The sequence below is a fragment of the Pelmatolapia mariae genome, linkage group LG6 (assembly GCF_036321145.2).
Source record: "Pelmatolapia mariae isolate MD_Pm_ZW linkage group LG6, Pm_UMD_F_2, whole genome shotgun sequence".
Classification (NCBI taxonomy): Eukaryota; Metazoa; Chordata; class Actinopteri; order Cichliformes; family Cichlidae; genus Pelmatolapia; species Pelmatolapia mariae.
Window position 1 is genome coordinate 13,742,459 of NC_086232.1, and position 121,896 is coordinate 13,864,354.

The 121,896-nt window shown below is 41.0% G+C and overlaps 8 protein-coding genes across 9 annotated transcripts; 1 reads left to right on the forward strand and 7 right to left on the reverse strand.

Moving 5' to 3' along the window:
• Positions 1 to 13,881: 13,881 nt before the first annotated feature.
• LOC134628994 (mucin-2-like) lies at positions 13,882 to 16,504 on the reverse strand. Its single transcript, XM_063475865.1, has 4 exons — positions 16,345 to 16,504; positions 15,461 to 15,730; positions 14,967 to 15,296; positions 13,882 to 14,723 (listed from the first exon to the last, which is right to left on the reverse strand). Exons 1-4 carry the CDS (start codon positions 16,415 to 16,417, stop codon positions 14,467 to 14,469), a joined length of 930 nt encoding a protein of 309 aa, XP_063331935.1. The 5' UTR covers positions 16,418 to 16,504; the 3' UTR covers positions 13,882 to 14,466.
• Positions 16,505 to 20,500: 3,996 nt separating this feature from the next.
• On the reverse strand, positions 20,501 to 43,675 carry LOC134628995 (general transcription factor 3C polypeptide 1-like). Its single transcript, XM_063475866.1, has 39 exons — positions 43,245 to 43,675; positions 41,765 to 41,977; positions 41,032 to 41,208; positions 40,772 to 40,915; positions 40,426 to 40,522; positions 40,221 to 40,344; positions 39,613 to 39,792; positions 38,633 to 38,748; positions 37,376 to 37,428; positions 36,877 to 37,268; positions 36,673 to 36,741; positions 35,241 to 35,478; positions 34,999 to 35,152; positions 34,764 to 34,867; positions 33,058 to 33,149; positions 32,249 to 32,623; positions 31,958 to 32,103; positions 31,264 to 31,361; positions 31,074 to 31,170; positions 30,675 to 30,858; positions 30,486 to 30,582; positions 29,832 to 29,964; positions 29,656 to 29,743; positions 29,490 to 29,551; positions 28,456 to 28,564; positions 28,231 to 28,373; positions 27,995 to 28,137; positions 27,837 to 27,921; positions 27,629 to 27,741; positions 27,485 to 27,544; positions 27,309 to 27,402; positions 26,922 to 27,094; positions 25,513 to 26,121; positions 25,052 to 25,194; positions 24,001 to 24,105; positions 23,622 to 23,911; positions 22,489 to 23,042; positions 22,219 to 22,402; positions 20,501 to 20,898 (listed from the first exon to the last, which is right to left on the reverse strand). The coding sequence occupies exons 1-39, from the start codon at positions 43,463 to 43,465 to the stop codon at positions 20,701 to 20,703; spliced, it is 6,657 nt and encodes a 2,218-aa protein (XP_063331936.1). The 5' UTR covers positions 43,466 to 43,675; the 3' UTR covers positions 20,501 to 20,700.
• A 2,564-nt stretch (positions 43,676 to 46,239) lies between these two features.
• LOC134628996 (axin-1-like) lies at positions 46,240 to 63,859 on the reverse strand. Its single transcript, XM_063475867.1, has 13 exons — positions 63,705 to 63,859; positions 62,086 to 62,767; positions 60,350 to 60,543; positions 59,990 to 60,145; positions 57,625 to 57,759; positions 57,407 to 57,503; positions 54,295 to 54,432; positions 53,132 to 53,522; positions 52,179 to 52,356; positions 51,208 to 51,384; positions 49,899 to 50,195; positions 49,653 to 49,802; positions 46,240 to 49,569 (listed from the first exon to the last, which is right to left on the reverse strand). Exons 2-13 carry the CDS (start codon positions 62,695 to 62,697, stop codon positions 49,443 to 49,445), a joined length of 2,652 nt encoding a protein of 883 aa, XP_063331937.1. The 5' UTR covers positions 62,698 to 62,767; positions 63,705 to 63,859; the 3' UTR covers positions 46,240 to 49,442.
• A 15,478-nt stretch (positions 63,860 to 79,337) lies between these two features.
• Positions 79,338 to 82,582, reverse strand: thumpd1 (THUMP domain containing 1). Its single transcript, XM_063475162.1, has 5 exons — positions 82,103 to 82,582; positions 81,457 to 81,634; positions 81,281 to 81,366; positions 80,895 to 81,057; positions 79,338 to 80,806 (listed from the first exon to the last, which is right to left on the reverse strand). Exons 1-5 carry the CDS (start codon positions 82,307 to 82,309, stop codon positions 80,478 to 80,480), a joined length of 963 nt encoding a protein of 320 aa, XP_063331232.1. The 5' UTR covers positions 82,310 to 82,582; the 3' UTR covers positions 79,338 to 80,477.
• A 3,879-nt stretch (positions 82,583 to 86,461) lies between these two features.
• Positions 86,462 to 89,162, reverse strand: LOC134629684 (ERI1 exoribonuclease 2-like). Its single transcript, XM_063477209.1, has 5 exons — positions 89,151 to 89,162; positions 88,922 to 89,003; positions 88,764 to 88,850; positions 87,384 to 87,549; positions 86,462 to 86,972 (listed from the first exon to the last, which is right to left on the reverse strand). The coding sequence occupies exons 1-5, from the start codon at positions 89,160 to 89,162 to the stop codon at positions 86,462 to 86,464; spliced, it is 858 nt and encodes a 285-aa protein (XP_063333279.1).
• A 3,239-nt stretch (positions 89,163 to 92,401) lies between these two features.
• LOC134629686 (ERI1 exoribonuclease 2-like) lies at positions 92,402 to 96,294 on the reverse strand. Its single transcript, XM_063477210.1, has 9 exons — positions 96,272 to 96,294; positions 95,947 to 96,008; positions 95,761 to 95,841; positions 95,541 to 95,668; positions 95,307 to 95,463; positions 94,982 to 95,082; positions 94,606 to 94,687; positions 94,443 to 94,531; positions 92,402 to 93,838 (listed from the first exon to the last, which is right to left on the reverse strand). The coding sequence occupies exons 1-9, from the start codon at positions 96,292 to 96,294 to the stop codon at positions 92,402 to 92,404; spliced, it is 2,160 nt and encodes a 719-aa protein (XP_063333280.1).
• Positions 96,295 to 97,878: 1,584 nt separating this feature from the next.
• Positions 97,879 to 108,492, forward strand: LOC134628997 (RNA exonuclease 5-like). 2 transcript variants are annotated; one of them, XM_063475868.1, is made up of 19 exons: positions 97,879 to 97,979; positions 98,573 to 98,845; positions 98,982 to 99,108; positions 99,207 to 99,318; positions 99,516 to 99,623; positions 100,233 to 100,321; positions 100,731 to 100,846; positions 101,012 to 101,150; positions 101,427 to 101,521; positions 101,596 to 101,698; positions 101,778 to 101,842; positions 103,104 to 103,191; positions 103,406 to 103,522; positions 103,607 to 103,744; positions 103,841 to 103,933; positions 104,040 to 104,400; positions 104,489 to 104,646; positions 107,961 to 108,070; positions 108,155 to 108,492. In XM_063475868.1, the coding sequence occupies exons 1-19, from the start codon at positions 97,975 to 97,977 to the stop codon at positions 108,207 to 108,209; spliced, it is 2,352 nt and encodes a 783-aa protein (XP_063331938.1). In that variant the 5' UTR covers positions 97,879 to 97,974; the 3' UTR covers positions 108,210 to 108,492. The 2 variants fall into 2 exon arrangements, with proteins under 2 accessions (XP_063331938.1, XP_063331939.1); XM_063475869.2 differs by lacking the exon at positions 108,155 to 108,492 and having other exon boundaries at positions 104,842 to 107,979.
• A 1,959-nt stretch (positions 108,493 to 110,451) lies between these two features.
• parn (poly(A)-specific ribonuclease (deadenylation nuclease)) lies at positions 110,452 to 121,410 on the reverse strand. The gene is made up of 26 exons (XM_063475871.1): positions 121,326 to 121,410; positions 121,003 to 121,080; positions 120,831 to 120,910; positions 120,592 to 120,659; positions 119,131 to 119,212; positions 118,901 to 118,961; positions 117,150 to 117,318; positions 116,915 to 116,977; positions 116,784 to 116,822; positions 116,662 to 116,704; positions 116,497 to 116,577; positions 116,326 to 116,382; positions 116,045 to 116,122; positions 115,889 to 115,932; positions 115,743 to 115,785; positions 114,707 to 114,782; positions 114,513 to 114,623; positions 114,368 to 114,437; positions 114,224 to 114,279; positions 113,848 to 113,934; positions 113,686 to 113,760; positions 113,410 to 113,578; positions 113,160 to 113,284; positions 112,661 to 112,718; positions 112,418 to 112,578; positions 110,452 to 111,433 (listed from the first exon to the last, which is right to left on the reverse strand). Exons 1-26 carry the CDS (start codon positions 121,342 to 121,344, stop codon positions 111,387 to 111,389), a joined length of 2,040 nt encoding a protein of 679 aa, XP_063331941.1. The 5' UTR covers positions 121,345 to 121,410; the 3' UTR covers positions 110,452 to 111,386.
• Between the last annotated feature and the right edge of the window lie 486 nt (positions 121,411 to 121,896).

Below are 121,896 nucleotides of genomic sequence, written 5' to 3' on the forward strand. Positions count from 1 at the left end.
GGTGCGGTGACTCCCAAGCTAGGCGAGTGGCTCCAGCAGATCCCAGGAACAACATCGGAGATCTCTGTCCAGAAGAGCGCAGTCCTGGGAACAGCTAAGATACTGCGCAGGACCCTCAAGCTCCCAGGCCTCTGGTAGAGGACCCGAGCTTGAAGGATAAACCGCCCGCAGGGGCGAGATGGGTGTTTTTATATATATATATATATATATATATATATATATATATATATATATATACACACACACATATATATTCTGCAGATAAATCTGTGTTATGTGGGTCAATATTACTGCTGTATATGTGCTTAAAGTTGAACTCATTTTAAATACTTTGCATTATGTTTAAAATCCAGCATCAGATGTTTTTAATGGCTGTCCTGTGAGGACCATGTATCTCTGGAAAACAAAACAAACAAACAAACAAACAAAAACACAATCTCTATGTTCAGGCCTACGTATTAAATTGTATTAAACGGCTTAAGCAGTGTGTGCATTTTCTCTTGCTAACTACCTTGGCCAAGATGTCTAAGATAGAGAAGATTGAGTGTTAAAAAGATGTTATATCACCTGAGAGATTATTATATTATCTTATGCCACGTTATACCCCTAATTAAAGATTGTGAAATCATTACGTAGTTTTAGGTTGCATTATTCTCCTGACTTAGAAGAAGGTGATAACTATTACATTTATTAAACTGATTTGTATTACATTAGACTGCTGATTTATGGTGAATGAATGATATTGTTTTGTGATGCATTATACTGCTGAGTTATAAGAAATGCTGTTTGTGTAGAATCATGGCCTTTCTTTTCAGATTACAAAGAGAACAGAACATACCGTAGAGGTTTTCTGCCCCATCTCATCAGGAGGAGATAAAACAGGAAGCCAAGGCCTGTGGAAATTGATTTTGTCCTGTGGTTGGCTCCCCCACCGTACTTTGGACGCGAGGTACGGACCAGCGGCGTCTGGAGGTCCAAGTTTATAACCTGAGGACTCAGGGCTCTCAAATAATATCAGAATAACACTGAAACTGCCGTGTAATCACGGGTTTATATTTATTCTGGAATAGAACAAGAAAATATTTTAAGATCAAAGGTTGAGTTCTATATTAGGTAAAAAGGTTGAATCACTCGTTTTAGTGGTAGAAATTGTTGATTGTTTTGTGCCTGTCCCCTGACGAGTGTGTAAAAATTAAAACAAAAAGGAAAAGAAAAGAAGAGAGTAAAGAGGGTAATTTGGAGCTGCATAGAGACAGACAGGCTTAATTGGGTGAAATTCTCTGTGGTGTAAAAAAGTGAGAGGTGAGTAGTGGTGTGAAATATGTTGGGTTTTAAATCTGACATGAAGAAAGGAGAAATAAAGGGAGAGTGGAGAACTATTGAGAAGCAAAGAGAGAAATGTGTTGTGAGACTGGCGTGCAGTCTGCGCTGTAAAGGCAGGTGTGTTGCCTGCTTGTCTATTTACCAGTGATGAAAATGATATTAAATAAATCTCTTAGTGTGTTAATACAGGTGGCTTCGGACCTGGATCAACCATCCACCACGAGCACAGCGGCCGGAGCAAAATGATAGATTAACATAATGGGAACCACACCCAGCAAGAATCAGCAGCTGTGAAACGGACAGCAGCGAGGAGAGAATTAGAGGAGAAATGAAAGTTTTAAGAGCACATAAAATTGGGTTGAAATTTGGGGCCAACAAACTTGTGGAGGTTGGGAAAGTGTCCGGAGCATCGCAACAAAAGGTGAAACAAAAACACACACACAAGCAGAGAAATGTGAGAGAAAGGCTCCTTTTAGGGAAATGCCTTTTGTGGAAAAGAAAAAATAAAAGCTAAGGCAGAGAGAAGCTTTGCTGGATCTGCAGCTCCACTGAACACACATACAATTAACCTGCCTACAAACGTACACACACGCAATGAAAAGCAGCTTACACTCATGAACACATGAAGATTTTTCAGCAAGGTTGAAGCAGGGAAACTTAACATACACCTGTTGTTAAATGCTAAGTTTATCCACTACTAACACATAAACTCTCTGGGTTGCTGGACAACAGCTTAACTTAAAAAAAAGAAAAGAAAGAGACAGGTATGACCAACCAGTGATGAAACAATAAATTTAGTGGTTAAGATAGTCAAATTGTGAGATGTTTTCTGTTGATTGAACAACACAAGTGAGTTACTGAAGGAAATTCTCTTTTGTGAGATTAAAAAAAGAAAAAAGGGGGGGAGAAGGCTGACACAGGGCCCAGCCCGGCGTTTCTCCCCTGTCCGTATAACACAGCAAACAACATAATTTTCCTGTTCGGCCATGTGTTTTGTTTTTTCTTCTCTTTATGCTTGATTACAGGCTGCTTTGCCAGCCCTGGAAGCCGGGGCTGACCTGGACTCCTGCTCTCCCCTCTAACATCTTCGACATGACCCAGACAAAACGCTGCAGCAATTGGACACACCACAACAACCTGAAAATGTCAACAGTGCTGCAGGAAAGGGATCTTATGCAGCACAGACGGGGGGTGCTGAACCCAAGGCCCGTTTCACTACACGGGGGGAAATTTTCAGACAGCTTCAGCTGACAGAGCTGTGACGAGACGCCCATTAAGCCTGGATGAAAAGTGAGGCCGAGCAACAGAATGCTGACCTTGATAACTCTGCATTAACACTGTTCAGGGCAGTGATGGACCAACATGGATGATCGGGCAGCAAAAAGGGCGTGCCAGAGACAGGAGGAGCAACTGAGGTCAAAAGGCACCTCAGAATGGACAAAACAGAGAACACGATGCAGGTTTCACCTGCGGCGAGCGTGGACACTGGAGAAAGGACTGCCCCAGTGGGGGTTACAACTAGGATGGACAGAACTTTGAGCAGCAGCAGCAATGGTCGCAAACAGACTGAAAAGGAGGAGGGCAGGACCCCAGGGCATGCTTCAGGCCGTGGTTTACCCAAGACACCAGAACAGGAAAGTGATGAACACACACACACACACACATCTACACACACACTGACTCAACTTGAAGTGAAACACACATGAACACATGTGCACTCGTTGATTGAGTGAGAAATGACACACACACCTAAATCGAAATGTTGATTAACTGAGAAGTGATCCACACGCAAAATACACATGCACACGCTTGTGCAATGAAGAGTGATGCACACACACACATGCTGATGCAATGAAGAATGCTTTGCTAACAAATGCTTATGCTGATACGCAAAATGCTGCACATAAACATCCAAATATAGAATTTGTTACAAGAAGCCATTGATTACTTAGTGGTTAAATGCGTTTTATGTCACCAAGAGGGCATTTATGTAGATTTAAGGAACAAGGTCTAAAATCGTCTGGTTATGAAAACAATGTCTGTGCGTGATGTCTGTTTATGGCTCAAGGCCTCGACTGAATTGTTTACTGTGCTTCCCACAGCCCTGATGAGGAGGAGCAGTGGTACAGAGTGAACATGATGAACTAACAGTGTAAGTTTTATTTGGAGCGCCGCATTTTCTGTGATTGAGAGTTAATTCAAGTAGGAACAAAAGGTGCTACGGTGCCTGAGGTTCTCATTCCCACACAATATTGTCCCAGGAGGAAGCAAAAACTTTCCTGTGAATTTCTGGTTGAGTTTTGGGTTTTGCTTAGCACTAAGATAAGATAAGATAAGATAAGATAAGATAAGATGACCTTTATTAGTCCCACACGTGGGAAATTTGTTTTGTCACAGCAGGAAGTGGACAGTGCAAAAGTTATGAAGGACAATTAGAATAAAATAAAATAAGAATAAATACAGTACACAACTGTACAGAATAGAATAAAAATAGAATACTATATACAGTAGAATAAAATAGAATAAAATATACAATAGGATAAAAATAGAATACAAATGCTATATACAACAGAGTGAAAAATACAACGGTGCCAGAAAGATTATTGCACATTTGTGTTATTGCACATTTGTGGATGTGTGTGTTTGATCAGTTAAAGTCTTTGTTGTGGAGTCTGACAGCAGTGGGGAGGAAAGACCTGCGAAATCTCTCCGTCCCACACCGTGGGTGCCGCAGTCTCCCACTGAAGGAGCTGCTCAGTGCTGTCACAGTCTCATGCATGGGGTGGGAGATGTTGTCCAGCAGGGATGACAGCTTAGCCACCATTCTCCTGTCACTCACCACCTCCACTGGGTCCAGAGGGCATCCTAGAACAGAGCTGGCCCTTCGGATCAGCCTGTTCAGTCTCTTCCTGTCCCCAGCAGAGATGCTGCCGCCCCAGCAGACCACACCATAAAAGATGGCTGAGGCCACCACAGAGTCATAGAAGGTCTTCAGGAGTGGGCCCTCCACTCCAAACGACCTGAGTCTCCGCAGCAGGTACAGCCTGCTCTGCCCTTTCCTGTAGAGGGCGTCTGAGTTATGAGTCCAGTCCAGTTTGTTGTTCAGATGAACACCAAGGTACCTGTAGCTGTCCACAGTCTCAATGTCCATACCTTGGATGTTCAGTGGTTGCAGTGGAGGATGTTTGTGCCTGCGGAAGTCTACCACCAGCTCCTTGGTTTTACTGGCATTGATCTGGAGGTAGTTCAGCTGGCACCAGTCCACAAAGTCCTGAGTCAGTCCTCTGTACTCCTTGTCGTCCCCATCAGTGATGAGGCCGACTATAGCAGAGTCATCAGAGAACTTCTGCAGGAAGCACTGGGTGGAGTTGTGGGAGAAGTCTGCAGTGTAGATGGTGAAGAGGAACGGAGCCAGAACCGTTCCCTGTGGGGCCCCCGTACTGCAGACGACCCTGTCCGACACACAGCCCTGAGTCCTCACATACTGTGGTCGGTCGGTGAGGTAGTCCAAAATCCAGGTAGTGAGGTGATGGTCCACTCCAGAGTTCTCCAGCTTGTCCTTCAGAACCGAGGGAAGAATAGTGTTGAAGGCACTGGAGAAATCAAAGAACATGATTCTCACAGTGCTTCCAGCGGTCTCCAGGTGAGCGAGGGAGCGATGTAGGAGGTGAATGACGGCATCATCCGCTCCAATGCCAGGCTGGTAGGCAAACTGAAGTGGGTCCAGTGATGAGCTCACAAGGCGCCGAAGCTGAGCCAGGACCAGCCGCTCCAGGGTCTTCATCAGGTGGGATGTCAGAGCCACCGGCCTGTAGCTGTTGAGGTCCTTGGGGCGTGAAATCTTTGGCACTGGTACAACACAGGAGGTTTTCCAGAGCTGTGGGACTCTTCCCAGCCTCAGGCTAAGGTTGAAGAGGTGCTCCATCACACCACACAGTTGGTCCGCGCAGGACCTGACGACCCTCGAGCTGATGCCATCTGAACCCGCTGCCTTCTTGCCATTAATCCTCCTCAGTTCCCTCCTAACCTGGGTGGTTGAGAGAGACAGTCTGGAGCCTTGTGTTGATTGTGTATTGGATGCTGTTGTTGGGGGTGGGGAGGAGTGAGCAGGGTGAATAGAGGAGGTGTGAAGTGTCTGAGGTGTCAGAGGTGGAACAGCAGCAGTGGGGGTGGGTGAGTCTGCAGCCGATGTTGAAGACTGCCTCATGGCTGAATCAAATCTGTTGAAGAAATGATTCAGTTCATTTGCCCACCTCACATCCCTCCCAGGCAGAGAGTTCTGATGTTTGTGGCCCGAGATGGTTCTGAGGCCTCTCCAGACTTCACCAACGTTATTTTGCTGAAGCTGGTTCTCCATCTTCTGCCTGTAGCTATCCTTCCCATTCCTTATCAGTCCCCTCAACTCTCTCTGCACCCTTTTCAACTCCTCTTTGTCTTTGGATTTGAAGGCCCTCCTCTTCTGCTTGAGGACAGCTTTAATTTCCGGGGTAATCCAAGGTTTGTTGTTGGAGAAACACCGTACAGTCCTGGTAGGTACGGTGTTATCCACACAGAAATTAATATAGTCCGTAATGCATGTAGTAAGGCTGTCGATGTCCTCTCCGTGGTCGTCACAGATCACCTCCCACACAGTCGACTCAAAACAATCCTTAAGAGCCTCCTCGCTCTCCTGCGACCATCTCTGCACTGTGCGGGTGGCTGGTGGCTCCCTGCGCACTAAGGGCTCATACACAGGGACAAGGTGCACCAGGTTGTGATCAGATCTGCCCAGGGGAGGGAGAGGTGATGAACTGTATGCCTCTTCAGCATTGGCATACAGTAAGTCCAGTGTTTTATTGTCTCTGGTTGGGCAGGTCACATACTGGGTGAAGGTGGGCAGTGTGGAGTCCAGTGAGGCATGATTGAAGTCCCCTGATATTATGAGGAGGGCTCTCGGAGATTGTGTTTGCAGTCTGCTGACCACTGAGTGGAGAGTGTCACAGGCTGCATCCGCGTTGGCCGAGGGGGGGACATATGCTGTTATCGCGATAACATGCGAGAATTCCCGGGGCAGGTAGTACGGACGCATGCTAACGGCTAACAGCTCAATGTCTCTGCTGCAGAGTTGTTCTTTTACAGTGATGTGCCCAGGGTTACACCATCTGTCATTCACAAACACTGCCAGTCCCCCTCCTTTCCTCTTACCGCTGTCTCTTGTCCTGTCCGCTCGAAGCAGCTGGAATCCCGGTAGTGTCACACTCGTGTCCGGAGTTAGCGGTGTTAGCCACGACTCCGTTAGCATCATGATGCTACATTGCCGGTACTCCCTCTGTGACCAGGTTAGCGACGTGAGCTCATCCAATTTATTGTGCAAAGACCGTACATTTCCAATAATTACAGAAGGAAGAGATGGTCGATAACGTCTCCTTCTCGGGCGACGGCGCTCCTTCCCAGCGCGACACCCCCGTCTTTTCCTCCTCAGCTCGCTGGGAATGTCGGGTCTGTCCGCCGGCAGTACTGCTGTGGGACGCAGCGCTAACAGCTGATCCTTACTGTAAACAAAGGATCCCTGCTCTGGGTCCCCACACACGGGTGAAAAAAGTAGAAAAAAACTAAGAAAAACGACCAGAACTAGCACAAAACGGTAGAACATGGTTGCAGAGTCTAATTACTAATACGTTAGTTATAGAAAAATTACGAGAAGAAAAGATAAGAAAGAAAGAAACTCGGAATGAGCAGGTTGATTTTATGGGTGAGGTTTATGTGGCTTTCTTTCTCTGAGAGAGAGAGAGACGGTTTTATGCTTGGGAATGTCTGGAATTGGCCCTACTATTTTTACTTTATTATTATTTTATTGGTTACGTTTGTTTTTGCTTTTGTTACAGTGCACTGAGATAAGAAAATCTGAGCGGTGTGATCCACCAGTGGTGATATTTTGTGAGTTTATGATTTAACAATCAGCTCTCTTATACTCCGGCCTGAAAAATTTAAATTTAAAGTGCTATGAAATATTCTTACTGGAAACAGTTGCAAAGTGTGCTTCTCCATGATCATAATGGGCTTTGGAGAAATTCACTTATATGGGACACTGATCACATGAGATGGTAAGTCCTGAGTCTAAATGTCACAGACAAGGATGCAGTGGACTCAGGAGCAGACTCAATTGCTCGAACTATGTACAATTTATTGAAAGGAAAAGGAACTTAAACAGGACTGGGTCTAACAGCAATTATTTGCAGGAACTGAGGGGGGCCCGAGGGCGGCGAAACGGACGTTGAACACAAGGAGAACACGGGAGGGAACTTCTGCAAACACAGGAGAACGGTTTTACTGAATGGGAAACAATTAAAGGGGCAGAAGTGAGTGGTACTAGTGGAGAGTCTTGTGCTTACTTGAAAACACCGGCTATTAGGCGGGGAAGGGGTTGCCGTGGGAGCGTTCCAGGGATGGTTGAGAGTGTGGGGAAGCTGGTCCAGGTTCCAAGGTGTCCAGGGGAGTTGAAATACGGGCTGGAGGGCAGGCTGAGGAGCGGGTGGGTGTGTAGTCCTAGGGTTCTAGGCAGACTGGAGAACGGGATGGAAACAGGACCAGTGCTGCTGATGAATCACAGGTGGTAGCAGGACGAACTGGCGAGGAGTGGCAGGCAGCGCTGGCTTAAAAACCCTCTAGATGGAGGCCCGGAAATTGGAAGCAGGTGATGAGCTGGCCAACTCCACCCCAGGGGATGGACAACAGGAACCTGGACCACACCCGACCAGACACTCCCACGGCATATGACACTAAAAGGATTGCAGCGAGTCAATCCAGTCCAAAATAACAAGGAATTGTTTTCCTTTTAAAATGATGATGTGATCTTGCTGTTAATGGATGCTCGAATAGGTCGCGCGTGAGACTCCATTATCAGCAATACCTGGTATGGATGTGTGTGAATGAATGCATGTGACTGGACTGTGATGGACTGACGATGTAGACTAAAAGTTTTGACTGACTTGATACTGAGACAAAAACTGCACCGACCTTAGGATTAGTAAATGTTGAGAAACAATTCACCCAGCTGATAAGAGAAGGGTGGATGCTTTGTTTTGTTTTGTTTTGTTTTGTTTTTGCAGGAGCAGGAGGATAAGAGAGACTGGAGGGGAAGACTGTAGCAGTCTACTTCATGTTTAAGGACTCTAATTAACAGATTGAAAAACAGTGACATTAAGGGAAGAATATGCAGTGCCACACTATCAGATGCCAGTGACAGTTGGGCTCAGTGATGAATCAGGTGAGCTGGATTCATGGCTGAATCAAGACATAAATTCCCCTGCTGTGGTCAATGAGGGAGAAACAGTGGGAAAAAAACAGAGTTGCAAAGGTGAAGTTCATATTAACACACAAGTTTTGTTTCTAGGCAGTTCTGCGGATCCAGGCTCTGGGCGGAGCCAGGAGTTTAACAGATTTAACATGATAATTAAACTGATTTCATTCCCTAACACAGGGTGGTAGAGCTGGTGCAACGATACTGGAGAGGAGAATTTCTGATGTTTTCTGAGAAATGATGTTACTAACCTTTTGTTTTAATTCCTAGCTCCGATGAATTGACACATGGGAGTGTGTCAAAAAGGGGGAAGTCGAGTTTTAACATCAAACAATGGTTTTATGAACATTTTTATGACTTTATTTGTGTGTTTAATAATTTAGGTATGGTAAAACTTAAGATTATAATGACCCAAAAGTTCCCAGACTTTTTCTAGAGAACCAGTGAGAAGCATTATTTTCATGTTTAAGCGTTAATTATTGAAATAAACTGAATCGCATTTAGAAGATAAAATACCTGTGTTCATGAGAAGCTGAGTATTGCACTGGAGGGGAAACCGTGGGACAGCAGGCTGAATGAAACACATGCTTTTTGTGAAAAGGAGGGAAAATGTTAGAATTAAAAATGGTTAATTTGTTTTTGATTTCTTTTACTAAAAGAACTGGTTATAATCATTTTCATACACACATTGCAAATGTGCTCATAAGAGTTGGCACTCAGTCTTTTGAAGGTCATAAGCTTCGTTCGGCGTGACTGTCCGGACTGATATATTGTAGGTATTGACTTTGAGTGCAGAGGATGCAAACATGCTTACACACATAGATTTTGATTAGAATAAGTCTCTGGGTCAGAGAGTCCTGAACATGATATTCTAAACCAACTTTGAATCATAGAAGAACAATGGATAACAACATTAGATTATCAAGGCTAGGCAGAGAGGTGTTTTGGTTTTCTGTCTCGTACAGAGAAAGGAACAGACACCAGACGAGGTCACGGAGATACGAGGATCCTTTGCAGCAGAGACAGACATAGAGACTGCCAAGACAGCAACTGGGGTCAAGTGTCATGCCGTTTGGGTTCCTGCTAGACACCTCGAGAGGATGGATCCCATAAGCACAGCAATAACCACGAAGGGGTTGGCGGAAATCCAGGAACACCAGACCAAGGAGGTTCGAGAGGCTCTTGGTAAAAAAGGGGGGACACGGCTGTGACCCCAGAACACTCAGATTTTTTGAAAATAGGGGCAGAATAATCCCCTGATCTGTGCAACGACTGGTCTAACCCCTGAGGTTGAAGAAAGAAGAGGAGCAGAGAATCACCCAACTGAAAGACATTGGTAGCTGCAGCAATAAAGCAAAGGTCAAAAGCTCCTCGGACAGAGGTTCTAGTCTGAGTACATTTGAAAGGCTTAAGGTAGCACCAAGATGAGGTTGGGGGGACACTGGAGCACCAAAATAAAGTTGTGGGAGAACTAGAGAGTGATGGGAGTGTCATCTGTAACTACTGTCGTTGTTGTAACCATTGTTTTTCTTGCATCTGAATTGCCCAAACACAGAGGTCATCCCACATATGGTCCACCCGTTAAAGGGGGACAGAGGGCCTTAGGGGTAAGAAGAAATGGACCTTGCAACACTGGATTATAAGATGTAAGTGATCTCTTTAAAAAGAGATCAAAGGGGGAATTGTGAGATTATTATATTATCTTATGCCACATTATACCCCTAATTAAAGATTGTGAAATCATTACGTAGTTTTAGGTTGCATTATTCTCCTGACTTAGAAGAAGGTGATAACTATTACATTTATTAAACTGATTTGTATTACATTAGACTGCCACTTTATGGTGAATGAATGATATTGTTTTATGACGCATTATACTGTTGAGTTATAAGAAATGCTGTTTGTGTAGAATCATGGCCTTTCTTTTCAAATTACAAAGAGAACAGAACATACCGTAGAGGTTTTCTGCCCCATCTCATCAGGAGGAGATAAAACAGGAAGCCAAGGCCGTCACTTAGAGAAACCCATATGGAAAAGATATATATAAATCTTATAAAGTTTGTATCTGTCTTGTGTGAAACTTGTATGAAAAGCATACAAGAGTGAAAACAGATATAAGATCCCTTGAAAAATTATATAAATGAAACTTGTATGTTTTGGATACTTACTAAAACAATATATGAATGTAATGAGAAAGTGGCCACTTTCATGAGTAAATCATTTAAGTTTTTACTATTTCTTTTCCATATGGGAAGAATGTGAATGCTTAGTTTGGAGGGGGGCTGAAGCTATAAGAATGTGAGAAACGCTCAGACACTTCAAGATCAGGCGGACACCCTCCCGCGCTCATCTCCCCTCCGGATGGTTAATGCTCAGAAGTGTTGTATGGAATAATGAGAATTGTATGGAATAAAATGATTGTTGATTGAGCATTTATACACCGAGTGTTGTCCTTCCTTCAGCCCAAAGATGAAAGAATCAGGAGAATTTAACACACCCCATGCCAATTTACCAACATGACCTCAGAATAACTTTGGTTTCTGCTAAAAGAAAAAAAAAAATCCTCTAAAATACCCTTTAAATACTGAAGCCTAGTCACTAGAACTGTTTGCATTACAACTGACTGTAGTGCAGACCGATCTGCACTTCTGTTATGAGTGCATTGAAGGAATTCCATCTTATGAGAATTAAACTGTCTTCTCTTTTAGCGCTCAAATCTGCTGCAAGTTTCAATGGCTTAATTTTACCTTCTTTAAATCCACCGAAAGTGGTATCAAACATTTGTGCTACATTTGTGCTGGTTTGTGCTGCAAATATTTTCATTTGTGCCGCTATCATTTTAAAGATATTAATAAAATAATGTCTTCGTGCGTGCTCAATCATCCAGGTAAGTAAATCCCAAAAGGTTCTGTGCCTCAAAGCGAGCAAAGAACTTGTTTAGCTCATCCGGCAAAGAGGGGGAACCCACAGAGGTCTGCGGAGTGGGCTTGTAATCTGTGTTGGTTTCTATTCCTTGCCACAGCCTCTGATTATCTCTGCTGTCGCTGAAGCTTTGTGAAATCCTCCTGGAGTATTGCCTTTTTGCCTCTGATGCCACGTGACAGGTTTGCCCTTGCTGTTCTTAGGCTCACCTCATCCCCAGCTCTGAAGGCTGCATTTCTCAACCTCAGGAGCCTGTAGACCTCACCTCTGAGCCATGGTTTCTGATTGGCCCGGACAGTGATGGTCCTGGTCTCTGTGACATTATCGATGGATTTTGATATGTAGGCAATGAAAGTTTCTGTATATTTCTGAAAGTCTGTGGCACAGTCTATTTAAAGATCTCCCAGTATGTGGTGGAAAAGCAGTCTTGCAGTGCCTCTGAGGACCCTTCTGGCCACACACGTTACTGCTTGCAAACTGGTTTTGTGACTTTGACCAGGGGCCTGTATGCTGACATTAGCATAACAATGATGTGATCAGAGGCACCAAGATGGGTGAGGTCTTTGTAATCTCCTCTCTGGGTGGTGAAAACATTGTCCAAAATACTATTTCAAAATAAACCAGGAAACATTGAGAAAATAACAATAATCAAAGAATAAAACTAAAACACACAAAACACTGGGCCATAGACCCAGTACCGTGACAACAGGATCACTATGAGTTTTTGCTTAGGCAGTGGTTGTCTTTCTCTCCTGGATTGGCTGGAGCTTTCTGTAGGCGCCTTCCCAGCTTTGACAAGTGTCCAGCTGGGATAACCACATTTACTCAGGGCCTTTTTGATGTTCTGTTCTTCTGCCTCCCTGGCCGCTGTGTCTGTGGGGATGGTGTTCGCTCCGTGTTGTAGCGTCCTGATGACACCCAGTTTATGCTCCAGTGGATGATGAGAGTCAAACCTTAAATACTGATCCGTAAGCGTAGGTTTACAGTACATATCAGCTTTTAGATGTCCCCCATTACTGATGGAAATCTCACAGTCTAAGAAGGCTAACCTGCCACTTTTCATATCCTCCCTGGTGAATTTGATGTGTTGGTCCACCGAGTTAATGTGATCAGTGAATTGTGGTACCTCCTGAGATTAGATTTTCACCTAGGTGTCATCCACATACCCGAACCAGTGGCTTGGTGCTGTTCCAGGGTAGGATAACAAAGCCCTCTTTCCACTTATTCCATGTACACGTTGGCCACGATGGGTGAAACTGGGGAACCCATGGCACACCCATGTTTCTGCCTGTAGTACTGACCCTTGTGTGTGAAACAGGTAGAATTAAGACACAGTTCCAAAAGCAAACACAACTGATCAGTGCTGAGGGTGGTTCTGTTGCTGAATTTGGGGTCATCCTCTAATCTCTTACAAACTACCTTCAGTGACTGGGATGCAAGTGAAGGGAGATGTAAACTCTCAATGTACTGTACATGTACTGTTTATAAGATTGGGGAAACCTGCAGTCAGCTGAGACTGAAGACGTCACTTGGATGGCAAAACTTTTCTCCCACTGAAAACGTTACATCCAGATGAACAGAATCAACCTTTTGGGATTTACATACCTGGATGATTGAGCATGCATTAAGACAATATTTTATTAATATCTCTAAAATGATAGCGGCACAAACGAAAACCAGCACAAACGTAGCACAAACGTTTGACACCACTTTTGTTGGATTTGGGTAATGTGGGGGGGCTGGTTGACCTTTTGACCTTTACATTTTCATTAATATCTTTAAAACAGAAGCAGCACAAACAACAATGTTAGCAGCACAAACTAGCACAAACGTAGCACAGTTGATTGACACCAATTTTGTTTGATTTCATTAATGTGGGGACTGGTTGACCTCTGATGACCTCTAGAAATCTTTATTAATATCTTTAAAATGATAGCGGCACAAACAAAAATCTTTGCAGCACAAAAGTTTGATACCACTTTCATTGGATTTGAAGAAGGTGGAGGGTCCAACTTCACTCACATCTTAAATTTCTGTAAGCAGGTGTAGTTGAAACAGCAGTATTTTGTATATATATATATATTTCAGTCTTTTGATTTTTCACAAGTCATCATTTATATATATTCAACTTCAAATATTATGCACAAATGTGTATCTTTAGCTTAATAATACCAAGTCATGGCTTCTCTTTCTCTTTTGGGTTTATCACGGTTTTCCAGCTCCCTCTCTTTGGTCTAAAAATGGTTTAACGGGCTTCTGCGACATGTCTTTTCAAACAGGCTAAATGAACAGAAAGACAGAAACTTCTCATGTACCCATTAAATGTTGTGACCAAGAGGAAGAAGAAGTTGTTTACATTAAAAAATCAACAACTTTATTTCGGTTCATATTTGATGTACGTACATAGAAAAATCAATATACAGACATAAAACATATGTGTTTCATTATAAAGAAGGAAGCTAAGACTGCTGTTATTGTAACTACAGGGAGATGTGTTATAGTGGCTGTCAGTGAATAAAGCATTAAAGCAAAAAAAAATGTATAATGTGTATTTGTATACAAATCAGCACTTTGGTATATGGTTACAATGTCGGACTGTTTGGTTATCAATTTGGCATTCATGATCCTCACAGGATTAATCCACAGACTGATCCTGACTTTTCTCTGGCTGAAATGATTTGTTGTAACTTGTGCTGCCTCTGACCTTGTTGGCGTTTCTAGCACAGCTGTAAACGACTCTAATGGTCTAAATAAAAGAAAGCAACTCTAACTAGTCACCTTAGTTTGCTATGTGTGTGCATATATAGAAAAACGAGTCATTTAAATACTGCTCACTCACTGTCTTTAAAGCTAAGAAGCTATACAGAAAACGAATGAAGTATTTGCTATTATCTAATTACATTCATTGTTATAATAGGCTCATGCAATCTTTTGATATGAAATCAGATGAGAGCAGAGAGCAGAAGCATTAAACACATGAAGCTGTGAGTTAATATTTTGTTGGAGCTGCTCGTTGGTTTAGTGCTTCTCTGTGCAATTACTGCTGTCGTGGTCACTGTTGTCGTTGTGGCTGAGCTTGTAGTTGATTTGGTGGTTGTAGTTGTTGACTTTGTAGTTTGGGGTGTTGTGGCTCTTGTGGTTGACCTTGTTGTTGATTTAATGGTTGTAGGTTCTGGCTTTCTGGTTGTGGTAGTAAAATCTAGGAAAAGACAAAGAGGTCATCTGAGCAAATGAACACCTGATGTATAAATCACGTGTTTTGGTCAGTCTGTAATATTTTCAGTCTGTATTCTAAGATAAGCTCCCAGCAAAAGGTTTAAGATTATGCACAGATTTGGAAGCGATACCAAACAAAGAAAAAACTTATGTTAAGAATCTGTGTCGGTTTGGTGTGAATATAAAACTGAGGTTTGATTCTTTAAATTTTCCCACAGTGACTTACAGACTGTAGAATTGAGTGTTTCTGATTTCACCACTGGAGGGGGCTGTGGTCCAGCTGGTCCCAGCTCCAGCTTGGTTTTACACCAGTACTGGGCTCCATCATCTTCTCTACTGGGAGTGATGTTCAGAGTGAAGGTCTCATTCACTGGTTTCTTCTCTTCACTGTGGTTGGACTGTAGGTGACCCAGTGCTGTGTTTCCTCTGTAGAAGGTCACAGTGAGGCTTTGAACAGGAGCTACGTTCTGTACGCTACACTGCAGGGTGTACTGCTGATTCTCAGTCATCATCCCAGTGTGGTTTACAAAGCTGATGGAGACACTTTCTGGAGGCTCTGAGAAGACAGGGAAAGAAAGAGTAACACAGATAGATGTTAGTCAGTAACTGCTGAGAGCATGAATCCATCTAACTGTGTATTTACACAAAGAGATCAAATTCTGATAATAAATGATGCAAACTTCACTAGAAAGTCTGATGTTATAAAGTAAGTATACTTGCCATAAAGAGTTGGATTCAGAATGCTAGTACACTGATCACCAACATTATTGGTATGATAGCACTGTAGAGATGTGTCCCATTCAGTCAGTCTGTCAACCGTCCAGAATATGGTGGTTCCATTTTTTGTATCTTTTCCCACAGCGTGCTCCAAACCAAAAAAAACTCCACTGCAGTCCTTCTGACATACAACACATGTAACATTGGCTGGGTCACCGTACTTCACTATCAGTGCAGGTGGAGTGAACACAGGATACTCTGTGCAGTTAGGATCTGTAAGAAACACAGTACATGTTTGAGAAAATCAATAAAACAGTAGTTACAACAAAACTTGATACTAAATCTTATGGTTTTATTTTTTACATTTCCTTCTAGATAATTCTCATAGTATTTGGATACTGTGAGGTGATTTGGCAGTAAAAGTTTAAACAAATTCACAAATAAAATGAACATTTCTTTTTTATGGATGTCTGTCACATTTGGACTAGATCCCACAAAGTTTATTATTCTTTAAATACAAAATATCCACAAATAATAATCCTTCACCACCCAACTGTACACGATGGTCTTGTTAGATATGTGTGCTTGTTTTTCCACTTGAGTTATTAAAAATTTTAAGATTGACTGATTTAAAATTCAGTGATCACATTACATACTGATCAAGCACTAATCTAAGATCCACAGTTATAGTAATTAATCTATCACTTTACAACATCTAAAATAAAAAGGGAGAACCATTAAATTAATGGGGTATTACAGTATGCTTCCACCTGTAACGATGGCTCTAAGTTTGTAAGACATTCAGCAGCAGCAGGACTAAATGTGAGCAGTAAATTAGTTGTACCATGCACATCGTGAACACAGCCTCTTGGAAACCCTTCACTTACCTTTACTGGACACTTGGTGGGTGCACAGAAAAGTAACTGAGGAGGCGACCAGAAAAATAAAATAGGAAAACATTATTCCCAGCTAGATTTTTAGAAATCAAATGTTGTCGAGAAGATGATCAAACATGAAGTCCAAAGGTGGTTGGAGAGGGGAATGTACTCTACGAGTTCCTCATTTTGGTTTTCTATTGTAAGAGAACAATGTTGGCAGTGTAGCCTGTTTTCACAGCACACATCCGCTGCGTTTTTTTTCCTTTCCTGTTTTACAGCCATCAAGTTATCAACGCTGGCAAATTGTGAAAACGAAAGTGTAGCATCTTCACCGATATACATACTGCAATCTTTTTATATACTGACTTTAAAGTAGTAATATCCTCATAATAATTAAAAAAATATATCAATCAATCAGTATGACTAAGGAGCTTGGAAAGAAAAGCGTCTGGACTTCTTTAAGTTGCTTGAAGACGCTTCACCTCTCATCCAAGAAGCTTCTTCAGTTCTAGGGTCAAATGTTGGAAAGTCCCAGATTTAAGCTCTGTGGGAGTGTCCCCCCGAGAGGGACAAAGGACCCCCTAATGATCCTCTAATCACATGAGCCAAGGTGTGAAAATGGGTTTAGGTCACAATCAGCCAGGGTTTCCATTGAGGGGTAAAACCGCAAAGCATTGTGGGTATCCGTGGCAAGAGGTACTAGCGCAAGCAGGCTTTCAATTGAAATCAGTTACACAGCGATAAAAAGAAACAAAAAATGGCAAGAAGCTGTTGTATTATTAACTGCACAAGCCCGGCGAACGACAGCTGCGTGAAGCCGACGGGTAAAGCGATTGGTTTTTATCAGATTCCGGCGTGGAAGAGAAATTGTCCAAGCCATGTATCCGAAGTCACGAAGAGGCGACGGATGGCCTGGACAGTAAATATTCAGCTTTGAATAAATAGTGAATTGTCCTGACAGAATATTGCGTTTCGCTTCTGTTATTACCATGGTACATTGACAAAAACATATACTTTTATTCACAGGATAAAACAGTTTTTTGTATCACTAATTGCCCAGTACGGTTACAGCATACAATATTATTGTCACTGCTACATTTCTGTAATGCGTACCAGAAATTATTTCCACTACTAATTAATCACCGTTGAGCTCAAAGTTCCTATTAATAAACGGTTAATGAATGTGTATTTATGAAGACGATTTGTGAGACTGGTAAACTTACCTTTGTTCGTATGATGGTCTTTCGTTCTACACAGTGCATTTCAAGGTCCTGTACCCATCCGTCGGTAAACTGTACCTGGGCTTGCTGCAGTGACCTGAAGTTACTAAAAACTTCATGAGTGTATGCACTCACTCCAAGAACTGTATAATTATAAATATGAGCGTGGTGAAAGTTGAGCAGCACGCTGACGTCTTTTGATCACTCTGTGTGCTCGTAAGGGTCTGACCCTTTCACTCCTTTGATTTTTTCCTCGTATCTTTTCTTTGCCTTTTCGTGGAGTCTGTCTTTGTATGGACCGGCATTGTTCTCCTTCGTTTTGTACATTCCTCTTTTGGGGAGCAAAGAAAAAGCAAGAAGGCATTGAAACCGGCAAATGAACGTTTTGCGGTGCTGCAAATGCGTGCATTTGATGCGGTACTTGGATTGTTTTGCCACCAGTTCCCGGCATGCAATGCGCGAAAGTCACGTGGTCTGTCAATCTGTGAAACCTAGCCCCACCCTATCATGTGATTTCCTGAGGTCAGATGGCCCAGGATGTGAGTGGGCTTTAAGGCGCCTGGGAAGGGATCTCAAAACTGGATTATAGATGGCAGACAGTTGGTGTCGTAAACCACCGCCTCTGTTCAAAGATGGTCGCTCACAGTGGACATAAATGGCCTCTTTCACTCCTCTTTCAAACCATCTGTCCTCTCTGTCCAAAATGTGTACATTGGCATCCTCGAAAGAGTGACCTTTAACCTTTAGATGCAGATGGACCGCCGAGTCTTGTCCCGTGGAGGTGGCTCTTCTATGTTAGTACATACTGATTCTGTGTCAATCAGTGTGACCTTAACACACCATGCACTGTTTTTTTGTTTTTTTTTATCAGTCTTGAGGTTTAAACATTTAGTGGATGCTTCCAAACGTTTGCTTTATATCCAGTTTGTAGTTATTGTGCAGTTACTCTTTTGGGTTTTTTGCCTGTTGCTTTTAATGCCATTACAGTATACCATGCATTAGCTTATAGAGTACTCTGTATATGCAGCATAACTTTTCTAAACTGTAATATGGGAGAAAAATCAGTTGTGCAATTAAACTGCCAGAGCTTTAGTCGTGAGCCAGCATTAGACAGTGACTCTAATTAAAGTGAAGATTATCCATTTTAACATGTTCTAAGTGTCCCATTTCAGTCCTGTATTGTAGGCTATGGAGAACTCAAGGAATTCACACACACCTGCACTCAAACATATTTATCTGTACATAATATCTGTAGGCTGATAGGAGGTCCACACTTACAGGCAACAATGTTGAAGGTTTGGTACTTTGGCTGAAGGAAAAGAGGAAGTTTTGTGCTCATAAGTCACATTGAAATGAATGTGACTGTGGTACATTCCTTTCCTCTTTGCTTCCCCGGTGATCTTTATCACGGTTTCCTGAGACTCCTCCCATGCTGTATCTGTCTTGTATTTATTCACTCAATAACAACGGTATTATTTCTGCACTTTCTGTTGTAACCCCAGTTCTCTGTATGACTGTACCTATCTCAAGTGTATCAACAGATGAAGGCAGAACATCATAACTAATTTATAGACTTAAACTGTGAGTCTTTAAAAAAACAAACAGAAACAGAGCAGTCCTGCCAAGTCCGACTTTCAGCACCTTTACAACCATCTAGGTTGTAAAGGACGCCGCAAACTCTGGACTAAAGCCTTTCTCCAATCCCATCTCTGCCTCTGAGTCTCTCTCTCCTCAACCCCTCTCTGTGTCTTTGCCAGTTTGCCTTCCTCTCAAGTGTCCTCCCATGTATCCACTCCAGATAGTTATTGTACCAGTGTAAGAAACCAGTAATTACAAAACCATCTGAACAAATAAAATTATAGCACTGGTCACATACTCAACTGAAGCACTGCTCATTACCTACATTACTTGCGACTTATTGGTTATAGCTGTTTAATTTCTCGTTAACGGAAATATCTAAATAGCCAATCACATGACACTGTGAACCAAGCATCAGAATGAGCAAGAAAGGTGATTTAAGGGACTCTGATATGCCAGGATTGTTGGTGCCAGACAGGCTGGTCTGAGCATTTCACATTTTCTCACACTAGCATCTCTAGGGTTTACAAACAAGTCTCAAAAAGAGAAAATATAGAGCAAGTTCTGTGCAAAGTGTCTTGTTGATGCCAAATGACAATAAATATAATTAAGATTAGGCGAGTTTCCACTACCAATCAAAGATACAGATTCTTTTCATTAAGTACTTAGAGCTCTGGTTTTCATATTAGACTCTCACCTGGCTTTTATATATTGTCTTAAAATATGCTAATGACAGCTTATTGCTAAAACATCTCCACCTTTTTATCCTGTAATAACACAGTAAAGTGTTTTTAATTAGAGTGTGCTGGTGTTTTCGCCCTTTTCCAGATTTCTGCCCGTTCTGTAAATACTACTCGCATTTATAGTCTTCTGCGGCTAGAAACAACCTGGCTCCACTACACCAATCTCTTGATACACTTTAAAGGTACCCGATCAGGCTATATGAGTGAACGAGTGGGTCCAACAACAGGAGTAAGCCATGAAAACCTGACAAAAAGACAACTCCTCAGAGTCATTCACGCAACACCAACGTATCTAAGTAACAGATAAACAATTAAATGACAAAAAAGTTCTTGTTTTCCATTCTACTATTAAAAAAAGTTTAAAATATGGGACAGTGTGGGCAGTGAGCTCGAACATTTTCTGTGATTTCACACCTTTACCATGTAGAAAAAACTTGATGTAATGTAAAGAATGCAAATTTATTACTAAATAAAGTAAAAAATAGAGTATACTGAGTGTGTTTCTGTCATAAGACCTTTACAAAGCTGATTTGAGCCTTTAGGACCTGCATACTATATGCATAAGTGTAAACACAGCTTTTCCATATTTCAGAGAAAATGACAAAAACATGACTAACTAATAAATACAAGTTTTAACAAGACTTTTATTTAGAATTATAAGTTAAAGCACAGAAAAGCTGAACACAAAAAAAACTTCCCCAAAGGAAATACAAACAGCCGGATCAAATTTGTGAAACATCCTCACTTAGCTGTCAACAGCTTGATCATTGCTTCAATATTTTTCTCAGTCCTTTGAGATCTAAAATAAGTTTAACAAACACTTTTCATGGTATACAACAGTTCCAGGTTCGCTCGTTGGGCAACACCCGACAGAGTCGCAGGCAGCAGCTGATGGTGGGCTCATACATCACTATGTCTGGTTCTCTCTCGCTTTTTCTTTGCTGTGCAGGACGAGTGAACAGTGAGGGTTTAGGACTTTTAGCCAGAGTTTTCTTCGTCACACAGCCCAGTTCGATAAGTGCCTGTGGAAGAGACAGAAAGAGTAAAAACTCAACCATAAAATGGGTCAATTTTTGTCTTTGATGCATTTTATACAATGTTTCCAGCAGTCTGAAGGCTAATCTCTTGGCTCACAGGTATTCTTAACACAGTTGCGGAACTTGTCATCTCAGACTTTGAACATGTTTAATATGAGCACCTTATCTATATGACAGAAAATAAGGACTTTAAATAGCTCATCATCTGCAGTGCATTATGTCATCAATCTCTGCACAAAGGGTCAAGCTGAAAATCAGTATTGGTTATCGTCTCATCCACAAATGCAGGTTAAAGCTGCATCACGCAAAGACGAAGTCACGTATGAATATGACCCAGAAATCACAGCTGGGACACAACTAACTTAAAATGGACTGAAACAAACTGTTCTGTGATCAGATGAATTCAAATCTGAAATTCTTTTTGGAAAATATGGACGCCGCAAACTCTGGACTAAAGAGGTTAGGGACCACCTCAGCAGCTTGTGCATCTAAAAAGGCAACATGAATGCTGGAAGGTATAAACAGTTTTTAGAGCAGCATCACGTCTTTTTCAGGGAAGATCTTGCATATTTCAGTAAGACACTACACTGCAGACCAGTATGGCTTCATAGCAGAAGAGTCCAGGTGCTGAACTGTCCTGCCTACAATCCAGTCTTCTCACCAACTGAAAACATTTAGAGCATGGAACCAAAAATGCAATAAAAAGAGCCAGGACTGCTGAGCGGCTAGAATCCTCCATCGGACAAGAATGGGAAAACATCCTCTCCCAAAAGTCCAGCAGTCTGTCTCCTCAGACGCTAAACAAGACGCTACACGGCAGCAAACAACTTTTCTGAGACTTGATCTATTTCACAACTTTAAACATTTGATACCTTTTATAGTGTGAATAAAATCTGGGTTTATGAGATTTGCAAATCATTGCTTCCTATTTTTAAAATCAAGTTTTGCACAGCAATCGTGTTGTGTATTCTATTCAAAGATACAGGCATATTTTTAACATTGAGGCATGGATTTAGTGCCGCTACAAGGCTGATTGGTTCATTTTCACTGCTGTCATCAGTGCACTTGCTCAGCCCAACAACAAACTGTCACTATAGAAAGCATTTACCTGCTAAAGGAGCTGATAGAGGTCAGAACGGAGACTGAATATTGGACGTGTATGACTCAAGTGCTCAAATAATGGAAAGTCTATTTTATCTTTAGATCCAAGATTTCTAGTGTTTGTGTGTATGAAATGTTGATACACTTAGACGAAAAAATAGAAAACTGGTAATAGATGAAGTAACAACTACTAGACTGGAATACCTGCACAAGATCCTGAACTGCCACTGGCTGCAGCAAATCTTTGTAATGCTCTACCAGCGCCTGGTGTGTCAGGCCGGGCTGAGACATGATGTGGTAAAGAACAGCTTCCAGCATGCCCTTACACACCTGCCGGTTCACCTTACCATCAACCAAGCGCCAGGGCCGGCTGATGAAGCTGGTTTCACTGGATGCAAAAAGGAGAGAGATGAAACTTGGAATATTGATGAAGGGAAAAACGAAAACCTTGGTATGATTAAATTTGATACTCACGCATCAGTATCGGGCCCTGTGGAGGAAGAGCACGCCTCATCGTTGTTTTCATCGTCTTTCCTTCCTCTTCTCAACCTCTGCTCATTCCTGTTATCTCGTCTTCTCTCTGCCTCCGTCGTCTCCTTCCTTTCTGCGGCCTGTTTTTCCTCCTTCTGTATCTGCTTTCCTCCCTCCTCCTCAAATAACAACAACTGGTCTCCCCTCGACTCATCTGCCCTCTCCATCGGCGGTTCCAGTTGTTCCAGCTGTTTCTTCTCATTTGTTGCTTTGTTACTCGGCACTCCGTCCACATCCTCTTTGTCAGCGACGTCCTCTCTATCCACAGCCAATCTCTTCGCCGGTGGTTCTTCCTTCTCCAATTGGAATTCTCTGCTGCACCGCTTCCGTATAAAGGGGATGGTTTGCTTCTTCTCCAAAAACGGGTCTGACGCAATGGATGACTGAGACCAGTGCTTGGAGCTGACAGTAAGAAGCCATGGTCCAGCGAGCTTCATGAGCACCCAGCGGACACTTAGACTCCCAACTTTTACCACCTGGCCTTCTTCTTCCAACTCCTAGAACACAAACATGTTGCTATGAGTCACTGCCATTTTTAATACTTTTTACAAGGTGATTCCTCTGTAATTATTCCAGCCTGAGTGTTGTGTAACATTTCAGCTACATATCAAGAAAATTAGGACAGACTAAAGAAACTGAATGAGTTTCTGTGGCTTTCATCATTGGAAAGAGGTGCGTAATGTAAAACCTGGCTTAGGCTCCTGTGGGGAATCCTAGTAGAGACATACAACATAACCTATTCCCTACCTACCTAGTGTCTGACGTTATTGCCCACATTGATGCTGGTGCATTATGTGTAATAACCGTGTCCCGGTGCCAGTTTATAGAAGGGGAAAAAAAACCGACTAATTCTACATCTGGACGACATGTAGTTCCATGGGGTTTGCATTTATGACATCACTACAGTGTAGATTTCCCATTGAAGCACAATGAAAGCAGGAATGCCTAGAATTTTAAAACATCCTGAGGACTTGTCATTTTTCAGTTCCTGCAGTGCAGACACGCAAACAAATCTGTTTTCTTCACCCTTCATATAAGGATGTTGTGTTTAGATTTTTTTAGAGTTAGATTTTTACCTCCATGTACTGCTGCAGCCTCCTGCTGCGTCCAGACTGCGGCTCCAGCAGGTTCGCGTGAGCCTCGAGAAAGTCATAAGCATCCCAACCTATTTCACCAGCTTCATCTAAGCTCCTCATGATCTGAGTGCACGCTTCAATGTCCTGCGAGGTGTATCCCTTTTGCTTAACAAAGCGCCTGTAACACTCCTCCACACTGGGTGGAGAAAAGGAGGCTGAACGGACGAAGTAGGTGAGGTTGGAGGGCAGAAGGGATGGACCGCATTTTGTCAAGTCCAAAGGTGGAAAGTCTAAAAATGAAGGAAACAGAAAATAAAGGATTTCATTTTTGAACACCAGACTCCGTTTGTATAAAAGTCTAAAATGCGGTGACTCTTACTCTCTGCACTGAACAGGTTGTGAGCGGACGTGTTGCGCAGCTGCAACCTCATAATACACGACTCCATCACAATGCTATCATTGGTGTTTAGGTTGCGCACTTTTACTAGAAAAAAAGAAGAACAAACATAAATAGAAATGCAACATCCTTTCATTTTCTTAACACAGAAAACGCCTACAAATTATACCAGCTAGCAATCAACTGATGCTACTGCAGGACTGCTGCTAAAAACACAATGCTAGCGACTGCTGTCCATGAGTGTGTGAAAGACAGACAGGACCAGCTTTTGTGTTGCATTTGTCTTCCATGTTGTTAAAACCCTTATACAGCAATCAGAGAGGGAGAGAAACTCAATTCCACCCCAGTGATCCATTTCAAAAATGAGCGACAAAATCAGAGACAAAAAGCGTATAAAACCCAAAATACAATATGAATTTTTTTAATCTTAAGAAATTGCTCTACTCATCTGGATTTTTTTGTGGAAAAAAAGAGGTTGTTTCTCCGAAGATTTTCTAAGAAGATTCTTGATCGAGTTATAATTGTTTACAAAACAATGAAACAGCTCAACGATCACAAAACCTTTCCACCTTTGTGCATAAATTATAAGACACCTACCTACCTCAACTCTCTTAAGGCTTACAGATAGGCATGGATCATGTGACCCTGAACCCTCTAGTTATACTGTCTTCTTCACTCACTATGTGTTTATACACCACTCTGTATTTAATCATTTGTTATTATTAATCTCTGGTGTGTGTCTTTTTGTCATGTCTTTGTTCCCTCACCCCCAACCAGTCACACCAGACGGCTGTCCCTCCAACAGACAGCTGTTGTGCTGGAGGATTCTTCCTGTTTAAGGAAGTTTTTCCCTCCCACTGAAGAGTAAGTGTGTAAACTGTTTTAGAACAAAATGCACTGACATAAACTAAATGCCACTTGCTACAAAACTATTTTGGAAGTTTGCTGACAAATTGTTCAATCAATCCAACAAACTTTCCTTTCAATCATCCACCAGGTATTATTACACAGTAAAAGGTTTCTAAAGCTTTACCGATGCCCGGGGTGCAATATCCTCGCATCATTAAGTACTTGGTGTGCGAAGCTTTTTGTGCCTTCACTTGTAGCCTTTTTTTCCCATCGTAATCGTCACCATCATCGTCATCCTCCTCTTCTTCTTCTACTAGTTCTGCCATACTGAAAAGAAAAGATTGTGACTTTTGTACATAGGGCTACAAATAATTTTTTTATGTTATCTGTTTGTAAGCTTAATGAGAGCCCACTGTACAGTTCCTTCTAGCTAAAAACTGGATATATCTGTACAACTTAATAATAAAAACTACTTTCTGATTTTGCTTTTACTTTAATGTGTTGTCACTACTACACTTTCAACCTGCTGTTGTTTATTAACACTTCAAGCAGCATTTCATGTGTGAAAGATGACGTACATATCTTAGCCTGAGATGCTTTGAAACTGTATAAAAGTCATTACAGTGCTGAATCCTTATGCCTCACCTCTTCACTACATCCTTGTCCACCAGGTTGCTGTCCACCACCACCATCTGTTTAGGTATGGAGACGTACACATTCAGCAGTCCTAGAGACATCAGGCTGAGCGAGACCAGGCAGGCTCCACCTGGGGACTGGAGAGAGAACTTGAGCATGTCCGACACATCTGGAGGCTCGTCTGAAGCTGGAGGTGCCGCGTTTGATGTGGTTGACACTCCTGGAGCCTCTTCACCAGATCCAGATGTGGAGCTGTCATCAGGCTTTTTCTGCTCATCCGGTTTGCTCGAAACATCAGTTTTCTCGTTGTTCGTGTCAGCGTCCTTTAAACGCTCGTCTCCTTTAATTTCACTTTGGTTGTCATCTCCTTCCTTTGTGGTGACATCTTTTGCCCTTTCCGGCTCACTCGCTGGTCTGTCAGCTTCTTTTCCTCCATGTTCTTTACTTTTGGAGCCTGTTTTTGTCTCCAGCACTTCCTCTCCATTCTGTGACCTGTACTCAGTTTCGTTGTAGAGTGCGATGATGGGCCGGTCATCTTGCGTCCCGTTGTCAATTAGACTCCTTAAGAAGCGGAAGGAATCGGTGCACAGGGAATGAGGAAAACGCCATGAAAAACACCTATAGGGAAGGAGAGGGAGAGGGGTGGTGAAAAACTTCAGGGGGCAGTAAGCAGTGCAGGAAGAATTCACATACTGGACTACTGGATTTTTATTTTGTTTTTATTATTCTGTATCCACCTGTACAGTTTATGGATGCAGTTATTAACCAGGCTTGCTAGCTTTAGGCGAATATCTTGAAGCTTTATCCTCTTCACTTCCTGAGAATCCACCACATAATAAAAATGGCCTGACAGCGGACACCACTGGCTAATGAATCACTCTGGATTTCCTGTAAGCAGTCAAATGCAAACAGAAACAAAGGGCTGGAAGGTATGCTGATCCCAGGGGCACCCCTTCCTAATGGGTACTTACCATAACATACGTAACTATTTGTCATGAAAGCAGTCTTTGTCTGAGAAATAAAAAAAACCCAAGGACGTCTAGGTTTCTAGACAAGTTCTAGCAGTTACAAAATCACCTATAAGTCCTACTTATAAGTGCTACTTAGGTGAAAGCGGCTACAGCTCTATTCCAGCTAATTAATCAACTCATTCATTCAGAAACACAGTACATTTGGAAAGTGTCCATTAGCTATAATTTAGTTTCTTCTTCCTCTGTTTTGAATACCTCGCCACTTTTTATGAGCAAACAGTGGAGCAAATAAAATGTCACGAGGAGAGAGGAGCAGCCCTGGGTTACCATGGTAATGAAACAGTTTTCTGTAGTGTAGTGTAGAACGTTCACTCCTGACCAGCTACCAGGATCAAGTGTTGCTTCATTGATGCGTGTGAGCGTATCATTCCTCAATTGGTCGCGTACCTGAAGTAGGACTGGGACAGCTGGTAGGACATGGGCAGGATGGGCAGCGCTCGGTTCTTCTTCGGCCCAAACTGCTGGCTGATACGCCGGCGGTTGACCAGACCCCTCTTCCTGCACTGTATGAAGACTTTGCACAGAAGCTCCTGGTCATACTGACTGTACAAGTGGAAGATCTACGACAGAAGTGAGACAAATAATCAAAGGACTGAGCCTTAAAACATGACACAGATCTACTTATTAGGGGAATTTAATTCTATATAAAGCTTGATTACACTTTTTAATGATTTTTTGTTTGAAGACATGAATAAAAAGATTATTCTTCACAGATAAACTTAGTTAAAGGAAGATTTCATGGAAAAAAGGACTAAAACTGAAGGTTGGCTGTACCTGAAAGGATCTGGAGGTTTTCATTTGATTGTTGGTCATGGCAAGAGTGCTCTGGATCAAGTTATGTAACACTACAGAATGAATGTCATCTGTGCTGCAGTGGAGACACACAAACAAACAATCACTTACTGCCATAAACATTCACATTCTAATGTAAAAATCTTAGATAACCTTACCTGCTCAGAGTGTCTTTGTATGGGATTTTTTTCCCGCTGTCTATTGCAGAAACCTTAAACCTGTTTAAAAACAAACAAACACAGTGTTAGCTTTACACTTAGCTACATATTGTATGTCAGCACATCAATCTTCCAGCTTTTTACCTCGAGAAGAGCTGCTGTTTGGTGTCAGGGATGATCAAATCATGAGCATTCACAATGGAGCTGAACTTCTGTCTGAGCAGCCGGATATACTCTGAGAACACTTTGGCACAATCCTAAAAAAGCACAGACAGAAATATTACACTTTCAAATCACTTAAATAAATAAAAATAAAGAAAATGGAAATAAAAGAAGAACGGCAAACACATACCTCTGGTTTTTCGGGATCAGCAGGTTTCTCCTTCTCCAAAATACTCATCAGCGACTTGTCCTGGTACACCTCAGCCAGGCAGATCCTGCAGCAAAATTCCATGAGTTTCACGAATGACTGGATTTAAAAGTATGTGTTTCTTTGCTATGTGCACTCACCTGTAGTTCAGAAGCGTCTGAGGATTTTTCAGGATGTATCTTGAGCGACGTCCAACGGCAACAGACGTTTTATCCGATGATATCTCAAACTCTGCGTGGAGCAGGTCTCTCACCACGCAGTGAGGTACAAACTGCCTTTTTAACTGCAACACATGATGTAACGTGCAGCACGTTTTGGAGGAAGTAAGTGCGAGAAGGTGTAAAATTTAAAGAGATGATTGAATTTCTGTGTGTACCTTGCTGTTGAGCAGGTCTGCAGCCACACAGCAGAGCATCACCAGTGAGTCTTCCTGTACAGTCCAGTTGACTCTTTGTCTGGTCATCCGTTTCAAAGCCTGGTGGTCCGTCTCATCGTGTGCAGGAGTGCGTTTCTTGGGCTCTTTGATTATGAAAACACATGTTTTTCCTCACATTCAGCAGACACATGCATTCATTTTTAGGTTAAAATGGACACTTTGTACCTTTTTTCTTCTTGCGTGGAACTTTGACAACATCTTTCTTGCTTCTCTTCCTCTTCTGCCCCTTTCCTCCAACCACCCGCTGGTTTCTGGATGCTGGTTCTATTCCCACCTGGTTATCAGTGAATAAGAATACAAACAATAACCTCCAGACAGCCTAAATAGATGTCTTTGAGCATTGATCAGTAATTAAATAAAAATAAACAACACCATTACTGCCTTTGGATATTTACAATACTGGACATAAAAAGAATGAGCAGTTAAATAATTATGTTGTTTATTATATAATAAAGGCCCACATTATGATTGTACTCTCAATTTGATTAATAAAACACATACTAACCTTATTAACTTAATTAAACATACATGCTTAAAAGCTTCTTCAACAAAGTAAATGGTAAATGGCCTGCATTTGTATAGCGCTTTACTCAGTCCCTAAGGACCCCAAAGTCATTAGGGACAGTCATTCACCCATTCACACACACATTCACACACTGGCAATGGCAAGCTACATTGTAGCCACAGCTGCCCTGGGGCGCACTGACAGAGGCGAGGCTGCCGGACACTGGTGCCACCGGGCATTCTGACCACCACCAGTAGGCAAACATGGGGTTAGTATCTTGCCCAAGGATATTGGCATGCAGCCAGGAGGCAGCCTGGGATCGAACCACCAACCTTCTGATTAGTGGCTGACCTGCTCTGCCACTTGAGCTACAGCCACCCCTAGTTAGTTAGAATTATTATTTTCTGTTAGGGTTGTGACGTACTAGATTATTAGACCAAATGTTGCACTGCTGCAACAGCGTTTCTATTCTTCTGCACATCCTATTACTATTAAGATTTGGCTGAAGACCAGAAACACCCCCACTGCTCAACAGCTTCCTCAAATTGTATGTCGGAAAAGAAAACCTCTGAACATTGTTCATTTTCTGCAGGCAGGATTTAATGCAGGGCTGTTGAGTAGCTTTGAACTTATTTAACAGACATAATAAACTGGAAAACGAACATATGTTAGAGTTAGATAGAAAATCCCATACCTGAACTTTTTCTGCCATCGCTGGCCGCTTGGATGTGACATAACGCGGTGTCGCTGTACCTCCTGTTGTAGAGATTTGTGGTTAACATAAATGTTAAAAGCTCCACAAACAGATGTGACATAGCTGATCACATGAAGTGGACAAAAGAAAAAAGAAATCAACTCACCAGCTTTAAGCGCAAATCTGAGAGCATCTTTACTCAGGAGGCTCTTTAGTCTGGTTTTGTTGTCCTGTGCCTCTAAACCAGATTGCCTCTTAAAAACAAAAAACCCCAACATGTCAAAAATGCCAGCATGCATTCAACATGTACATGACTATCTGTATTGCATACTGCGTTTGTACCGTGTTAACAGAAAGCAGCTGATTGGTCCAAAACCAGTTGCGTTTAAGATGACCAAAAAATTCAGAGTCCAGTCCTCCTGCTCCTTTACCATCTCCTGGTATCAATCCGTCATCACACACTTCAGTACTGCCCCTGTGTGTGTTTGACAGATGCACATTCATCAGAATGACTTTAAAACAGTGCCTATGAAAGGTTTCTGTGCTACTGTAGTACTGTAACTCCTCGAGTTAAAAGTCAGCTTTAATTGAAAATGAGAAATGGAAGAAAAGCAGCGCAGTGAATAAGAACCCAGCCACACAGGAAAATGGGTGCTCTCTGACTGGTTGACAAGTGGCTGCCGGGAGTGGCTAGTGTGAAGCTGGTTGTAAAGTGGTATACGGTTGTTAGCAGCTCAATAGTTTGCATGAAAGTTGCCAACTTGTCTGCAAACACTCGCAAACTACTTCCCAAGTGGTGAAGTAAAACTTTACATTTCTTTTGCCTTCAAAGTTGGCTGCAGTGGTAAGGCACAACTTTTACTTTAATCAGTCACAACGAGATTTATGATGCAGCACCCTCTTTAAAACCGTTTTCACTCGGCGACAGCCAGGAACCTTCATATCGTTTTTTTTCCTCCCTTGCAGCCAGAGGGAGAGAAATCATTACACACGTACTTTAGCAGGTACGCCAGTCCTGCGAAAACATGTCGTTCTTGCACAAAAGAAGGAGTTGTTTCCTCATCAGTGGTGTTCCTCTTACAACGAACTACCCCTAAAAAGAACATTTTCAAACAGGGACATATTATTATTATTTGAATAATTGCCAGGGCAGTGCTTGCGTTTTATGGTCATGTATGCACATACCCAGTGGTGTATTGAGGCAGACGCACATCAGGTCAAACCAGTACTTTTCCAGGTCATCAGCAGTGTTGAAGATGTAAGGGAGCCTTTCAAACGGTTTTTCAGGGCACTCTGTGACCAGCCAGTAGTGAGGCTCGGTGTTGGTGGTGTCAACAATAGTAGCATTACGTTTAAGATACACAAACACCTGAATAATTGAATGGAGAAAGACATATTAATGCATAAAAATGCTCCTGAGCAGCTACATTTACAGCCATTAATAAGTACGATTTTTGTGAAGATCAAGCAATTTTTACAACCTTAGAAAAAACCTTAAAAATCAAAAACATGTAACATGCTTGTATTCCTTTTAATAGTCCTCGTACGCTTGCACGTACTTTACTGTTTTAAGGTTTTGTGTACCTGGTCCTTCTCCATGAACTTCTCAATTGGACCAAACTGCAGCAGACCCATGTAGACCAACTTTAGCAGGTTTTCATGAAACACAAAGATGTACTTCCTAAAATTAAAAAAAAAAATAAAAATTGTCCATAAATGCTCACTTTCAGGTCCCAGATGTGGCGTATTACCGAGAGGACAGAATGAAAGTCACCGTTTATAAAGCAGCTGTCTTCTCATTCGTGCAGGCAGCGCTCTCACCAGATGATGTTGCTTTACAGGATCATTGAGATATTCCTCCAGTCCTTCCACCTGCGGGCACAAGTTAGCAGTGTTAACTCAAAAGAATGGGTCGTTCTAAAGAGCTCACTGAATTTGTGCATGGTACTGTAGTGGTACACGTGTGTTTAGGAGCACAGCATCTCAGCCATGAAGCAGCAGACCACATAAAGTCCCAAAATGGAGTTTAGCCAAGTGCTGAGATGCACAGTGTGTAAAAATCACCAGCACTCTGCAGACTCAGTAAGCACAGAGCTCCAAACCTCCTCTGGCATTAACATCAGCACAAGAACTATACTACCCTCCATATAGTGCATCTCAAAGAACAATAACAGCGCTGATGTTTGCCACTTGAAACTCAGAGAAAACTGAAAGATGGGATACTTTTAAAATATGTGAGCACATTTTTTAGTATTTACACAGTATTAAGGTAACTGATCCACAAATACCTAAACATTGCACTACATCTGCTACAAAATGAGTTCAAACTGAGAAAATCTGCACATATCTGCCACAGAGTTGACTGGTTCATCTTTTCAGAGAAAACATATTTTCCACTCCACACTAGCCAATGAACTGCATGGCCTTTTAAAAAAAACAAAAAAAACAAAACAAAGCTTCACACTCACCTTATAAGTAACTTGAATAATTTGCACAAAAACAGAAAGAGGCAAACAGAGGAGCAGGTCGCCCACCATCGCCCAGCCGCTGCTATACTCCTTGTGAACACGGACAGGAGGGATGAATCTCTTCCAGGAGTCATCATCGAGATAGACTATCAGCGTCACACAGGAAATAAAAAAGGTGAACCAAGGACATTAGCTGGGAAAAATGCAAAACTTCCACACCGCTGTAGACAGAAACAAGCAATCCAAATGACATTTTCATTAGAAATGCAAGTATACATGAGGCTGTCTCACCTTTAATGTCAGACTGAGAGTAACTATCTTTTTGCTCCTCTCCTTCATCACCAGATGCCACTTCCATGTTAGATAAGCTGGAGTCTGCACTTTCCCGGCCGTCACATCCGGTGCCAACACTGTCAGACAACGGTGTTTGTCTGTCTGCAGGTGTAGAGCTTTCTGCTTCTTTTAGATCCTGTTGTGCTTTGCTGTCTGCAGGTTTGGCAGCAGGATCGGAGCCGTCTGCGCCGCTTGATGATTGACTGGTTGAATCAGAGCTGCTGCAGTTGTGTCGGAGCGGATGCCCATAGATCAGGTACCAGAGGAAGGTATGCATCATACGTAGACGATGCATTTTAGGCTGGAAGCCATAAGTCTTACTCAACCCTGGAACTATTTAAAAATAATAATAATAATGATAATAAAGTGAGTCAAACATTTACTGGAGGCAGATTTGATTTAGTATACACAATAGCATGATCTTAGCATGCCTGCTCAATTTACTGAATTTAAAAATGTTTTTAGTCTCTTCTTATTTTTGACCATCTGATGGACAAAAATGTATTTTATGGTTAATTGGCCCCTAATTAACAACAATAAACCAAAACAAATGTAAAAATATCCATATTTAATACATTCCCTTGTTAGAAGAGTATTAAGGAAATCATGAAAATAATGTTTATTCAGCCAGTTTGATATAGAGCTTGAATCACATGATTGACCCACTGGGAGAAACTATTAGTCTTTTCTCATTTCTGTTCTTGGGAATAGAAATCTGTGGGAAATTAAAGTTGTCCTTCTGTTGTGGTACAAAATCAAAATACAACCTCTTGTGGGCTTGAAGTCCGGGTCATCATCGATAATTGCTTTCTTTTTGTCAGCCTCCTTTTCTTGTTCTCTGGCTCTGTCTTCAGCATGACTGAGGGACAGAAGAAGAATACCAAGGGCACAACAGGCATAAGCCAGTGAAACACAGATAACAACAGATCTGAATAGGGCTGTGCGATATGACCAAAATCTCATATTCCGATATAAGACATCTATCGTCCCGATAACGATGTAAATCACAAAAATGTAACATTTTCTGTAAATTCTGTGAATCTCAGGCACCTCGACTTGCGTGAAGTGTTTCCAGCTGGGCGTCGTGTACCTGGAGTCGAGTGTTTTAACCGATGCATGAAACTATACATTTTTAGACATAAGTTGTAACGCCCGCCGGCTCTTTTTTGCTTCTCATCCGTAAACACTCTGCATACTTTTTCACGTGATTCAGTTTATTTTGAAAAGTCTCAACAGGATCTTGAGCTTTATTATGAAAGGTTTATATGGAAAATAAACAAGCGGACACGCGATAGTTTTACCGTCGTTGTTGCTAACGACAACGCATAAAAACAGGCGCTTGTCCATCCGTAGTGTGGTTATATTTAATATAAGAGAAAGAGAGAACTTTAAGAAATTAATATAGCCGCTACAGTGACCATCAAAACGATGAAAAAATATTGCCGTAAACAGTTTATTTTGTGACACCACGAAACAAACGATAGCGTAAAATGAAACGATAGATGTTTTTATATCGTCATCCGATACATATCGTTATATCAAACAGCCCTAGATCTGAATACATAAACACAGCAATCAGGCAGGCCGAGTGATCATTACCAAGATCAGAAGTCCGTTTAAATCTCTTCACATGTCAACAAACACCAGGTAACAGTAAAGGCACTGAGTACTGTGCAAAAGTCTTAAGTGAGCCGATATTTCTTTGCATTTTGCTTCCATTGTTCTCCAGACTTTCTGAATATGGTAAAATGGATCTTTCAAAGTTTTCCTTTAGACATTGGCTGCCTTTTTGCTCATTTACTCTTAACACTCAAGGATAAAGAAGGCATCAAACTCAAGGGATGAACCAGTGTTGTGTCTACACATAACAGATAAATTAGCAAAGAACCAATTTTAAATTATATTTAGACAAAAACACAATTTCTTCTACAATTTTTTTTAGTTGTATCTATGGGAAACTCCACTTTCCTCAGTTTCACAGCCATTAAATGGTGTTTTTGAGAGTCACCTTGCTGCTGCAGAGCGTTAGCTGAAAATACCTCAGCTTGGTGTGCAGTGGAGGACAAAAGAAAAATGAGGGTTACACCAAGTAGACGTTCAAGGGGAAAAAGGTCAAAGGGAAAAGGCGGGAAGACTAAGATATGCCAAATTACACAAGAACTGGACTGAAAATCAGTGGCAACAGCTCTGATGGAGTGATGGATCTAAATTTAACATTTTTTGAGGCAGCATTTCAGCCTGTGGTGATGGGGATCTTTTCAAAACTGATGGAATAATGATCACCGATCATCCAATCTCATCATTGTTCAGGAACACACTGACACCCGTTTTAATAAAGCACTGCACCTACTTTCCATTTTCCTAGTAAAATATTTTTTTAAAAATGGAGGGGTCACGTAAGACATTAGGACAGCTCAAACATCCTGTTGTTTTTGGGGTTTGTTATGTGACTTATCTTTGATTATGTGCTCACCGTAACACTGCTGAAGAGCTGGAAATTCTGAACCGGACCTGCTCAATAACCTGTTTGACTCGGTCATCGTTGGGCTGAATGGACGGATGAACAATCATTTCAACCTACAGGTGCAACAACAGACACACACATCAGGCAGACAGAGGAGACTTTATATATGATGTCACAGGACTCCATAAAACTCCCATCTTGCCTCTATAGAAAGGCAGAGCACAGATGTGATGTGTTCACGTACCTTCCTTGTCATCCCATCCTGTACAACAGTGGTCGTGTATATTTTAAGCAAGCCTTCTCTAGCGAGACTGTGGACGAGACGTACGATAGTCTTCTTGCAGCACTTTGAACTGACACCGTCCTGCTTCTCGTCGTCATTGATTATCTTCTGCAGCCTGTGGAAAGCACAGCACGCTGACGCTCTCTTACCGTTCATGCGAAAACACTTTAAACTTGAACTATTGCCATTTCAGACAAACTTACTGGAAAAGACCTTCTATGATTCTGAAGTTGCAGACAGCCTCAACTATCAAGTTCTTCCTCCTTAGCAGGCGGTACGTCTCGTGAGACCTCTCCCGAGTTACGCTGGCTTTTTTTGGAGAGGGAATACTTTTAACGACCACGGTGATGGGTGCTGCATTATCAGCTGCATTTGGTGTCTCACTTTGATGCAAAGAGCTGGTATCAGTTGAACTGGTTTCTTCCTTTTCCTCAACCGGAGCTTTGTAGGAGAGAAAGGAAATTGCACGGGTACATAATGTACATCATCATCATCCCAAAGAAAACTATCAAAGTTATTTCAGTACCAAACAAAGAAAAGCCATAAAAGGAGGAATTACAATTTGGCAGGCTGTTTGGTTTTTTTAGGGCTATAAATAAACTCTGGTTGCACTTTTCTTTGTTAGCTGGGTTTCTGCACCAATTGTAGACACCCAGAGCACACGAGCAGGACTTCAGAAAGTCAGAAATTCTGAATCACCCTACAAAAAAAAATTCCTCATTCATCAGCTCGTCAGGCTGGTTTTAAAGCCCAACCTCACTTGTAAATGGAAAGTACTTGAAAAATGTTCTGAACTAACAGTTGGTGACCCCAGCTGTCTCTGCGTGTGTTGAACTTTAATCCACGTCTGCACTTAGAGAATATGTTTCTCCTGCTTTGGACACTACGCCATCAGACACATATTTTTACACTTTAATAACCGTGACTACATTTCTCTATAAGGAATGTTGTAATTATGCATACAGAAGCACATTTAAAATAAATGCATTATAATAGCAGAAGCACAGAAGAGTCCAAACCATTTCTTAAAACTGGATCACCTGACTCTGCACCTTCTGTTACCTTCTTTCAGCTTTATAGTGAAATTCTGCTTCTTCTTTAACGTCTACAAACTTTTTTCATCTGTATTGTTATTCTTTATTGATTTTATCGCCACCCTGTGGCTCATTTGGAACAATCTCAGACCACTTTACTTGGATTTGGGGAACAAAAACAATCAAACAAAAAAACCCACTTTAGGCTTCAGTCACACGGACTAGTTGGAAAAAACCTTGTCATTGCTTTGCTTGTTAGCAGATCACCATGTTTGCTATAATTTCCAATTACAGATGTTTGTTGAGTTTGTGTTTGCAGACAAGTCAGCGTCTTCCATGGAAACTAAAGGAGAAACCTGCTAACAATCAAAGTGATCGCAAGGAGGTGTGACCAGTGGTTGCCAGTAACTATACGCAGACAGCAAAGCAAATCTAAATCAGAATGAATATTTACTCGATGGACAAAAAAGTTTTAATTCAAATGCACGTGTTTGCAAATAAGTATTAGTTTGATCTTTCTCCAACTAGAAAATATACAAGAACAGTTTTCCTTTATTTGAATCTACAGCCAGAGCTGTTCAGGTTAACATGTGGGAATTACCTGTCACAGCACCAGACACTGAGTCGGGTGTCCCGTGAGTCGCAGGTTCGCTGCACACTGAAGTTTCACCTGAGAGGTTCCAAAAATAAAAAATATTTAAAAAAAGTTAAAAACTCATCAACATTAAGAGGTTATAATGTGGATTTTACCTTACAGAGATTTACTATCTATTCTGAAATCAGCAAAGGTGTAATGACTGCTCACACTCAGCTGGTGCACTCTGCATGACAGGAACGTCAGGCTGAGTGTGCTCTGCTGTCACGCTGCCATTTTCCCCTGTTGTCTTTCTCCTGGCTCCTGATTTTCCCCTCACTTTACTTTCATTTCCATCCAGCCCTTCGTCTCTTGAATTTCCTTTCCCGTCTTCAGATGTCTGCCCCCGTTCCTCTGCCTCTTTGTTTCTTCCCTTGACTTCTTTTTTATTCTTCTTGGCTCCAGGAGTTCTGGAGCTTCCTTTCACTGGCGCCTTTGACGATGACGGTGTCTTAGGGGAGGTCAGTTCTGCACTTGATGTCTGAGGTGCGGAAGAAAAGAGCAGCATCTGCCGCTCCTGCTCTTTAGCGAACAGCTGAAGTTGATCGCTACCGCCGACACACCTGCCAAAAGATGTGAGCAAAGCAATATTTTTTATGGCAGGATTTAGTGTAAAGTGGTGCGAAAATAAGAATTTAAAGGTATAATTTATGTATTCAGGGTTACAAACTTATGGCTGATGAATTTTGTAGTCCTCTGCCGACCCTCATCTTCCATGAATCCCTACAGAGCGAGGCACACACACACAAATGAAAAACAGAAATTTACAATGTAAAGCAAAACTAAGCAACACTAAATGACCCACTGCTTTGGTAGATTGCTGCGGCATATCATTTCCTGGTATGAAAAGTCAAGACAATGCTGAAGTGCCGGCTTATAGATCTATGACCTCATTAAACAATTTCCTGATGAGTTTATGATCGCAGTCAGTACTTGGAAGTTTTATTGAAAACAACACGATATTCAGTTTGTAATTTTTGTTCCTCGTTTGAATCAAGAATGAGATCGTGGATACCAGTGGCAGAAAAGAGTTTTCTCCAGTGGGTGGCTGTCCTCTGACTTAGAGACAGGGTGGGGCATCATTCGAAAAGGGCTCAGAGCAGCTGCTACTCTTTGGATGACAAGCAGAAATGATCCTGGGCTGGCAGTTGTGATGTCAGGTTTGGCATTTGCCGTTCATGAGGGCGAGAAGAGCTGATATAAAAAGGTTGTAACCGATAATTTCGGCTGCTCCTTTTGCCTCTCCAGGAGTTACTTCAGAACATGGACCTGCATATTTAATTTGGCACAGATTTTACAGCCCAGAGTGGGTTCCTAATGCCTGTGCTTCCTCTCACTTGTGAACCGATGACCTTTCGCGTGTCAGAGAAACAACAGCAGAAGAATTAGAGGTTAAGCAGGGACATTTCTAGCACCATAAATATATATACATTTTTAAAAATAAATAAAAACTGTATCAATCTATCAAGCAGATAATAATAAGGGCAATTAGAAACTGCTGATGGCACTAAAGGCCAAATCAGAGAGCACCAGAGGCAAGATTGTGTGCAGAATTTTGGGAAAACTTTGGGATTTACAGTTTGTAGCTCACCACAAATAAAAAAATAATAACAATAAAAAAAAGGAATAAATGAAAAAAATTTCCATTTAAATAAATATGCAATCCTCCAATTTGACACCAAATAAACTTTCAAGTGGTAATCTGATCTTCAGCACATGTGCCATTAATAATAGCGTTAGGAAGGACGTTGTTTGTGGCGGCTGACCTCTGGTCGTGTGGGTGGGAAGCCGAAACACATCCGACAATTGAGTATACCTCCTGATCATCATTACTGCTTTTTCTATTTTTAGCCTAGGCACATCGATCTTTTTTTAAGAGAAGGGCAAAAAGAAAGAAAAAGAATAAAAGCACCTGCCCAGACCTCACCTTGATCAACCCATCTTTCTCTAGCCTTCGCCAGAGCATTCGAGCTTCCAATTTGCTGACGTTCAGTCTGAATGCAATATCACGCTGGGGGATGCCCTTAGTGCCAGAGGATAGTACTGCATTACAAGAAAAAAAAAGACAAAAGGCAACCGTTAACACAACACTCGAGTGTTCAGCTGATTACAAATAAGACAAACAACTTCCTGTGAGACTGAACAGAAACAAAGTGATTTGAAGGTAAAATGCAGCCTTTAAGCATTCATTAGAGAGTGCAGAGAACTGCAGTCTGTTATTAACTGTCCTGCTGCACTTTCTTGAGTTATGAGGACTAGTGATGAACTTCAGAAACAACAATATTTGTTGACTTATTTACACCTCACTGTCTTCATGGAAAGACACGACATAAGAATGATATTGTACATTTCATGAGAAGATTACGCTTTAGCACAAAATCAAACTATTAATAACAAATTAAGAAGTAAAAGTTTATAATGTAAGGAAAAAGGCCTGAAGGAGAATTAGTCCTCTGCACCTTTGGACACTGAAAACATGGTTCAATGTGGTGAATGTCACCGTGGAAACCGAGGTTTGAATCCCTGGTAAAAATTAAATCTCAGCATAGACAAATTTATTTTATCACAGAAACCCTAAAAAAATGAACTTCACAAAGAAGGAAGGCAATATTAAATTTTGCATGAGATTTTAACTGTTGTAGTAAAATTAACGAGTTAAAAAGAGCTAAATGTTTAAAAGGGGTAAAAGCCCTTTGCTGTTGGCTCAGTACAGCTGTGATCAGGCTCAAACATCAAAGCTCAAGTCTGCACCTTCATGCAATGGTTTGGAGCACGGAGAGAAAAATATCGCTGTACAAGTGTTTATGGAAGTGTTAGCTTTTCTCTCACTGCAACAAAACTAACCTGTAAAAGATCAAGACTTCATTTTTCTTTTGTTTCTTAACTTAAGGAAAAGATCAAACATACTGATGTGATAGGCCTGTGTTAACAGGTCCTTCTCCATGATCCGCCCCTCTGTAAGCAAACCCCCTCTTCCTGCTCCACCGTCATCATCCTCGTCTTCATCGTCATCGTCATCTTCCTCAGCCACACCCTTCTTTATGTATGGCTTTAACAGCCTCACACAGCGAACAGTCACTTTGGAGCCTGAGAAATAAGTAAAGCAGTGCACTTTTTTTTTTAAATGTGTAAATTTTTGTAACGCACCAACAAAAAAGTTCTTTCGAATACTCCAAAATCACTTCTTCATGGCTCTTTACTTTAGAAAGTCAAGCAGTGACAGAGTTGTTTTTTACCTCACCACTAAATATGGAATGAAGACTTTTGCCAGGCATGGCAAAAATGTGTGCATATACATCAAAATATTTGAGAAACTAAGCACACAGAAACAGCAACTCTGTAAACTGCACATAAAGGTCAAATAAGACGTTGATTATATCAAGAAGCAGTTGTGTCATAAGCAATTTGTGTCTGATTTCTTCTCTTTCTGATAGGTCATTGATATCCAAATCAAGCATATGTTGTGGTGCACTCATGCACTATGAGGCTTATGTGGTGTTTCAGTGTTGCATTACCATTTTTGTTGGTGCGGGGTCCAGCGCTGGGGTCCAACTCCTCCAAAGGGAATCGGCAAAACTCAATCAACTTGGACGCTCGCATGTACTTGAATAGACGCGAGTAAGTCCTGTCGTCCACGTTCTACGAGAAAAACAGACAACTTTCTACCACAAGCAGAAGGCAAGACAGACAGGAGCAACAGAAACTTAGAGGGATACTCACAAGATGTTCTCTGAGCATGATAATTGTGGAAAACTGACTCGGACACTGCTGGAGAAAGTTGGACATGACCTCCATCAGTATGTCATACTTGGTCCTCCTGAAAGACAAAAACAGGAAGCAGATGTGATAAAGCCAACACACAGATGGATGCACCTAAATTTTAAAGCTGCAAAAACCGTGCACAGATTTAGGTGGTATCTTTATTGCTGAGGTGACGTGCATAAGAAAGAATCTCAACTTAGCATGTTTTATTTCATGCTTTTCTTTTTCACTGATGATACTAAACCAACCATTCCCGTTTCTGCTTTTGATGAGATAAAATGTGAAACACAGAGCACAAACATACCTGTTTACATGGAAGCGTTTGAGCAGCAGAAGGATGGAGTGCTGCTGCTGTCCGGTCTTCATTCGCCTGACGTAGGACTGCATGGTGACCAACTGGTATCCGACAAGAGATTTTCTGAAGTAGTGAAACTTTCGGGCATCCACCCTGCTCAAACACAACACTGACTGTTAGAAGGAGGACACCTGAGTGCAAGCCAGTCTGTAAAGGAAACACAGAACAGCGATGGAACCGTGCTAAAGGTGGGTATAAGTGTCTCCTACTTGAAAGAGCCTCCATGCAGATCCCTCTGCAGCTCTCCTTGCCATCGTGCTCGGCCCACTCTCTCCAGCACGCAGTAAGAGTCGCTGCCGAGTTTTACATCAGGATCGCTCTCGCTGCCAATCAGAGCACGATATCGCAGACACTGTGATGCCACGACAACCAGCTTTCTCCCGTATCTTAGAAGGAAGAGGGAGAGAAGAGGAGAATATGTTACTGAAAGACTTTGAAAGCACAATAAAGGACAAATACATTTGCTAATTCCACAGAGCATGTTAATCATCATCTGCATAGATAGTTTCATGGTTAACACGAGCAGCTTTCATAAACACTATTTAAAAAATTGCATTTTATTGATGTTTTGTATGCATAACCATGTGATGCCACCAGTCATGTGGAAAACTTAGTATTCTCCAACAGGTTGGGAGTGGTTGCTGCAGGAAAATCATTGCCAGTGTCCCAGTCATGCAGGCCTGCAGACCAGTCGTTGTCCCTATGGCAACCACTTGTCACTAGGAAATCTAATAGCAACCAAAACAATCAATAGGAGGTTTTTGATACAGCACCTCTGATTTCACACACCTAGCAACCGGTGTTTTTAATCACATCCAATATAGCAGGCAACTCTGAAGCACTGTGCATGTGACATTGTGTGAGAAATCTTCAATGAGCAGCATATTTAACCACATTTAATTCCAGGTAGGGTTTTGTCAGTATCAGTGCATCTCTACAAACCTTTCCAAAGCCTCGTTCAAGCTGACCAATGGGGTCAGCGGGGACTTGGAGCGGACTTGCTTTGTGACGTCTTTCCTCGTTTTGAAGAAGGCACACGAGCCCTGAATCCCATCCTTGTTTTCTGGAACAACGTCGATGGGGTAGATGTCTTTGGGAGTGTCGGTAAAGCTGTCAGTCACTTCAATGCCTGTCTCTGCATCAATGTCCTTAAACCTGAAAGAAACAAGAGCAACTCCAAACATAAGAAGAGGGCAAAAATAACACATTTATTGCATTAAATTGCAATGGTAATCCTGACCCTGAAAGAAAAATGCTCTTACAACTACTACTACTATAAACTAAGGTGTAATATTAATAACTATCTATATTTACACTATTTAAAACAAAAGAATTCACTTCCGTTCAACCAGAAGAGCATTAGGAAAGTCCAAAACTTATGTTAGGATGTCCACAAAAAGAGTTTACATCAGAGTTGTCAAACAAAAGGCTCGGGGGCCAGAATAGGCCCGTAAAAGATTCAAATTTGGCCCACTGGACATCTTCAAAGCAGGGAAGGCATAAACCTTGGATGTTTTGAGATTTACAGGTTTTCCTACTGATAATCACCTCCACCATGGAAATTCATACAACACAGAGGTAAATAAGAAACAGATGAATGAAGAACAGAAAGTTCTTGTTTTAAAACTAATGCAGAAATTTATGATTTTTACTGTAGGTTCACAGTTAAAAAAAGAAAGAAAGAAAGAAAGAAAGAAAGAAAGAAAGAAAAGACATTCTGTCAATTAACAACAATTTTCCATGTTATAATTACAGGACAGTCTGTGCAATTAGTTTCTTACAATGAAGGAAAACTGAGTTACACTGTTCAAATTGCACTTTTGTTCTTATATTAAGATATCTCAGGGATTAAATGTGTAATTACACTTCTTTACACCAACAGAAAAAGGATTTTCACTGATTCGGCTCACTTAAGACCAGCATGGATTTGATGCGATCAATGGTGCAAAATGACTTTGACATTCCTGGTCTACTTGCTTTTAGGTAAAGAGCGCACAGCTAAATGTTGTTTTTAAAGGATCAGTCCACCTGCAGTTTCAGGTCACTAAAATCTCAGGAGTCACTGATGAGGTTAAGATGACTAATCTTTGGCTTTTGGTCGAACAAAAGAAATCAATGGAGGATGACAACAGAGGCTTGAGAAATTTACAGTGGGAGATTTTCTAACACAGATGCACACAGAGGATTATTAAGTGCATCACAAACTGGTTTACTGCAGGGTTTAAGATGGAGTACATAAAGTATAAGAGTGTTAAAGTGTAGGAAAACAACAGCCCCACTAAGAAAATAATGGTTCCGCCTGTCTGTGGACCACCGTGACAAATTTGAGCATTTATTTACTTGTTGTGTGGAAGCCTGTGTTTGTTTTAACTGTGTTAAAACTGTGAGAGCCTTATGATATCTGTGAGGATGAGAACATCACCTGTCGGTCAGCACGACATCCTCTCTCTCCTCCGGGAGCTCGTAAAACTTCAGCTCGCTGTTGATGACCAGTGACTTCCAGATGAGCTCCTTCGTGCAGTCGTCGAGCTTGAGGGGAAACCCGGGCTGCCTGTCTTCCAGTCGTATCCACAAAGTGGGAATGGTTATCCCGTCCAGCCCTTCCAGAGCCACTTCATCCACAACTATACTCAGCAGATCCATTCCGTGCTATTGGCTAGCTAACATGCTAGCTCACCGACAACTGTCCTGCAGTCTGCGCGCGCGCTACAGGCTCGTAAAGTCACGGGATGTGACCGGAGAGCTCGCGGCCTCAGATATCTGTGTTAGTGGCAGAATAAATAAAAAGACTGATTTAGTAAGCATTACTTCTTACTTCTACTACGTCTTCCAGCTAGTTTGTGTCCGCGTACGTCCCTGCGTCATATTTAAACTTTGACCTCACGTTGCGTGATTAGTTGGGGGGAAATGAAATCCACCAGAGGGCGTACAGGTACAGTTTCTGAATGAGCTTCATCGGCTCACTGGCATATTTTGAAAAAAACAAAAATTTAAATAGAATAACTCGAAAACATATTTGCTTTACAGGAAAGTGAAAATTTTACAATTATGTTCCCATTTAAAAATTATTCTGGTTTTATGTTGAGCCCTGACATTTTTTTTATATATTTGACTATTTTGTGTATTCTCCCCGCCACCTTTTTATGTACTGGTGCAAGTAAATTTTGAGGTATATTGTATATTAGCCATAATTGAACCTATATTGTCCTCTCACCCAGTTGTACAGTTTCCAGATTTGAACGCCTTGAAACAAATTTCTGTCTGCTTCACAACCCTCCCCAGCGGATGTCTGCATATTAATCAGCATATTAATCATGCTTTTCTTTGAATATACACTCTTTCAGCAGTCACTTTGTTTTTAAGTTGCTGAGTAACCGCTGCAGTTTGTTACACCAATATTAAATGGCCATTGTTTTATTAGTTTTTGTAATTGCTATAAATTGACCTTCTATTCATTGGAAAGGTTATCTCTTTACAACACAATACTCTGAGCCGATTACTCGAAAATAATAATAATAAATAAGTACCAGTCAAGCATAAGAGTTTATTTGAGATTCATTTGAGACAGCGCGACAAATGACGGTGGTATATTTGGGGGGTTTCTGTCAACTTGAACTTACAACCTTTTTCCTTAACTTGCTGTCTTTAAATATATTTTTAAATATTTTTTTATTTAAGTGAAAGTTAAGGTTAATTTGTTTTGTGTTGTGTGTGACTTAAATCTGTTGAATTGATCTGACTTAATTTTTTTTTAAAACCTGACATAATCTAATTAAGTTTGTCCAACAATTCTCCTTTTCCTTTTTAGGTCATGGAGACCTAACTCCATCTGCTGCTGAAGACGGTGCGTCACATGTGACACCTGTGGACATGAAAGCGAAGTGGATGGTACATGACAGGCATTTGGTAAGATGCTGAGTACATTAACTATATGCAACAGAAAGTTATAATTACAGTTGGATGGGTACTTCAATAAAAGGATATTTTCCTAATGATACATTTACACCCACATCCCCTGTCCACTGATGGAACAAGTATTGATATTGGAGACATGTATGATTATTGAAATCATCCTAAATTAAATTTTCTTAGATAGTGTTTCAGTTAATTAAGCTAAATAAGTGCCTGTAGACATTGCCAAGCTAAGGATCAATATTTGCTTCTAGGAGAACATTTTTATATATCATACACTAGTGAACAAAGCTATAACTGATATAAAGACATTCAGTTCTTGGCTTAAAATAAATCGGGTCCGACTTTATTAATTAGAGCTGTTTAACTGCTCATTAACACAAATACAGTGTCTAATTAGCCAATCACATGGCAGAAACTTAGTGCATGTAGACATGTCAAGATGACCTGCTGAAGTTCAAACTGAGCATCAGAACAAGGAAGAAAAGTGATTTAATGATCTGAAAAAGAAGAAAATATCCAGAAGAAAAGCATCTCTGAATATGGAACACAGCGAACCTTGAAGCAGATGGGCTAAAGCAGCAGAAGACCACACTGGGAAACACTCCTGTCAGCTGAGGCTTACAATTTGTCCATTCTCACCAAAATGGGGCGTTTGAAATACCAAAGGAGTTTGAAAAATGTTGTCTAGTCTGATGAGTCTCAATTTCAGCTGCAAGATTTGGGTAGTGATGTCAGAATTTGGTATAAACATGACAGCACAGATCCAAACTTCCTTGTATCAACAATGCAGGCTGCTAGTGGTGGAGTAATAGTGTGGGGAAATGCCACAGCTTACCTGAGTATTGTTGATGACCATGTGAATCCCTTTATGGATAGCGCACCATGTCGCAAAGCTCAAATCATCTCAAACTGGTTTCATGAACATGACAGTGAGTTCACTGTACTCAAATGACATCCACAGTCACCAGATGTCAGCCCAACCTCTGGGATGTCACATCACGAATGTGCAGCAACTGTGTGATGCTATCATGTAGATATGGACCAAAATCTCTGAGCAATGCTTCCAGAAATTTGTTGAATCTGTGCCATGAAGTATTAAGACAGTTAAAAGGTAAAAGGGGTCCACACTAATAGTAGTAAGGTATACCTATTGCAGAAGCTAGCGAGTGTACGTACATACAGCCCTTATACAGAGTCTACACACACACACACACACACACACACACGTGTAAATATGCTGTATGTATACTCAAAATACTGATTTCATTTTACAACAAGTTTATCTAATGAAGTGGCTCATGAGTGTATGTTTAAAGGCTGCCTGAATATTTTAGTGTTTTTCCATCACCAGCTACAGCTATCACATAAATGCAGAAACCAAACAGAAACTCCAAACTGCAGTGGTGTACAAGTGCAATGCATCTGAAAGTTAAGATTTTTAGTTTAAGGCAAAAAGAGAAAGCCATATAAAATACATTTAACCTCAAAAATAAAGTTGAGGATGAATTTATTCAACATCTTTATTATGAAGTACCCTTTTAAAAGAAATGTACAAGTGGAACCAGCACAGTGACATCTTGGCGTTGGAAAAAAACAAAAAAAAAACAAAACAAAACAGAAAACACCATGGACATGTGGTGCAGGTCTGAAGACACGTATGAAATGATAATGTACATATTTACAGCAGAGGGTTGATCAGAACAGAAGTGAGAAATAGCATGACTGCAGCTAAAAATACAAATGGGACTGAGGGATGATTAAAACTAATAATAAAAAGCATGGATTGGTTTCAAAAAACACATTTTTGAAAGGTTAAAGGCACTGTGTTTCACACAAATCAACAACGCAACAGATGCAGTTATTTGTTCTTGTCCATCAAATCATAAATCACAAGAAACAACTCAATGTAGTCATTCAGCTGTCCCTGGGTGTTCTTTCTAATAAAACAGATGCAAAATATATCAGAGGGCCAAAAGCAGTTTGCACATAAACATTAAACCAAAATAGACAGTTCAATTCATCTGGAAACATTCCTTAAAGAACATGCTCGCTGATTATTAAAATTACATTTTTTTCTTATAAACATACATTTCTAAATTTTTTATTTCATACTGAAGGCATAATGGGTTGGAGTAAGGACAAACACATTTTCTGATCCTATGCTCCTCTTGCTGGGGCAAACCCAGGATGATTTCTATTTGACATTAATGCAACACATTCAATTAACAATCAGCATCGAGGACAAAACAATCAGGTGAACAGATCAATAGTGAACCTGTGCTCAAGTAGCTGACATGATCGATCCTTCGAGGATATGGTGGACAAAAGTAAAAAAAAATAAAATAACTTTTTTTAAAAATTCATAAAGTTACATTCGGCTTACGTAGCTGGTGTGCCCTCAGTGCAACGTTTGCACTGCGCTTTATATTCTGACCTCAAGGCTTTACTGCGTTATGGTACAAACACAAGCAGGTTAAAAGACTAGCTTGACATTTTGAAAAATTCGCTCTGCTGTTTTCATAACAAAAAAGTGACCAAATGTGTAACACTCCTCGTGTCTATACAGTAAACATGAAGCTATAGGCAATTAGCTGAGCTTAGAATAGAAGACATCTCGCCTGGCTCTGTCTACATTTCACAGTCTGCCTCCCAGCGCATTTCAGCGTTTCCTAATCAGCATGCATCTATAACCTGAGCTGAAGGCCTTACAATCATTATGATCTTACAATCTTACTCCGACCTCAAATCTGTTTTTCCCCACCCGCAAAAGCGAGTAGTTATTAGACGGCTCATCAGGCTCTAGGCAATCGTGATAGGTCCTCTGAATCATCAATTTATATGTAATAATCTAGCAATCCACAGATCAACCAAATTTCAATACTGGCATATTTTGAATCATCTACCGTGTCACCAATTTTGTGCTGAGATAGTGTGATAAAGATCTGAAAAACCTTTAAACAGTTTAGAATGACAAAAACAAAATAAATAAATAAACAAAAACTAACAATCAGCTATCAACCAAACTATTTTAAACATCACCACTGGTGCCACCCTTCTTATAAACCAATGAACAACAAATAACTGATAATTAAATTAAATTAACTTGTAGTTGAAACTCACGTAGTTTAACTCGCGTAAGAGCCAGGGTAGGTCCAATCTTCTTAGTAAACTATAAACTAACAACTGCTGGCTTTAGCTTTGCATTTACCGCTTAGATATATGAGCTGTATTAACTTATCACAGTATTCCTGGTGAAAATTTCTAATGTCAAACTATTAATTTAATTCGGAGAAAGGAAAACAAAAAACAAACAAAAAAAAACAACCCTGCAGTTTTTAAACTCAGTGTTCCTCTACAAAGTTTAAAGATGTAGGAGGAAATACTACATTCCCTCACAGTTATGTCAAAAAACACACATTAGACAGCTGTGGACTGCACATACACGTGTATGTAGGCGAAGGGGGCTCACACTACACTCTTTGGCTGAGTTCCGGTGTACACGACGGACACTTAACGCTTCAGAATAAGCACTGTAGATAGTAATGGCACTGGCCAGGCAGGCAGGCACCTAGACTGAGCTTGGAGTTCTGTGCGCAGGCTTTTGATATAGCAGAAGACCTCTAAAGTTACACAAGGGGACAGTGTGACCGTTAAAAAAATTATATATTGTGGTCTTTTTTGAGGGTAATAAAAAAAAAAATCCTATATTTAAAAATCCTCCCGCAACAGAACACGACTGCACACTTAAAGGTAAACAGTACAGAGCTGAGGTGCAGTGATGTGGTATACTGGGAAGAAAACAAATCGGCTGCCCTGAAATGACTAATGAACTAGCTTCAAAACATACACAATAATACAACATTAAGTCTGAGATATGACGAAATTAAGCTGCAATAATAAGTAATAGTACCTGCCTTGTACATACACGATTCAAATAAAATGAAAACAAGTAGCTAGAATACTTGTCTTATTAAAAATACGGTAAACAAGTAATGCAGAGAACTGTTGTCTGAACAAGGTGATGTGAGAGATCACTACGTGACTTCTAGGAATTGAGGGTGAGCAGGTTTCTCTGTTCTGAGGCTATGAAGTCAACGAGAGGCAGGCTAAATGTTCCACTCCCCAAAAATCTTCTGTCACCAGCTGATGAGGAACAGAGACAGCAAAAGGCAGCTAGACTCCCGAGAGGAACAAAACTGCTTCCTTTACCGTCCTGAGCACCGATTGAAGAGTTTCCGTGGTAATGTAGCAGCATCGTAATGGTCTGCGGAGGACGGGCTCCTCCAGAGCAGAAGTGGAAGACTACTTTAAACCTCTCTCCTTCAGCAGTCCCCTCACCCTTTTCCCATTCATTGCAGTAGAAGTGGAAGACTGGTCAGACATACCTGAACAGCTCTCCTTGATCGTCCACAGTGGAGACAGGACAGGTGAAATAATTTATGTTCTTCTACTACCCGCTGTATCATCTGACCGAGCTTCTTTGCTTTATGTGGGTTTGGATCCAGGTGTTGATGCCCCTTAAAATTAACCGCCTCCTTAACGCTTGAGCTTCGACTATGCAGCGCAATCTCCATTCGGTCGCACGTTACTCCTTCCGCCTTTCTACTTCTCGTTGTTCGTTTTCTGGCAGGTGAATTTCAATCCCACCTGAATGTTTTCTTCCTCTTTTTCATGCCATCTGATTTGTTTTCATGTTCCCAAAATTTCAGTCAACCTTCTCCACCTTCCCAACGATCTTCTCCTCGAAGATAGGCAAGATTGCGTCATCGTCACGAACCTCCTCGAACACCACACCACAGTCAAACTCGTCGCTCACTTTCTTGAAATAGAACCTAAACACAAGCACAAGTGTAAGAGCACATCTTTAACATTCCCACAAACACTTATGGCTTTTTAAAACCTGTCCATGTATTACCTGTAGTGGCCTTTTTTGGTAAGCAGCTCCTTGAACTGGCCCAAAGTCACTACACGGCCTTTAACAGATGTTCGATATGGAATTGGTTCTCCACAAAAGTAGTAAGCCACTGTCACGTTCTCGCACACTTGACGCTTTCCAGACTTGTGCCTGAGATGGAAAAAATACACGTTAAACACACTATAAAAAATAAACATTAATAATAATAACAATAACCGAGTACACAGAATTTGGCCTGACACCTACCTAGGCTTGGCCTGTTGTAGTGCAGCCCTCCTCCTCTCCTCCTCCAGCCTCCGTCTAGCCTCCTCTAGCTGGGTGAGGGGGTTGGGAGCTGGGTTGGGGGGCATAGCTGGGTCCTGGATGAAGGGATGAGAAGGCTGGACTTGGGTGGATGATGAGCCGGGGATAGCGGTGGACACTGAAGAAGGGTTACGTAGTTGAGCAGAGACCCAGGGGTGCACAGCTCCAGGCCGCTCCACTGAAGCTGGACGTGGCGATTCGCTGCTGGTTCCTGTCCTCCTTGAGCTACTGGTGCTCCCTCTGAAAAAACAAGAGAATTGCCTGCATTAAAATGGGCACAGGAACTAGAGCCTCACAATATGAGACTATTGATCGCTATATGATCTCTATATCAAGAACCACCGAAATTCTGGTTCATTGATACAGCGAGTATGCGTTACTCAGGACAAACATTTAAAACCTGAAGAAGAATAACCCCCAACATAAGCAGAAATGATTTGTTCGATGGATCCACGTGCTCCCCTGTGAGATTCTCCCTCTCCGATGCTGGCTAAATAATATCACTTTACTCTCATTTATTAGTAGGCTCCAAATTCCATTTATTTGCAGTAAACGTTAAATATTTCTAAGATATGTATGTCTCTCTGATCCTGTTTGAGGGGAGTGGGCATCTGCCACATGGTGTTGTACACAAAAACTCCTTTTTAGCATCACTGGTGAAGAGAATTAAACTCTCACAAATAAAGTTATACTTCACTTGCGTTGTTATTGACAACATGTGCAACAAGTTCCTTCCATGTTAGAGCAGAACACGGGCAATCTGTAACACACCTAATGCTGGAGGGCGGCCTTGCTGTTAATCTTGTTGGCACAGGTCTGTTATATATGCCAGCTGACTAGTGCCCGCACGCACAGTTATATGGTCATGGGTTAATAATAAAGAGTAATCATTAGCCAGATTATTGCTTAGCTGTGGGCACAATCCAGATTCCATTTGCCGTTATCAAAGTGTCATCTATAAGGTCACTGAGAAATTCACTTTGCTAAGAGCAGAGTCTGCTTTTACTTTGACCCTCTGCTTTAAATGGCGACCAACAACACAAAGTGTTCCTCTTTTTTGCCAAGTAAAATATCAATGCCAAACCACTGCCAAATAAAAAAAACTGGTATTTTCAATACAATATATCTGATGAGAAAGAAAGCACATCACCTGTATTCCTAATTTAATTTTTATTTCATTATTTGATCTTAAGAATTTTAAAAATTGCAACAACTATAAATTACTGTCAGCTTTAAATATAAAATGACTCACCCATGGGAACTCTTTCTCTGTCTGTCTCCATCCATCATCCATTGCAGGATCTTCTGGTTTCTCTCCAAATCCTCCATTGGTACCTGTGCCTCCAGGCCACGCCCACTCTCATCACCTTTCCCCGATGCCTCTGATGTCTTCTTACAACCTCGCCGTGATAGTGTGCTGCCTTTACTACTGCAGAACAAACAGGTAACAAAAAAAACAAAAAACAGTTGGAGTCATCTGATTACCTAACAGCATAGACAAGATAAGATACTTTACTGCCACTAGGGCACTGCCAGGATACGGACTTGTGCTTAATAATAGTATAATACATTAAAGTAATACAAATATATGCAAAGTTCTGGAGCCTATCCCAGGGTGCACCTGTCACAGGACAAACACACAGAGACAGACAACCATTGGCACTCATTTTCACACCTAAGGGCAATTGAGATTCATCAATTAACCTAATCCCACTAACTGCATGTCTTTGGGTTGTGGGAGAGAACCCACGCAAACATGGGGAGAACATGCAAACTCCACACAGAAAGGTCCGGGCCTGATAATGGAATTGAACTCAGGACCTTCTTGCTGTGAGCCAACCGTGCCAACCACTGCGCCACAATATTGCATATCATAAATAAATAAGAACACAATAAATATTCACATTAAAAAAAAAGAGTCTTGTATTTAGTGGCTTTGAGGTCAGTGCTCAGTGGGAATATGGCTGTATGGTAAAAACTGTTCAGGAATTGTCTGGTTTTTAGTTTTTCATGGATCTGTATCTCTTAGCAGACGGTAAAAGTTCAAAAATGTTTTAGGCAGGATGGAAAGGGTTTTTGAGTTTTATGCAAGCAGCAAAGAGGTGAAGATGTCACTCAAAGCTGGTAGATGGAAGTTAGTGACGCCTTGTGCAGTTTGTACAATCCTCTGCAGAGCTGTTCCCCTTCCATACAACTTCCTATAGACCAAGTGCACACGCTTACCTATAACCCATCCCCTCGAGTGTGCTGGCTCCAGCTCCGTCAGCGTAGTTTCGACTTCTCCCAGCATACTGATTGGCTGACTCTCCATTCCACAGGAAGTTGGGCTGAGACCTACTACCCGCTTCCTCTGGCCCATCCCTTCCTCTGTGGTGGTACAACGGCTTGTGGTGATGCATACCTGAGATGGAAATCAGTAAAGTAAATGGAAACTCACAGCACTGACATCTGTGCTATTTCACCTGAAGAGCCAGTTATGGCTTGCCATTAAAATCTTTAGTAACAGGATGCACTAATTAGTCCAAGCATATTATAGTTCCTTCCTCTGTGTTGTAAAGGTCCATTAAAAATCTCAAGACTCCATCTTCACATTAACTCAATATAATGAGCACGAGTTAAGCCTACTCTGTTATACCAACATCAATATTAAACAGAGCAACAACAGCACATTATTCCACAGCAACACAAACACTTGAGCAGAATAACAACTATTTCTTGCTACTTAAGGTTACATTTGCCAAAAACTACAGTGTACAGTAGGGGTGGGGAATACGGTCTCCAAAAAACAAAACAAAACAAAACACTCTTAAAAAGACAGGGACACAGGATATGAACCAGGTATAATGTTGAAGTATAAGCATTAATTTCTAATGCACAGTTCCGCAAATAAATAAAATAATTTTTAATGTTTGTAGAAATAATTTACCCAAAATTGTGTAATGTAAGAAAAAGTCTGCACTTTTTCTAAATGTGTATGTAGAACTAGAGAGGACATGTAACTGTGTCCGTTGGAGAGTTGCTTTAGGGACATGCGGTATTGGTGGTATTATGGGGCAGTCAGTCCCCATGCTTAACACAGAGAGTAACCTGGGCCCACATTTAGATAGTCTGTTTGCTGCTGAAGTGCTTTGGAATTTGTGCTCGACCATTTCTCCCTCCCGTTCACAGCCTCTTACCTTTGACTCCAGCAGCAGGCAGACTGTGACCTGCACCTCGGTGTGCAGGGTAGTGAGGCGGCCCGATTCCCCCGTCAGGTGAACGCGATGATTTGGGAGGAGTGTGCCGACCCCCTCCTGCTAAGGTGCTGTTGTTTGCCCCTGGCGACTGGCAGCCTGGCGTCCTCATCACCCGCTGTACGTGCTCATCCAAAATAGATTCTGGGTCATCGTCATGAGGATCGTCTATGGGGACCAGGCCGCCGTAAGTGGCGACTGTTGCCGTGTTAGCAGTGGTCTCGGAATAACGGGCACCATAAAGAGGTGGAAACGATGAGGGGACGGGTAGAGACATGCTATGAGAAGACATTGAGGTTGTCATGGAGACGTCAGCATCATCCCCCTCTTCTTCCTATTAAGAACAGAAAATATATTTAGTTTTTCAATTTTAAAACTGGGTTGTACATCAATACAGAAGACAATGATTAAGGTGATGGAGGCTAATAAATGTGTTTCTTGTTTTGCCTAGCCTTACTGCCTGTGTATTACAAGCCGGATGGCTTCGTGGCAGTAACCTGACACCTAAGGAAAAAAAAAAAGTTAAAAAAAAGAATTGGGCAAACTTTATCTAAACATGCTGTTGTGCCAGTTCACCTGATTTCTGCTCACTTAGAATCACCAATAATTAAACTATCGATATATAATCCCTAATTGATTATCTCTTCTCTTGATGGCATAGTCTCTCCTCTCACCAGCAGCAATGAGTCTATACAGAAGCAATCACTGTTAAAGTGGAATGCTAGAGCCAGATTAACTGAGTGTAATATTAAATTCCCACCGTGGCCGGTCGCAGCAAACAGAAATAGCTGGCAAGAATCTTGTTTGTCACTTGTTACAACAATGTGTTGCTGCTTAATGCAACTCTACGCTACTGCAAGAAAGTAGAATCAATCGCTAAACTGTTCACAGGCATTTCTGCATATATGGCATAATGCATTGTCTAAATTTCTACTGTGTAAATCTCCTTGTAGATGAGAAGCTAGCTGTGAGTCTGGAATAGAAGTGACAGAGCTGCATAGGCAGGCTGACTAAAATGGAAACAACTCTTTCTTTCACTTACAAAGTTTTAATTTCGAAGAATTAAAATCACATTGCAGGGTGCATATATACGATTGTGTACTCACCAGCCGTACTCTCTTCAGCCTCTCTTCGAGTCTTTCCTGAGCCTCTCGCTCTCTGAGCACCGTCTCCAGCCTGCTGATGAGCTCCGCTGCAAACCTCTCAGGCTCTACATGGATGTCCTTTGGCATTCGATACGTGCGCTGTGTATTGACACAAGTAGAAATTGAAATGGCAAACTTATAAACTAATATGCATTTAACACATTCAAATGGGAAAAATTAACTTGTGCAAGCAATCAATGTTAGTAATTTGTGACAGTTATGGTAATTCCTTCTCAACTACTTGCAGATAAATACTGCCATAAGACCACCTCACATTATGAGCTAAATCTACCTGCTGTGTATAGTTTGTACCATTACATCTACTCCTCCTACTTCTTCAAACCCAGAATTTAGGAATATGTAAATATGTTTTATTCCAAAGCTTTAACTGGTGCCAATCAGATGCCTCTCAGATGTCACTTCTCAGTGTCTGTACATCGAGTGCTTTTAGTTATTAATGGGGCTGGTGATTTCAATCAGTGTCCAAGTTGATCCTGAATTTTTAAGAATCCAGTGCTGACTAGGGCTGTTCGATATAACGATATATATCAGATGACGATATAAAAACATCTATCGTTTCATTTTACGCTATCGTTTGTTTCGTGGTGTCGCAAAATAAACTGTTTACGGCAATATTTTTTCATCGTTTTGATGGTCACTGTAGTGGCTATATTAATTTCTTAAAGTTCTCTCTTTCTCTTATATTTATAAAAACCACACTACAGACGGACAAGCGCCTGTTTTTACGCGTTGTCGTTAGCAGCGACGACGGTAAAACCATTGCGTGTCCACTTGTTTATTTTCCACATAAACCTTTCACAATAAAGCTCAAGATCCTGTTGAGACTTCAAAATAAACTGAATCACGTGAAAGAGTACGCAGAGTATTTAGGGATGAGAAGCAAAAAAGAGCCGTCAGGTACTAAAAGATAAACCTTAGACTCAAATGTTAGAACAGGCTTTTCCCCGCAGCACGCCGTGTAATTAATACTTACAAAGAAAACGGCGGCCGTTACAACTTATGTCTAAAAATGTATAGTTTCATACATCGTTAAAACACTCGACTCCAGGTACACGACGCCCAGCTGGAAACACTTCAGGCAAGTCGAGTCGAGAATCACAGAATTTACAGAAAATGTTAAATTTTTGTGATTTATATCGTTATCGGGACGATAGATGTTTTATATCGGGATATGAGCTTTTGGTCATATCGCACAGCCCTAGTGCTGACTTTTAAATAAGTTGCTGAACTTTAGCTGTACTCATTTTAACCAACATGCTGGTAGTGCACCAGGACCTCAGCTTTCCATGGGATGCTTCCAGTTTAAACTGTGGCATGTGCGCACAAGTCACTTCACTGACACCAAAAAACACACAACACCTCTGGCAGGGATTCAACACAGTAGCAGGCTACAAGCCCACCGATCAGACACGCTGTAATGACCTCGCACTGCCAGATAACCTCAATACGTCAACAACAAAGGGGTCCCGTCATCACCTGCCAACCAGATCATGTTCTGAAGGAACGTGTAGACCAACTGAAAGATGTTTTCACAATGACATTTTCAACATCTTCCTCAGACAAAATAACATTCCCACTTGTCTAAACGGCACCACTATAATTTTGTGCCCAAGAAATCTGACCCAGCTTGTTTGAATGACTGCCACCCTCTAGCCATCACCCCAAGACCTGTGAAATGCTTTGAAAGGCTTGTCTTGCAACATAATAAGTCACATCTCCCTTCTAACCCCTAGAATTTGCATACAGAGAAAACCAGCCTACAAAAGATGCCATTATATCCACCCTGCACCATCTCAGTCTAACTCATCTGCAATACAGAAAGTCATGCGCATCCTACTGATTCAAGTCAACTTTTTATACTATCTTGCCACAGCAGCTTGTGGAGAAGCTGAACCTGCTCCGTGTGGGACCTGGTACCTGGATCTTGGGCTTTCCTACACAGAGATGGCAGATGGCCAGAAAAGGAAGAAAACAACACAATATGCTGAATACAAGATCGCCTTAAAGGGTGTGTATTCAGCCCATTACTGTTCAAGATGCGGACACATGACTGCTCTGCTAGTTTTAACACCAACCACACTAAAAGGTTTGCTAAGGTAGGCCTCATTGCAAATCAAGATGAGTCAGCACACAGAGGGGAGTTGACAGCCTGACAACCTTAACCTCAACACAGGGAAAACATCAACAATGAGATAATTGCTGACTTCTCGACAATCAGTTTCACCTTCCACTGATTGATGGTTCTGTGGTAGAAACAAAAGCACATAATTTCTGCCGATATGCCAAACTGATGACATCACTTCCAGTTACTACACCACCACAGCCTTAATCAAAAAAGGCCTAGCAGCACCCTCCGCCTCCTCCACATGCTGACAAATACAAACCTGCCAACTCCCCACAAATTTCTACCGAAAATTCTACCACTGAGTCTATTCTCAGTGGTAGAATCTCAGTGTACTACTTCCTGGTTAGGAAAAAGCAAATGGGAGCAAAGATGCAAATTAAACAGGGTTGTGAGAACACCATGAAAGGTCACTGGTGCCACACTCCCATCTCTGCTAGACATTTACAACCAGTGCAGTCTGGGCATTGCCAACGTCCCCACTCATCCTTCTCACAGCCTGTCGCAGCATTCGCTCAAGGACCACACACACACACACTTATGAAACAGCTTTTCAACCCACATCGATCACAATGCTGAACCAGAACAACAAGAAGGGCCTTACTTAACATATTTATTTACTTGTGCATTTACTTATTTATTATCGCCATGATATTTTGCACTGCGAAGGATACCAAGCCCAAGTTGCTCTCCAATGCATCGATCGGTGTATGAATGATACACTGAAAGCACTTAAGCATAGAAAAAAGTATGAAAAATACGAACGGGTGTGAATTTAGCAAAGATTACAAAGTTGTATTCTCACATAAAAGCCTAACAGTGTGCAGAAAAACTTTAAAACTGCATTCCAGTGTCAAATTCTGCACATATTTTGCTGTGCATGCAGCAATACAAGAACTGATATTACAAGGAATTGCTGTTTGTACTCACAGGTATATGAGGTAGGGGCACACGTCCGTTGGCTTTGGCACTTTCATGCATCTCTTTACGATGCTGTTTCCAATATCTGTATGGAGGAATACCATCTCTACACAAACACAGAGGAAAAAAAAAGATGAACAAAAATCAATTACAGATCTGAAACATTTTTACAAAGCTTAAAAGTGTAGTACTGTCCGAGGTGCAGCAGGCTGTCTGTGAGTACTTACACACTGCTGTCGGTCAGTGACATTGTGTCTGCATCGCTCGACATGCTCTGCTGCTCACTGTCATTGGCACTGGTTGCTGGAGCCCGCGCATAACCCATGTTTGCGTAGTATGGGTTTATCGGCTCTCTCCATGGCCTGAAGAAGAATTGAGACGTCATGATTCATGCGAAGGAGCCACGTTCAATTTTCAGGGGTTCTTACAAAACATTCGCACCAGTTTTTTTTGCCTTAGTCATGCCTGATATGATGCTTGTGAATTGTGCTAAAAAAATAATAAAGAGATATGAAAGCTGTGTTAAAGGCTTCAAAAACTACTGAGTGTGAAGCGTGCCGATTAAATACACAAAATGGAAAAAAAAAAGGCTCAGAAAGTTTGGCTGCACACAAAATTTGCTCTTCTCAAGAAAGACTTGTGTTCATGATTTCGCAATAAGACAAAATGCCACCTACTCTTGATATAAGTGGGTGTGCTGCAAAGATTCCCCGAAAAGAGCTATTTGCGATCTTGAAAGTGTTACGAAGAAGCTAACAGAAAAAAGTCTCAGCCTTGCCACATGAATATTTCCACTATAAGAATATCAACAGGTATTATATATGTATTACTTATTATAATGAATAATATTATAGATGTATTTTGACAATGTTTGTAAATGACAAACTCTAATTACCAAAATATTACCCTTGCATTAGAGCTGGGCGATAAAAGATTTTTTCATATCACGATATGTTTTTTTCATTTCAGGCGATAACGATATATATCACGATATAAGCCAAATAACTATATTTGTAAGATTTAAATGTGCCGTTGCTCACAAGTAAAATGTGAAATAATCTGCAGCTTGTTTTGATTTAAATATTTATTTCCCATAATAAGTTCAACAGGGTAGATGTACTTAAGGAACATGAGACTTCAGTTTCAGATAAATAAAGGCAAATATTGCAAACTACACAAAAGGCAGCCGCTAAAGCGTTTAAGTTTCAAAACAGAACAAACAAAACAGACTACTAAATTGTCAATTCCACTTAGAAACAAAATATTAATTCTAAAAATAAATCTTAGTTAGTTTTACAGAAGAACAGACAAAATTGACTAACTTTTGTCAATATCAAATAAACTGAGAACTAAAAGGAAATTCTCAATCTCTCCTTGTTGTAAAGCTTAGCTTTTCAAACAGTTACTTTAGTCTGACAAAAGCCGAATGACAAATTAGCGCTTTCAGTCAGAGATTGAGCATGCACCGGTTTATTGTATTTCCAGACTTGCTTTCGGCACAATTTACAGTGCGCGCTACTCTGTTTGTCGTCAGACTTGAAATAGCCGAAATACCTTCACACTACGGAACTTCTATGGCCCTTCCGTTCGACAAGCTCTCCGGCATTGGAACCAGCATCTGTTTTTCCTTCGGTAACCTTCGGTCACGCTCTCGGTTGATTTTTCTCTAGTCGGCACACTCATTACCTCCATTACCCGGGCGGCACGGCGGCTGGCTGCTTCCCAAACAAATACACATGTGCGCCTTGGAACTTGTGCTGTACGTAACAAGTGACGTTACGTGACGCTGCGGCTGTGATTGGTTCGGCTCTGCGCTACTTAATTTGGATTGGCTGTTCTTCTTCTTTTTTTTTTTTTAAGAGGACAAGAGAGATGCAGCCTATCGCAATAGTTTAATTTTTCTATAGAGAAAAAGTTATTTTGCAATACATATCGTTATCGTTCTATCGCCCAGCTCTACCTTGCATAATACTAGGTCAACTACACCGCTATACACGAGACAAGAAACACCCACCGTTTCCCACGGGACAAGATAGGGCATGTGATTATGTACACGCACATGCATGTATGCAAGTGACAGGAGGGGCACTCAAGCATTTTAAAAATGAATAAACATAACATAACCCAACCCAACCCAAACATAACCCAATATCTACTTAGTAAGAACATTCATAGAAACAATCAACAGCCTTTCCACAAAGTTCCTCCTCAAACAGATCGATTCTGAGTCCACTCTCTTAGACTGCAGCTGGTCCATGCAGTGTTGGTCCCTGTTCTGTTCTGCAAGTCTCAGAGAGCTCAGCCCAGTAGCATCAGCTCTCCACCTGCTGTGGGTTCTACTTAGAGCTGAGTCTAGGGCTTGCAGCAGATCTCCAGAGAACCAAAGACAAACGTAACCAGCTGCAGTCCAAGTCTGTCCAGCTGCAGGACAAGGGAAACACTATACGCAAAAAATCGAAGCTGACTGGTTAGCACAGAACGCTCAGATCTAGACTACGTTTTTTTAAAAATTGACATGGCATGGAAGTTTCAATAAATGTTTAGACATTATTTAAGTTATGACTGCAAAACAGCAGGCACACACACACACACCTGTACTCCCTGCTGTCCTGCCTCCTCCTACTGGCTGAGGCTCTCTGTGGTGCCGTCTGCATCAGCAGGGTCTGAGTCAACCTACAAGCTGGTGTGTCTCCACAGTCGTCCTCATCCTTCTCTTCCTCCACTTCCCTCACTCCTCCTCCGCCACACCTAAGATCACATTTATGTTATCATAAAAAAACTCAGATGAATTATATTACTTTTAAATATTTAGATAAATGAATTTCAGCTTCAAAACTAGAGCTGTTCTGAACAGCTGAGACAGATCAGTGAAGTTTATAGTTAAATCCTATGCAATGCATCAGAATTGAAATGTGGAATAACACAAAGTCTCAAGTTCCTTTTTCTTCTCACCTCCACTCCTCATCCTCAGCGAGTGTAGGCAAATACCCAGAAACAGGCTTGGCTGGTCCAGATGAAGGGCTCTGATCACTGGGGTTGGGCTTGGGGCTTTCTCCCCCTGTCCGTGTGTACTCCAGGTACAGATCTGACTTAAGGAACAAAGGGTAGGTGTTCTCCTCGATTATGGTCTGGATCTCTGTCTGAGCCTGGAACACACAAAGACAAAAAGTTGGTACAATAAAAATGAAGACATTATTTCTCACCTTTAACTAAGCTCACTGTGACACAGTACTCCCAGACTGAAAGGCTTTACCCTTTCAAACTATAGGTTTCATGCCAAATGGATACTCATTACAGACCAACACAATTACACAGGATATACCAGCATTTATGTTAGAGACTACATAGCTAGGCTAACACCTATTCCAGACTGAAAAAGCAATGTGTGTCAAACCACATGCAAGCAATAAACCTGAAAGGGTCAATGTGCATCCCTCGATGTGGCTTGGCACAAGCCAAGGTGGTTTAAATTCAAGTTGAACAGTACACAGCTTTGGTTTTTATTACTTTGACGACTTGCAGAGAAATAGCAACGGAAATAAAATCAAACATGAGTCTGTGGAACAGCTGCAAAGAAAGCTAACTGAAACAAGCTTCATTTGGTCCATCACAGTAATACCCATGCATTCTTACTCAGCATAACATTATTATGTATACTCTATGAGACTCAAGTCTTTAAGACTGGTGATAGAAGTCTCATACAGTATACATGTGGTCTCAACATTAAGAAGATAAAAATGAGCAGTCATCTATGCCAAACTGAAAGTGTTATGGGTTAAAGAGGAGCATATGATCCTTTGGTGTGGTTTGCTCATTAAGGCAGAAATAAAGCACAAGGAAACACAAATCTGTGGTTTAACAAAACAGCGACAAGTGTGTCACTTCTCTTGCTCTTTTACTTTTCCTGTCAGGATGAATGCCCCCTGTCAACCACAGGAACACTGTCAGACGATCAGAAACTGATTGAGGTACTCAGGAAGTATAGCTGCACTTACACCGTGGGAACCTGGGTTAGCTTATAGTTTGAGTCACTGTTCCCTCCCCCTAAATAAAACCCTAAAGTCAATAAAGCAGAACTGAATGGCCCTGACAAATCTAACGCATGTTTCAAGACAGCAAAAGCTCCTGTGCATTGTTCTGAGATTGTTTTAAATATTCAATGGAAATTAATACATGCAAGAACAAACTGTGAATTATAAATATGCTACTTTCCATGTTCTTAAATAAACATACTCACTACAAAATCTGACCTGTATAAGGGCTGGTTAAATAGACATGATGAAAGAAGATATGGCTTTAAGTTCCTTAAATCTGGGAGTAAATATTGACACTGAAATTATAACGACTTGACAGGAATAGACCTAGTGCAGTGAGAAGAGCGAAAAACAAACGTTCCCAGCACCAGTCAACTGAAAGCACAGCCATATGAAAGCCATTGTCTGATATTTTTTTTCATTATGAACCATCTTGCCAACATCCACAATTCAGTTTCAGTTTCCTAACCTGTCGGCCTGCAACACTGCTTAGCATTGGCACCTTAATGGCTACAGGTTCAATTCCTTAGCCAAATCTGGCCATTTAAACAAACAAAATAATAGCTGTCAGGAATCAATAACAGTATCTACTAGACTGTTCTCTTCAACCTGACTGGCATCCTGTTAAATATTACAATATAAAATTCTAATAACCTGTTCAAAAATGGCTGCGTCTGGATGCGGCTTTCCCACGCAGTCTCTGATGAAGCTCTTGGTGGCAGCTTTGATCTGCCTGGAGACGATCCCATTCCCATCTACAATATACTTTCTGTAGATAGCCTTGGCCAGCTTTGCCCTCTTCTCCTGGCTAGTCTTCCTGAACCCAGAGCAGGCAAACCAGAAGTCGAGAAGGTCTGCACACCCTTCCTGGCACAGGAAGGTTCTGAACAGCTGGGTGCCTTCCCTGTCGTCCAGGAGGGAGTGAAGTGACTCGGCCCACTTCAGGTAAGGAGGAGTTGGTGAAGCAGAGCCCTCAGGTTCATAGCCCAAGTCCAAGTCAGGGCGACGTGGGGTCGCAGACGACGAGGAGGGTGTATAACTTGACGGGTCCCCCATTTTAGACGACAGGGGATAGCCTGCGGTTTGGGAAAGGGTGTTTGGACGGGTGTTGACTGACTGGACTGGGGGGTCCACGTCTGAGCCCTCCTCACCAGGAACCGGGGGCCGTGGCGCATCCTCTGTAAAGTGGGTAGGGGCACTCATGGAGGCCACAACCCCACCCCCGCCCCTGTACCCGATCCCATGCAATTCTCTGACAACGCTCATGTCTCTGATTGCACAAGGCAGAGGTCAGATATTCCCCTTTAGCAATGACTTGGCTGGCAAACAATTCACCCTGCAATGGAAACAAGAAAAGCAGTTAGTTGTAGCAGTGGAAGGTGATGACTCAAATACAAATATTATTGCTAAGGTGAGAATGATGACTTGAGTCACACCTCATCACTGAACTGTGTCACCCCACTAATACACACACAGTATGTATATATTTAGAGTGCGAGAGATCACTGAGTAATAACGTTAGATGATGAGCAGACACACAAAGTATGATACTAACAGTATGAGACTCATGAGAATATAGTCATAGAAACTGAAAATACTGCTAGTTTGTTAACTTGGCATCTAAACTTACTAGCAAATACACCTCAGTTTAAATAATCTCGTATTTCTCCAACTAAGTCTCCAGTTTAACGAAGACCAACTCAACGCGCTTTACTTGAGTGTCCAAGCTTAAGTTCACCAACAAGTTTATTTCGCCTGTGTAGCAGCTAGCTTTAGCGCTAACTCCTCAATCACTCAAATCACACGCTCGGTATTGCTGGACACTGTTTTGCAAATAACCAACTAATGCTAACAAGCTAAAATGGCTAGCTAGCCTTGTAGCAATGCCACCACCAATGCCAGGGCTTTGAAGTGAGAATCTCATTCATCTTGGCCTGCAAAGACGGTGGGGGATGGGCACCGAAACAAACTCCACACAACACGGGCCTCCGTGCAAAAAAAGGGGAAAAAAGGAAAAAAACTTCAGCACTAAAGGAAACTATAAACGTACTCGTAAAGAGCACATTTGTACAGAAGCAACGCAAACTTTCTTGTTGTTTAACCCCAACAAATCTAGTCGCATAAGATCAAACAAAACAAGAAAGCGAGGGCACGTTTCTGACTCTGCTGGCTGCAGCGCCAGCTAGCTTGATGTGTTAGCTAGTTTTGATTAGCTGGCTAGCTTAGCTAGGTCCGTTAACGTCCCGTGTTTTCCAGAAAAGTTTACGTCCTACCGTCTCTGAAAGCCCGTTCCCCGTAATCCGCTGCATTGGGGATACTGGCGCGAACAGTGTACTCCAAAACGCAGCATATGGATAGCTTCTGAGATTAAATATTAACGAAAATAACCCGTCGTCTTGCCCTTAACTCCCCATGGTGGCTGCTTTCAGAGCAATAATACAGAGCGAGTACGTGAGTGCACGCCGACTGTAAGCGGAGCGTAGTACGTTTCTAGAAATGCGCCGGATAGAAACGCCAAACACACGAAAAAATACCCGAGATTCTTTCATCTTATCCACGATAAATGCAGCGATACGTGAACGTTATTATAAGTGTCCAGCATGCATAATTTCCAAATAGTTACAAGAATATAAGAAAATGTAAAAGTATTTACTATGCAGAGCAAAACTGACTGATGCAGCATTTTGATTCTGCAGCAATGTAGAGCTAATTCACATTGTTTTAATTAAATGCTGGGATATTTACTGAAAATGTGTTTTTTTTTTTCAAATCCAAAGTATGACCGCCAAGTCAATGTAGTAAAGTACAACTAGACCCCCACAGCATTTATCGAAAAAGGAAAATGTGCAAACTGCACAAGGTTTAAATATCCAAGTAAATTTCACCTATTTTAGAAACGCACCTAAATCCTGCAATTTAGCAAAGAGAAATTAGGTTCTTCTTACTTCTGACATTTTAATGACTTTGCACTTAGAAAGCGGTCCATATGGTAGTGTAGAATAGTGTAGTGTAACTACACTATTCAAAGGCTTATTTTGAATGTTGCCAGCAACCAGTTACAACTGGTGCTTTTCTGAGCATGTTCAACCATTCTCTGATGCATTAGTGTATGTATGTTTTTTGAATTATGTATTATTACTATGAAATGTATGTTAGTGCAGGCCCTTAACTGCTATTATTACCATTTTATGAACCTACTTAGTTGCAGGTAACAGTGCAGACATATCATCAACAAACATGCAAAAGTATCATAGGAAAAAAATCCATCTGGAACCGTAAGTGTAATATTATTACAGATTATATGATTATATTATTATTGCAATGGCGACTTTGTGTAGAATGATTGTATGTAGGTAGCTATAACAATAGTGAAAATCTTTTTACTCTTCTGGAGTAAAAAGTTGGGACTACTGCTTCTCAACACAATGAGAAAGACATGTTAAAAAAAGTAAGCTTGAAGTATTTATTTATGTATTCATTAGTTTATTTGTTAATTTTCACCACTGTGGGTACATTAAATGAGTTATGAAGAAGAGTTTGTACTTCGTGTCGGTTCTATATGTCTCCGTTCTATGTCAAGGTAGCCAAAAAAAGTGCACAACGGCGCCCCCATCGGCAAGAACGAGCAATTTCACAATATCACTAAATGAATGGAAGTGTAATACAAACGGTAACCTTTTAATAGACTCCAATAAAAAAGTTATTCACGATAAGCCGACTGCACCGTACACTGTCACGCACATTTAAAAAAATGTGGATGGAAAGAAAAAAAACAAACAAATAAATAAATGAGCCAGAATCCCCAAACAGCACCAGGGCACCACAATAGATCAGTTAGGCTACGGCTCACTTTGCTCCAGGCAAGCTGCAAGTCTAAAGGTGAGACAGTTTTTGAGCAACGCGCGATGACAAATCAAGGCGACTCACCTCTTATGCGTCTTTGCGTCTGAACAGGTGTTCAGTCCGAAAAGCCCATCTCTGCCGGCGGAGTGACTCACAGGACAGAGGGAGCACGCCGCTGCCGCCACCTGAGCATGTCACTCCTCTCCGCCGGGCTGTCAGTCATGCAGGAGCACCGAGCTCCCACCGGCTGCTGGAGGGACGGAGAGAGAGAGGGAGACAGAGAGAGAGAGAGAGAGAGAGAAGGGGGGGTGTGTGTGTGTGTGTGGGGGGGGGGGGGGGGGGGGGGGGAACTACAGTTATCAGGCTGAATCAATATTTCCATAGGCTCGTGGGAAAAAAAGAACACCTGAACGCGGCCTTATTAAATGTTATTCCACAGATGTGTTGCAAATATCTAATATGAGCCATGTGTTACTGCATGATGTAAATTTGCCTTACACGTGGATTAGCCTGTCATGTGTCTTAGTAAGTAACAGGACTAAAGAAATTACCGCACACACTGCCAAATTGTTAATTTCTATAATCAGCAAGAATGATTTCAATTCACATCACTCCTTGTCTTTGACAACAACAAAAAAACAATAGAATATACACTAATGCAAATGTGCATTAACAAATTGGTTTTGGTATGAATTTGAATCAGAAAATGAAAATAGTCCACGCCAGTAAAATCAGAAGAAGCAGCATTTACTCTCTTTGGAGATAATGAAACCAAACCAAGGATGCATGGAGCTTACTATGCCTCCTGAGGGGCTGTCAGGCCAGCTGTCGCATGTGAAGGAGAGCAGGGTCTGGTGGCTCAGGTGAGGTCCAGACACCTGTCCTCATCTCTGCCCACTCCTCGATGCACTGCTTCTTCATAACAACTCGAAGCTGGGAAATAATAACAATAATCATCATCACCATCATCCTTCCTGTTAAAAGGGAGTTTGTCCTTCCCACTATTGCCAAGTTCTTGGTAATAAGTGGTTTACTGATTGTTGGGGGTTTTCTCTGTATTATTGTAGGGTCTTTACCTTACAATATAAAGCATCTCGAGGGGACTGTTGCTGTGATTGGCGCAATATAAATAAAGTGAATTGAATTATTATTTTTATTATTTCATATGAGATTCAAAAATAAATTGTAACCCTCTTGTATATCTGGTTCTTTTATTTGATCATGTATATTTGAGCAGAACAATATAACACTATATTTTTCAACCCTTATGACATGACATTGTTGGTAAAAAGCTTTTACCAGTCACATGAATTAACTGTGTGCACCTAAACACAACAGATCATTTTGTGAGGTGAAATGTGAATGTGAAAATCCTGCTGTGTAAATGCTCCACTTATGTCATGTTATAAGAGCTGATACTTCTTAAATGTAACTCTCTTAATATTGCGATACAGCCTACATGTTGCGTTCAAAGGCTAATAAAAAAAATCATATTTCTAGACTAACCCAACACAATAAACGCCTCCGTTTATTTCAACATATCCAGAACAAAATTATTTTCATCTTGATTTTCATTTCTGTACATCTTCACTGTACCATTGTAATATATTTACATTTCAAAGATATTATTATTATTTTGTTAGCATTGTTTAATTTTGTCCGCCCTTTCGACGAGTACAGTTGAATCCAACAAAACGCACGGTGAAATTTCCAGCACTTTAACTTTAAAACTCTATTTGGCATGCGCCATTTAAAACCATGTAATCGTCTCTAAACAGATAATCGCTGTAAAATTGTCAGAGAAGGCTTTCAGAGGACAGTAATGAAGACGGGCGGCAAGGTTGTTTAGCGAATGGCGGTGTGTTTGATTGGCAGACTTTACAGCCAAGGCAAACACACTTCATTATGGAAATGTATGCACATTATTTTGGCCTATATCATCAACAGTCAACACACATACACTCGTTGCACCTGCAGATACAGGTTCTTGTGGTAACAGGCTGGTGTTGTTAGGGCTGCTGTGGTGCCCCCGGAGACAATGAGGGGAGAGGGAAGAAGACAAAGAGAGAATACTGACGAAGATGAACTTGACCTTTATGATGTCTTGGTGAGGAGGGGTTGGGGGCATGTTGGTACTTATGAATCTATAATGAATCTGAACTATGTATGTGTGTGAGTATTGCTGGTCTGTACTCTAAGCTGAAGAAAGGTCATCACACAAGGGGACCACTAATACACCTGGTGCTATCTATCTATCTATCTATCTATCTATTGCTTGAGATTGTAAAACATACTTTTCCATCCTAATACATTTTTCTTGACTAACTCATCGTAACTCATCAGAGCAAAAATAATGCTGCATGAAATTATGACATTTAGCACACAGTAAATGTAAGTTACTTAACAATAACTTGTAATTAATAATAATAATAATTTAGATTTGTATAGCGCCTTTCAAGAAACCTAAGGACGCTTTATATATATATATAAGTTAAAAAAGGCTAGAAGTAGAATATTTAATATTGCAGTAACTGTAATAAAATCGTATTGCATTGACTGACGGCTGATTTGCCTAGGGTGAAGACGTGGATATACCAATAATCACGTCTTGGTATTTGACAGATAGGATTGGCTCCAGCACCCCTGCAACACTCAGTTGGATAACCTGCTACGAAAATGGATGGATTTAATAGTTATATGATCATTAGTTGTGTTTAGACTTGAGTTTTTGTGGCTTTGGAGTGTAGTTTTCAGAGTTTATGTGACTGTATGTTAAGATTTAGCTAGCAATGGGCTACTGTCACCAAAGCTCCATGAGGTGTACAGGGAAATCGGAACCAATCTACTTGTTTGTTCAAGAAGGTCAAGCAACTGAATTCAGGAAACAGAGGAAAAGACATGCAGATTGAGACAGTGTTCAGTGTAAGGAATAGTGCATTTATAGATACAGATCCATAGTACTTGATTGCTTTCCTTATCAGTTTCAGTTTTAGAATTTTAAAGACTTGGATGGTAGGAAGTGACATTCAGAGAATGAATATTCCTGCACACCTATATGCTCCACATCATTTTACATTTATGCAATACGACAATGTGGCAGCACGGTGGCACGGTGGTTAGCACTGTTGCCGCACAGCAAGAAGGTCCTGAGTTCAATTCTACCATCAGGCTGGGGTCTTTCTGTGTGGAGTTTGCATGTTCTCCCCGTGTTTGCGTGGGTTCTCCCCGGGTACTCCGGTTTCCTTCCACAGTCCAAAGACATGCAGGGGATAGGTTAATTGAACAATCTAAATTGCCCATAGGAGTGAATGTGAGTGCGAATGGTTGTATGTCCCTGTGTGTTAGCCCTGCGACAGACTGGCGACCTGTCCAGGGTGTACCCTGCCTCTTGCCCTATGACAGCTGGGATAGGCTCCAGCGCCCCCCGCGACCCTGAAAAGGATAAGCGGAAGCGAATGGATGGATGGACAATATAACACATTTTTACTCATAGACAACATATATGTTTGTTAAACATTAAGCACATTGTGCCTCATTTATTCCGGTTATATATCTTGTTTTATTGGCTTTACTGACTTTTTTTATTGCATTATTAGCAGAGCAGCTGTTACTAATAAAACTGACAAAGACACCTTTCAACTCAGTGCGCCAGAACCAACGACGCCTGAATTCTGGAATCAGAGAAGATAAATGGCATTCAACAATTATTAAACGTATTACCTGTGCTGTGCTTTTACTCCTCTGATGTGTCAAAATATCTTCTGGGAAAAGCTTTCAGTAGATCATGTTTGAAGTGAAGTCATTTTTATTCATAAAGCCCAATATCCCGGATCACAGCCCTTTACACTCTCTGTCGCCAGATGCCAGACTGGGGTAAGGAAAACTCATTCACCAAAATTCAAACAAACCTACCGTATGTTTTGACTAACAAGAATCAAATAATGTGTTCTGCTGCACCTGTTGCCACTGGACTAATTCAGATGATTGTGTGAATGTGATTGATACATGGATGATCAATAATCGACTGGTCACCCTTGCTAGCTTTTCTCAGTTTCAGTAAAAACACAGTCCCCTTTTCATAAGCTTTTCAAGCATAAAGAATGTGATGAAAATAATTTCCCAGTGAAGACGAGAGTAGATCATTAATTCCTAAATTGAGGCAACCCTCTTAGACTACTGAGACGGAGCTTTTTGTCAGTGAGCCGGTCCAGCTCAGGGGTCCCTTTGTTCCAGCTGCCACAGCAGATTTGGGCGTCTGTACGGAGGCCTGTCAGAAACAGGCTTATCTCTTGGGGGCCTCCCAGCACAAAGACCCATTTAGATGCTCAGAGAAAGTGAAATCTTCATTATATACCCCTTAAAAGAAAAACACACCCCTGCTCTTTAGGAAAATTAATTGGAGACAAGTATTTTATTCGGGTGAAATAAGAGCTCCAAAACAAAGTATAAGGCTGAGCTTGTACAGTGGGCCCTTTTATTATGTTTGATATGTAGTAGTGAGTAGGATAGGCAACTTTGCACTGAGAATTGGCGATTACATTAGTCACAAACATTGCCACAGAGCTATGAAGGACGGCTAGCGCTGAAGATTATGTTCATCACCCTCCTACTTAAACATTTCCCTCTGTTTTCATTTTTTTCTTTCAATCCTCAAAGTTACACAAGCCAACCAAAACAATATGTGAACTACAGAAAGCACAGTATCAACACTCTCCCATCTAGATCTATCTCTCTATCATTTATCCACCTATCCGTCAATCCACCTATCCATCCATCTGCTGGCCTTTCCCAGCCATGCCTGTAGTGAGAGTGTCAGTATATCTGCTATGGCGTCCCGCTGATGTGTATTGTGATGGGGCTGAATACTCCAGCAACCAATATGGCCCGCACCAATACTGGATTAGCCACAGTGGATTAGCTGGCTGCCCTCCTGCTGCTTATTCAAATATTGTTTCACGTATTGTCATCATTGGGGCTGAGCTCTGGCCCAGTAGCCTGCAAGCTACAGAATATTTTCAAAGAAACCCCGGAAAAAATGTCTTTGCTTCCATTTCCCTACAAAAGCGTCTGATTTCAGCGAATGTGGGATCTGGACCACTGAGGGTCGGGGGAAATTGTTGAGGGGTTCGGAGAGCATCCGCAGCCCTAGAACAGGCAGGGGAAAAAGAGGGATGGAAAGATGATGGAAAAGCAAAAACCCAACTAGGCCAAAAAACAGGCATGAAAGCGTGCCTTGATCTTTGATACATGGTGTTCTTCTTTTTTTTCTCCTCTCTCCCTTTCTTTCACCCTCACACATACACTTGGGAGTCAAGGCAATTGATGTGCTGCCTTTGATGGCAAAGAGAGGCCTATATTAACGGCCAAAAAGACCATGATGAAAGGGCTGAGGAAAAAGAAGCAAAATGGGTAGAAAATGTGTTATTAGAAAGAATGGCAACTCATGATGAATACTTGGGATGAAGTGATGGTAACCAGACATCGGGGTCTTGAGGGTTTGATGATTTAACGGCAGCGGAGGAAAGGCTAAGGTAGACGGAAGGCTTACCGTGCTAGCCCCGCGGTAGTGATGGCTGAGGTTGGCTTGGTGGTTCCAGTGTGTCATGCTGATGGTCGTCCTGTTAGAATAAGGGACGTGAATACACCTGCTGCATTGCCTGAGTTCATCGCAGTGATTCCGAGGTCTGGACGCCAGTGGACGTCCCATTGCAGAAGCAGTCGCCATCTTTGTCCCGTTGTTGTCTTGGATATGCTCTCCTGCGTCTTCATCCCTCCCTCTTTCCTTTGATCATGCCTCCCTCCCTTGCTGTCTGCCGTATGACATCATCACGCAGCGGTATCGACAAGCATCAAAGAACCTCTGGGCAGGACTGTGTATCTGTCGGTCTGTGCATTTGAAAGGGGTGTAAATATGGAGCATAAAGAGTGCTGTAACCCCCCTGCTCCTAGCATCCACTCCTCTTCTCTCACTGCAGATGGGTGGTTTATTAGGCCGATACAAAACTATAAGCACACACCCACACCACCCATTTCTCAGACGGGTGTATCCCAAGGCCCCCTGCTGTGCTTGCAGCGTTTGATGATGCGTCTAGCTTAATTCGATCCCAAAGCTCGCTCCTTTTCTAAGACGTTCATTCCACCCTTCTTAAATGTTTTTGCAAGCTGCTGCAACAAAACACAAATGTGTTCTTGGTCAACTTTGTGACTAAATGACAACACTACTCTTCGCGTAGCCACCCCTCCTTCTTCACACTTTGACTCTCATCCCCTGCTCTTTCTCTCTTACCTCTTACAGCTGGTCGGTACCATTTCCAATCCTGTTAAAGTTCTATGTCCTCTCAAGGAGACCTTCTGTCTGTCTGTCATCGGCCCCAAAATCACATATACATGTTTCACTGTCACACTCTCAATCCTCTGTGGCAGCTGGTATCAAACCCAATAAGATCATCCCTTAAAAAACACACAGAATTAGCAACTGAATGGAATAGATTTGTCCAACATCAATTTACCTGCAAAGAGAATGAAGCAAACCAACGTTTTACTACAGTCAACATATATTTAAAATACAGTGTAATGGATTTACAATTAAGCTGCTCTACAAAGGCCGGCAGTAGTAATGTAATTATAGAGATAGTAAAGTCAAGAAGAAACAATTAATAGTTTAAAGTTTTCAAAGTGGAAAAGACAGAAAGGCTGCAGTACAATTACTTTATGTGTCTTAAAAGCTGATTATTTTACCCTAATTTAACCAAACTGAATCACATAAACTACTCTAGTCACTGCTAAAATGGCTTAGCTAGCTTTTAGCCAAGTTAGTTATACAGTTTTTCTACATCAAGACTAAAAATTAATGTTTTGCACTTTTTTCAGTCATAAAGTAAAGTCAACACTTCCGCAGAATAGCATTTTTTAACTGGTGAATCTTGTGTCAAAAAGTCCTGTCCAAGCAAAGTTTTAAGCGAATACAGTAAAGCTATGTAGCAAGACAGTTTTAGCTTAATACTAACATTTTTGTCAATCCAAATAATTTCATAATAAAAGCTTTTCAGTAAAATAAATGTGTCCCCCTATCAAAAATGTTATTAACAGTCTATCTTTGACTGAACTGCTGTATTATTATACCTAATAATTTATATTGGCTGCTGTCTCTGCTATTCACTAGCTAAACGGGCCTACTTCAGGCCAATGCAGTTGAAGTAACCTGGGCTCACGCTGTATAATATCACTGAAACAACATGCTGTATCACTGCGGTCTTTCTGATGCAGTTTTTCTGATGGAAAAACGAAAACTGACCATCAAAGCAATGAACAGTCCCACAGTCCCATTCAGTTACCGAGGTCTTTTCTGTAATAGACAAAGAGCCGAATCAAACATGACTCATTAGTGTAACAGAACCTGGATCAGCTTTCTCTTAAGCACTGATCATTGAGAGGAAAAAGAATGAAAAGTAATTGGAGCTTTTTAGAGTCACACAGCTACCGCCTCCTCGCCTGTCTGCTGTTCTTCTACTTTCCCCCAGTTTCCATTCACATCTTTACTCTGCCCTGCCACCTCTCTGCCCCCACTCTCTACACCCCCCCCCCCCCACCCCCTCTAACTAATTGTCAAGGTTCTTGTTAGCATTATGCTTAAATGCACCTCTCTGCAGCGAAAGCCACCCAGTGATATGGAAAGTATCCTTAGCAAAGGATTATACACCACTGATTGGAAGTACCAAACAAACGTGAGTGTTTGGAGAGGAATAACTGCTACGAAATCTGTTGTTCACTCAGGCTTTCGCCTTTTTCCATCCCGTACTTCCCTCTCTTCAACTCAACAAACTGTTTCTCAGCTTTCCAACTCTAAGACCAGGCATTCTCTTTCTCCTTCCCAAACCAATCGCATAAACAGCCATTTACATTCAAACAGCAACTTCATTCCAGGTATTAGGAGAACTAATTCCACCACATTATTAGACTCCTTAAAAATGCCCACTTATTTCCTCCACAAATTACTTCCCGTAATCCCAATCAACTAAATCCATTTGCTGATTGCTCCCCTTCTGCAGGGGACAAACAGCAATGTCTGGAATCAATATGAGGACTCTTAGCCTACCTGTAAGATTGTTGGGGTAACAGCTAATGGCAGCAAGCTGACGGGCTGTAGAGGGTTGATAAGCATTTCTCATTACTGAACCCCCATTCACATAAGCGCCTGCCACACTCGTATAATACACATTCACACACACACAATCTGTGGGAGAAATACATGTCCTCCAAAACATATTGCCATTGTTGTAACAATAGATATAAATAAATAAATAAATCATCGGTGTGTGCATCTATTAACTATGTGTGACAAAAGAGAAGGCATCTGGAAATGCTATAAACTGGCACATAGCTAGAGGGTATGGATAAAATAGCAGAAAAGCTTCAACTATACAAAAACATACCAGCTTGGCGAGGCTTGTAATTGCTTATTGTCACCATCGCACAAGTGCGTCCAATTCTGTGGTCATTTTTGATTTCATTTTTTTGGCTCTAATTTGTTGTGAAGTAAATACCACACTCAGTGTCTTTCAGTCAGTTTTAGTCAGCTCAGTGCATTCCCCTCCACTTTTAATAGATGTGCTTGAAAATTATGCAAAGAACAACAAAAAACAACAAGATAAATATTCAGTATGTATTTTATGTAATGCTAGTAGAATATCTGGATTTTATTCTTACTTTGGGGTTACTTCACAGCAGAATATTTGACTTGTCACAGTAAAACATTGACATTTTCATTAATGTGACATAGCATAAGTCAAATTTGTTTATACAGGGGTTATTAGTGTTGTTTAATTGGAATTAAACAGTTCGAGTAGTGGTTGCCATCACAGAAGATGAGACCACACGAGGTAACTCTGTAGGACGGAAAAATGATTAACGGGACAAATATAGCTTTTCTTTAAGTTGCCTTATTTGTTGTGTGATGCTGGATTGTTTCACCTTGAATTTCTGATCTAGTTCCTTTTGAGGAGAAAATCTTTGGTCAGCATCCACAATGATTGTTCAAAATATCTTTTGGTTAAATAGTGTCTTTTTTGCGGACTCAGTCGAATTTAATGCGTTTTGTATTTTTTTTGTACTTGGACATTTTATGTGTGGTTAATGGAAAGTAAATGAGAGTGCCCTTGTTCATTGCAGTTAGCAAACTTACCATATTAAGGCTTTGCCATACATAGAATACATGTCGGTCCAATGTATTTGTTGCTGTTCACCCAGTTTTAATGAATCAATCTCATGGAATCACGGTTAACTAGGTAAACTATTTCAAACTGTTAACATTAACCCTATAATGCCCATCATTTTTGATACATGAGTTTCTGAGACCTCTATCTCATCAACATGATCAATACTTGCCATAATTTCAAAATGTTATGGACAAAACTCTTTTTTTTGTCTAAAATTAACATTGTTGTTAACAAACAAATTTATTATATATTTTTTGTATCAAATGTGATACAAAAAATATATAATAAATATATAATAAAAATATATCATACACAACATGATACAGCAAAAAAATGTGGATTTTGTTATAAGGGTTAATAAACATCTCAGTTCCAAAAAATCAGAGTTTTTTGATTGCTTACAGGGTTAACACTGAAGACAATCTTCAGGGCTCTAAATGCTTATTAGTGCAACTGATGCGTATTACGACCATCAAGCCAAGGATGATAATGTAGTCGTGATGCCAGTTGATGAAGAACCTCATAATGCTGATGTCCATGTAGTACTGTATGCCCACTCACACCCACACATGGACAAGCTAACCTTTTGTTTTCCACCGTGTCTTGTTCTAATAAAGCTTGTCATACTGTAATGATTGTACTCTTGCACTATTTAATGCTTTCATCAGATTATTACACCATATGTATATTTTTTAGGAGCGGCGTTTTAAGGCACTAAAAGCTTTTTTCTTAGTCATTTTCTTGCATATTTTTTTTTTGTCTGAGCTCTACTCACTGGTTTGCTGCAAGAAGAGATGATACTATCTGTATTATATTATAAATTCCTTAATCAATTTTTGTAAAATCCAGAATCGAGTCCATTTCCTAGATCATCTTACATAATTCTGATTGTATCTACAACTCAGTCTCAGTCAGTCTATCTATATGTGCACTGGAGGCTTCAACCTTTCATATTTTATTCAACTTACATGTTAAAGCCAGGTTACAGGTGAGCAGAAGTTATATTGAAAAACTATTTCCTGATGTAGTCATAAAGGGTCCTTAATAACCAGGAACTAAATGCCTTCTTACAAATTGTCACTTTCGACAGTGTTTTGCTTGCTTAATGTTACATTTTGGAACCAAATTTTCACGCCTTTAATGGTTATTTCATCCACCTATAAGTGGACCTCGAGTCCTTGGTATGCTCTTAAGCTCAACAATTTCAGGCTCCAAATGTTCATTCTGCAGAGAGAGAAAGCTGCAGTCGTGAGGGGATTGAGGCCATTGTTCAGTTAAAGTGAGACAAATGAGACCCCGGAGAGCACTACTTAGCCACTCATAAAGGTCAGATATGGAGCCACACCAATGGATGCTAATCCTGACCCTGGGGACTGTGTGCACATGCGCCTGTGGATGTAATTGTTTCACAGGCCTGTGACATTTAAACCTGAATGAGTGTACAATCCTGGGTGGCAGAACAGTGTGTACGTGCTTGTAAGTCCTTTGGCTGGAAACCAATGGGCTGCAGTGCCCACAGAGGTTTAATTAGACATTGCCTTGGGGGTAATTAAAACATCAGAGGTTATGTTTTTATGTAGACAACACCATTTTATTACTGCTGTAAATATTCTCTTGATTTAGATGATGTTGTTTCTGGCTAAACATTTAAAACTGTGAGCTCTGAAAGACAGATTTTCAAAACCTTCATATGCAATGAAGAATCATCTGGAAGGAAGTCACTAATATTAGAAAAAAAGAATCGATGGGAAATGATACTATTTCTATACCATACGAATTTCACCTGATGGCAGATATGTCATAATGAGGCATCACTGTATGTCTCTCATTAAAATGACTAGCTACATAGTCTAATTGGTATTGAACTAATAACACACTATTGAGGCTGAAAAAAGCCAATCCTTCCTTCCTGTATCAGCGCCACAAGCTTGTCAGCAGGTCTCACTGGCTGGGGCACCAGAGAGCTGGAGGTAATGCAATTTGTGAGTTGTAGCAGAATGCGGTGTAGATAACGACTGCCAGGGTCACAACAACAGTTCAGCACAAGTGTAATGAGCAGAAAAAGAAATGACAAATCAGTTAAAGCATGTGTGCGTATCTGAAAGAGACAGAAAACGTGAACTGGAGGTCCTTATTATGATTAATTACCATCACTACACTGTATCCAACATCCTAGTTATACTGCACAATTTTTTTCAGAGACAATTCTTGCTATTTCTCTTAGATTTGACATTAAGTTTGATGTGTCTACCCACAAATCTATAAACAGCGCCTGGTTCTCCTGGTAATATCTTTAAAAGGCAAACTGTAAAACTGTTTATGACCTTTAGAGGAAGGCAGAGCAGAAACAGAGAACATACCCAGGATAATTCTACAAAGATATGAGCATGTACTCTGGCATGAACCTGTAAACTGAGGGAAGAGTCACAGATGCGAGACCTTTTGCAAACAATGCCAAAACACACAATGCAAAAAGAGAAAGCAGCTCTTATTTTTTGTCATTGTTTGCAAGGCAAAAGTGCCAGTGAGTGAAATCTGAGTTTTTATTTTGAATCTATCATCATCAGCAAATCAAATTGGTCAAAATGAATTTCACTGGCAATTTCATGCCACAATATCTGCAAAACAAACAGCAACAAACATTTCCATCAGCTGCTTTTGTCTTTGTGCTAATAAACGAACGTTAGCGTGCTAACAAGCTAAACTGAGATGTACACATGAAACATTATATGTGTAAACAATTACTGTTAGGTTTATCATTGTAATTCTATTAGCATTATTAGATCAAAAACGATGACTCACTTTATTGTGGCTCCCCTTGGAGACTTTTCAGCAGCATGAGAGTGCACCAAATTATATTTGTTTTTATTCTGCTCCCAGTTCCCACCTCTCCTCTGTTAGCTAGGTAGTTTTTGCTTTATCTTACAAAAAAGCAACAATGATCACTTCTGCTGCAGTGTTCCTCTTACCGGGGGAAATTTAAAATAATTTTAATAATAATAATAATAATAATATAGCACCATATTATCAATCAAAAACACAGCTGGCTCTAGCCCCTGGGCGAGATGAGGACTGTTCTCTCTACAAGTTTGTTCATCTGTCTGAGATGCACACTCATCTTTGGGGATGCTCATATGTATGATACTGTAGGTTGATATATAATAAACTCAGGAGAAAGACTCTTACAAACAGATGTTATATTCTTCTCTTTTTCATTCATTCTCTTATAGATTTGCTGCTGTGCTTAAGATTATCGTCCTGACAGATGATTTATTTTCAGCCAACCTTCAGCTGTCAGACAGATGCGCTCACATTTTACAACATTTTGGTATACAGCAGAGGTCATGATCATCTCAGTGACTGCAAGGTGCCCAGGCCCTTTGGGACAAGTCCAAATCATCATCCTTCCATCTCCATGTCTAAAAGGTGGCAGAGGTGCTGGGAGGCTGTTTGCTTCTGGCCAAACATGATGTGCATTACAGCCAAATATCTCCCCTTTGGTGTCTTCTGTGCAAAGGACATTGATCCAGAACTCTTGTGATTTGTTCTGATATAACTTTGCAAACCTAAGATGTGCTGTCATGTTCGTTTTAGAGAAAGGAGGCGTTTTCCTGGCAACCCATCCAAACAAGTCGTACCTGTTCTGCCATTCTCTGATTTCACTGTCAGATACTTTAACATGTAACATGCTACTTGAGGCCTATTTGAAGTAGTTTCTGAGATGTACAATGCTAAACAATGTTAATAGAAACCAGATAGTTTGGAAATCTGTCAAAAACTTGTTTTAAAATAAACTTATTTATTAGGCAAATAACAAACAAGTTTCAAGTTTAGTTTTTTTTGTTTTGTTTTGTTTTTACCAAATTTGAGTTAGAAGTCAGCGATTAATCAAGCATGACATTCAACCGCAAAAACACATCTTTCTGTGCAGGAATACGAGTAAATACCTCTATTTTGGCATCTTAATCAAAAAATAATATTGTGCTTTACTATATTTCTTTCCATTTTTGTAAAGCAGTAAATCTGAAAATTAATTTACAACAATAATATTTCAGCTTTAAAAACTTTGATTAAAGAGCTTGCACATACTGGTGGTTTAACCATTACAAAAACATAAAAATTATTTACCAATACTGTTAACTTAGTGGCCTAAACCTTACATTGGTTGATGGCCTAATAAATTTGCTAAGCACTGCAGCTCTTGCTGCTTTTATTCCCTCTCTGAACATTGCACGCTCTTGGGCTGAATTTGGGTGTCGACTCCTGCAGGCTGTCGCTCTACATCTCCTCCAGACCAGCAAACTGTTCACACATCTGCTTCTACAGAGGTGATCACACTCTGATTTTCAGTTAATCAAGTACATTTAACTAACAGCACCTGGCTGCTATTACCCTCTTAATTCCTACAGAAGCATTGAGGCTGTACTTAGTATTTCACAGGACTGCACTACAGACTTTTGCATTTGTAGCTTACAGGTTATCAAAATGTCTGAATATGCTTCCTCGTGACATTAACTTAATTAGGACGAGGGATGTTCCTAATTACAGGCTTTTTCTTTTTTTGTTAAACCTACTGACTCACGGACTTGCGTGAGCCACATTGAGGGCACACCTTCACTTAGACAATGCCATCTGCACTGTATCTGGTTACAAAATGGATCATATTATATTTGCATGACACATAAGTAACACGGGCTATTTGATTTAGCTGTAAGAGCAAATACCTTTGGGACCTGAAAATATAGAAAAGAAAAAAAAACAGCTTATGTGAGAGTCAGTGCCTCTCACAGCCCACCCATACTTTCTTCCCAGTATCAGTTGTTTATTACAGTGTTCTAAACAATGCACTTGACACACTGCACGGGAGTAGTCAGTATTCATTAGAAACTTAATGCATGAATAACAAGTACTCACAGGTAGGACCGCACCTTCAGACCGGAGATTAATTTGTTCTCAACTACACGATATCAATCAAGCACTAGATTGGCTGAAATATTTCTTCCTCTTCTGGCATCCCTCCAGCTGCTGACGACCTGGGCAGCAGCTGGAGGGATGCCAATAGAAATAAACTTCCTCAAATAAATGATTGATTTAATTTCTCTGTGGAACAGGTTATACTCATGTATTCTGTAATAAGACGTTACTCTCTTATATGAAGTGTTTTATATTTTAAACGGTAATTACAGCCTGGAGTATTCAAGTAGGATTATGTAGTATTCAAGACTAAAACAACCGTAAGACTGTTTCTCCTAAAATAATTTTTAAAAGAAAACAACAGTACGCAGTATAGCTACGAATATCCATTTAGAGGGTAGCACAATTATCACATAACAGTCAGTACTCTGGAAAATGATGTTTTATCTCCATCTTGTGGAGTACAAAAGAACTGCCAAAGAAGTGTCTACACTTTCTAAGTGTAACACACCATACAGAGTTTATATGTACGCCATTTCTAACCTCCTCAGTCTCCTCCACTTCGTTCTGTTTATTGTGCCAATGAGCAGAACAGAGAGCACCACGAACTAAGTAAAGAATACGTGAGGAACCAGTTAAACACACAGGCAGCAGGGACAAATTTAGGAAACAAGTTACACAACAGTAATAGGTACTAGCAGTGATACCTGTTAACTTGAAGAAAAGTCAATTTTTAAGCGAGAACCCCAGAAGTAATAAAAACACACTGAAATTAAAAGTCAAATTCACCATTTAAAAGAACAAACAAACAAAAAATTGTGAGCAGCTACAAATAGTTTGTAAAATCAATTAAAAAATTCTCTCAATTGAAATGTACAACTCAATAAAGCTGATAATGGATGCCAGATATCCCCATGAATATTAAAAAACCCAAAAATATTAAATTATATTAGAATCGTTTGTGATGCTTATGGAGCTCATGATGTTGACAAATCAGTCCATTTAAAACAAAAGCACGGCACTACAAAGCAAATTTAACGGTATTTCCTCAACTGTTTTCTTCAGTGTGAGCTTTCACTCTCCCCCACCTTCACCCTCATCACCCTCCCCCTTCTCTGAAACACTTGTGCCCTTGTCTTCTTCGCCCTTCGTCTCTCTTCTGTCCGTCTCTCCCGCATCAGGTTTCTCCGTCTGATCGCTTGTGTCTGCGTCTGCTTTTGCTGTGGTCACGTCAGTCTTCGATATGTCGTCTTTCACCACTTCCTGAACGTTGTACTTTCTGTACAGCGTATAGTCTTTTACCACACTGAGGCAACACACTGTCTTGATGACCTCCACAATGATTGTCAGTTCAGGGTTTGTCAAATCCACTTTGTTCTTAGGGTTCATCTTCCCCACAAGGCCTGTAAGACAGTTGGATTCGAAAGGAGTCAGTTTCCTTTAGCACGGGCACCGGCAGCCATGAAAAACATGGAAAATGAACGAGCCTACCGGCGATAGATTTGATGATTTCGTCTCGCTTGTTGTGGTTGCTGTTGCGGGCCTTGAACGCAATCTGGTAGGTAGCACAGCTTGGAGTTTTGAACCAAGGCTCCAGGAAAGTGGTCAGATATTTCACCATGTCTTCCTGAAAAGCTTTGCAGGTTCCAGTTACCTGAAAGAAGAAAAAACAAAAAAAAACCCAAGGATTTTACTGGTGTTGTCGTAATGCATCAATATCAAATAATGGCTAACTTTAAAAGCACTGTTTTACAGCTTCAGTCATGTGAATGCTCAGATGATTCAACAACCCCTCGACTTACAGTACGGCGGCATCTCTCTATCCTGCATCAGTTTAAACGCATATGCACATTGAGACTCGCAACTAAGCTACTTACTGGCAACATTCGAAGGATGACACGTGACTTTTTCTTCTTTGTAGTATGGAGATCTGACAGGATATGATGAACCAGTTTATCAGACTCTACGGAAAAACAAAATAAAACAAAAATCAGAAAAAAAGCCCAAACAAAACACTGAAAGACAGACTCGCATCAACTACAAAAAGCTTTACCGATATTCTGAGTTCTGATGAAGATCACGTTGTTTGCTCCGCTGTCAAGCGCCTGGAAGCGCCTCTCCTGTTTAGTTTCCGATGCCCGCAGCTGGGCCACTTCTTTCTTCAGGGCAACATCAACATCTTCTTCTTCAGCCTCCTCTTCTTCACTGCTGCTCCCCGTATTTTCCTGAAGCTGTGAGCAAGAATCAAGTCAACTTTTTTGTCATATATGCACACTGCAAAACACAGAGGTTACACTGGGCAATGCCATTCTTACTTTGTATGTTCCCTTGACACAGGTTAAATCAATGAACTACACTAAGAGAATAACACACATAGAAAATTACTGAATGGTATATGTAGAGCATTAAAAATACACAAAAAAGCACAAGTGATACGAAAAAGCAACATGTGTGCTTCTCGTTTTACGCATGTGGAACACAAAGGCATTTCCAGTAACATCACCCCACATGTGGAAACACCGAAACCAGCCATTTGTGCTTTACATATTCATTATAGCTTGTATGAGATTGTTGCTTTTCACTTACTCCATTAACAAAGCAAGCTAAATCCTAGTTTAACTCAAGCCATCCAGCATATTAGCCCCTAACACTGCTCGTCTGAGGCCTTTGAACCAATAACATAAACAATGTAAACTTACCTTCTCGAGACCATAGAGCTTGTCTGCGTATTCACCGAGCAGATTCAAGGCCTCCGCCGTGCACTTTCTCTCGTTCATGTTGCATGTGATGAGGATCCCCTGCATGCCCACCTCCAGCTCCCGGGAGCCCTTCCACCGCTTGCTGTGGTGACCGGCCATAAAGCGCTTCTTGCTCCGTTTCCTGGATTCGTTTTGCACGGCTGACATGTCCCCAGAGCGCTTTCAGATACAGAACTAAAACCGGGAGTTTGGAGGCTCACTAGCTTATCGGCTACCTGTTTTTGTGTTTGTTTTGATTGTACCTCCTCGCCTCTATTAGCCGTAAGCTCAACACGAACTGTCGGAGATTTTAAAGCTGCAGCAACAATATAAAAACCGAGTGAAGTTGAAGGACTGGTGCAGCCTTTTCCCCCCTCACGTGCGTTCAAACCATAGCCGTTCCAAGAAAGGAGGTCTCCGTGCACATTTGTTGGTCGTCCTGTACGGCGTGTCAGGAGGGACAAAAGTCTCTGGCCGCGTGTCAAACTACGCTACTGTTATAAGGACACCGTATCAGATTTCCAAAAAAATGACCACATTCTTAAAATAATACAAAATAACTTAAAAAAAAAACAACAACTTTAATTACAATGCTGTCACAGTAAACATTTGTGCTTCACAATCTTTTTCTGTTAAACAATGGTTAAAATTGCTATTGTACATTATATTGTTTGACAAGAACCCCCCCCCCCCCCCCTTATATTTAAAAATGTATTTGGTAAATAATAATAATCATTATAAGGTTGTTATATATTTGGGGTTTTTTTTTTTTGTTTGGCTTTTTGTTTTTTTGTTGTTGTTGTTGTTTTTTTTTGGGGGGGGGGGGTGGTCAAACTCAAAATCATTCCAAAATAATGCTAAAGTGCATCCTGAATGAATAAATGTAAAAGAGTTTCCACCCATGTAATTTATATCAGGAATCAGTGTTTACAAATAACTCAATTTCACAGATAATGTTACACAAGAGTTACTGATCTCTTTTAGCCAACACTAGAACCATAGATGGTAGAAAGCATGCATGTAGCTTATGTGATAGTATCTAAAAAAAAACAAAAAACAAAAACCCTGAACACTATCTGAAAGCCACTAGAAGGCGATGCCTGTGGTTCCAAAAAGACATCCAGCCCTATTGAAGTCTGTAGAAAAATGACCATGACATGACCTTTCGAGTTTATGGTCTCAGTCACTCATTTTGGAACACATTGAATAAAAAAAATCAAATCTTTTCTTTTTTTAAATTTCGGTCATACATTTTAGAATTTGGGATTATCTTGAAACCACATTATTATTACCTAATGAGCTGTCAGTCAGAAGTCATTAGCCAGTGTGTGGTTTGACAGTCAGACCCGCCTTTCCTTGTCACATCTGATTTTTTTTGTAGTGGTGGCAACACTCAACTGGAAGCTTAAACTTCAAACTGTGAACATCTGTAACCAGTAGGTTATGTCACATTGGAAATAGTCGAGGAAATAATTATTTCAACCCCAGGTGAATTTGTAAGTTTGCTAGCTTACAAAGAAATGAACAGTCTCACATTTTTAATCATATTTTCATATTAATGGAGAGAGACAGAATTTTAACCAAACTAATTACATAACAGTTATACACTGAATTGCTTGTCATTGAGTGAATTATTTGAGCTGTTAAAACACAGCCTGAGTTCTGGCTCCCACAGATTCAAACGTGACCTGACCGATTTTAGGACCAATGCTTCTACCAATATTTAGTGATATAAAAAGCCAATATTCTGATACATTGGCTGATATTTATTTCAAAAATGCAATACAAGCAGAATTCCCTAACATTTGTTATATGTAGTTACTTTTTCCACACTCTGCTTATACCAGCTAGCTGTTTTTGTGATATTCTAAACACCAACAGAGAAGTTGCCCTCTGGTGGTCAAACTATGCAATGTCAACACTCATGAGTCAAGGCTATTTCTCCTGTCTCCCCTTGGCTTTTTAAATGTAAATTTATTAGTCATTATGAATGCTGATAGCGACAGATAAACAAATAGCTAATATCAACCCACTAATAAGTTGGTCAGGCTGTAGGCAACCCATATTTATAGAGAAGAGTAAAAACAGAATTCTATATTGGACTCTAATGAGCCTGCTCTGTCCATTTGTTATCACTCACAGAGTGAGTTTCTGATGAAGGTGTTATGTGATTAGTCTGCAAAAGTTAAAACAAAGAAAGAAAGAAAAAGAAACAATTTCACATTATTTTTTACCATATAATGATGTGTTTATACAGTGGCTTGCAAAAGTATTCGCCCCCTTGAACATTCCCACATTTTGTCACATTACAGTCACAAACATGAATCAATTTTATTGGAATTCCACGTGAAAGACCAATACAAATTGGTGTACACGTGAGAAGTGGAACGAAAATCATACATGATTCCAAACATTTTTTACAAATAAATAACTGAAAAGTGGGGTGTGCGTAATTATTCAGCCCCCTGAGTCAATACTTTGTAGAACCACCTTTTGCTGCAGTTACAGCTGCCAGTCTTTTAGGGTATGTCTCTACCAGTTTTGCACATCTAGAGACTGAAATCCTTGCCCATTCTTCTTTGCTAAACAGCTCCAGCTCAGTCAGATTAGATGGACAGCGTTTGTGAACAGCAGTTTTCAGATCTTGCCACAGAGTCTCGATTGGATTTAGATCTGGACTTTGACTGGGCCACTCTAACACATGGATATGTTTTGTTTTAAACCATTCCATTGTTGCCCTGGCTTTATGTTTAGGGTGGTTGTCCTGCTGGAAGGTGAACCTCCACCCCAGTCTCAAGTCTTTTGCAGACTCCAAGAGGTTTTCTTCCAAGATTGCCCTGTATTTGGCTCCATCCATCTTCCCATCAACTCTGACCAGCTTCCCTGTCCCTGCTGAAGAGAAGCACCCCCAGAGCATGATGCTGCCACCACCATATTTGACAGTGGGGATGGTGTGTTCAGAGTGATGTGCAGTGTTAGTTTTCCGCCACACATAGCGTTTTGCATTTTGGCCAAAAAGTTCCATTTTGGTCTCATCTGACCAGAGCACCTTCTTCCACATGTTTGCTGTGTCCCCCACATGGCTTGTGGCAAACTGCAAACGGGACTTCTTATGGTTTTCTGTTAACAATGGCTTTCTTCTTGCCACTCTTCCATAAAGGCCAACTTTTTGCAGTGCATGACTAATAGTTGCCCTATGGACAGATTCCCCGACCTGAGCTGTAGATCTCTGCAGCTCGTCCAGAGTCACCATGGGCCTCTTGGCTGCATTTCTGATCAGCGCTCTCCTTGTTCGGCCTGTGAGTTTAGGTGGACGGCCTTGTCTTGGTAGGTTTACAGTTGTGCCATACTCCTTCCACATCTGAATGATCGCTTGAACAGTGCTCCGTGGGATGTTCAAGGCTTGGGAAATCTTTTTGTAGCCTAAGCCTGCTTTAAATTTCTCAATAACTTTATCCCTGACCTGTCTGGTGTGTTCTTTGGACTTCATGGTGTTGTTGCTCCCAATATTCTCTTAGACAACCTCTGAGGCCGTCACAGAGCAGCTGTATTTGTACTGACATTAGATTACACACAGGTGCACTCTATTAGCACTCATCAGGCAATGTCTATGGGTAACTGACTGCACTCAGACAAAAGGGGGCTGAATAATAATATTTGTAAAAAATGTTTGGAATCATGTATGATTTTCGTTCCACTTGTCACGTGTACACCACTTTGTATTGGTCTTTCACGTGGAATTCCAATGAAATTGATTCATGTTTGTGGCTGTAATGTGACAAAATGTGGGAATGTTCAAGGGGGCCGAATACTTTTGCAAGCCACTGTACATATATATAACATATTAATACTCTGTTAAAGATCATGGTTCCTCTCTACCTGCAGACAAATATCATCAACTTTATTATTATAAAAGCATTTAATGGATCCTTGATTCAAATTTAAAAATACATTTAATATAAACAGCACATAATAATAAATTATTTTCTCTTTTGAGTGGCCCCAGTTATTGATCAGTGCAGTAATGAATGAATCCAGTATTTCCCAAACATGTGGACCAGAGCCCCCTGGTGTGTCTCACAGGTTCTCCAGGTGGACCACAATGATAACAGAAATTCAGCTTGAAATTATTAACAAGTATGTAAAGTTACAAATGTATATAAATGCATGTATTTATATAAAGAGTTAATTAAAACTGGCAATCAGAGGTGGTTAGTTTTTGATATTACTCATTACTCTGAGATAAGCTTACTGCTCTTGTGTCCCAGGGACAGGTGAAAATGCTATAATGCCAATAATACTAATGTATGATGGAGGATTTCAGTAGCTTTTCCTTAGCAGTGGCGTGTGGGCTGGACGATGGGAGACAGTGGAGTTGAGCTGACAGAGTGAAACAGAGGATCCGACAGCAGGAGCGGCCGCTGATGCACTCTTCATCACGGCCGACTCCCACTTAAAAAACTCGCACCCTTTCTCCATCCGTCCTCCGCTGCCTGATCGGCGGACTGGGCAGCAATAAAACCCTCGACCGTGGTTTGGACCGCCGTTTGACACGACCTGTCGCTTTGCACGACGGCCGCACGTGCACAGTGGAGAAGTGATCTTCTGAGCTCCTCTCACAGAAATGATGGAACGGTCGGCACGAGAGGAGAGAGCGTTGGTTGACAAAGAGGAGAGGACACTGCTGTGTGAGGAAGGACGCAAGGGAGCTGTAGCTTGTTTGGCTGGCTCGGTGTAGATGATAAAGGAGGACCTCAGAGTGTCTTTATGTTTGGGCCGGGCAAAGGACGTATTGGGGATGGAGGTTTTTTCTGGGACAAAAGGATTAGGCCTAATTGAACAGTTCTTAGTGGGAACATGTTTTGTGAAGTTGGAGGGAGGTTCTAAGTCCTGTGTTGCACTGATTTGATTTACCACTGTTAACAGTTTTAGGCACAGCAAAATAAATATCTGAGAACATGTTTTGTGAAGTTGGAGGGAGGTTCTAAGTCCTGTGTTGCACTGATTCGATTTACCACTGTTAACAGTTTTAGGCACAGCAAAATAAATATCTGAGGTCACTGAATGCATCGTTTCTGTTGTTTTGTTCGTTTCTGTTGAGATACAACCATGAGATTTTTGACCTTTACTGGTAGAATCTGTGGTAATCTTTTGCATTTTAGAGCTCTTTCCAGTTGATTCTCTCATATCATCATTCAAAGTGAGCCGACTTCCTGCTGAATGTGAAGTATGCTGCTCTAACCAATCATAAGATCCACTATCAAACTCAGATATGTACTCTGCATCACATTCATCATTTGCTTCATTAACATCATCCTCCAACACCACGTCGTCATATGAGCCACACCTCTCAGTTTCCGCTAAAAGCTCCGCATCCTCCTCTTTCTCCGTGGATCCTAGCATTGCTTCTGTTATTGAGGCCCAGTTTGGTGGAGACAGATTTGCAAAGCAGCTCACGGTAGTGGAACACAGAATAAGACTACTATTGTTATTTTGGGGAGAAACAGTTTGTAACAACTGAGGTGGAAAGGCCAGGGGCAGCCTCTGCTGTGACTGATCTGCCGTGCTTCAACAGCGGCGCCGTCGTGCCATTCAGAAGAGTCTTTGGTGAGATCAGGCTTCGACAGATTTGAGCAGATTCATGAATGGAGCTTGGGTTTTTCTTTGCGGCGAAGTTTTGAGCAATCTACTCGGGACATGGTCGCTTTTGACAAGCATTGAGAGGAATTTTAAATGAGTGTTTGCTACGGATGACTGTATTTTCCTTTTTATTCTCGTTAGGTTTTTCTTTCTTGACTGAAGGACAGGCAGTGTTTCCAAACACTGGTTTGGCCATCACTGGGATCTACAATACATAGAGCAGATTTTAAATCAGTAACTGAATGGCACAACCCATTAACTATCAAATTAACTCTGGCAGCACTTCTTCCGAGTTACATAAACTATATTGCCAAAACATTCCCTCGGCCAACTAAATAATTGAACTCAGGTTTTCCAGTTATTTCCATGGCTGCAGGTGCATAAAAACTGAGCACCTAGACATGCAGACTGCTTCTACTAATATTTGTGAACGAAGGGCCTACGCAGAGTCCTGACCTGAACCCATTAGAACACCTTTGGGATAAGTTAGTGTAGAAACTCCGAGCCAGGCCTTCTCATCCAACGTCAGTGGACCTTACAACTGTGATTCCAGACAATGGTCAAAAATTCCCATAAACACTCCTAAACGCTGTGGAAAGTTTTCCCAGAAGAGCTGAAGCTGTTATAGCTACAAAGGGTGAACTGACATAAACCCTATGGATTAAAAATGGGATCTCACTAAAGCTCATATGTGTGTGAAGGCAGATGAGCGAACACCTTTGGCAATATAGTGTACTTAGTTCTAATGTTGTCTTCTCTCCAGGCACACAAAATACAAACTTAAAGATATAATTTTATTAATAAATAAAATCTAAATTAGTACAACATTTTTTTAAAAATTTCTACAATCAAAATGTTTTTGCACAGAGCAAATTTCCTTCATATTATTATCTTCACAGAGCTTTTAAATTTGGAAGATGAGGGATGCTAGGATTTCCAGTGTTGGGGTTCGTTAAGGGCGACATCAGCCAGCCACTCACACTCTCCAGGCTCCTAGTAATCTTCATTATGCACCCATCCCTCATCATTCTTGCTGCCAGCTGAGCTGTGTTTCGGGCATCATCTAAACCTGAGAGAGAAAACAAAGGGTTAGGTTGATGGTCGTGTGTAACACAGAATTATCTACACTTGGTCACATACCAGAATGTTCTCTGCCCGAAAACTGTATTCCAAGATCCTGAAGAGCTCCATTCAGGCCTTTGGGTTTCCTGTTGTAAAAAAGCTGGAAAAACAAAAAAAGAGTTAGAGAAACAACCACATGAGCAGAGAGGTAATTAGAGTAAATCAGCTCAATTACACAGTCTGTGACATCTTTCATCTAAATAAAAAAATTTACTCCTTTTAATCAGTTTACTTAATTTCACATTACTGTAATTACCATAAGTTATGTTTGTTTTGGACTCACTTAAATCTGTATACTAGTCTTTGTGCGTTTAGCTTAAAATTGACACCCCTTAAACATTTTAGCTTAAATAAAACATACAATAAACAAAGACGCCTTAAAAATTATAAGGCTCTCTATATAGGTTAAACACTAAAAGAATCAATCTGTGGTGCCTACTGATACAGTAAAATAAAACAAGAAACAAACAATCGACAGCCGCAGCACTAAGCGTAAAACACTTGATACTATAGATGAAAGTCCAATAGAAGGGTAAGACGGCGCTGGCACGGCTGGCAGCCTTAACACAATTTCCCTCGGGATGAATAAAGTATAATCAATCAACCAACCAATCAATGCTCGCCTCCCAAGAAAAGTCAACGTTTCAGGACTGGTATAGTGACAAAAGAGCGCAACAAACTTGAAGCACTTAAAAAGGAAGCAGGAGCAAGAGGAGGAAAGGATGGGGAAAATGGAAGAGGAGACCAGAAAGAAGAAGAAGATTCAGCAGGGGGAAGAAAAGCGACAGCAAGAGTCGCTGGCCAAGAAGAGGGCTGAGGAAGAGGCTCGTAAAGCACTTGAGCTGAAGAGGGAGCAGGAACGGGAAAGGGAGATGGAGAGGGAACGGCAAGCTGCTGCTGAAAGGCGCAGTAAACTTTGTGGCGCTTCTGTTAAATCACTGCAATTCATTGCTAAAGAGGATCCCATTTCTGAGGTCTCCACCTCTGAAGCCAGCAGCACTGCACAGTTCAAACGCACCACTTGCAGAAACAAACAGACAAAGCCTGAGGTGGTATATGATGAGAGCCAGTCACCTCATGACAGCGATAAAGCTGAAGAAGTGCAAAACAAAACCCAGATGCTGGAGGAGGTGGTGGTGGATAAAAATAAGGAGGTGAATGATGCTAAAGTCAAACCAGATGACACAGGTGGCAACGCCACACCTCCCGAGTCTCTAAGATTTCCTTACCTGAAGCCGTTGTCAGCATCTCTCATGCAGGCCGCTTGTCTGCTGAGCTTGCAAAAGAGCCTGAGCCCTCTCCTGGCCGTACAGCTGCTAAGATTGCAATAGCTGAACCTGCTCAAACCTCAAGGCGCAGCTCTGTGCAGTGCTCCCTGAAGCCACGTTACTCTCTGGCTGGCCTGCGGCACAGTATGATTCAGGAATCTCTCCGCCGTGCCTCGCGCCGCTCCACGCTTAAGAGGAAAGCTACTCGTGCGGGTAACTCCACGTGTAGCACCAAAGTTAGCGATGACTCTTGCGTGGAGGAGGAAATGGAGAAGGGAAACCAAGAAGTAGTGTCAGAAGCTGTATCTGTGGATAATACTGGACCTCAAAAATCTCAGGGAACTCCAGAGGGTATACAACAGTCTTTCGTGCACATTACTCGTTCAGTGGCTGCAAATTTTTCCGAAACGGCGCCCCTGCCGTTGTTTATCAGGGAGATGAAAATAAGCACTCCTAACAGAGCAATTGTCACTGAGAAGCTGAATTCGCTGCAAGTTCGGAGGTCAAGCTTCAGGTTTGCTAGAGAAATACCTAATTGCCCACACCTGAGCTTATGAAAGGGGCAAAGACCAACTCCGCCTACCAGGGGCGGTTCCCAGACTCAGGTCTCACCTGTCACATATAGATGAAATATCATGTTTTAGTATCTGCTTGGTAAAAAACTTTATTACAACGTGCCTGATGATTGACGTCGTGTTTACTGAGATTCTGGTTGTCTGCATGACTGTGAGCCAGCTGCTTTTAAAAAGTGCTGTGTTTTTATTGTAGTAACTTTGCTGATTTTCCTGAAGCTTGCCCCTGAAATATGTCCTTCATACAATAATAATTGAAAAAAGCGTGAAAAATAACACTGAAACCATTAACAAATAAAACTAAACATTAAAAAACAATAACTCAATTAAAACAAAGAAAATTCCCCCTGGAAACTAACTGAAATTAAAGTCAATGAATGAATTTAAAGTCAAAAAAGTCAAAATGAAATAAAAATGAAAAACTAACTAGAAAATGCTAATCTATAAACAACAATTCTGCTACATGCACATAGCCCTAGCTACTCGTGTTTTATTTTTAAAAGTTACAGACCGGAAGTAGTGCTAGTACCAGTTTTTATTTGCACTTACAAGACAAAACTAGCAACACATGCTTTAGCCATGTGTTACTAACTGAAGACATTGGTAGAAACATATAATTTTGGACCAAACCGGACCTATATACACATATACATATATAGACATACATATATACATACATATATACGTATATATATATATACGTATATATATATATATATATATTACTACATATTAATACTCTGTTAAAGATCATGGTTCCTCCCTACCTGCAGACAAATATCATCAACTTTATTATTATAAAAGCATTTAATGGATCCTTGATTCAAATTTAAAAATACATTTAATATAAACAGCACATAATAATAAATTATTTTCTCTTTTGAGTGGCCCCAGTTATTGATCAGTGCAGTAATGAATGAACCCAGTGTTTCCCAAACATGTGGACCAGAGCCCCCTGGTGTGTCTCAAAGGTTCTCCAGGTGGACCACAGTGATAACAGAAATTCAGCTTGAAATTATTAACAAGTATGTAAAGTTACAAATGTATATAAATGCATGTATTTATATAAAGAGTTAATTAAAACTGGTAATCAGAGGTGGTTAGTTTTTAATATTACTCATTACTCTGAGGTAAGCTTACTGCTCTTGTGTCCCGGGGACAGGTGGGTCATACATTGGCCATAACACTTTGCATATGACTGTGTAGCATTAGCGATTTATAGTCTGTGTTGTTTGCATCTTTGAATAAAATTTTCAAGGAAGTGTATCACCTACTCTTGTGTTTTGATTAGAGTGAAGCTGCTGGGCTGCAGCACTCTGGACTTTGGGAATGGGTGAATAAAGCACTCAAGTCTTTAAACTACTTAATTTGCAGTGACTTGAAACAGATAAAGAAACCTTTTCTTTCCCAATTACCAAATCAATAATTTCAGTATTTATGATTCCAGTTAAACGCTGTAATTTGACAAGTGTTTAATTCATGAAAGGACAGCTCTGAAATAAGAGCCAGTGGAATAAATACGGCGTCCCTTCAGAGGGGATTTAAATGTCAAGAGGACACTGATCAAGAAATAAATCAGTAATAGATTAACCAGCACTGAGTATACTTCACCATGAAAATGCTATAATGCCAATAATACTAATGTATGATGGAGGATTTCAGTAGCTTTTCCTTAGCAGTGGCGTGTGGGCTGGACGATGGGAGACAGTGGAGTTGAGCTGACAGAGTGAAACAGAGGATCCGACAGCAGGAGCGGCCGCTGATGCACTCTTCATCACGGCCGACTCCCACTTAAAAAACTCGCACCCTTTCTCCATCCGTCCTCCGCTGCCTGATCGGCGGACTGGGCAGCAATAAAACCCTCGACCGTGGTTTGGACCGCCGTTTGACACGACCTGTCGCTTTGCACGACGGCCGCACGTGCACAGTGGAGAAGTGATCTTCTGAGCTCCTCTCACAGAAATGATGGAACGGTCGGCACGAGAGGAGAGAGCGTTGGTTGACAAAGAGGAGAGGACACTGCTGTGTGAGGAAGGACGCAAGGGAGCTGTAGCTTGTTTGGCTGGCTCGGTGTAGATGATAAAGGAGGACCTCAGAGTGTCTTTATGTTTGGGCCGGGCAAAGGACGTATTGGGGATGGAGGTTTTTTCTGGGACAAAAGGATTAGGCCTAATTGAACAGTTCTTAGTGGGAACATAAGATGTTTTGTGAAGTTGGAGGGAGGTTCTAAGTCCTGTGTTGCACTGATTCGATTTACCACTGTTAACAGTTTTAGGCACAGCAAAATAAATATCTGAGGTCACTGAATGCATCGTTTCTGTTGTTTTGTTCGTTTCTGTTGAGATACAACCATGAGATTTTTGACCTTTACTGGTAGAATCTGTGGTAATCTTTTGCATTTTAGAGCTCTTTCCAGTTGATTCTCTCATATCATCATTCAAAGTGAGCCGACTTCCTGCTGAATGTGAAGTATGCTGCTCTAACCAATCATAAGATCCACTATCAAACTCAGATATGTACTCTGCATCACATTCATCATTTGCTTCATTAACATCATCCTCCAACACCACGTCGTCATATGAGCCACACCTCTCAGTTTCCACTAAAAGCTCCGCATCCTCCTCTTTCTCCGTGGATCCTAGCATTGCTTCTGTTATTGAGGCCCAGTTTGGTGGAGACAGATTTGCAAAGCAGCTCACGGTAGTGGAACACAGAATAAGACTACTATTGTTATTCTGGGGAGAAACACAGTTTGTAACAACTGAGGTGGAAAGGCCAGGGGCAGCCTCTGCTGTGACTGATCTCCTGCCGTGCTTCAACAGCGGCGCCGTCGTGCCATTCAGAAGAGTCTTTGGTGAGATCAGGCTTCGACAGATTTGAGCAGATTCGTGAATGGAGCTTGGGTTTTTCTTTGCGGCGAAGTTTTGAGCAATCTCCTCGGGACATGGTCGCTTTTGACAAGCATTGAGAGGAATTTTAAGTGATGAGTGTTTGCTACGGATGACTGTATTTTCCTTTTTATTCTCGTTAGGTTTTTCTTTCTTGACTGAAGGACAGGCAGTGTTTCCAAACACTGGTTTGGCCATCACTGGGGTCTACAGGACAGAGCAGATTTTAAATCAGTAACTGAATGGCACAACCCATTAACTATCAAATTAACTCTGGCAGCACTTCTTCCGAGTTACATAAACTATATTGCCAAAACATTCCCTCGGCCAACTAAATAATTGAACTCAGGTTTTCCAGTTATTTCAATGGCTGCAGGTGTATAAAAACTGAGCACCTAGACATGCAGACTGCTCCTAAACGCTGTGGAAAGTTTTCCCAGAAGAGCTGAAGCTGTTATAGCTACAAAGGGTGAACTGACATAAACCCTATGGATTAAAAATGGGATCTCACTAAAGCTCATATGTGTGTGAAGGCAGATGAGCGAACACCTTTGGCAATATAGTGTACTTAGTTCTAATGTTGTCTTCTCTCCAGGCACACAAAATACAAACTTAAAGATATAATTTTATTAATAAATAAATTCTAAATCAGCACAACATTTTTTAAAAATGTCTACAATCAAAATGTTTTTGCACAGAGCAAATTTCCTTCATATTATTATCTTCACAGAGCTTTTAAATTTGGAAGATGAGGGATGCTAGGATTTCCAGTGTTGGGGTTCGTTAAGGGCGACATCAGCCAGCCACTCACACTCTCCAGGCTCCTAGTAATCTTCATTATGCACCCATCCCTCATCATTCTTGCTGCCAGCTGAGCTGTGTTTCGGGCATCATCTAAACCTGAGAGAGAAAACAAAGAAGGGTTAGGTTGATGGTCGTGTGTAACACAGAATTATCTACACTTGGTCACATACCAGAATGTTCTCTGCCCGAAAACTGTATTCCAAGATCCTGAAGAGCTCCATTCAGGCCTTTGGGTTTCCTGTTGTAAAAAAGCTGGAAAAACAAAAAAAGAGTTAGAGAAACAACCACATGAGCAGAGAGGTAATTAGAGTAAATCAGCTCAATTACACAGTCTGTGACATCTTTCATCTAAATAAAAAAATATTTACTCCTTTTAATCAGTTTACTTAATTTCACATTACTGTAATTACCATAAGTTATGTTTGTTTTGGACTCACTTAAATCTGTATACTAGTCTTTGTGCGTTTAGCTTAAAATTGACACCCCTTTAAACATTTTAGCTTAAATAAAACATACAATAAACAAAGACCCCTTAAAAATTCTTACCCGGTATGTGCTTCTCAGGTCTATCCAGCTGTTGAGAACATCAGGTTTATGAAGCTGTTTGCGTTTACACTCGTACTGCAGACAAACTCCAAGATCCCAGTCTGACACCGAGCGGAGACCGAAGAACACAAATTTCAGTGCACTTTTGCTCATTTTATACCATTTAATACCTTAAATAGTCTTAAGAACTGCAGTAAATGAGCAGATTTAATGGATCTCTACAGCTAGTTTAAAAATACAATTGAGACCCCAGTGGTTCACTAATGCCAATTCATAGCAATGCTGAGCTTACAGATGTGTAGACCAATATACTGAGAACTTTTACCTGACCATGTGAGGAAAGTACACAGCTTTTGAGACGGTCCCGAACATCTCTGGTCTTTGTTGGCAAAGGCCACTCCCATTTCGAGCTGAAGGTTTTGGAGCCAACGGCTGAACCGCGAGAGACAGATCTGAAGCGGGATCCCTGCTTCAACCTGCATCTGTACAGAGAGAAATAAAAGTTGACTGTAATGTAACACAGCATGCTGGCATTTTTTAAACGTGTATGCTGCAACACCTGTGTAATCCCAGTCAGCTCAGTACAGAAGTCAGACAGGATGGGGTGCTCCTGGGGTTGAACATAAGTGTGAAATTCAGACTCCACCTCCCCCGTGGACGTGTTCAGCAGAACAGCAGGAAACTCGACTGCAGGGAGGAAGAAAGAAAAGATGGGCCGGTGTTAAAACGGCAAGGACATCACCCGGATGTAAACTATGAATGTTAAATCTGCTCCTTACTAATTTCTTGGCTGCGGTTGTTTTTCTCTCTCCAGCAAGTGGACTCAAAGTCGATCACAATCAGATAAGAAAATATTTGATCTGAAAGAACCAGACAGTTTTCACAGCCATGATCCAGTGTTAAAAAAAGAAAAGAAAAGAAAAATCAACTGTCAAACAAATCCGATTTGAACGTGGCATACTCACTTGATACCACAGATTTCTTCGACACAGAGGACTTACTCCGCTGTCTCAACAATCCTAATTCCCTGCGAAGGGAGGAAGATAAAATAGTGTGTATATCGTAACAACACCTGACCTAACCTTGAATTTAAAGTTACAGTGAACCACAATTCTACTTTTAACTGAATACGCTGTCCTCGTAGATGTACTTATAGCATTTATCTAAAACAATATTGAAAAACGTAACTTGTAATCGACATAAACTTATTCGTTGCTTTTAAAACACGTTCCTTTGTTCAGTTTGTTTAGGGTTAGCAGATGAGCCAGCAAACAGGATAATTTTACTTACTTCGCCAATTTCTTTGTGGTCATAGCTGTTATTTAATTTTGCCACGGTGATGTTTCTGCGACCGTCTTTCTAGGAGAAACTGGGAACTATAGCAGGAGCTTGACTTTAGCCATTAATTGAAAACTCGGGGAATTCGCGCTGTTTCTTTCAAAACGGCATCTGTAGCTCCGAGCTCGATTATTTAAGCCTGCAAGTCGGCAGGCATCACTGTAGAGTCAAAAATAGTCGAGCTTCTGTTGCCGTCTTACGATTTCCTATCAAAATAAAAGACCTCTTAACACTCAAAGCAGCTAGGTTGTTATGTAGTTAACAAAAAACTGACCAAAAACTAAGACTAGATGTGTGAAAAATACTCCACTTTTGTAAAAACTTAAACAAAAATAAAAACGACTTAAAAACGTCAAATTAAACTAACAGAAACTGTTTTGTGAACTCGAAAACTGTTTAAAACAAAAAGAATAAAAACTATGTGACCCGTGGTAGGTACCTATTTAAAATAGGACAGAGCTTGCAAAAGAGCCTGAGCCCTCTCCTGGCCGTACAGCTGCTAAGATTGCAATAGCTGAACCTGCTCAAACCTCAAGGCGCAGCTCTGTGCAGTGCTCCCTGAAGCCACGTTACTCTCTGGCTGGCCTGCGGCACAGTATGATTCAGGAATCTCTCCGCCGTGCCTCGCGCCGCTCCACGCTTAAGAGGAAAGCTACTCGTGCGGGTAACTCCACGTGTAGCACCAAAGTTAGCGATGACTCTTGCGTGGAGGAGGAAATGGAGAAGGGAAACCAAGAAGTAGTGTCAGAAGCTGTATCTGTGGATAATACTGGACCTCAAAAATCTCAGGGAACTCCAGAGGGTATACAACAGTCTTTCGTGCACATTACTCGTTCAGTGGCTGCAAATTTTTCCGAAACGGCGCCCCTGCCGTTGTTTATCAGGGAGATGAAAATAAGCACTCCTAACAGAGCAATTGTCACCGAGAAGCTGAATTCGCTGCAAGTTCGGAGGTCAAGCTTCAGGTTTGCTAGAGAAATACCTAATTGCCCACACCTGAGCTTATGAAAGGGGCAAAGACCAACTCCGCCTACCAGGGGCGGTTCCCAGACTCAGGTCTCACCTGTCACATATAGATGAAATATCATGTTTTAGTATCTGCTTGGTAAAAAACTTTATTACAACGTGCCTGATGATTGACGTCGTGTTTACTGAGATTCTGGTTGTCTGCATGACTGTGAGCCAGCTGCTTTTAAAAAGTGCTGTGTTTTTATTGTAGTAACTTTGCTGATTTTCCTGAAGCTTGCCCCTGAAATATGTCCTTCATACAATAATAATTGAAAAAAGCGTGAAAAATAACACTGAAACCATTAACAAATAAAACTAAACATTAAAAAACAATAACTCAATTAAAACAAAGAAAATTCCCCCTGGAAACTAACTGAAATTAAAGTCAATGAATGAATTTAAAGTCAAAAAAGTCAAAATGAAATAAAAATGAAAAACTAACTAGAAAATGCTAATCTATAAACAACAATTCTGCTACATTCTGCTACTCGTGTTTTATTTTTAAAAGTTACAGACCGGAAGTAGTGCTAGTACCAGTTTTTATTTGCACTTACAAGACAAAACTAGCAACACATGCTTTAGCCATGTGTTACTAACTGAAGACATTGGTAGAAACATATAATTTTGGACCAAACCGGACCTATGGCATGTGGTATTTACACAATTTTAGTCTTATTATACATCTTACGCGTATACCGGACTTCAAAATTGATTTAAACTAAAATTTCAGCTAGGTTTGGATTTCCTGTGTAACTGTGACTCTGATATAAATAAACTAACTAACCAGAAAGAGAAGAATAAGAAAGTCGTCCGCTGAACCAGCATTTAGAAGCACTTTAATTGAGCTGAACTGAGCTTCTGTTGATAACAAATTGCCCTTCGCTGTGTTTTCAGTTCCCCAGCTCTGGGTAATGTGCTGTAATCGTAGCATAGTCTTTCTGTATTTTATTTTGGTTTATTTGGACAGGCAAAGCTACCTGTCCAAAATACAGTTCAACGAACAATTACCAGCTCCAAAATTAAGTAAACATGAAAATGAAAAAGCTCACTGACAGCGTGTGATTCTTAGCTGTTTTTAATGCCCACAGCTATATTAGTAACTCTAACGTTTGAGCTCCAACTCTACAGAACAAGGCTGCATTGCTCTGCACTCATTTGAACCTACAAACATTGCACATTTAAAAAGAAGCAGCAGTAAATCTTGGCTCTAACCAAACTGAAATATGTTATTGGTTTGCCTTCCAGTGTAAATATAATTAGCTGGAACATGGAGTCTTCCACAGTTGCAGAGTGCAAAGCAAAGAAAAGGAAAAACAGCACCCACACAGCTCAGGGGGAGGCTAAGAGATTCAAAACTGAGCAGCGAGATGATGAGGTGCTGCAGCGTGGACCTGCCTGTTGCTTGCCAAGGGTTTCGGTATTGCCTGACCGCCTTCAGCAACCGATCGCCTTGAATGAACTGACAGAGCTGCTGCAGTATGCTGCTCTCGGGAAAACAGGTGGCATCAAAAAGCCCAGGTAACAGCTGCAGTAGTAATGTGTTATCTACCCCATCAGCTGGTGTCAAAGAGTCCTCAGTAACTCATACTGTGCCCTTATACTCACATAATAATAATAATAATAATTTAAAATATGTTTTTTTTCTGTCTACTAGTTGGTGCCGTCTCCGCCATCACAGAAAAGTTAAAGGTGTAAATGTTGTGATTGTGGAGGACCTGACGCAGAATCACTTTTACAAACACTACCTCGGTCTGCAGCACCTCAGGACCAGCTACACCTCTGTAAGAGGGAAATTAAACACAGCAAATCAAATTATTTATAAGTAAAGCCATATTCGTAGCACTTTAACAAAAAAATAAATAAATCTGACTTTTTTTAGAGGGTCACCTTCACGCCATCATCTGTAGATGTAGTATCTGGAATCTTTTCCAGTCAAGTTCCCAAACAGGACGGTTTGTCTGTCTCCAAACCAGATGAGGAACTGCAGGAAGGTGAGAATCATGTGATGGATGATGGATTAATTTAGTAGTTCTGCTCCTATTATCTTGTTTTCTTATTAATATTCACCACATTATTATACTGTAACATTTAGTGAAGAATATTCGATCTCTCTGGTGTTTTTGAGTTTTCATGTAATTATTTTGCTCTTCTCTGTACCTGTGTTCACTTTTTCTGTGCACCGGCGCAGCGATGAAGAACCACCCAATCATCACTGTGTTTGGGACCGAGAGGAGAGGACTAACAGCATATGTTCTCACAGAGAAGGAGATGATCAAGAATAACTACCCCGTTAAAGGTAAGAATTTTTCTCTTTGTAATATTATATCAACTAAGAGTTACATTTGGTAATAACCCCCCCCCCCCCCCCCCAAAAAAAAAAAAATCATTAAATAAGAGATGAGAGGGAACTTTTTTCTGTCCATGCATTTTTTTAATGTTGTCATGACCATCCAACAAAAAGGAAAAAAAACCCAGATGTTCATACTGGGATCAATCACAGTTGTTTCTGTTTTCCATCCTTTTTTTAATTGCCACTTGGCTTCTTCTTGTTTCTATCTAACACTTTTCTACTCTGACTGACAACCCAAGGTGCTTTTTACTACAAGCCGTAGCAACCCATTCATACAGAGCTTTATTCTGTGCTTCTGAGCACTGATCTCTGAAGGATCAGGGCCCATTTAGGGTTTAGTGTGTTAAAACAGTAATGTGATGTTTTTTAAAACTATACCTTGTGACAAAATTACCAAACATTAGATGAAAAAAAGAAAAAGCCGACCTGGGGCATTTCAAAATGAGTGCTGAGTGGCGAGATTTACTTTGGGCTTTGACCTTGAATATGAGTGGTATGGTGTTGTGTGGGCTCAGTTTTTCCTCCTCACCTCTTGGTTTATTTGTTTTCAAACAGGAATGCCTGGCTTTGAGGAATTTGTGTGCACAAACTGCACTGACTGTGTGACTGACAGCAGCCCCCTCTTTGGAATCGACTGTGAAATGGTGAGAGGCTAAAATATTTTGTGACTTCCCATTTTCCACGATGGAATCAGGTGGCGTCACAGAGGTGCAGCTGACAGCTAACAACCTGTACGGCGCTATATTGTGTGGCTGATTTTTGACTTACCCAAGACTTTTGAAAACTAGATTCCAGATTAAAAAAAACAAGCAAAAAAAACTGTAGCACTATGTCCATTTCTTTGCCCAATGTTTCCCAGGAGGACAGTGTGCCTCTGTAAATAGGAAGCTTCCACTTACATGCCTGTGTTAGCATCTCATTGACTATGCCTATGATAACAGCTGCAGCACAAAAGGTTACATCCATAACATCGATTTGTAGCTTTTTTCCTGCAATTTTTAGTATGATTGAGTTTTTACATTCACTCAATGTTAAGTTTATTTTATGTTTCAGTGTGTAACAGAAGATGGCAAAGAGCTAACTCGTGTTTCTCTGGTGGACGGTGATGGGAAGTGTTTAATGGATGAGCTGGTGAAACCTCCGAACCACATTCTCAACTACTGTACCAAGTACACACGCTTTTTTATCGTCTCGAGTTTTAATAAATTGTTAAGAGTCACATTATGTTTGTACAGGAATCTGTTTCAGTCAGTGTCATATGTTCCATCTTATAGAAATATATTCATTGTTCTGTCTGACATTCTTTCTCCAACACTGCTCGTATCTCCTGATAGATTCTCTGGTATCACACCTGCGATGTTGCAACCAATAACAACGACTCTGCAGGATGTTCAAGAAATGCTTATTAGGATTTTGCCACATGAGGCAGTTCTGGTGGGCCATTCTCTTGAACATGACCTCATAGCTTTGAAAGTGAGTGATTTCTTTCAGACAGCTCGCCCTTCTGATGAAGTCATGGCTCACAAAAAAAATAAATTAATAAAACAAAAAACTGTGTGCAGGATATTGGCAGCTTTTTAACATTTATCAAAAATGTTAGAACATGATCATCTTGACTCGGCTGAAATAGTACTTTATTCCAGCAGTAATCATGTCCTGTAATTTCAGAGAAAATATCTTAAAAGAAATACTTCAGTTTTTTCATTAACATGAACTGTAAACCATGTTGCGTCTGTGCCCGCCCTGCAGCTCATCCACAAGCATGTAATTGACACGTCATTGCTGTACAAGAGGGAGTGTGGGCGGAGGTTTAAGCTCAAGTTTCTGACTGGGATCATACTGAAGTGAGTTCTCGTGTTATCTCTAAATATTTCTGTCCCACTGTGATCAATAGCCTAATTTTCCAATCGAATCCCAGGAGGAAAATACAAACAGAAGATATGTTGGGTCATCATCCAACTGAGGATGCTCTGGCAGCCCTGGAGCTGGCCCAGTACTTTATCAAAACAGGACCTCGCCAGGTAGGAAATCATATTTGGAAAAGTACACACACACTCACACACACAGGAATAACCTAACATTTCCTTTGCTTACTGTCAGGTTTTAGAGATTCACTGGAAGGCGCTGTGGAGAGAAACAAGAGAGGAGCCCTCAGAGAGTCACAGGTACAACAGTCTCTATATTGTTACCATGCAGGTCAGTCTATAACTTGTGTTTGGGTAACCTTAAAAAGAAAAAAAAAAAACATGGGTCTGACTAAAAGCGTAAAACACAGTGATCCAATAAGCCATGCTGGGATTACTCATCCAGTCTTTCTTCCTTCTCGTCATGTGTAAACCCCACACACAGCAGAGGGTGCTGGTTTTCTTATAGCCAGGCATTAACAAATTATAAAGTCACCTGATGTAACCTGTAGGTGGAGCAGGTCAGAAAATTAACCTTACTGCGCTCAGATGCTGCCGTTATATATAATTTAAGGTCAAATAACTTAAATGACCCTGCTTGTCATTTACTGAGAGAGAGAAGGAGAAAACCCTGAATCAAGGTGATCGCTGGAATGGGTGAAACGGAGGAGAAGTGGATGAAATGGAATTGTAGAATAACAAATGTCACTTTAGTGTTGCAGGTCAGGTCGAGTAGTTAATGTCCACATATTTTGCAGGTCTGCTGGTGTGGATTGTCTCATATAATAGGTCTACTAAAAAAAGAAAACCCCCCCCCCCCAAAAACCCTGATCTGTGCGCCTCTGTTCTATACTCATTTCATGTTCGTGTTCGCTCTGAACTGAGTGAACTGTGTCTTTGTCTGGGTTTTTTTTAACCTTCAAGTTAAGGCAGTGCATTGTACACCTGAAAATTAAGCACTTGAAGAAATGTAGGTTGTAAAACAGGATGTAAACCTCCTGCAGTAAGCATGTAGGAACTGACCCATGTGACCCACTGTGTTATCTTCAGAGGTATTTAACACACTGTGAAACTATTTGTAATCGGCCTCCTGATCTCTGTAATCTGTTTTTGTCTTGTTTTGCATCCCTTTCCCCCATATGGAAAATAAATAGTAAAAACTTACATGATTTATTAATGAAAGTGGCCACTTTCTCATTACTTTCATATATTGTTTTAGTAAGTATCCAAAACATACAAGTTTCATTCATATAATTTTTCCAAGGGATCTTATATCTGTTTTCACTCTTGTATGCTTTTCATACAAGTTTCACACAAGACAGATACAAACTTTATAAGATTTATATATATCTTTTCCACATGGGCCATCCAGTGGCCTCAGCTACCAGCTAAGACTGAACAACTTTATGAAAGTCTGAAATGAGAAAACAAATTTAAGCATTAAAGTCATCTCAGAATACTGTGGATGGATTGAGTTGTTCACCTGCTGCTGACAGGTCCTCTGCCTTTCCTTCTTGTGCAGGTTTTCTGACGTGCTACACGCACTTGGACATTCAGTAGCCTTTTTAGGAAAAGATTCCAGTCACAAGCAGTGTAACTCAGACAAAGAGGTAAGAAGTAAGGTGATGTCTCCTGTGTCCGTAATGAAACACTCGACTGAACCCTCCAACGCTTTTTAGATGTTACCGACTTCTTCTCCAGTACATGTGAAAGTATTGGTTCATTTTTTTTCTCTCATGTTTACCCTCACTTTCCTCTCGTAAACTCTTCCTGTTTTGCTTCTGCCCAATTACATCTAACTTATTATGCACCGCCCCCCTCCAGGTGCTTAAATCTTTCCGAAATCTGAAAACGCAGCCGTTCTTCTCCGTCCTTCAGTTTTCCACCTTGTCAAACCATTTGAAGAGTTACTTCCCTCATCAGGAGCGGCACCATCAGATGGTGAGGCTTTTCGCCAGTGCTTTGTATCATTTTGAAGACATTCGCTTGTGTGTATAATTTACTCTGTCTATTTATTTCCTGCAGACTTGCTCAAGACTTCAGGACATGTGTGTAGTGTTAGCTGGGCCGTTCCCCACAGGCTTCTCTGATGGAGACGTGAAGCAGCTGTTTAGTTTCTGCGGAGCCGTTCGAAAAGTCAAGATGTTGAACACAGTGGTCAGGGTGTGCATCGCTTTCATTGTTTTACCAATTCACTATAAAACCAGAGCTGCAAAATTCTTCACCTTTGCTTGAATGCTTAAGTGTTTGATCTCCCAGGTTCACGCAAAGATTGAGTTTGAGTTGCTGGAGGGAGCGATGCTGGCGGTAAAAACTCTGAATGGCCTTAATGTGCTCGGGCAGACTATAAAGGTAGCTTTCTTCCCTTTTTGTTTTTTCTTTCTGTTATTTATTCCCTTTTTGCTGCAGTTAGGCCCACATTTATGCAGATTATCTCCAACCACTTGTTATTTTCTAGGTACAGAGGCCGGTGTGTGAGTCAGTGCTAGATCTGGATGTGACTCTTGAAGCACTGATGGGTGACGCTCTGAATGCCCGTCACCTCTACGCTGTTAAAATGAACCACAGTATGGCTGAGTGCATCAGCACTTCCACAAAAGTTAATGGGCATGTGTCAGATGCTGAACGCTTAGATGTCACTCCTGTGAAAACAGTAAACGGGCTACCTCCAGCTAAAATAAACAAATGGTTGCATCTCAATACCTCTAAATCTGAACTGTGTGAGGAGTCAGTCAGAGAGACATTTGGCCACTTTGGCACAGTGAAGAGAGTCATCCTATCTGCCAAGCCTAAAGAATCCACAGGATATGCACACATAGGTAAGGTGAAAACTACATTTATCACGCGTTGCACGTGCTGTGTGGGACGTTTGCATACACTTCAGAGTCTAACGTGTCCGGCTGTCAGTGTTTGTGAATTCAGAGGACAGACGCGCAGCGCTCAACTCTACTGAGGATCTGTGGAAGAAGAACTACCTCATCTGTCCATCGCTGACGCCGGTCCATTTGCCTTCATGGGTTGGAGCAGAAAATAAGGAGACAACCCACAGGCACAGCAGCGCTCAGGTAACGAGTAGATTGTTGTGATTCCAGTAGGTTATCGTTCTTTTTTTAACCCTTTATTACCCGTGTATGACACAGGTTGCCTGGACTTGTTTCATAATTTTGGCTGTGAAAATGACAAAATAATTCTCTTTTTTTTTTCTTTTTTTTTCCTTTTTTTTCTTGTTTGCCTGTCCCGTTTGGCTCTTTTGCCATCAGAATTGTTGTCTAAAGGCGAAGAAAGATGCCCAACGGATTTACTTTACCAAATTGACCATCCCAGCCTTGCCGTAATGGTCCATTTGATTCACCTTTTATTATTTATTTTATTTTCATTAGCTGAATCCGGGACAGACTTGATTGGGGGAAAGAAAGGGGAGAAAGAAAAACAACTGAGAAGAGGGACGGGGAAAAAGGGCAAAAAACAAAAACCAACAGAATAAGCAGACAAAAAATACATATATCGATCACCTGGATCACCTGTTGAGAAAGAAAAAAGAAAACAAGCAGAAGAAAACGAGAGCAACATAATAAACAACATCACAATGATATATGGGAATATGACAGTAAATACTAAATATTAAACATTATTGTGCAGCACGTAAGATCGACAGCGCACAGTGTGCTTTGAGGTAGGAGCCAAAAAGGGTGTAGTTTGTGTGTGTGAGCACCCGTGTGTACACCTGTGAGCATGGACGCGCTTGTTTTTAAAAGGTTCCTTCATGTAATGATCTGCTAGAGGGTGTGGGGGGCCACTGCCCCGTCCTCCAGGGCATGAAGCAGGTATGGAGGAGATCAAGACTCCAGACATCCAGAGGCCCTCAGAACACAAGAGACCAAGGAAGACCAACAGAGGGGCAGCCGCGCCACTATCCCAGAAAGAGCTGAGGAGAGTCCCAGATGAGGGGTCACTCAGCAGCCGCAGAGCAGAAGCCAGGGGGGGTTGCAGTGACGTGCCCGTGAGCTCCGCCGGCAGCCAGCTGTGCCTGAGTGACCGAGCCCCAGGCCGAGAGGCCGAGGGTACCCCACCCCCGAAGTGGCCCGAGCGAGCCCCAGGCTCCAGGCCCCGATAAGCAGCTGCCAAGGAGTGAGCTGGTGTGTACCTGGGCGCCCATCCCCGGACACAAAGAACCACCAACACACTGATGTCTGAGGGCGTCCGCCACCGGCAGGGGAAGTGGTGGGGGGAGATAGGCCTCCAAACCTTGGAGGACCTGAGATGTCCCCAGAGAGGTGGCGTCTGATACCCAACCTGACATATAAACACAGACATACAGGCACACACAGATACAAACATCCATTCCCACCCTCATGCTCTCATAGGCAATTACTCCACACTCAACCAACGTGGAGACAGACATAAAGAGACGCTGTACACACAATCACACTCCCCAAGCGTACTCTAAGAACCGGGTCTAGGTACCCTTGCCCCTGGAGGGGGAAACTGCACCCAAACCTAGGTGGTGTTACCCTTTTCCCTGCGGTGGGGAGAAGCAGACCCACCCGACTCCGCAGCAGCAGGGAGGCCCCACACCCCAGACCCCAGTCGGACGGCCAACTCCTCCTCCTAGCCCCCCCGCTCCAGCAGGCCGCAGAGAACGGGGGTGTGAGAAGACTCCAAACCTCCCTCTACCCGCTCATATGTAGTGTTGATGTATGTGTGTTCTAAGGTGCATTTAAAACCCAGGAGGGCATGGAGCTACCTGCCAGAGAGCAGCAGGTAAGCGCATAGCCCCTCCTGATAGCCCTCAATGTCTACGTGTATTTAAAATTGAGAGGTGGGCAACGACGCCAGGGGTGCGGTGTACACCCTGATGGTAATTTGGATTCCGTGTAGCCTGCCCACCCCCAAGATCCTATATGTATGTGTAATGAGAGTGTGAGTAATGTGAATGTCTAAGTTGTGGGATAAAATTGAGGTGGAGGCAGCCAGAAGGGGACAGAGGGGGGGGATGCCTCCTCTGCACCCTGGTGACACATCCCTACCCCAAGGCCCTGCATGTGTGGGTGATTGTGGTGGAGCGGGAAGAGGGAGGCAAAATAATTCTCATCTTTTATGAACCATTTGAATTTTCTTTCTAGCCAAAAATGGTTGAGAGGGGAAGCCAATCAAAAAGCAGGCTGACCTGAAAGTGAGGGGAGTTAAAACGACCTTTTTTCAGAAAGCGCATGAACTCAGGGCCTGCTAACAGGGCAGAGCTACTCCAGTCAAGTCAAGCATAAAAATATTGATCTGGAAATGTGCACAAAAAAGTCTCATTTGAAATGTTTTTTTTTCTCCAAGGTTCTGAATTCAATACTGTTGTTTTCTTAGAACAAGTATTTCAACCATCCTGGGTCATAACACAGTTCTGCTGTGTCATCCTATAAAAATCCAAAATAAAAAGGGAAAAAAGAAAGGCTACACCAAGAAGAAACATCACACACAGATGACTTCACTAATTAAGAATATTACCAACAATATAATATAGTAAAGTCTTACAGAAGAATTTGAGTCTCTGTTAGTTACTTTTATTCTTTCCTATCTGCACACTTTCTGAACGTGTGGTCAGGTTTTATTGAGTCGAAATGTGACTAGTAATTAATTGTGCAAAATCAAACTGATCCTAGAATTCAGACAGCATGTCAGCACCACAAAAGAGAAAAAAGAAAACAAGGCATGAAATCTAAATAACTCTGTAGACCGCAGGGATAAAACTGCAGCCTTGAGCTCACAGTATATCAGGGTTACTCTGAGCAGAGGCCAAGTGACAGCCCCACTGGAGTTTGTTAAATTGGATTTAAGAGTACGAGAAATAGAAAGCTGGATAGTGCTGGGACCATGATTATCTTTAGATGCTTAGCTGGCACGATCTTACAAATACAGATCCCCATGGTGAGTGTGATAAGCTGCTGTGTTTAATGAATGGAGTCATAGTATGATGGATGTCATCATGTGGTTTCAGGATATCTCCGTGTGATTGGTTGATATAGATAATGCTGCATTGTGTTTTTTTCTTTTATAAGAATCCAATCTCAGCATGTTCCTGTAATAGTTATGCTGCAATATGTTTGTGCAGATGACTGCGCCTGGCTCTGCTGGAGGTTTCTTCCTGTTAAAAGGGAGTTTTTCCTTCCCACTGTCGCCAAGGAGCTTGCTCATAGGGGAATCATATGATTGTTGGGGTTTTCTTGCAATAAAAAGCACTTTGAGGCAACTCTTGTTGTGATTTGGAGCTATAAAAATAAAATTGAATTCAATTAGGACAGCTAAAAGCATCTTTGGTAATTAGATTTTTCAGAATATTATTGATGTACAGAACATGTATAATGATGACTCTTATGTTTCATATGCGTAGGAACAGCAAATAGATGTCGTGATGAGGAAGCTAGACCGCTGCCTGCAGAAGCTCTTCAGATCCCTCCCGGCTGGCACCTTGTCTGTTGTTGTGTTGCTCGGACACGCCAGGTGAGAAACCCCGCAGCGTCCCTGCCTCATTCTGCCCTCCAGTCATACATTTCTGAACCATTTCCCCCGTTTTTCCTCCCCTAGCACAAATGGTCACCTTCCTGGCTTGTGTCTAATGGAAGTCAAGCAAGATTGTTGAGGAGATGGAGCGTAAAACTGTCGCCGGGCTGTCGGCTCCAGGATGCCTGAACCTGTGTCACCTGGATCAAATGAAATCTGTTCAGTACAGTGAAACTTGAAGGCGTTGGGTTTTACTGAGACTTGCTCTACCTCAGGAATTGCTTTTTTAGTTTTGTGTAATGGGGCAAGTTTTTTTTTTATGGCCTTGAAATAATCAAAGCTGCAAACTAAGATTTGCCTTTAGTGTGTGGATCTAAATTGAAGAACTCCATACCCTAAGGGTATAATGATGGTTGTCATTCCATGAATAAACAATATTTATACATTAACCTGGCTTCATGTTGTGGTGCAATGATAGAAAATGAAGAAAACAAAGAATTAGATTCAACACATGCTGAAGAATCACTTGGGAGGCTCATTTATGAGGGGAAAACATGCAGAGGGATTATGTTGTATGTAAAAGGAGGATGGAATGATTTCCACGAATGTAATGCATGAATTAAATACAAAACATGAATATTGTTGTGCTTAGAATATAGGAACTTTGAATTTGGATGTTGTACTTAAAAGGGATTACATTTACAGACTAAAATTACACACTAAAGCAATTCTGCTGTGACAGAGTGCAAACATTTATGAGCCAAACCTGCAGATAAATACAAAGGTCATTGCATATAAAATCAATCAGTGCTTCTTATCTGATTCCCTCAGAGATAGCTGATGTTTTTGTGATACAGAAACTTTAGCATATTTAATCAAACCATGCATGTCTGAATTGGAGGCCCTACTGTACAAAGTTATGCTGCGATATTTCTTTGGAATATATCCATCCATACACTTTCTTCTGCTTAATCTGCTGTATGGTGACACGGCCCTCGAAAATTTACACAAAATGAACTTTTTGTAGTATTCTCCAGTGAATTATCAGAAGAAGATAAAACAGGGTACCAGTGCTTGTTTGCGCTCTGTGCAGAGGTGCCGCTTCCCAACAGGAAAAGGCTTCTCACCAAAACAGTGGTGTGTGGATTAGCTAATAACTATAAATATATTAATATAATGGGCTGCATAGTGGTTAGCACTGTTGCCTCACAGCAAGAGGATCACTGGTTTGAATCCACCATTTGGCCGGGGCCTCTGTGTGTGTAGTTTGTATGTTCTGAATGGTTGTCTGCCTCTGTGTTGGCAACAGACTGTCGAGCTGCTCAAAGTGTACTCCACCTCTCATCCTAAGGTAGCTCCACCGCTCTGAATTGCATAAATAGAACAGAATGCATGGATATTAAATATGACGCTATGTAAATGCAGCCAGTAGAGAAGAGGAACTTCCAACAGCATCACATTTCTTTTGTACACTTTGATGTTCAGCATTAGTTAATTTAGCCAGCAGGGCAGTAATCGCTTTCATCAGGGTCAGACCATTTATGAGGGACAGGACGGGCTCCCTGTGACTTTTTGCCAAATGCCCCAACAAACACAATCAACTCCATGTCACAGACGTTACACTGCTGCAGTTTTATTACGGAGTCTAATATATTCCATGATGCTTATGTCCAACACTTCGGATATATAACTGATTTAACTGTGTTCTCAAACAGAGCTCAAATGTGTTTATTTACCCTTAAAAAAGTGGCACCTGTACTTAAAAACCCAAAAGACAAATATTCAATACAGTGCCATGTACTTAAAGAATGAAGGCACAATTTTGTAAGACTTTAACAAATGTACTGAGAAAAAAAAAAAAAAAAAAAAAAAGACCCCTCCCCTCCTCAACTGATTCTGAAGGCCTTGTTGGATTTGAATGATTTCGCATTTAAAAGATCTGCAGGCTGGACAGATAACACAAGAATCAGGCATCAACACGACTCCCAAGTTTCCATTTAGGCTCCAGAATTTCCCCTCTTCCCCCTCTGGGAGCAGTTTCAAGCCTTCCACCACCCCAGCATCCTCCTATAGGCTGCGGGGTATACACACAGAAATTGAGTGCAATATTTAAAAACATGGGAGGACCTTGAAGCCGAGTCACCAAATTAAATTCCTCTGCTATAATAAATAATTTCAGGCATGTTTTCCATTCTGCTACATCAAAAATAATCAGAAGTAGTCAATTTAATCATGAGGAAAAAAAAATATATATATTTTTTTTAAAAAACAGGACACACAACAGAGCCTCTAAAGTGGATGAATATTTGAGTCTATTTAACAATTGTTTAAGAAAAGGAGACAAAAACAATTAGTAAGAAACATTCTTTAATTTTTTCCCCTTTTCCAAGGAAATGTTCAAGGATTTTTAAACTTTCTCATACAAAAATGTATACGTCATTTTAACGCTTACACCTTTTGCATTAGAACATACAGACTGCTGAAGGTTGACACAGTTACAAAACATTCAACACAAAAAGGTAAAGAAAAATCATTTCTGTACAAAAAGAAAGAGAAAAAAGAAAAAATACAAGCACCTCTCATGAAAGGACAAAATGCCACCAATAATAAATATCACATTATCATTGATAAGCTTCTATGATAAAACTGGAGAAGTTGACAGATCTTTTTTTCTTTTTTAAAAATGGAAAAAAATATTGGACTGCATTAAAATACTAAATAACCCTGACTTTGTAAACTATAGGACCTGTCAAGTGGTATATCTCACAATTTATGACTCACAGGGATACAAAGACTGGAGAAAAATGTACATCTCCCTCACACGCACAAACTCTCACACTCACACACACACACACTCACACACACACACACACACACACACACACACACACACACACACACACACACACACACACACACACACACACAAAAAAATATAAGACTGACTACAGGTATCCGTCAATAAAACTTGTGGATGTGGTGGCAGATACCAGTCTGAACACATCAGAGAATAAATGAACAACAATTTCGATATTAAAGATCTGGTGGTACATCTGTGTGTGTGTTTACCCAGAGGAGTTGCCTGCTCCTCTGATGTAGGATCAAAATATGGCAGCTGCTGTTATGGCTTGTGTTCTCTGTCAGTAGTCCAGTTATGTAGCTTGGCTGGTAGCTATGGACACGGTATCCACAGCTGTTGGATGAACAAATGAACATAGTACTGTACGACCTTGAAGGAGAATATCCCAAGTGCTTAGGAAGAGAGACTGTGCAGGAGCCAGTATGAGACAGCGGCCTCTACATGCTTCACCTCTCGCTACCAGACTTCTGGGACTTCGAACAGTGTTGGTGTAGATTCAGCACCTGCACGGGAGAGACGCACAATTTTCACATGACTGAAAAAACCCAACAACATGCTTGCAGTGTCTACATTCACCAGGTCATATTAAACACTATATGATAAATGTACAGTTTTATTTTTTTTACCGTTAGTCCTCCCCTTCCCTAAACTGCCAGATAATCCCTTACTAACATCCTCAGGCTGTTGTGAACCCTTAAATTCTCACCCTAATTTCAGCTTTCACAAATGAGTCCAAGTATATTTGGTGACTATATTATTTCTATGAGATCAACTACAAGCAGATTTCCTTTGTCAAGTATTCCCTACCTGATCCCCACCATATTTCAGTTTCTCCCAATTCTCTGGAATGTCAAAAAGATGGCATGAAGGAACATAACACAAAAATACTGGCACCCCCAGTGCCATTTCTCGGCCTCCTGCGATATCAGTTTCATAATTCTATGTCACCCAGTTTAAGTTATTGCATTCACAGGATTTTCAGAAAACTTGACCTCTGACTTTGAGGTCAAGGCCACTGGGATTCAAACTTGCCTGAGACTTTTTGTAGATACACCTATGGTCTCACTCTGAAACTCCTATTTTGCCCTGTTCAAGTTATTGCAGTCACACACACAATATGACACCACATCCTGCTGACAGGTCACTTTGCTCTGCACAATAATAGGCTTTTATGTTGTGGCTAATCAGTGCATGTTGAGAAGATATTTAGTTTGGCTTATTTCTATCTAGGATGAAAGAAGGGAGTAGAGTTAACTTAGGAAAGGGCGCAGCTAAGTTGATTTTAGCTACACATCTTTACATTTGACAACACTACAAAGAGCCCAAAGCAGCACGTCAGCCTGAATCTGACCTGGTCCTGTTTTTACTTCCAGAACATCCAAATGTGACAATGAACCATTACAAAAAAAATAAATTAAATCACATTATGAGGAGAATCTTTGTTCCAGGCCTGCAAGTAGGTTAATGGACCCGTATCAAAAATGCACCTTCAGATTTCTTTTTCTTGTTCTTTTGACCCTTCCTCTTGTGTACTGTTGGAGTTTGTTGCCAAGTGACAGTCCCCTCAGCCTCATTGCCTGGATTTCTACCCTCGGGGCTTTTCTCATCATCAGGGGCTGGACTTAGCCCAGGTGAATCTGATAGATCCCTGCAGAACACAGCAACCATAAGAGGCTTAAATCACAACAAACATGACAGTGTCAGCATAAATGATGGCTGTTTTTACTTACGTCGTCTTCAGCCATCCCTCGGATGTCTTACTCTCAACAGCTTTAGTATTTGCCGCATCTAGGAAACGGTGACAACAGTGCACAAGACCCAAGATTATAGCTCAGAGTATTCATTATCATTTAATGGGACACAGCATGTGTGTAGAAAATGCATTAAGACAGAGCTTTTATTAGTATATGCACTCCCTCACTATTCACCATAAATATCTTTGGGAATAATGTCATTAAAGTCACTTGACATCTCTGCTTTGGAGAAGGTGAATATTAATAAAATTACACAAATCTAGAGTAGCCAGGCTTGCTTAACTTTAACTCCTTGGCAGTAATGATCATTCACCATGCCACCTGCTCTCACCCTCTGCTAAGTACTTTCCTGGGGGGAAACCTGCTGCATACTACCACACTGAGAGAACCCCCCCCCCCCAAAAAAAAAAACCCCCAAAAAAACAAAACAAAACAAAACACAACACAGTACAAATGAACACACGTATTCACACACCATCAGTTTTCATCTTCTTTGTGCCTGTGGTATCAGGGTAAGAGTAGTGACTCCAGCCATCTGTAATTTGAGCATCATCAGCTCCCTGCTCTCCCTGCATGGGACTGATGCTTCGCTTCCTCATTCTACAACAGCAGAATATTTCATGTAAACACAACCTGTGAAAATCTGAAGAAAATACTACAGAAGAGAAAAATGGACAGAATTTCATCAGGAAATGTACAACGTGAAGCATTCATTGCACAAGTACCTGGAATATCCAAACCCAGAAGTAGTAGAGCAGGCGTAGTGAGGCTTCACCCAACTGTCTTCTCCCCATGTTTTGGTTGTCTGCTTCTCCTTTTCCTGCTGCTTTCCCTGGATGTACTCTGCATATGTCTGGATCTTGTAGCTCTCTGCATAGCGGCTGGTGTTCATAGCTGTGTTAAATTTTTTTTTTTATTTTTTTTTTTAAAAAAAAAGAGCACAGTTTGAAACCTTTATGAAAGACTACTTACTACTTTGTGATTAGCTAAAGCACACTCACCTATCTGTACCTGATCCGTCTGACTTAGGGACACAAAGGCAGACATGTCGTCTATCCATGAAACCTGGATGTTCCCTGAGTAGATAAAGAGCAGAGGGTAAATGATAAAGAATGGCTAATATCTGTTTAAAAGCAGAATTAATAGGCTAAATCGTGACGTACCAAAGGCACTAAAGAGCTGGTAGAGGTCACTAGTCTTCCATTCTTTTGGGAAGGTGACGTACAGGACATGGTCTCTCTTGGGTTGCACTGTGCAAGAAGAAGGGAAGAAAGAAACATGAAGTGGACGAGCTGCAGTTTGAATTTGTACCAAGCATATTTTATGTTTGAAACGTAACTGTGTATTGTGTTAGTTCACTTCTAGGGTGAGTCAAACAATATTTAAGCTGCTTCAGTTTATTTTGGTTTAATACCGCCACAGCTCTAAGAAATGCTCTAAATTTAACATTTGGTCTCTAAAAACTTTGGAATTAGTGAGTCCAAACCAAGATAATATAATAGACCATTAGTGACAGTCATGTTGCAGTACTTTACTCACAATCCGGTCCTGTGATGTTGAGGTAGGGTATATCTATAATCCTCATCAGAAAAAGCCTTAATAACAGAAAACACAAGTATTAAAAGGTTTCATTAAAATAAAAATGTAAATCTTAAAGCAAATCAAATCTATGAAATCACTTACTTATTGAAGAAAGGCTCAATTAATTTGGAACGAGCTGAGATGTATGCTTTGGGCGGAGTCAAGAAAGAACCTGTAAAGGGAAACGCCAAGTTTAAAATCAAATATCTGAACTGAAACTTTCTGTGTGAAAAGAATCAGTTATTACCCAGATAATTGGCCATGGCGATGAAACAAAGGCCAGTGATGTAGGCATCATAACCCGCCTCATGGAGCTGCTCCTGGGCTGTGTCATAGCTGGGGAAGCCCTCTGCAGTTTCTGAGAACAGCAGCACAGACACGAAAGTGTGTCAGCGGGGTTTCTGAACAGTCACTGCATTTCAGACAGTCTGCTTTACTCACCAACTTGTGGTGACTTGAATGGGCTCTCCTTCAGCTGTTTCTCTAACTCTGCCAGAGAAGTATTTGTGATCAACTCCTGAAATGTAAAAGAACATGCAATTATCGCCCTGATCACTTATAATTTACAACAAATCACAAATTATATCTTCAGGTGATTGGAGGGCTCTAGCCACTTGTACCATCACATTATAATTAGACCCAATTACATAAACTGTCTTAATAAGCCCAACTTAAAATCATAATCAGCTTTTGTGGTCAAGTATGTTGACACCAGAGAAAGTAAGGCACGGGAGCTCCTAAAGTACTTAGAGCAGCGGGGAATTTACAGGCTGACACAGATTTAGTGGACACTAATCTCAAACAACCACATCAGAGGGATGTGGGGATGACATGTTTGATGTCAGAAGCTTTTTGTTTCCATTTGTATTTTGAGCTCTCTTGACTAATTGGATATCAGCAGAATTCTAACAGTGTGTAGGCAAATGTTATTATTAATGCTACTGTTACTACCAAAACTGCAGGTCAGCACAATAACAATATAAATCATACTGGCACTTGTTTAGAGTTTGGGCAGGATAACCCAGAGATGTTGAAGGTGTCGCCACTCAGGACTTAGCAGGCAATGCAACCATCATACTGGGTAACAGTGTTAACCTTTCAGGGAGACTGTTGCCCAAGTGACATCTGAAATAAGCTTAGATAAAGACTTCAAAGTAACTGCCCACATCCAGGAAAAAAAAGTCTACATGAAGCAGAAGACGAATTGAATTTTGAACTCTGTCCAATTAAGACTGAGTTTTAAAATTCATAAACAATTATCGGCTTTTAAAATAGGAAATCGTAGCCTGGATATTGGCTGGCTGTAGCAGAAGGCCTGAAAAATGGCCTCATGAGGGTAAGTCAGCAGTTCAGCTGATGGGTTCACAGATAGAAAGTAAACAAAACATAAATTAGCGTTACCCACCCACCCCCATCTTTTCAATACATCTTAGTGACCAACAGCGATCCACTAAAAGCACTTAAGCAAATGATTTACCTTAAATGGCTGAGTGGAAGCCATCAATTTGGTGTCTAGAAGTCTGCAAGTGAATAAATAAATCCATTAAAACAAACAAACAAAAAAAAGTAATGTAAAACCCCTGCTGTAATGACACCCCCCCCCCCCAAATTTAACAACATTACCTTGGGAAGACGCACATTGTAACTTCTTTAAAGTCTTGAAGATCCTAAACAGAGTACCGCCTTAAATAATGCATACATCTCATACCAAGCTTGAAATTGCCATTTCTTGTACCGAAAATGCATTTTAGCTCCATATTTAAAATATGCACAACATACCTCAGGCAGAGGGCAGTAAAACTGATGGATGGTGTGCATCACATCCAAGAGCATGTTGTGGCCAACAACCAGTTTACCCTGCAAGTCAGAAGGAATGGTTCTTTAAATGTCACATTTATGGAAGCAAATTAAAAATTTTTCTAAAAAAAAAAAAAAAAAAAAAAAGCAACACTATAAAAAAAATTCTTTAGCAAACAAAACTTTGCTCACAAAGTTGAATATTGGTATAAAGCCTCAGTCTATATTTGTGTATAAATCTGTAAGTGAAAAACTAGACTTACAGACTTTGAGATGGCATGGATGACTCTGGAGAAACCGACAGCGTCATTTAGCTCCTCCTGTCAGGGGGAGGTGATTCAGTTCTGTTAGTTTTATAAATGCACAAAGCTACAACATGTTTTTCTCAATTTCATACAAGCTTGACAATTAGCACAAGAAACATGATAGCTTGCCTGCTCTTTCTCTAGTTTCTGCTGCTCCCTCCGCTTCCTCTCCTCCTCGTCAACTTTACTGATTTGTATGTATCGCTCCTTCTGCAAAGACACAAATATATATTTTCAAATTTTCACAAAACAACAAAGTGAAAAAACAGCTTCACAAACAAAATATAAGCATACCTTTTCTGTTTCCACAGTTTCCACATGCAGGCCCTTTGGAAACCTGTAGGAACAAGACAAATGTTAATCTTTAAGCCAAGCAAGACCGTCAGAGCAAAGACAGGGCTTTAAGCAACACTCACTTCCAGTTCAGCGTCTGGTATATCAGCTTTCGCTGAAATCTGGAAAACAAAAGTAGAAATAAAATGAAATTTACATGGTGAAAACAAAAGTACGGGTTAGATGCAGCTTTTCTAGAAAAGTGTCCAGTTACCCAGTGCATGGTTCCAGGTCCAAAGTCTTCTCAGAGTTACCCAGGAGGGCCTCAACCTTCTCGCTGTAGTGGAAACAAAACAAAAATGATTGTGGAGTATTCAAAAGCAAACAATGTTTCCTTTGTGGCTTCCTTGACCAATACACCACCAAGGACAGCAACCAAAAGCTAAAACATGATCAAAGAACTCATTTGATGCTGTAAATAAAACAACAACAACTGAAGCAGCACTTACACAACTTTGTTGATGAAATCTTTATGTTCCTCGGGTACATGTGAAGAGCCTTTGGAGGATGATGGGGAGATAAAGGATGGTGTCCCTACACCATTGGCATGCTGATTCCTCCTCTCCTCTGTCTGCTCTCTCAGCTGGGCTTCCTCTTCCTGATTTAGGTAGGGGATTCCTTTAAAATACCACAAAGCCTCGTTTTTAAACTTTGCATAGTGACCTGGAGCTTATTGTGCAGCGTGTACAAACATGGAATGTGTATCCAGATGAGGTTTAATGCACTTAATATAATGCAACCGATTCATCCCAACTGCATTTGTGGAAGGCCAGGTAGCAGCAGTCACGCTATTGTGCACTGCTGGTCCACTGCTTGCCTGGGACGTGCAATGTTTGTTGACAAATCAGCCGTCTGTGCCAAACTAATTTGCACATTGAGATTAGATGAAATTGCAGGCACACAATTGAGACAGAAAGAATGCAACGTGAAACTAGAGAGACCCACGGGTTGTTGATTAACATGATTCAAGCAGGGTTCACTGGGAGTAAATGGGGCATAGTTGTAATGTGTGGTTTGCGCTCTGGAGTGTGCGCTAAGCGACAAGAAAAAGTTTCAGCAATGGGCCACATTCACAATGTGTGCACAAACATTTGTACCTGAATTTGTTCGTACTCAATGAATGAATTGAAGATGACCGCAGACCATACATATAAACAGATGAAGACTTAGCAGTCTAAGAAAATGTACTCACTTCTTTTAAATGAGCACTGATTTTACTACAACATTATTGTTACAGCTTTCTAAAAATCACCATAAACCAAAAGAAAAAAAATGCTCAGAATTAGAATTGAATACGATTCATTGAGTAATACTATAAAGAATTCAACACAAATTCTTTTCTTCCTTTAACACAAAGCTCTGTAGCCCATCCCAAAAAACAAACCACCGCTAACACAACAGTAGCAGTGACAAGGACGCCATTGCAGTTTAACGTGCAGCCGGAGACTGTTTACATACAGCGAAGAGCAAAGAGGTGGAGCCGTTACCAAGACAGTGAGAAACCGTTTCTAGTGTCCAAAACAGCAGTGCTATTCCTGTAATCACCATTAAAACCTTTACTGGGAAGAAGCTAGTGGATGATGGTGCCCTGATGCATGTTTATTTTATGATTAATCTTATTACCATTTATTAAAAATGACTTGCATCAGTGCTGGGTGTCACCGCTTATATAACTTCGTTTAATTAGTTTCTAGTATTCCACAGATGCTGAAGGATATGGATGTTTTTCGATAACTGCAGTGTTTCTCTTTGGAGGCTGACCATCATCCGTCTTGTGGAAACTTATTTTAAAGCTGCACCTTTTCTGGCTTCCTCCTCAAACCCTTGTTTCAGTTTCTTCAGCTGGACGACTTCTGCCCCCCCCCTTGCAGTACAGGCTTCTCTCTCCCTCTCTCTCACGTCAAAGTACACAGGTTTCCATTTATATTATATACTGTAAAAGGCTGCTGATGTAGAATGATTCTGATTCACTAACATACCCACGGTGGCAAGAAAACTGGCCAGAGCACATGGTTCATAAATCTGATGGCAATTTTGTGCGTGCACTTCACCATAACTGCTATAAAGTAGAAGCAGAAAACCCTCTATAGCTTTTATGAGTAATTATATATTAAGTCTAGAGGCCAAGTAATCACAGTGAGCTTCCATTTTAAGATTTTTGTATAACAATAGATATCTAGAACTGCTTTTTTGCACTCACCGTGACAGAACACCTTGTTGAAGTCAAATCCCTGACTGGCCAGGAAGTCGATACTGGAACTCTGAAATTACAAAATGTGTTTGTGTTCATACTTTTATTAAAGCTTTCTGCAGCTGAACCAGCATTTCATGAAGCACCATTTTAAACCATCTAAATCTCTCTGAATCCAAAAGGTCATATCCCAGTTGCTTATTAAGAAGCAATTCAATAATGTGGGGAACAATACTCACTTGACAGATGAACTTTATGTCAGGAGATGTCCTGTTGAACGGTTTAGGGAATATATAAAAGTTAAAGGGCTTTGTGATGTACCTGCAAAGGAAGGAAGTGGGGGAGAGAAATAATTTAAGTTCCTGGGAGTTTATTGCAATAACCTGCAGAAATATATATGGTTCACCCCCAATAGCAGAATGTTCCCCTAAAACCCATTAATAGTATTTGGATTGTTTTTATTGGAATAAAAACAGACAGATTGAAACAACTGAGACTAGACCTCAAACTCACTGCAACACCAGCGAGTTCTTGGACACCTATCATCAACTCATTATCCCTCGAAAGCCTAGCAGGAGTAACCCTTGAAGCTCTTTCTTGAACTGAGCAGTTTCTGTTTTCAGGCCCGTTTATAAAACCTCCAGTCATTCAGGTGCTGATCATTGCTTCACGCACTTTACATCTTTTAAGCACCACAGGGAGACTGGGCCCCAGTTATGTATTGCTACAATGTCTTGCATTACTGACAAATATTTTGCAAGGTATACAGACACACACAAATACACAAAAATTACAGCGTCTTCAGGACCAGGATTTAACATGATCTCACATGCACAAATGCACAGAGAAGTAATTGGTTTAAACTGTATGCATCACAAAAGTAAACCAAACGATGGCTCAAAGATAGATTTTTGGCCCAAAGGCCAAAATAGGACATCAACCTCCTTGTAAGTAGAAATAAATTAGGAAAACTAGGAATAGCATAAATTAATATATTAATAAAAAAATGCCTGCGCCTATGTCAATCTATGAGATTCTGGCTACACTCTGCAAGTAGTTGATGTGAATACCCGCTTATGCAATCAGCAAAAGATTGGCCAGTTTCCCTGATTTATCATGGTTATTCTCCGTATTACCACAATACGTTTGCTCTTGTGTGACCGGCTTCATCTTTTATTGCCATATTGATGCACCAGAGTTGCTTTGAAGACAGCACCTGACTGAGTGGTCACAGGCCTGGTCCCCACCTTTAAAGTAACCATATCTAAAGCGACAAGCCTAATATTACTGGACACAGTTGCTTTAATTTTGGCCTCCAACCACCTCGTTCCCTAAACAGATTATGATAATGTGCCTAGAAACTTCACTATCCCAGACACTCATTTGAAATGGTACAAGGCAATGGGCATGTAGTAAGCCTGGAGGCTTTTGGGCCTAATTGTGGGCAGTGATCCATTTCATAATCCGGCTTTAAGTGTGAGAATGCCCAAGGAGGAGAACATCAGTAGATAAGTCTGAATCTAAAACAGTATGCCTACACTTGACCAGAGGCCATCTGTGGTTTATGCATTATAGTGCACTTCAATGTAAAAGACCACACCCCAGCAAACTAATGGGAGTCCAGTAGTTTGTTAGTTATTTTTGTGTTTCACCAATTAGAATAAAACATTTAGTGTATTCAACAAACAGATACCACTCACTTTGACTTTGCCTGGTCGTACTTGAAGGTACACAAACCAAACTGGAACAAGAGGAAGTCCATGGAATGCTGCAGGCATGGAGAGAAACACATGTTAACACGTTCAAACACGATAAACAGTAAAGTGAAAGTGTTCAAGCTACTGCAGGACCATAAAGTAGAGGGTCCAACTAGAATTGTGTGTATGGAGGATGCAGCATTATTTAATATGCATAAACTGCGTTTCTCAACGTTGCTAACCTTTTTAAGCTTCGTGTATCGCTCTTCCGGTGTGTCCAGTCCATTGGTTAGTGCACTGACATTAGGACCGTCGCTTATCCCTTTAAAATAAACAATAAAAAAAAATGTCAGTTTCCACACATAATGCTGGGGACTTCAATCCCAACGTCTGCTACAGCTCTGACACGGATACCTGAAAATTCCCCATCGATGGCAAGGAAGTCAGCCTCTTCTATCGCGCTGTACACAGTGTTTAAGCAGTCTTTATAATCTGAGAGAAGGAAACAGTCAGTCAGTATCAGAACGCTAGCGCAATGCTAGCCAGCATTTGAACACACTGCAGCTATCAAGCTAGCTGGGTAGCTTGCTCGCAGGCAGCACTCACACTGGGATGTTCATTTTCAGTCTGGTCAGTACTGAATATCTGTCATACCACTAATCTATTTCATCCTATCGTGAAATGTATGGTGAGACAAAAACTCCGTAAATCGCTGAAAACGGTGTCTGGCTACTTACTTTTCCGTGTAACCTCCATCCCTACACAATGACTGGACCCGGCTGACAGCTACCGTTAGCTAGCCTTCGTCAACTGGCTTTTAACCCGTTTGACATACACTTCCGGCGGCGGTGCCGCAGCACGAAGTACCGATGTCGCGGTCAGGCATCTTTGTAGCTTTTGAACTGAAAGAGATTTAATTGACAATCATAAAAGGACAATATTTAAAGTAAATGTTCAATTTTTTTCATGAAGCCTTTGGGGCATATTTATAGATTAACACTTAAAACACGATTTTGCAATTTATTGCAAATTTAACGCTGTTGACATTAACGTTTAAAATTCCATTTCTTTTTCATTTTTAATATTTTTCTCTAAAGTTTAAATAGATTTTTCACATTAAAAAAAAATCGACAGCCATCTTGAAACACCTACAGCTATTTATCTGGGCAGTTCTCCAGGATTTCTGAGGGTCTTTCAAATGTTTTTTGTAGAAATAGGCTGCTTTTTCACAAATTTTCAGTCCATTTGCAGAGGAATGTTTTGTTTGTCACTTAACTCTTACCTATAAATCATTCAAGTATAAAATGC

Bases quoted from the DNA above. Each gene is read 5' to 3' on its own strand.
- LOC134628997 (XM_063475868.1), top strand. The intron at 101,699-101,777 runs GTAGGAAATCAT...GCTTACTGTCAG, and splicing joins TCAAAACAGGACCTCGCCAG to GTTTTAGAGATTCACTGGAA. The intron at 103,745-103,840 runs GTGTGCATCGCT...TTGATCTCCCAG, and splicing joins TGTTGAACACAGTGGTCAGG to GTTCACGCAAAGATTGAGTT.
- LOC134629684 (XM_063477209.1), bottom strand. The intron at 87,550-88,763 runs GTGTGAGTGGCT...CCTCAATAACAG, and splicing joins GATTACTAGGAGCCTGGAGA to AAGCAATGCTAGGATCCACG. The intron at 86,973-87,383 runs GTTAGAGCAGCA...CTGTTCAATTAG, and splicing joins GATAGTGGATCTTATGATTG to GCCTAATCCTTTTGTCCCAG.
- LOC134629686 (XM_063477210.1), bottom strand. From the start codon at position 96,294: ATGACCACAAAGAAATTGGCGAA. The intron at 95,464-95,540 runs GTGTTGCAGCAT...CTCTCTGTACAG, and splicing joins AGCTGACTGGGATTACACAG to ATGCAGGTTGAAGCAGGGAT. The intron at 94,688-94,981 runs GTAAGAATTTTT...TTGTTTTTCCAG, and splicing joins ACCTGAGAAGCACATACCGG to CTTTTTTACAACAGGAAACC.
- LOC134628994 (XM_063475865.1), bottom strand. From the start codon at position 16,417: ATGTTTTCCTATTTTATTTTTCTGGTCGCCTCCTCAGTTACTTTTCTG. The intron at 15,731-16,344 runs GTAAGTGAAGGG...TGTTTCTTACAG, and splicing joins CCACCAAGTGTCCAGTAAAG to ATCCTAACTGCACAGAGTAT. The intron at 15,297-15,460 runs GCAAGTATACTT...CTGTCTTCTCAG, and splicing joins TCTGAATCCAACTCTTTATG to AGCCTCCAGAAAGTGTCTCC.
- thumpd1 (XM_063475162.1), bottom strand. From the start codon at position 82,309: ATGTCAGCCGTGCAAAACGAATCCAGGAAACGGAGCAAGAAGCGCTTT. The intron at 81,635-82,102 runs GTAAGTTTACAT...TCTTGCTCACAG, and splicing joins AGCTCTATGGTCTCGAGAAG to CTTCAGGAAAATACGGGGAG. The intron at 81,367-81,456 runs GTAAAGCTTTTT...GTTTTTCCGTAG, and splicing joins CATCAGAACTCAGAATATCG to AGTCTGATAAACTGGTTCAT.
- parn (XM_063475871.1), bottom strand. The intron at 116,705-116,783 runs GTGAGTGTTGCT...TTGTTCCTACAG, and splicing joins TACCAGACGCTGAACTGGAA to GTTTCCAAAGGGCCTGCATG. The intron at 115,933-116,044 runs GTATGTTGTGCA...TACTCTGTTTAG, and splicing joins TTTACTGCCCTCTGCCTGAG to GATCTTCAAGACTTTAAAGA.
- LOC134628996 (XM_063475867.1), bottom strand. From the start codon at position 62,697: ATGAGCGTTGTCAGAGAATTGCATGGGATCGGGTACAGGGGCGGGGGT. The intron at 57,504-57,624 runs GTAAGTACTCAC...GTGTTTGTGTAG, and splicing joins TCACTGACCGACAGCAGTGT to AGATGGTATTCCTCCATACA. The intron at 50,196-51,207 runs GTGAGTCATTTT...TTGTTTTTTCAG, and splicing joins CAGAGAAAGAGTTCCCATGG to AGGGAGCACCAGTAGCTCAA.
- LOC134628995 (XM_063475866.1), bottom strand. From the start codon at position 43,465: ATGGATCTGCTGAGTATAGTTGTGGATGAAGTGGCTCTGGAAGGGCTG. The intron at 39,793-40,220 runs GTAATGCAACAC...CTTATTTCTCAG, and splicing joins ACCCCGCACCAACAAAAATG to GCTCCAAAGTGACTGTTCGC. The intron at 27,403-27,484 runs GTAAGGTTATCT...TCTCCACTGCAG, and splicing joins TACAAAGACACTCTGAGCAG to CACAGATGACATTCATTCTG.